The 144,179-nt window shown below is 37.1% G+C and overlaps 1 protein-coding gene and 1 pseudogene across 5 annotated transcripts; one reads left to right on the top strand and one right to left on the bottom strand.

The window, feature by feature from the left end:
- Positions 1-38,323: 38,323 nt before the first annotated feature.
- On the top strand, positions 38,324-143,875 carry UGT8 (UDP glycosyltransferase 8). 5 transcript variants are annotated; one of them, XR_005382610.1, is made up of 10 exons: positions 38,981-39,226; positions 69,345-70,168; positions 113,331-113,473; positions 114,957-115,033; positions 118,884-119,103; positions 121,134-121,279; positions 123,894-124,066; positions 133,612-133,671; positions 141,084-141,138; positions 143,377-143,875. XR_005382610.1 is itself a non-coding variant. In XM_038581780.1 (7 exons), the coding sequence occupies exons 3-7, from the start codon at positions 69,347-69,349 to the stop codon at positions 121,495-121,497; spliced, it is 1,626 nt and encodes a 541-aa protein (XP_038437708.1). In that variant the 5' UTR covers positions 38,324-38,447; positions 39,094-39,226; positions 69,345-69,346; the 3' UTR covers positions 121,498-123,756. The 5 variants fall into 5 exon arrangements, 1 of the variants encoding a protein (XP_038437708.1); XR_005382609.1 differs by lacking the exons at positions 133,612-133,671; positions 143,377-143,875 and having other exon boundaries at positions 141,084-141,121; XR_005382611.1 differs by lacking the exons at positions 133,612-133,671; positions 141,084-141,138; positions 143,377-143,875 and adding an exon at positions 125,417-125,598.
- LOC100684091 lies at positions 118,157-118,619 on the bottom strand (annotated as a pseudogene).
- Positions 143,876-144,179: the final 304 nt, after the last annotated feature.

Below are 144,179 nucleotides of genomic sequence, written 5' to 3'. Positions count from 1 at the left end.
ATATAGTAACGTGATGCAAAGACATATGTAAAGCTGATTATAGCCAAATTTAAACTGAAAAATTCTCAAGAATGGCTTCTAAAAGGTATTCCTGAAGTTGTGTGAAGTTAATTTCACTGTAAGAAATGATGTGATGGATGACAGGTGACAGAGAGAATACTATATTTTTTAAAATACCACACTGACATCTGACGATTTGAGTAGCCGAACAAAGACTATGTGATAATTCCTGTCACTATTTAACTTTTTGTGTTGTCAAAATTCCACTTAAGTGTGGCATAACAAAATGGATATGGAAGTAGGAACTGGGAGACTTCTACAGTTGTCCAAGAGTAAGAATGTTTCAGCTCTCAGAGTGCCTTTGGCTCAGCTCATGATCCTAGGGTGCTAGGATTGAGCTGCATGTGCTCCTTGCTCAGGAAGGAGTCTGCTTCTCCCCTCCTCCTGCTCACATACTCTCTCAAATAAATAAATAAAATCTTTAAAAAAATGTTTCAGTTCTTTGTGTGATTTTGTGAATATGATATACAGGAAAGCACCGAAAAATATACAGGCATAAAATTATAGAATTTTAATTGTGGCATGGTGAAAGAGTAAATTTAAAAACATGTTTTATTTGAAATTTTATTCTCAGCTGATAATAATAATGAGATATTTCTGATAATACCTAGGTATTTCTGATAATAATTTGGTATTTCTCCTGATATTTTAATCTTCTATCCTTTGTCAAAAGAAAAACAAGTATGTATTGCTACAAAACTAACAAAAGTTGCGGTGGATATTTGAGGCAATCTGAGGTAGTGTCCGGTTTTCTACAGAGCGAAACATGTTTGTCCAGTTGGGCCTAGTTTGGTTCACTCTTCCTGGAACAGGAAGAGCTTTGAGGCTGTGGATCTCAAGCAGCTCAAGAGAACCACTGTAGCCCTAATGGATGGAAATGGGTGGAGATGACAGCTGTCATCAGAGCAAACACTGATGCTTTCCCCTCAACATGTTAGGACGAGAGATGCTTATTTGCAGCAACAGGAACTGGAAGACACCTTGGGGATGAAGTGAATTGCCACATGCTTAACATCATTCCAAGGCCATCACTTTTAAAAACACTGTTGAGATTTTAAAGAGCTCTTTTGGATCTTTTTAAAGATAATGTTTATCAATGTAGTAGAACTTAATAGATAAGAGTTCCACTTGGATTTGGAGTCACAGTGCCTGGCCTCAAAGTGCACTTTCCCATTTATTTTGAGCACGTTACTTCACTTTTCTGTGTGTCAGTTTCCTCATCGGTAAAACACTGATAAAAATAATATGAATGGGGATCCCTGGGTGGCGCAGCGGTTTAGCGCTGGCCTTTGGCCCAGGGCGCAATCCTGGAGACCCGGGATTGAATCCCACATTGGGCTCCCGGTGCATGGAGCCTGCTTCTCCCTCTGCCTATGTCTCTGCCTCTCTCTCTCTCTCTCTCTCTGTGACTATCATAAATAAATAAAAATTAAAAAAAAATATGAATGGTAGGATAAAAAAGGTACTTAGCAAGTGCCTACCAACAGAATATTTATTGATCATTGTTATTATTATACTTTTTTAAAAAAGAGTTTATTTATTTATTCATGAGAGACACACAGAGAGAGAGAGAGAGAGAGAGAGAGAGAGAGAGAGGCAGAGACACAGGCAGAGGGAGAAGCAGGCTCCATGCAGGGAGCCCGACATGGGACTCGATCCCAGGTCTCCAGGATCACACCCTGGGCTGAAGGTGGCGTTAAACCACTGAGCCTCCCGGGCTGCCCTGTTATTATTATACTTAATGTAAAATCAACTCTTTGTTATAGATTCATGAAGCTAAAACCTCAGGCAGCTGAGGTAACATGTTTATAAAATCTGAACTACATTAGCATTTTTTTCCCTTCATTTCTTTCCTTTAGAGTTATTCTTTGTTCAGACGTACTATTCCAGAAATCTTTCAAGATCCTAATTGCTCTTAGGGCCTTTCACCGTTGTGCTGGTCATTCAATTTTCTGTAATTTTCCATTTTCTCTCTTGTATCAGCATTGTGCAAAGTTGTGAGCTGTATGAAGTCAGTGGACGCCAACCCTAACCCCCAATATCTCATATTCCAACATAAATGTTTCTCCTTGCTGTCTTCGTTCTCTATTGAAGTATCCCACCCAAAAATTCTCTAATGCTTTTGTGTGAACTTTTCACTTTATTCCTTCAATTATTATAAACATTTAGGTGGTAAGTATCTCTTAGAAACCTGGAGCTATAAAGTTCAAAATTTCAACCCCTTTATTTTATAGTCGGCCAAGTAAAGCTCCCAAAGAACTGAGACTGTGTCTTAAATTCTCAAATATTTTCTAGCTAGTGCTGCAATGAAACAAACTTCAGATTTTGTGGTTTTGTTGATTTTTCTTTTTAATGCACAACCTATCTTCTGTTCCTATTCTTGCAAAGAGTTCTTGGTGGCATTAACAAGTGAGAACTGCCAACATTCCAGTGTTATCTCTCCTAATAGACACAGCATTAACCTAAAAGAATGCATGTTGATTTCAACATCAAGGTAGGTGGAGGAAATGACAGGTTTGGATGCTAGAAGCATCTCAGGACCATATAAATTATATGTAGGCACTACTTTTTCTATCAATGTCGCTAAGCAAATTACCTCTACAGATAAAACATGTTCCTTATTTAGGTCAACTGTACCTGGCATGATATTTTACATACACTTTATAAAGACTTTGCTAAGACAAGCTAGTTTTAACCTGCCAAATTTTTTAGCTGTAACTCTTATGAATGATATTGCTAACACATACTGTATGTTGATACCAAATCACTTTTTAAAGCTCTGTAAAGACATAGTGCCTGGATTCTTATTTCTATTTCACCTAACATCCTGCTAACAGTAAACAATTACCTAAAAAGGGCAAAAAATAGAATGAGCAATATAATCACTCCTGTGTACTTCAGAAAGAACAAGTATTTCAATAAGCATGTATTGAGTGCCTATTTTTCTCCAAGAACTGTGGTTGGAACTAGTGATATACATTTGAATACATTATTTTAATAAATTACTCTCTGGTGTGAAGTAGTTTATAACCTATTAAGAGAAACACAGAAAAATAAAAAAAAATTACACGACTTTATGTTGAAAGTACATATAATCATGTAAGAACAGAAGTGCATCCAAGATACCATAAGAGTTCAAATAAGGGGTATTTAATTCAGACTACAGGTACCAGAGAAGTTTTCCAGAACAGGTGACTTTCACTGAATTTAAGTGTACATGTGTTAGAAGTTAGCTAGGCACAAAAAGTGGGATCTCATTCTGGGAGCAGGAAAACTGAACATGAACATTGTCCATGAGAAAAAAAAAGGGGGCCCAGTGATTCCAGTATCCCTTTAGATATTCTAAGATGGGCTGGAAGACAAAGATAGTAGAATGGGGACCAAAGATTGATCAGGCATTCGTAGATCCATGGATTGACTATATAACAGTGAAAGATGAAATGAGTTGAGCTGTGGATCCTTTACAAAACCATCAATACTATTCACTGCTCCCATTTCTGCCTCACTTACCTCCATCTCCATGAGCCTGACAATCTCTCCACAGCTTTTCACTTGCACAAATACCATCTCTGATTAAATGTCTTCCTTTGGCACTATTGATGGCGTTTTCGAATTATCTCAAGCTATGAAAAGAATCATAATCGACTTATAGGTGAGGTAAATCTCCAAGATTTTTATCATGTTTCCATTCTCTACACTGTGTGAATCCTTTATAATATAGTGTTCTTTCTTGCCATGTTGGAAGTGTGAGCCCACTGCGACTAAGGTCATGTTTAATACATTTTGTTGGCTCTCCCTAAATGTTAAATATTAGTAGAAAGAGATGAAATAAAAAAAAAGGAAAGAGATGAAATAGTACAAGAACAAGAAAGTAATTCAAATAGATTGCAACTGGTTCCAGCTGCATTAGAAGTATAAGGGAGGAAAGTGAACACTTCTTATCAAAATATAAAACTGAAAATATTTGTAGGATAGCATGGGCTATCAGATAGTTTTGAACTGAAATTCCTTTAAAAATATACAACAAAAATGTAGTTTCCGGATGTCCTTACATTCATAATGAGAATGTTAAATATGTTTGCCATATAATTTAGATTTTTAAACATTTCTCTATGATCACATTAAAATATGAAGTTTCACTCCTTATTGTTGTAGATAATCAGTTAGTCAGGTAGTGAATATCACATGGTACAGGAAAAAAAAATATATATATACATTTTAATTTTAGCTTTTCTGAAGCACCATTGTTCACTTTAGGCTGCTTTACTGAGAGTCCTTGCACTAAACGCCTCTGGTTGCATTCCATACAAGACAAAGGCATATTTTAGGGATGTACCTCTTACAAAGAGGTATTGATGGACCAGGAATCAGAGTTTGGACAAATGAACATTTCATTTTAACACAGCCTAATTGTTAAAGCTCTTCTTACTGAAAAGAATAAAAATTTCATTAGTCATCACAGTAGCTCAGCACAAACTCCTCCTCTTTTTCCCCCACAATGCACAGAAAGAATGGCAGAATGGCAGTTTTAAGCTTAAACATTTTAGAACCTCTGGTCCTTCCTTACTTTTGCTCCAAATGAACTAAGAAGTATTTTAGTAGCAATGATTTAGTAAGTTGGTAATATTTTGAGTCAAATTTTATAGTGGAATTGTTTAAATAAGAAAGAGAAAAGAAAGAAATCTCAGCAATCCCACACAAATGTAGTTCAGGTTAGGAGATGCCTGGAGGGCCTGCTCTTCCATGCTTAGGGCCCCAGATGATTTTATGGGATTATGAAGGATTCATAGGGCCATCCTGAGGCTTAATGAAGGTAAATAGTGCTTTATAAACTGTAAAAATATGTAGATATAAGGAAATAAAATTTACATGGTAATCCTTATCTCCACACAGCCTCTGAGTTTAGTATCTTTTCAGCTTTGCCAAGAGAGATATGTTTGGATTATTGCCCTCAGTGTAAAAACTGACACAGGGAAGGACCAAAATATTAGTAAATGAAGATTCACTAGTCTAGGAATCAGAAGTCCTGCCATTACTTAGACAATAATGCTGAATAGGTCATGTCTAATGTTGGAAGCTCAGTGTGTCCTATGGTGAAGATGTGAAGGCTGGACTAGATGAGAACCACAAGTGCTGGCACCATTAGCTGCACATCTGAGCAGGAATTGCCAATTGTTGATAGAATGTTTCTGGCTCAGAATCTTTGCCAACATACTACCTCAATTAAAGTTGGCTCTCTGAGTTTAAGCCTATGTGACCAGCTTAACTAGATATATATTTTTCTTTCTTCTTTCTTTCTTTCTTTCTTTCTTTCTTTCTTTCTTTCTTTCTTTCTTTCTTTCTTCTGGGTCTAAGAAGCTATAGTTGTCATCTGTGATTGTAGATAAATCACATTCTCTACTCAAAGTTTTCCAGTGACTCAAATTATCATTGAGAGTAAAAACCAAAGTGCTTAAATGACCTACTATTCGATCTTACCTATATTGCCTCTCCTCCCTCATCTCTACCTCCCTCTCTCTCACCTTAACTTACTTGCTGCTTGTTCCTCAAATATATCAGGCATTCCCTCCTTTCAGAAACTTTGCAATGACTGTTCCCTCTGCCTAGAGTACTCTGCTCCTACATATCTGTGTGCTCATTCCCTTATCTTCCCCATGTCTTTACTAATTTTAGCCTTTCACTGGTCTACACAGGAATTGGCAAACTACAAAACACAGGCTAAATCTGGCCTCTGCCCCTATTTGCACAGTCTACAAGGTAAGAATGGAATTTACATTTTTGGTTGAAAAATACATAAATCGAAAAAAAATTTATACTCCATGACACATGAGAATTATATGAAATTAAAATTTTGATGTTTATAAGTAAAGTTTTATTGAAACACAGGCTGCTTTTGTAATAAAATGGCTGAAGTTAAATAGTTACAGTAGGGACCTTATGGTCCACAAAGTCTAAAATATTTACTATTTGGCCCTCTACAGAAAAAGTTTGCTGACCCCTAAGTAAGACTTACCAGTTTGTTAAAAATTGGTAAAGCACTGGTAATCCTGATTCCCTCTCTTTTTCTCTTATTTTTTAAAAATAACATTTATCACATTATACCATATTACACAAATTCTTTGTATATTATGTATATTTATTGTCTATCCAGGAGAGCAAAATTTCCTAAAATCAGAGAATTTTGTTCATTTTGTTCCTTGATATATTCTCAGTACCCTGAAGACTATTGATAGTAGGTATTCAATAAATACAGTTTCAGAATGAATGAATTCTATGGAAGATATCCATGTAAAGTAGAAATAGATTAGATGGGGTAATTAGAGACGCCTTCAGGGCAAGATGATATTTGAGTGTTAAAGGGTACTAAGGGCTTAGAATAGAGAAAATTTTTCCTAAAGCAGTAGTAAACAAAGAAAATTTGCATAGTCTGAATGGAATGTAGAGCTCATCATGTAGAGAAAAGTAGGCTGAGCCCAAGTTGCAGAATGTCTGATGAAGACACTCAAGTTTAATCCTATAAAAGTTGCATATTTTAGAAAGATTTGTCTGATAATGATACAATATACAGTATGAGATGGATTGGGTAAAATATATATAAGAATTGCAATATTCCAGGTTCAGACTTCTAAAGATTTAGCATTGGACAGTGGCAAATGAGATGGAAAAGAAAGGACATTGGGATTAAGGAAAGAGGAACCATTGGTACCTTTGATATTTTGATCCTTGGTGAAAAATGTCATTGTCAAAAATTGGAAAGTAGTAGAAAAGAAAGAGCATTATCACAAAAACAACACAAATAAATACAAAAAACAAAAACTAAAATAACAAAACTGTGCTTCAATTCTTTGCAATGTATTGAATAAATATGTATGTGATTCCATGTGCAAGAGTTTTGTGTATTTTATGCCACAGAGAGGTATATGACACCAAATCTGACCAAATAAACCAATTAAATTTTTAAAAAGATTTAATTAATTAATTAATTTATTTATTTATTTATTTTTAAATATTTTATTTATTTATTCATGACAGATAGAGGCAGAGACACAGGAAGAGGGAGAAGCAGGCTCCACGCATGGAGCCTGGTGTGGGACTCAATCCCAGAACTCCAAGATCATGCCCGAGCTGAAGGCAGATGCTCAATTGCTGAGCCACCCAGGTGACCCTAAACCAATTAAATTTTAATGGCGTTAGATTAGTTAAACTACTTCAGAATGATGTCAGAATAGGCTTCACTCTGTTAGATTTTTAAGATTTATTTATTTATTTGAGAGAGAAAGAGAGTTCTCACAAGTGGGGTGACGGGCAGAGGGAGAGCATCATAAGCAGACTCTGCACTGAGTGTGAAGCTTGATGTGGGGCTTGATATCACCACCCATGAGTGGGACACTCAACCAACCTGAGCCACACCCCATCACTCTATTAGATTTTTAAAATAATTTGTTACTCTTTTACATGTTTTTTTTTAATTTATTTTTTCCAATGCATTAAATGGAGATAATAAATGACAGTGCCTATTTTTTTTTGTAATCATGGAAGCATAATATTAAGTGTAAGTGAAAGAAAAAAAAATACATAATTTGATTCCATTTATGTAAAATTTTATGAGTATTTTAATTACTTATTTTTTTTTAATTTTTATTTATTTATGATAGTCACAGAGAGAGAGAGAGAGAGGCAGAGACACAGGCAGAGGGAGAAGCAGGCTCCATGCACCGGGAGCCTGATGTGGGATTCGATCCCGGGTCTCCAGGATCGCGCCCTGGGCCAAAGGCAGGCGCTAAACCGCTGCGCCACCCAGGGATCCCGAGTATTTAAGATGAAAATTTAAGCTGTTTTCTTCTCCACATTTTCTGTATTTTATTTTTTATGTCTATTTTTTATAATCACAAAAGCTATAGTTATTTTACATATTAAATTACAAGAAAATTTACAGTAGGTTAGGTGTACAACAAAAACGTTTTTGATTTGTTTTGATATTAAGAATGGATTCATGTTACATTCTAGTTACTTGCTGTGAGGAGAATGAGTAAATATTTAGCAAAGTTTGAAACAATGGTATTCAAATGAGCTGACCGTTAAGTACATTTAAAGTTGTTTTAGTCTAATAAGAACAGGTAATGTGACTGATTAAATTACAATTATGGATTTGGGAATTAGATCTACATCCAATGCCAAATAATCACTTTCTGCTTGCTTCATCTTTAAATTGGGAATGACAGGGGCTCCTAGGTAGCTCAGTGAGTTGTGTCAGACTCTTGATTTTGGCTCAGGTCATGATCTCAGAGTCATGGAATCGAAGCCCCGTGTCAGGCTCCACACTAAGCAGGGAGTCTAATTGAAATTCTCTCTCGCCCATTCATGCACATCCTCTCTCTCTAAAATAAATAAATAAATCTTAAAAAAAATAAAATACAATGATAATGACATTCCCTTTCAAAGGGCTATTTAATGGAATTAATATGATAAAATTTATAAAGTACTTATCTAGTGAGTAGCTGTTCCAGAAATGATAGCTATTACTGTGAAGATTTGGGTAAGTGCTAAGATAAAGAATCAGTTTGAGATTCAAGCTACACATATTTAATCCTTCCCTTACTTTGTTCCATGTAATGTCATGAACTGTGCTAGGTGCTGGGAAATACATGTACTGTCCAAGCCATACCCTCTTTTTATGGAGTTGCCAATATGCTTCATCAGGTGTTGCAGATGTCATGACTCAAATTCCTACCAGGTAGAGAATTTAAACCAGGCCACCTCCCTGGTGGAAGTTCAGCAAATAAAACCTTGTGCTTTTGGGTGCCCTGATGCTTTTCATTAAAAGTATATATAAAACACTTTTATTTGGAATTCATTCATTCATTCATTAATTCATTCAACAGTTACTTATTGAGCATTTTCAAACATTCTTCTTGGAGCTGGCTGTATAGCAGGAAGAACAAACAAGATTTCTTCTCCCATAGGTGTTTCAGTCTATTGAGGGAGGAAAAAAAAAAACCTAAGAAACAAATAAATAGCAATATAAATTCATTTAGTAATAAGTATTATAAATAAAATCAAATACAGTGCTATGATTGACTGGGCTACTTGAACTTAGGCAGTTGAATAAGGCTTCTCTGAGCGAGGGGTATCAAGGCCTGAATGATGAAACATCAGCCTTATAGAGAGAGAAAATCTGGGAGAAAAGAATTCCAGGCTCAGGGAAAAGCTATTACAGATCATCCAAGGCAGGAAGAAACTTAGCCAGTTCAATAAATAGAACTGTTTAATAGTTTGAGTGAAGAGAAAGAAGAAGAAGAAAGCTGTAGAGTAAAAGAAGTATAGTACTCTCAATTATAAGCTTGAAGATGAGCTCCTTAGTGCAGCAGAAAGCTAGAGAGAATGCTGACATTCCCAAAGGCACAGATTTAACTCAAGTTCTAGAAAACTTGTGGTCATCTACTCTACCAAATTATGTAACTTAATATTTATTCAAACAACAAATATTTGTAAACACCTACCAAGTACAAAGCCTTTAAGAAATTTAACCCATAGTGTTGTGCCCAAGATTGCGAATCCGAGAAACCACCAAGGAGCGGATACCGATGCAAGCGCACAAGGGTTTATTAGCAAGCTCGAGCTTGGGTCTAAGTATACCCGACACAGTGGAGCAGGGACTTGGACCCCGAAGTGGGTTACAACCGTTTTTTTTATAGGCTGGTCTAGGGGATTTTCAGAAGGGGTGGAAGAATTTCTCAAGTTCCGTTTACATTCTGATGTGGGGCTTTCAAGGGCATTGAGCTCTGTTCTCATTCTAATATGGGACTTTCTACCATGGGTGTGGGCTCTGTTGTCTTTCTGATATGGGATTCTCTGCTGGAGGGCAATTCTGAGCTCTGTTGTCTTTCTGATATGGGCTTACCTGCCGAGGACATTGAGGACATTCTGCAGTTTTTTTCCGTAAAGTTCAGCTCTTATTCACAGGGGCCTAAGATGGCTGTACTTGTGCTAATGCTAAACTTTAGGTGGGATGGCCTTAATTTTTCTCGGCCTCCACAATAGGAAAGCTCAGATGAATATACTCAGTGTCAGCAGTTAAGCTCTAATCATACAGGGAGAGATCACTTCTAGCTGGGCAAATCTGAGATTTCATGGTCATGTTGGTATTTGAGGCAGGAAAGGTGGGTAGAATTTAGATATATTAAATATGATGATGTTGAGGGCATTCTAGGAAACAGCATGAAAAAAGACACAGAGATAAGTTGTTTAGGCAATTAATATAACGGTTAGAGTTTGTATTATATAACACCTTTGAATTTTAAAATTCAACAGATCATTGTCAAAGCTAAACTTGACCTTGTCACATTTTTTATTTAAAGATTTTTTTTTTTAAGTTTTATTTTAGAGAGAGAGAACATGAGTTGGGGGAGAGGCAAAGGAAGAGGTAGAGAAACTCAAGCAGACTCTGAACTGAGCTGGGAGCTAGATGCAGGGCTCAGTCCCACGACCCTGGATCATGAGGCAAGCCACAAATGAGAGTTGGATGCTTAACCAACTGAGCTACCTGGGTGCCCCTACCTTGTTACATTTTTTGTCTCACATTTTACTTAGCAAGAAATTACATGCATTATCAGAACTCTGTGAACTCCATCACAGGTCTTCTATGTATTGAGCAGTAGGGCAAGATGGGATGGGTAGGTCATTCCTCCTAACCTCATCATATAGCTGAGGTGGATCTTTCGGTCAGGAGGAAAGGCCAAAAGAGTGAGGATCATCAACAGCATTGTTCCACAATGGTCTGGGAGATTGCCAAGGCTACAGATCACCACACAGCCCAGTGCCCACCAAGCCCAGTAAACCAAGAAGTGATGTTAAGTGCATGGAAACTGGCTGATTTGTATGAATTTGCTTAGTCTGTTCTCAACAGGTAACATGATTTACATTAAATGACCTATTTAAGACACACCTGGATTCAGAAATGAAGTCAATACATTATGAATTTCATTTATTTTTCAAAGAATCAACCTCACGCATTAGTCCATTTATCATATAGACTCTAAATTTTACCACCTGTCTCAGTTATGCCTCAACAGTTTACAAATGATGTTTCACAGAGTTACCTGTGTTTCTTGTCTAATATGTCAGGTTTGTAGTGGATTTTTATTGCCACATTTCAGATTGGTTAATGTGAGATCAAACAACGGATAAGGACTTAAACTGCCCATCTCTTATGGATAGGGTGTGGCTGAAGATGGCTATCAGTAGATAAAAGAGCTGAAGACAGAACAAGATTATATCTACAATAGAGATATAAGTCCCAAGTAATAATTCCTTCAGATGTATCCATTTACACAACTTGCGGTCTTCTACTCTCTTGCACTTGTCAAACATCGTATGTCAAATAATTCATACAAATGGGATTGATATTTTGGTAAATTAGACAAGGGAAAGATGACAAGATTTAACCTTTTGGGGGCAGTAGTAAAGGGCAGAACATTTCACAAACATTAGTTCCCTAGACCTTTCTTTGATTCTGTCAGTGGCACTAATTTTCTTCTATTTGTTGATCCAAGGAATGTTTATTGAAGACCCACTCCAAGGGCCATGGTGCTAGAAGTTATGAATCTAAAGTGAAAAACAAAAAACAAAAAACAAAAAAACAAAAAAAAAACAGTCTCTGCATCACTGAACTAGGGAAGCCATACAGCAAGCCATACAGCATTTCTTATACAAATGATAAGAAAACTGCAGAGGACAGAGTAGTAGAAGACCCAGGCTCTGGTCTCAGAGATGGCTTCTTCGAAGAAGTACCATATAAGCTAAGACCTAAATCAGGAGGTAGTGGTAAGCTAATGGAGGAGGAAGAGTCTTACAGGTGTGAACACAGCTTTTTTCAGGAAAGCTACGGTTGGAGTGTCAGGATTGAGGTCTCTGGATAACCAATCTAAATGATGTCACTTGCTAATATTGTTTCAGTGGGTCCTCTACTTTTCCTACCTAGCACTTAATACAGTGTGTAATTCTATATTTATGATTAGAAAAATGTTCTTTCTTTCCATTGCCTGTTTTGTTTACCCAACTTTTTGTCAAATAAAAAAAATGTCTAGAGAGTGAAGGAAGGAACAGTAGAAAAGACTCCAGATTGGTAGTCAAGAATCAAACTAAGCAAGACTTTCTTGATCGTATTAAGGAGCTCATATCTTCATTATAAAAATAGTGAAGAGATAGGGAAAGTACTTTAATGTACAGTTCGCATTTTAGAAAGCTTATTTTGACGACAGTGTAAAGAATACATTGGAAAGGAGCAGAAATCAGTCTGTGAGTTACCTGAGCAAACTGAAACTGCCATTGGGGGTGGACTTGAGGAATAGTTAGGAAGGTAAATTGATAAGACTTGGTGTTTGGTTAGATAAGGAACAGAAGAATAATGGAGTTCTCCAAGATGACTCTGGTTCTGCATTGGGTAGCTAAGTGAATCATGAAGAAAAGTAATGTTTTGTCTTTGTTTTTGGTGATGAGGGGAATAAATGCAAAGTTCATTTTTGAGCACATTAAATTTAAAATGCCTGTGGTGTCATTTAAGAGATGTCCAGGAGGACATTAGATATGTGTCTCTAATGCTCAAGAGATAAATCTTGGTTGTGTAGAGATAAAAATATAGATAATTAAAGTTGTCTTTTGTTGACATAGCTGAAAGGACTCTTGTAATACCTGCTTCCATTGACAAGCTCTTAAAGGTCTCTCTTCAAAGATAACTCCAAGCAGTCTATAAACTGATAAATAAATCACTGAAAAAGGTTTATAACTTTGGAGAAAATCACATGGTCTATCAGCATTGTAAAGGCCAATATGAAGGGAGAGTCAATATAGTGACAGCTGGATGCCGTAGATCACCACACCCCAGTTAAACAAAATTCAAAGAATCAACTTTGAATCAGCTCCTTGCTGGGTGATAATTCTGAGTCACTAGTTTATTTTGAGCCTTTTTGGGTAAGAGCACATGTAGCAGGAAATTACCTAGGTATTGTTATCCTAAAATACTGAATTAATCATGTTATTACACTGTTTATACATATAATCGCCTTCCACTTGAAATTTAAATTGCTTTTCATATTTGCCACTTCTCAACACTGACCTCTGGTTTCAGTTATGCTGTGACCCATATAGCAGAAGAGGACGATATGTGCCTTGGATGTATTTTGTTTGATTCTTTTGTTATATCAGCAGTGTTTTTAAAGGCAGTTTAACTAGTAGGTGTTATACTTGGTTACAACACAGCACCTGAGCATGCATTGTCTTTCATCCTACCTATTTCTGGCATTTATATAAAATGTACACCCTCTATAGGTATTTGGTTCTTGACCCTTACCTTATAGTCTTAACATCAACAACAAATCATGTGCATAGTATAAACATGGAACAGTGAAGGAAAAGATGAACTAATGTGTGTTGGGCATAGGAAGGAGGAATATTTTACAAAGATCTTTGTGAAGAAGTTTTAAAAAATGGATTTACTGTTTTACCATGAAGACTTCTCAGAGGGAACTACATAATCAAAAGCAAAACATGAATGAATATTTTCATGGATGTATATAGGCAGCATGCTGTTCATGGTATGTAATATTTGCAGGCAATAATGGATCTCAAGTGCCATGGTAAGGGTTTTGGAATTACCCTAGACAGTGGGGAGTTAGGGAAGTGTTTGACACAGAGAAGTATGATTCAGCTTTCATTTAAAAAAGAACATCTTGACAGTATTACTGATCATGGATTTGAAGGAAGTAAAGAACTGCTCTGCCATTTTCCATGGCATTCATGTCTACACAAATTCAGAATCCACTATACTACTGAAAACTTGATCTCAGAAATCTTTTAATATAACCTCCTGCTCTTTTAAGTCTCCCAGTGAACACAACCCTCATTATTTTTCAGAACAATAACCCCTTAATCCTTCTTTCTTGACCCAGCCTATTCTTCCTTCTTGGCTTCGCTCCTATACCCCTATTCAGCCTGTAATGTATGGATCAACATTTCAACTGCACACTCATAAACACCTCAGATTCCCTTTGCCCTTCACCTGAGCCCAACCATTTTGCCAATCCTTAGATCAAGATACATTCAAACAAATGCACTTGTCCTTTGGCTATAAATAATCTTTATGAAAATCAATGTGATTAGATTATCTTTATACTGAGTCCTCACTATTATCTTCCAATCCTTTTGCTCCTAGTTAACTCCCTGTTTTCTAGTTTCTTACAACTGGAAGATATGTATCTTAAGAGGCTTGTTTAAAATTTTAGAATCCCAACCCATTTTGAGAGAAACAGAATCTCCAAAGAAATCTATATTTTAAAATAATATTCTAGTTGATTCTTATAATCTGATAAATTTAAGAAACAATGCCTAGATAATTTCATAATTAAATAGCAACTCTGCTAAATTTATTTCACAATCTTAAAGCTGCAGCTCAGTCCTCCTCACTAATTTGGCTAAGTTAAACACCAAAAGAATGCGACAACTTTATTATTCTTTATTCTCTTACATCCCTTTAATCGTTTTCCCTTCCTGTCTATCTTCCTTTCAAAGTCTCACCCATTTATTATAGACTGTTTGTGTTCTCTCCTCTACACTCATATGTTGAAGCCTAACCCCCCAGTTTGACTGTATGTGGAGACAGGGACTTTTCAGGAGTAATTAAGGTGAAATGAGGTCTTTATAAGTAAAAATAACAGCACTCTCTCTCTCTCTCTCTCTCTCCCTCTCCCTCTCCTTCTTGTTTTTCTGATATACCTGATATACTTTTCCCATTCTTGTCTCACATGGGAAAGAAATTCTTTCTAACGTACAAGACCAATATGACAAATCACCCTTTTCAAGGAGCCTTATCTGGCACTCCCATAGCTCATTTCCTCTTGAGTCCCCAAAACACTGGGAATAAATGTAAGGATGTGTTTATATAAGTTTATATGTTAGTAGACAAGCAATACTCTTGTTTTTAAAATCCCAGTGCAAAATAAATAAATAAATAAAATCCCAGTGCAAGGGAGCCTGGGTGGCTCAGTTGGTTAAGCATCAGCTTTCAGGTTGGGTCATGATATCTGGGTCCTGGGATGGAGTTGAGCCCTGTATTGGGCTCCTGGCTCAGTGAGGAGTCTACTTCTCCCTCTCCCTTTGTCCCTCCCCCTGCTCATTTTCCCTCTCTCTCCTTTGTTCTCTGTCAAATAAAATCTTTAAAAAAAATTCCCAACATTAAGTCCTTATTTAATATTCACTAAATATGTATTAAATGAATGAATGAAAACAAACTACCTTTTTGAATGTGTCTCATTCAAATCAAACTAGCATGAACATTTGTTTCTTAATGCTTCTCTTCAGGCTTCTTCCGTAACCTAAAGCATATTGACCATCTCTAACGTGCTTGCATAACTCCAAAGGCAGCACTTTCCTTACCCCTTAATTTAAATTAAATACAGATACTTTTGACATGACAGATAATGATATTTTACCGAACCTAAATCACTAGTGCTGGATTTATGGTAGAAATGGTAGAAAGACGGGAAATCAGTTTTAAATATTTCTATACTTTAACTTCAGTACTACTACAACCACATTTTTTTGAGTAGTTAGTATGCACCAAACACTATCCTAAGTGTTTTTCATGTGTCACTAATTTAATCTGCACAATAATCCCATGAGGTAGAAATTGTTATTATCATCATTTTACATATCAGGAAATTAAGAGACAGGTGGTTAGTAACTTGTCTAGTAAAATGATCCAGACTCTAGAGAAATAGGATTTGGATCAAGACATCCTACCTCGGGCAACCCGGGTGGCTCAGCAGTTTAGCGCTGCCTTTCGCCCAGGGTGTGATCCTGGAGTCCGGGGATCGAGTCCCACGTCGGGCTCCCTGCATGGAAGCCTGCTTCTCCCTCTGCCTTGTGTCTCTGCCTCTCTCTCTCTCTGTGTCTCTCATGAATGAATAAATAAATTCTTAAAAAAAAAAAAAAAAAAAAGACATCCTAACTAGAGCTTGAACTTCTGACCAGGAGGGTTTATTCCATCATCATTTGCTTAGTTTGTATAATTATCTCATACTCAAACTGACCTCAACCAATATACAAGTGATAATTTAATGAGATATCATTTGATAACTTTATAGGACTCTTACTCATTTAAAGATAAGTATCAAGACGATTATGAAATCTGTTGGAATAAAGTATCTTTTCCAATGATTGCTGGAAGAGGGAACATAAAAATTACTTTCTGGCCTTTTTATTACTTCACTTATAGGTGAATTAATTCTGCAAGATTGCATAATGTGATAGAGGAAAATTTTAGGTAAGATTTCCTGGTAGAGGTATGGCACTACCAAATACACTATTTTAAGTTGTTTTGCACAAAGAAGTGGATCTGAACAACAAAATATCCAATTTTAGCAAAAATATAATCTATCATGGAGTCTGTCCTACCATGTGTTCTACAACAAATCACTTACTGTTCTATTTTTCTTTGCTTGAACTACTGTAAAACTTTTCTTGCTATAGAATTCTGTAATTCTGTGTTGTTATTTGGCCTTCAATTCATGAGAACACACCTATGAACACAAACACAAATTCTGGCACTAGGATAAAAGGTTGTCCTCCAAAAGATACAGAATGCACTAAAATTAATTTAATTTCCCATAGAGAACTCTAGGATATTAAACAATACATTCCAGTTGGAAAATTCCTGGCTAGATTAAAAAAAAAGGACATTCTCACAAACACATACTCTGTCCATGAGATTTTACATCACAGAGGCTATGGCGGAAGCCAGATGAACAGGAACAAAGAAACAGGGTCAAAAAGAAAGTGAGATGTTTTATCATTTAAAATTTTTTTAATTCTAATGTAGTTAACATATAGTGTTATATGAACCTTCTTTATTAAAGGCTGGAACATAGCTAAATAAGTTGCTCATGTCTTTTTCTTTCTGACTCAGGCTCTGCTCTTACCCCTAAAAGACTCAAGGGAGCGGGAACGTAGAAAAGCTATTCGAAGGGCACAAAAGACTTCTAAATTCTTCTTTACAACAAAACTCCATCCACTTAACACAGTATTACGTTTGATTCTTTTTTTTTTTAATAGGTGAACACTACAGTTTAGTGTTCAATAATGAGTAGCCCAAAGATGAATGGGTCGGAAGAGAAGACAAGCAGTATGGGGGCTTTAAGAATCCTGGCCTGAGAGGCAGGAAATCAGGTATTTTTATTTTATTTTATTTATTTATTCACGAGAGACACACAGAGAGAGAGGGAGAGAGAGACAGACAGACACAGGCAGAGGGAGAAGCAGGCTCCATGCAGGGAGCCGGACATGGGACTCGATCCAAGGTCTCCAGGATCACTCCCTGGGCTGAAGGCAGCGCTAAACTGCTGAGCCACCCGGACTGCCCAGGAAATCAGGTATTAACTTCCCGTGAGACTTGAGGCAAATCAGTGCATTTATTTGTTCATTGGTTTCCTTTTCTTTCAAACATGAGAGTTGGACTGAGACAGGTTTCTGTTGTCCAGTTCAGATTTAAGGTCTTATGATTCTTTGAGGTAATCATAGAACATGATAAAGATTCAATCATAGTTAAGATTTCCTAGAATCAAGCAACAGTGCTGTGCTGGTGTCTATGTCGTAGGATATCACTGAAATATTTTACCAAGTAATGTTCTGCCCTCTTGGATGGCATTTAAGATGTAACTTCTCTGTTCTGCTGTACTCAGTAGAACATACATTGTGTTTCAGTTATGCATTTTCTATTTATTTATTTATTTATTTATTTATTTATTTATTTATTTATTTATTTATTTATTTATGATAGTCACACACACAGAGAGAGAGGCAGAGACATAGGCAGAGGGAGAAGCAGGCTCCATGCACCGGGAGCCCGACGTGGGATTCGATCCCGGGTCTCCAGGATCGCGCCCTGGGCCAAAGGCAGGCGCTAAACCGCTGCGCCACCCAGGGATCCGTCAGTTATGCATTTTCAAAGACAGGGTGGAACTTTTTCTTCTTGAGAACAAGTTACTCCACTTTGTCTTTTGAAGGATTTGATGAAGATGAAGAGTAAATTTAAACCATGGAAAGCAATTTTAACACCACACCCTAAAAAATCACCCATCAAGGAAGTAATATTTCATTACGCTAGTAAAGTAGCAGTAAATCTTATTAAGGTAATAACTTGTCACCTATGTTACTCCTTACAATATAAGAGTACAAATCTACAGTATATGTATGTGCATATGTGTGTGTATATTTAATGTGGTTGTTAATGATACAAGTACACAGTCTGAGCTAAAAAAATGTAGGAATTACCAATCCCAAATAAGGAGAAACCATTTCTTTCACTGTATATTATGTTAGTCAAATGTGGATAATTCTTTCATTAAATAACTCTAAGTAGTTCCTTGTATATAAAATTTAATAACTTCCAAACTTTGTGTTCATAAGAATTACCTGGAGCTGTTGTTAAAAGAACTGATTCTTGGTCACCAACAGAATCAATCTCTAGCATAGTCACTCAAACATTGATTTTACACTGAAATCACAGGGGAGCTTTAAAAAATACTTAAGGCCGTGAAATAAGTCAGACAGAAAAAGATAAATACTGTATGCTTTCACAAATATGTGGAATCTAAAAAATAAAACAATACAACAACTCCCCAAAACAAAAAACATAGAGCAGACTGGTGGTTGTCAGAGGTGTCAGGGTTTGGGGGGCAGAGATAGGTGGGAGGTGGTGGGCAATATGAGTGAAGGTGGTCAAAAGTACAAACTTCCAGTTACAAAGTAAATATGTCATGGGATGTATTGTGAGGTATAGTATAATGACTATAGTTAATAACAATGCATTGTATATTTGGAAGTTGCTAAGCAAACAAATCTTGAAAGTTTTTATCACAAGAAAAAAATTTGTAATTATGTGTGGCAATGGATGTTAACTAACTAGACTTACTGTGCTGATAGTTTTGCAATATACAAGTATTGAATCATGCTGTGTACCAGAAACTAATATAATGTTAGGTATTAATTGTATCTCAAGAAAAAATCAAAACAAAACAAACTTATGCCCCAGGTGAGCCCTGGAGATTTTGATTCAGTCTGTGGTATGGCCTGGATATCTGGATTTTTAAATATTCCCGAGGAGATTCTGTGGGGCAGATGATGTTGGGGACCACTGCTCTAGGAGACAAAGCCAGGAATGAACTGCTTTACAAATGTCTCCAGATGATTCCAATCACCAGGCAAGTTTGGAGAATAATGATCAGATGATCATCTTCAGTGACAATGATCATCTTTCCAAGATACCTTCAGAACCCATGTGGATTTAATTTACATTATGTTTTAGAGCCTGACTCCATATCACACCTGTCCTGATTCACTCTTACTTCACTGCACCTAGCTAACCTTCAAAGCAGTGATTCTGTTGTATTAGAGATTCACAACCAAATTGAAAATGCAAATTATTGAGCCACACCCTAGACCTGAAGGTGGAGTTCAGAAATGTGTGTTTCTAACAAGCTTCCTGAGTGATTTCTGGGTATAGCAAAAGTTGCAGTCTATAGTATTAAAACTTGCCTGGAATGGAGTGCCAGAGACAACAATAAATGGTAAGAGTTTAAGAGCAGATATTAATATCCTGCTCTCATTTCCTCCCAGTTACAGCACCTTTCACAGAGTGGAATTAAGCCATTCTGTAGTGATACTGAATAAAGCTTTCGAAAGTATTTAATCTGTGGATTGGGAGACCTGTACTTATGAAAGGTAGATATGACTTAAGAGTCAATGAATACCCTGTTACTGCAAAACTACAGTTGGTTATGTATAGACATTTGAGTTTGGGGGCATGGCCTAAAATCAGGGAAAGTAATCAGTGCATGAGTTAGTTTACAGCTCCTTGATCTTGCTGAGTTTCTGTGTAACTCATGAATTTGATTAATTTGAGTTGATTAATTCACTTTCCAAATAAACAAACAATAATCTTAAAATTTTCGGGGTGACTGAGTGGTTTAGCAGTTGAGTATCTGCTTTTGACTCAGGTCGTGATCCTGAGTCCTGGGATCGAGTCCTCCATCAGGCTACCCACAGAGAGCCTGCTTCTCCCTCTGCCTCTGTCTCTGCTTCCCTCTCTTTTTCATGAATAAGTTAAAATAAAATAAAATCATTTCAAAAGTTTCATTACTATCATCCATTTGTATATTAAAGATATCTTATTTTCACCAGGACCCTCCCCCCAAACAACTGGCCTAAAATTAAATACTAACTACTTTTGATAAAATACCCATTTGTTTAACATATATTTAACATGCGGTGGGCAGTGCTAGAACTGCATCACAAGGTAGCAAGTAGTTTCTTGCTACCTCAAGAAGCAAGAAAAATCTCAAATAAACAACCTAACCTTATACCTAAAGGAGCTAGAAAAAGAACAACAAACAAAACCCAAAACCAGAAGAAGGAAGGAAACAATAAAGACAGAACAGAAATAAAGGATACAGAAACTAAAACAAATAAATGAAAACAAAACAAAACAAAAGACCCACCAAAACTAAATAAATAAATAAATAAATAAATAAATAAATAAATAAAATAAAAAAAGAGCAGATCAACAAAACCAAGTTCTGGTTCTTTAAAAAGATTTTTAAAAATTTATAAACCTCAAACCAGACTCATCCAGTAAAAAAGAGAAAGGACTCAAATAAACATTCACAAATGAAAGAGGAGATCTAACAACCAACACCAGAGAAATACGAACAATTGTAAGATAATATTATGAAAAATTATATGCCAACAAATTGAGTAACCCAGAAGAAAGGGATAAATTCCTAGAAACATAGCACCTACCAAAACTGAAGCAGGAAGAAATAGAAACTTTGAACAGACTGATTACCAGCAAGAAGATTGAATCAGAAAAACTACCACATGACAGTCCAGGAGCAGATAGCTTTACAGAATTCTACCAAACATTTAAAGAAGAGTTAATACCTATTCTTTGAAAAATATTCGAAAAAACAGAAGAGGAAGGAAAACATCCAAATCCATTCTATGATGCCAGTATCTCCCTGATTCCAAAACCAGATAAAGACACCATCACCACAAAAAAAAAAAAGAAAAAAAAAAAAAAGAAGAAAAAATATATGTAGACCATCTGATATACATAGATGCAAAAATCCTCAACAAAATACTGGCAAAAAGAATCCAATGATACATGAAAAAAAATCATTCACCATGATCAAGTGGAATTTATTTCCAGGATGCAAAGATGGTTCAATATTCACAATCAATCAATGTGATTGATCATATCAGTAAGAGAAAGGATAAAAGCCATATGATCATTTCAATAGAAATAAAAAGCATGTAAGTGCAACATGCATTCATGATAAAAGCCCTCAACAAAGTGAGTTTAGAGGGAACGTACCTCTACATAACAAAGGCCATATATGAAAAACCCAGTGAACATCATATTCAATGGAGAAAAACTGAGAGCTTTCCCACTAAGTATGGAAACAAGACAAGGATGTCCATTCTCACCACTTTTATTCAACTACTGGAACAGCAATCAGACAACAAAAAGAAATGAAAGACATCCAACTTGGTAAGGAAGAAGTAAAACTTTCACTATTTGCAGATGACATGATACTCTATACAAAATCTGAAAGACTTCACCAAAGCTCTACTAGAACTAATGAATTCAGTAAAGTTGCAGGATACAAAATCAATGTACAACAATCTGCTACATTCCTATACACTAATCTGAAGCAGCATAAAGATAAACTAAAAAAAAAAAATCCCATTTAAAATTGCACCAAAATAATACAATACCTAGGAATAAATCTAATCAAAGAGGTAGAAGACCCATCCTCTGGAAAATAAAAAACATCAATGAAAGAAATTGAAGACAAACAAATAAATTGAAAGACATTCTATGCTCACAGATTGGAAAGGCAAATATTGTTAAAATGTCCATACTACCTAAAGCAACCTACAGGTCTACAGATTTAATGCATTCTCTATCAAAATACCAATAGCATTTTTCACAGAACTAGAACAAACAATATTAAAATTTGTATGGAACCACAAAAGGCCCTAAATAGCCAAAGTAATCTTGAAAAAGAAAAGCAGGGGTGCCTGGTTGGCTCAGTCAGTTAAGCATTGCCTTCAGCTCAGGTCATGATCTCAGGGTCTGGAATCAAACCCCAAGTCAGGCTCCTTGCTCAGTGGGGAGTCTGCTTATCCTTCTCCCTCTGTCCTTCTCTACCTCCTCACTCATGTTATCTCTCAAATAAATAAATTTTCTTTAAAAAAGAAAAGATAAAGAAAAGAAAAACTTGACATATCACTTGAATTATATTACAAAGCTATAGTAATCAAAACAGTATGGAACTAACACAAAAGTAGACACATAGGTCAATGGAACAGAATAGAAAACCTGGAAATAAACCCACAATTATATGCCAATTAATCTTTGACAAGGCAGGAAAGAATATCCAATAGGAAAATTTCTCTTCAACAAATGGTGTTGGGAAAACTGGACAGCTACATGCAAAAGAGTGAAACTAGATCACTTTCTTATACTATATATAAAAATAAAACCAAAATGGATTAAAGACCTACATGTAAGACCTGAAACCATAAAAATTCTAGAAGAGAACACAAGAAGTAATGACTCTGACATCAGCTGTAGAAATATTTTTCTAAATATGTGTTCTGACATAGAGTATATAATGGGATTTTATTCAGCCATAAAAATGAATGAAATCTTGCCATTTGAAACAACATATATGGAGCTGGAGAGTATAATGTTAAGTAAAATAAGTCAGTCAGAAAAGGTAAATACCATATGATTCCACTCACATGTGGAATTTAAGAAACAAAACAAGTGAGCAAAGGAAGAAGAGAGAGAGACAAACCAAGACACAGACTCTTAACAAGACAAGCTGCTGGTTACCAGAGGGGAGGTAACTGGGGGGATGGGTGAAATAGGTGACAGAGATTAAGAAGGGTACTTGTGGAGATCCCTGGGTGGCTCAGCGGTTTAGCATCTGCCTTCAGCCTGGGGCGTGATCCCTGGAGTCCCAGGATCAAGTCTCACATCAGGCTCCCTGCATGGAGCCTGCTTCTCCCTCTGCCTGTGTCTCTGCCCCCCCACCCCCACCCCTTCTGTGTCTCTCATGAATAAATAAATAAAATCTCAAAAAAAATTAAGAAGGGTACTTGTGATAAGCGCTGGGTAATTTATGGATGTGTTGAATCACTATATTGTATGTAATAGTTATCTATATGCTATAGTCATCTCTGTTAACTATAGTGGAATTAAAATTTTAAAAATGCATGTGGTATTTATAATCAAGCTACCTCCTAGGATTCTACAAATGATTAGGGGGGCATGACTCCAAAGCTGTCTGGTGTTCTCTGGGGAGTGGTATATTGTGTAAAATTAGCATTAAATTAATTAGCATTAAATAAATGCATTCATATACAAATAACAATCTTTTATACTTTGTGCATTCTTAAAGTTTATTAAGAAGACAACAGATAATTTTTACAATATTCTCTATCAAGAGGGAAAGGATTATGAAATATAAATGTCTACATATGTGTGTATATATGTTTTGAGCAGAAACTAGCATGGGGTGAATAAATGGAAAACATATTCTTGATGGCTCATCTTCAGCAGACAGTATACATATGCAAAATGGGACTAACCACAGCATATGCAGAATAACTATAAGATGTTTAGTAATCAAATGAGGTAAAAGGTTCAGAAAGAAAAGTGAGTTTTCCAAACTCATACAAATAGAGAAGGTGGCTAAGAGAAGATACTGGTCTCTCAGTCCAGATTAAATCAACTAATAATAAGTATTTGTGAAGCATCCTCTTTGGAAAATGTAAGCATAAAGCAGAATTCCTCGGGAATACACAATCCAGTACAGTTTCCAGCTCTTTATGCATTTATATAGTGTATCAAGAGAAGCAATTTGAAGAAAGGCATGAACTGAGGGTCCTTGTGACAAAAATACATCATTTTGAGGCACTTGGGTGGCTCAGTCAGTTAACTGGCCAATCTTGGTCAGGACCTCAGGGTCCTGGGATTGAGCCCTGAGTCTCTGCTCTGGGGTTCTGCACTCAGCTCAGAATCTGCTGCAGATTCTCTCCCTCCCCATCTGCCTCTTCCCCAGATAGTTCTCTCTCTCAAATAAATAAATAAAATCTTAAAAAAAAGACATCATTCTGAGATACCCAGAGGGGATGTTGTAGTGTGTGTGTGTGTGTGTGTGTGTGTGTGTTGTATGCTTATGCAAATAGAAAAGCTTAAATAATTCTTTTGGGGAAACAAAGTAAGGAAATGCATCAGGTTAAAGGAAAACAAAATTGACACCAGTACAATGTCAGTTATATTTTCAAAACACCTGATCATCTTTTCCTATTTTGTATTTGTCTGTTCTGATCACGTACTGAGTTAGAGATAGGAGTAGCTGCATCTAGAAGGCACTCTCAGGTATACTGATTTATCCCTCTCTTAGTGAACTGATTTCCCTTCTTACAGGTGCTGTTAAAATTAAACCCAACCATTCTGTCAGGGTAAAACTACAATGCTGCTACTTCAGGGTAATTTCTATAAATAGTACTGGTCAGACATAATTAGCTACCTAAAGTTCTAATTCACTTAGTGGTTTTCCAATTGCTTAACTTAGTAATTAAGTTATCTATAGGGGATTGCAAAGCACTCAAATTGGTAGGGCTGTGCCAACTACCTTAATTACTTATTTTGTAATGTTTTAGTTGTTGCGACCAATATTATAGACTAAATCCATAGTCAGATTTGTGATCCTGCATCCATGTAATCTGTATTATTTCTAAAAGCCTGGGCAATTGTTCTATATTAAGAAGCTTCTCTCTCAGGAATACATCTTTGATTATGACAGTAGTAGGCAGAGTAGAAAATAAAGGGTTCTGGACGCCTGGGTGGTTCAGCGGTTGAGCGTTTGCCTTTGGCTCAGGGCATGATCCTGGAGTCCTGGGATTGAGTCACGCATCTGGGTTCCTGCATGGAGCCTGCTTCTCCCTCTGCCTTTGTCTCTGCCTCTGTCTCTCATTCTGTGTCGCTCATGAATAAATAAATAAAATCTTAAAAGAAAAGAAAGGTTCTACTATGATATACTTAAGTAGGCTACTTGTCTATAAGCTGTTTCTAAATTCTCCATGAAATAGGAATCTACATTTACGACTAGATAATAATCATAAAATTATAATTAAAAAATTGCCATTTCCAAACAAATATTCTTCAATTTATTATTTATTTGAGATTGACTGAATCACTCAGTGATCCAATAGGAGTCATGCCAACCATGTCCTAAGCACATAAAATAATGTCTTTAGTAATTGAGAATCTTACTTCTAAGATATATTTTCAAGAATATATATTTTATATTGAACCATATGTTTGAAATTAATATTACTAAAATTGGTTTGATTTCAAGATTACTGTGTATACACAGATTTTAAAAATATTTTCAAAAGTAACTACCTAAAAAATGTCCTTTTATTATGTTTTTGGATGCACTTCAAATCTTCCCATTTCTTAAAGTTAGGAATTTCCCATTTGGAATTGTTTCTAGAGCATGTTAACAGGCCACATTAAACTCATCAGATGTTTCTTAGTCATATTACTTTTTGACCAAGACATGGCTATACCCATCTTGACTTGATTCAATTTACCAGGCTTGGCTCAGAATGGCATTTATTTCCAACAAACAAATTTATTCGCAAAAGACAAAGATTTCTCATAATTGAAAATACTCCTAAGAATTGTGTCACAGGACCTAATAGCAAGTCTGCAAGATTAGTTCTATCTTTTTTTGGCCATTGGCTACTTTAGAAATGTACACAGTTCTCCAAGCAAAGTAGTTTGTAAGAAATTCATTTTTATGTCTTAGTTCTGATATTTTTGTTAAAGTGATCTCTTTTAAATTATGTACTTGATTAGGTGTTGTAAATTACAATATAATGATTCTCTCTCCTATTTACAGTTATTTACAGATCCTGTAAATTAACATAGCTCTTACTGCCACTTCACCCAAGTTTTGAAAAGATCATTTGAAACTAAATACTAATGTAATAAAGAATTTTCAAGTATTTGCTATTAATTAATAAAGTAAATTAATAAAAACCAAAGCTAGCAGATTTCTGGTATGACACAAAGATTATAGAGACTATCTTGTGTGTTGTTACAGATACTAGTGGTTTCCTTTCCAAGCATTATTGATCTTCAGTCTTTGTAAACACAATCCTCATTTTGCTAAAGCAGTGATGCACTACTCCTACTGGGTGATTTTTAACTCATATAAGCATGTGATAGCAACATCTCTCCTTTTGTCAGTAATTGGTCTTGGCCAATTATAAGTAAGGGAAGTCTGCTGAGAAATGTCTTCTAAGAAAGATATTCCTTATAAAAGAGGAATACTCAAGAAGAAAGCCTTTGTTTGTGTCAGCTTCTTGCTTGGATGTATAGCTATGGCATCCATATTGTAATCATGAAACCAGAAAGATCGAAAGAGCCCCAATCCTAATGGCACCATTGAGTCACTGCACCAAACTGGGACCACCAACCTCTAGGCTTCTCATTATGAGATGAAGATTGTATTGTTTAGGCCATTCTGGATGGGTAATGCAGTTTCTAGATGAAAGCATTTTAACTGATACAAGGGTTAAAGAGCAGCTCTTGGATGATCATTAAAAGGCATTTTGATTACATGTAAATGCTATTGATTCTAGAGCTTTCAGAAACAGAAAATATCTTACATAAATTCCTTAATTTTAATAAAATATATGTCAATGAGTATCAGTAAGTATTCTTAATATTATGCTTTTTATGTCATAACTTTTTGATTCATTTTCTGTTTATTTTCCATAGTTGCTTTTTATATCTTGCATTGCCATCCATAAATCCTGTATTAGTATTGTTCTCTGGGCTTCTCTTTATTTTAGAAAATTTCAAGTACCATTGACCCTGGAACAACATAGGTTTGAACTGCGTAGGTCTGCTTATGAGGATCTTTTCCATAAGCATAGTATAGTACTTTAAATGTATTTTCTCTTATGATTTTCTTAATATTTTTTCTCTAGATTACCCTGTATATTATAAGAATATAGTATATAATACATGTGTGTTAAATTGACTGTTTGTGTTATAGGTAAGGCTTCCATTCCACAGTAGGCTATTCATAACTGGGGTATTGGTGCTCCTAGTTTAAGGGCCAGCTGTAATATAGCAGGTTATAGTCTTCTTTCAGCACTCATCAAAGGTTTATGTTTATTTGTATGTAAGGAGAAGTTAGAAGGTATGGGGTCAGATATAAGAACGAAAAGAGGGATGCCTGGGTGGTTCAGTGGTTGAGCATCTGCCTTTGGCTCAGGGTGTGATCCAGAGATCCAGGATTGAGACCCACATCAGGCTCCTCCTGGGGAGCCTGCTTCTCCCTCTGCCTATGTCTCTGTCTCTCTCTCTGTGTCTCTCATGAATAAATAAATAAAATCTTAAAAAAAAAAAAGAATGAAAAGATATAGTTTATGTGCACATTCTAATAGGAATTTGACATGTATATAAATAATTATAGACCATATTGTCAAGGTAATAATCTGACTAAAGAGTTATTGGTACATGAAAAGAGAGAGGGTTTCAGGAATGCTTTACAATGGAGTTTAAATTTCATGATGGTTAGGATTTTTTAAAAAATGGAAATGGGGAAGAGTATGTTCCATAACTCTCTATATTTATAATATAATTTCTCCTACACAGCACATGTCCATTGCTTGGAGACTGTTTGGTTTTGCTGGAGTGATGATTTTACAATGGATGTAGTCAGTTTAGGCTGTATCTCAAAGGGGATAACTGAACATCTGCAATCACTTTCCTCTTTTCTTCATTCTGTTTCTGTTCAACTGATCCGAGAAGTTGTTTTATGTAAGTTTTTATCATATCATATATCTTTTGTTGAATTTTGGTCCAGCCCCAGCAGACCATGTAAATGCATGTTTACGAGGGAATTTTAGTGGACGAAGGCCTATTTTCCTCTTTCTTAACTTCAGACTATTTTTTCGAAGTTATTTGTTCTTATTATCAGATCCTTTCTATTTCCTAAAGTTCTTCTTGCTCTCCCTGGAAATTTGAAATCCAAGACTGAGGTCACATATTTAATTGGCTTGACTCTAGCTGTATTTGAAATTATGTGAAAATCAATGGTGTCAGGAGTTGTCACAGATATTAGATATGGTTCAGCTGTCTAGGGAGCAAATATTTCCACTCGGGGGCTTCTGATGCTAAGCAGCCATTCATTTATTCATTTAACATAAGATATTTAGTATACCTTGAACCAGGTAGTGTTCTAGACCCTGAAGATATAACTGTGTAAAAAGCCAGTCTCTCTTCTCATGGAGATTAAATTCTAATGATAGCTGTGATTAGCTTGAAAATAAACTAGCTATGCAATTCTGCTCAAATGTCATTTTCTCAAGAGTCTTCTCAGATGTTTTTCAGACTCTGTTCCCCCATTACTCTGTTAGTTCTACTCGTTTTTTTCTTCCTCTATAGCAATGATTTGGTCCTCTGTCTATCCCTATTTCTCTTCTCAATTGCCTCAGTAAGCTATGAGCTAGAGGGCAAAGACAAACATTTTATCATTTTTGTATTAAAAGAGAATATATTCAATAGATCTTTATAAGTAATGAATGAATATAGCTAAATATTTTGTAACTACTAATGCTTGTGAAAACTTTAGGGGCCTCCTCACCAAGACTTCTCTCTCAACATGTCACAAAAATTCAGTATGTATGGATTTCTAAGCATATGAACCAACTTGATATTCTATAACACAGTGTGGAAGTTTGATGATACATGTTTAATTGACAATCAGCAGTTTGAAAAATGCCTTATCTTGAAACACGTATCTTTTGAAAATACCATTGTAGGGAAATATAGGGAATGGCTCTGAATGTTTCAGAAGGCCAGCTTATTGAGAATTTCCAGAACCTGACATTAACACAGTGAGGTAATGATGCTACATATTAGCTAACTGCAGTCCTGCAGCATCATATTATTCTTTCATTCTACTTTGATACCAGAGTCTTCATTAGTGTATACAAGGAAGCTGTTTCCCAGAAATAGTAGTCAAATTGAGTTGTAAGGAAAAGCAGTTGTTGAACTCTATTCACTCCCACCATGCTTAATGTATTGAGGAAAGGTAACCGTTAGAACTTCAGGAGCAACAACTTACAAGGCCAGTACTAGCCTCAGAGTTGGCTACATCCACGGTCACTGCGTTAAGGCTTAGCCAGTCTAGGAGAAACTGATTTGACTGCTGAAGATAAATGAGAAGTGAATACATTTTCCCCTCAAGTAGTCTATAGCTAGGGCTTCCTTAGAAAGTGTAAAGTATTCCCAAAGATGTCATCTGGGGACTTATAAAGTATCAGAAACTCTAGGAAGTTCTCTTACATATTACCTCATTTAGTCTTTACAACTCTGGAAAGTAGTTGTTTTATTGACACTTTGCAAGTTGAGAAATGAGGCATTCATAAGTTGTGTGATATATGTCAGTTTACACACACCTAGGAAGTGGCTTCCAAGGTTGCTTCAGTGAGGCCATTCATATAGACGGAGACTTTTAGCTGACCAAGCAAACAGCAAAGTCAGCTCTGACCACACACTATGCTGATTACACATGCTGAGGGAGATTGTAATCGTTTTGTGTGGAGGGGATTTTCTTCTATGAAACTACCAGGAAGTGGACGTGAAGAAAGGTAGAATGCTTTAAGGAAATCTTGAGGGGTGAGCATTAAAGAGAAAGGAGGCAAGAAAGAATTTCCTACTCTTTGAGGAATGCAAACCTCTCGTTACCTTTAAATACACTGTGTTAGTGCTGACACGGTGCAGAAAAAATATTTCAGCAATAAATTTTAATACTATATATATTTTTAAAGATTTTATTTATTTATTCATGATAGACATAGAGAAGCAGAGACACAGGCAGAGGAAGAAGCAGGCTCCCTGCAGGGAGCCCGAGGTGGGACTCAATCCTGGGACTCCAGGATTACGCCCGCCCTGAACCAAAGGCAGACACTTAACTGCTGAGTCACCCAGGTGTCCCAAATTTTAATACTATCTAATATTTATGCAGGCTGACTTTGCAATCCACTCCATTTCTCATTACCATTTCAAGGGTCTTAAAAATAAACATTTGTTGTAATTAAGCTACAATTATTTTGCTATTGTTCTAAGTACAGAATCCAAATCAGAGTTAATTCTAAAATTTTTAGAATTTATGTATTTATGTATGTATTTATTAGTTTATGAGAGAGAGAGAATGCCTACAAACCAAGCAGGGGAGAAGCAGACAGGGAGGGAGAGAGAGAGAGAATCCCAAGTGGACTTGGCCCTGAGTGTGCAGCTGACCAGGGGGGCTCCATCCCAGGACCCTGAGATCAAGACCCAATCTGAAACCAAGAGTGTGACGCTCAAGCTCAACAGAGTGAGCCCCTAATTCTAAGATACTTGAAAGAAATGTGTATTTACAATTTACAACAGTCATAATTTAATAAATTCTTTCTATTATCTCTAAAAATTACCACAACTACACAAATGCTTATAATCAAAGTGCCTCAGTTTTCTCATCTATAACATGAGGGAGTGAAACAAATAATTCTGAAATCTGGCTGATGATGAAAATAAAATCGGAAACTGTTATTTTTAATAATTAAAAATTTTTTTCAATAGTTTTAGATTTATAGAAACCTTGATAATATAGTACAGAGAGGCCCCACATCCACTTCCCCTTATTAACATATAATATTAATATGGTGCATTTGTTAATAATTAATGAACCAATACTGATACACAATTACTAACTACAGTCCATACTTTTTTCGGGTTTCTGACTTTTTATTAAATTTTTTTTTTCTGTTCCAGAATCCCATCCAGGATATATCACATTTGGTCATTCTGTCTCCTTAGGCTCCTCTCTGCTGTCATAGATTTTTAGACTTTATCTTTCATGACTTTCATAGTTTTGAGAAATAGTGGCCAGGCATTTTGTAGAATGTCCTCTACTGGAGGTTAGCTGATGTTTTCTTCATAATTCGACTGGAATTATGAGTTTAGGGGAGGAAGACTGGGGATTTTCTAAAATATATATTTTTGTATTTGTTTCTAATTTGGTAGATCTAGGGTGGGACCTGAGAATTTAAAATTTTACAAAATCTCCTCATGGTTCAGTCATTGATTACATTGTCTCTTCTGGTAGGTGCTATTTGCTCTGTCTACTAATAACCTGACATGAGTTAAGGATTAAGATTTGAGGATCTAGTCTTTCTTCAATTCTGAAAATTCTTAGTTATTGATTCTTATTTCTTTTGATATTCCTTCCTTTCTTCTCTTCTGAAACTCATTACATGTATCATTGAATTAATATATTTTCCAAGTCTCTTAACTTGCCTGTGTGTGTGCATACTTCTCTCCTCCATCCCGAGGTAATTTCTCAGATTTACTAATTTCTCTTCACAAATATGTAGAATTTATTCCATAGAATGAATTTTTAAGACTTCCATTTTCTTCATGTTTAAACTTTTCTTGAGATAGGTTTTTGCTTTACTAATTCAAAGGAATTTTTTTATTTTGACTTTTAATAGATTTATTCCTTCATTAAGTGTTATTTTAAAGCCTTTGTCAAATAATTCCATAAGATTAATTTTATTTACAAAGAATTCAGGCTTATGGTTTTTGTTTCCTTTTCCTAACATTAGGGTCCTTCATGTGTCTTTGCATTTTAGTATACACTTTATTTTACCTGGAGAGATTTTTTTCTGTTGGTCTGCCTCTCCTGCCTAATCAGGTTCAGTGTCTATAACTGCCTTCACCTGGCACTCCTGCGCTACCAATCCAGAACGAAGTCTAATAACAGCATTTTAAAGCTCCTGCAGTGGGTAGGTAGATATTGGGGATATGAAAGGGCTACTGGCAGATATTGGGGATATGAAAGGGTTAGCTGGCAACTTGATTTAATTCCTAGTTATGAGTTTTCAAATATCTGTATAGCTACTTTTTTCTAGATAGTCAGGTTTCCAATCTTTTTATTCAGATTCTGTTCACACGCGTGGGAGTTTCGGCCCAGCCCCTGGTTTCAAGAAGTGAACCTGGCTTTATCCTCTTCCTGTACAGAGTACTGAATTAGTTACCTATTGCTGTATAACACATTACCACAACTCAGTAGGTTAAAACAACACATTTATTATCTCAGTGTTTTGTGGGTAAGGAATCTGAGCATGAGTTGGTTAGGTTCTGAGGCCAGAGGTTTCTCAAGGCTACAATCAAGGTGTTGGCTAGGCTGCCTTCTGACTGGGCAAGAATATACTCTAAAACTCATTCAGTTGTTGGAAGAATTCATTTCTCTGCGGCTATATGACTGAGGACCTCAACTTTTTGAGGGCTTTTGGTTTGAAACTGCCCATGGTTGTTTGCCATGAAGACTTCCCCAACATGGCTGCTTATTTTGTCAAGCCTGCAAGGAGAGTCTTTCCCCTTGGGTGGGGGGAGGGGGCAGTTTCTGTGTTAAGGGCTTTCATCTGATACCTTTAAAGTCATACCTACCCAGGATAATCTCGCTTTTGATTAACTCATCACCAGATATGGAGCCTTAACAAAAAAAAAAAAATCTCTTTATTTTTGCCATATTCTTTGGCTAGAAGTGAGACAAAGTTTAAAGGGCAGGAATTATAGGAAGCATGATGCCAGGAGGTGAGAATCAACAAACAAACAAGAGTGATAAAATCACAAATGCACAACTAACTACAGTTCTGTACCTATACTGTTAGCCACATTTAACATGATTCGGAGGTTACCCTGGGGTCTGTCTGCTTCATTGACCTTTAGTCCCAAGACCATTATCTGTGTCCGGTACCAGAAGTCACAACCCTTGGCCCCAGCTTGGCTCCCTGCTTTGCATTTCAGTTCTATTTCTAGTTCAGGAGGATATTTGCCTTGTTTCTTAATTCCTCTATGTCTAATTGGTGTGTTTTTTCCTTCTGTATTTTATCAGTCATCTTGTTTGAAACAGAGGTCATGTAAAAGCATAAACTTAGAAAACCATTTTATTCTATCCATATCTTGTAAAAATTTCTACTCAATTAGGGTTAAAACAGATATCTGAAGCTCTAGGTATGTTTTAATGGTAGGGATGAATTTAACCAAATAGTTTTAGGAAGGTCTGGTAGAAGATTATTGATGGTATGAAGGAAGAGGGAATTGGTAAATATAACTGAGAAAGTGACTTTTGAAGCACTACAGTCCCAAGATAACCACATGAAATGAGTCACACATAATTGCTTATACCAATCTGCCAAGGCAAGTCCCTTATTTCTTTTTTAAAAACAGTACAATTAGTTCTTTATGTTAAATGGCGGAGGGTATAATTCTAAAAAAAAAAAAATAAAAATCATGGATTCTGGATATCTTCTTTAACCTTCCCAATAAATGCAAGGCGACTACGCAAGATAATTCATGTTTACTTTGGGAAGCACATGGACCATGGTACCAGGGTGATGTAATAATATAGGTCAGAAAGTTTTCATCTTTTAGAATTATGTTCAATGGACCTGAGAAGTGCAATAGAAGAGTGATAAGAAAAAGATATGAAGATTAGCACCTATAAAAGTATAAAGCAGATATGGTGAACATGACCACATTCACCTAGTGCTGTTATATTAAAATGGTTGGTATTACCTGGAGCTTGCAATGTATTTAGGTCAAAATAATTATGGTGCTGTAATTGCAATATATTATAAAAATATTACAGGCTAAATATAGAAAGGCCACAATAAGTAACACCTGCAAAATGGGTGGCAAAGGAAGTGGTCATGGACACAGCCTTATGTTTGATAGCACGTAGGACCATCTTCCTCTCCTTTAAAATCTTGGCTGCTATCACTGAGACTCAATATAGGGCAGTATAAGAATCCAGTATGGCAAACTTTCCAGTTCCGAAAGGCCAAAGGCCATAAGATTTGCTATTTCCATAAGTTTTCTACAACTACCTCTGAACATCATGAAGTTTTGGAAATTATTTTAGAAGATTTAACATAGGGATCCCTGGGTGGCGCAGCGGTTTGGTGCCTGCCTTTGGCCCAGGGCGCGATCCTGGAGACCCGGGATCGAATCCCACGTCGGGCTCCCGGTGCATGGAGCCTGCTTCTCCCTCTGCCTGTGTCTCTGCCTCATTCTCTCTCTCTCTCTGTGACTATCACAAATAAATAAAAAAAAAAAAAAAAAAAAAAAAAAGATTTAACATATAGGGTGCTAAAGTAGAGAGCAAAAAATGTTTTTTTTTTCTTTTTTTAAGATTTTATTTATTCGTTCATGAGAGGCACACAGAGAGAGGCAGAGACACAGACAGAGGGAGAAGTAGGCTCTCTATAGGGAGTGTCATGTGGGATTTCATCCCAGGACCCCAGGATCACAACCTGAGCCAGAGGCAGACAGTCAACCACTGAGCCACCCAGGTGCACTGAGAGCAAAAAGTTTGAGGACATTTTCTGAGCATGAAAATAAATATTGCTTTACCAAGATATATAGAATAAGCTAATGATATCTACTGCCACATAATCAAAATTATTAAAAGTATAAGCTTTTCTGGCTTGCCTTTTATATGAGATATTCTTTTAGACAATTACAAAAAATCCTTTGATGAGAATCTGGAACTTGTCAGGTGATCTAGCCATCTCCATCCTTTCCACAGTTTCAGAAATCCCTCTTTGTTCCTCTGATCCTTTTTCTCTGTTACAATTTGATCTAAATTAACAGTTTCTAACATTGTCTATAATATGTAATAAAATAGAATTATGAGAAAAATGAAAAAAATTACTTTGCACATATTAAAAATTATGAAAAAATGAAATAATTTGCACATATAAAATATAGAGTATGGCACAAAAATCTAGTTTATGTTTTCAATTATAATTGAAACTAAAAGCACGATGTTTGGAAGGTAATAAAAGATGAAGAAAAAGGAAAAAGGAAGGAACAAAAAGGAAAAGCTGAAGATGGTGTGCCTGTTTTTATCTTACAGACTTTGTGCATGATCATCATTCTGTTTGCTCTCAGATTTAGTGTTCTTATAAAAAAAGCAAATCAGAGTCCACAGGAAACAGGAATTAAATTCATGGCAAAGATTTAAAATCGGATACATAGACGATTATGCCCCTCTTTTCATGAAGCGTCTTTGTATTATGACTTGCTTATTGAGCAGTCGTTCTGAAGTAAAAGAGGAGACACAGCAAGGCACAGCAAGGAGGATTTGTTATGTGCTTCTTGAATTTTGAGGGTTCTCCTAATGGCTAGGTTGCATTTATGTACTTCAACTTTTTCTCTGACCAAGATTTATACTGCACTATGAGATCTGTTCTGAATAGTCCTAGTAGTTCAGGGCATCCTCTTTGACTCAAACAGACTTTTGCTACTTTCCAGTTGTGATCTTGAATAAGTTTTAGTCTCTAATTCTCTGCTACTTTACCCTCGGAAAGGAAAATAATCGTACCCACCTCCAGATTTCTTGAGGAATTTTTTAAAGAGATTTTTTAATGTATTTATTCATGAGACACACAGAGAGAGAGAGGGGCAGAGACATAGGCAGAGAGAGAAGCAGGCTCCATACAGGGAGCCCAATGTGGGACTCGACCCCCGGTTTCCAGGATCATGCCCTGGGCTGAAGGCAGAGACCAACTGCTGAGCCACCCAGGCATCCCTGGAGTTTCTGAGGATTAAATGAGATCACTGTTGTTATCTATTTAGCACTGTGCCTGGAATACACTTTGAAAACTCAAGTATCAGTCATAATAATCATTATTATTATCATGGAAGGTAGCATCAAATGAGACCTAACAAGCCTTTATATACTACCCAGCTCCAAAATACACAATCATATTTCAAGGAGTCTTAGCAAACTCAAAGGCCTTATTTGTGAAGTTAGTGATGTTGCAATATATTAGAATATTTGGGAATGTTAGTGAAGGGCTGTTGGAATATATAGCCACTCATATCTCTTCCCGTGATTAAATCTTAATTCATTCTGCTGTACTATATATGGTCTACATTACAAGATCAACTAATACAAAACTGTGCCAATTATAATTAATTGAAATTCAATTCTAGGAAAATCTGGTTCCAGAGTTCAGGGTTAATAATCACCAGGCTAAGCTAGTATCTCTCATAGGTTATTGTTTATTTAAAAAAAAAAAAAAAATCAGATAGGCCCAACTGGCAGAAAATTCATTAACAAGCATTTAAAAAAAAAAAAACCATTGAATATACTGATACACATGCTCTATAAGAAATAATGAGGAATTTACTACATATTTCACATTGGCTAGAAGTTCCTTATTACAGATATGCTGTCCAATTTGATGCTGTCCAATTCAGCATTTTATACACAAAAGATAATCTGAATGGAGGCTTGGAAGGATGACTTAAATATGGAAAATATGCAAATGCTTTCATTATTTACTTTATCGAGTCATTCCACCAATAATATTAAGTGCTAAGTGCTGGTAGATTTTTTTAAAAAAGAGAATCTTACCAATTTCTTTTATAACTACAAGCTCCAAAAATGCAATTTAACTATTTATACAATGGCTGACTTAACCTATTTTAAGTTATGCACTGTCCTTTGAGTGCAGACGGGTGAGAAATTCAATAATCATTAGATAAAGACCATGGAAGGCACCAGAGAGACCATGCAAACAATACACAGGGACATATCTACACACAATAGAGTAATGCATTTTCTTTCCAAAAGTCTGACAAAAATCTCATGTCAGTTTTCATGTTTTATTAAGCAAAGGAATGTGACACATATTTTAGAAAGGCTTTTCATAAAATAAAAGTTTCTGTTAAATTTCTAATGATTTTTTTTTTTTTTTAACCAAGAGCTTACACATGTATTATTAAAACAATGGGGCAGCCCGGGTGGCTCAGCGGTTTAGCACCGCCTTCAGCCCGGGTCGTGATCCTGGAGACCCAGAATAGAGTCCCAGGTCGGACTCCCTGCATGGAGCCTGCTTCTCCCTCTGCCTGTGTCTCTGCCTCTCTCTCTCTCTCTCTCTCTCAGTGTCTCGCATGAATAAATAAATAAAATTCAAAAAAAAAAACCCACAAAACAAAACAAAAAAACAATGGCTTGCAATTGCTTGAACAACCCCTTGAAGCTCCACTCTTGAGAGATAAGTCTTTAAAGTAATGCTTAAGTTCTCTTACGTCAGATCATTATCGGTTGTTTAATGCTTAGTTTCTTTTTTTTCTAATGCAAGGTAAATAAAAAGTAAATATATGCAATGATAATCTTATGACAGGTACAGACTGAGAACATACTTCTCATGAAATTTCTAATCTGCAAAGAAGGCAAGCGCATTCTTTTGAATCCAGCATTTGTAAGTCTTTCCATCAATGAACATTCTTTATAGCACATGGACTTTAGATCCTGGATTTACTAAATACAGGAGCATTAACACCATGAGGACAATGGTGTATATTAGTGTATTTTTCCCATTTATCACTAAGTAACAACACACACAATAAAACATAATTTCTGGCTTCTTATCTAAGCGCAGAGTGTCCCAACCTATTTCTGAAAATCGGTTCGGGGCAAGGAAAGAATGGCCTGACTTGGCTTTTTTTTCCCCCCCCCCCCCCCCCCCCCCACTATTTAAACGTATGTTTGTGAGCGGTGGAGGCATTTTAGCTTCTAGAATGTACGCCCCACATCATTTTTGCTTCTCTGAAAGTCGTGACGTAAACCATCCCGCTCCCGTCGTGTAGGTACTTATGGAGTACAAGGCCAATGGGGCTTAGAGAAAAATCGAACAACGCTATTCGGGTTTCCTGGTTCCCAGGGAGCTCACGATCTACCCCCAGACGCGTAAAGGCGCTGGGCCTCCGGGGTCTGAGGCGCCCCAAGAAGGCTGCCCCAGCAGGCCCGGCTGCGCCACGCCGCTTCCCCGCCCGAACGCCGAGCCCGCAAGGATCCGCGGCGCAAACGGACTCGCAAGGATGAGGGCGCCACGGACTCCGCCGCGCCAAGCACAGACGGCCCTTTCCGCAGAAGCCTGCGAGGAGGGACGTTCCTGAGCCCAGCAACCCAAATTACTTTTTCCGGGATCTCCAAACTCGTTTTTTTTTTTTTTTTTTTTTTTTTTGAGCTTTCGGATTCAGGAGGCAGGTGCTTCATCACCTGACCCTGACCCTCCCTCCTCATTCCTCCGCGGGTCTCCTCTGCCTCCCTTTGCCCAAGTCCAACTTTTTAGCGGCTCTAGAGGAGCGCCGCAGACTAGGAGCGGGGAAGGTGAGCGAAGGCGCGCTAACGCCACGTTGATTCGCACTGCAACAGCGTGGTGAGAAGGAAAAAAAAAAAAAAAAAAAAGGCGGGCACGGGGACCAGAGCAGGGTGGCAGAAAGGGCACAGGGCTCGCCGAGCAGGGGGAGCGGGGGAGCGGGGGAGCGGGGGCGGGGCCACCAGCCAGTCCCAGGGTTCCCAGCTCGAGCGCGCGCGGGCCCCGGGCTCCCCAGCGTCCCACCGCCCGCCCGCCGCCCGCCGCCGCGCGGGGCGAGCATCCCGGTGCCAGGACCTGCCGCCCGCCCAGCCCGCGAGCGCGTCGCACGAAGGCGCGTCCGCACCCATGTCGCGGCCGGGGCGGCGGCAGCAGGCGTCCGCAGACCCTGGCGAGTGATGCGAGGCTGAGTGCGAGGCTGAGCGCGCGGCGCCCGCTGGTGCCCCGCCGAGCCGGACGCGGGAGGAGAGGGGCGCGCTCCAGCTCTTCTAGCCGAGCGCGGGGCGGGGCGGGGCGCGGCGCGGCTGGGGGGGGGGCGCCCCCCGCGGGGAGCAGCGGAGGAGCAGGCGCGCTGCGGGCCCGAGGGAGGGCACCGTTAAAGCTTTGCCATCAATCGCGAGCCCCGTGAGTCCGTCCCAAGCTAACGCACTAACTCCACAGCGTCCATCACGCCCCCGAGCCACCGAAGGCGGCGACACCCGATCCAGCGCACAAACACGGGTCCCTTCTGTCCCCGGATACGATTACGCGGCGGAGACACATTCAAACTCACGCGCAGCAGCCGAGAGCCGAGGTGAGTCGAGGGACCGCGCGGTTCCCGCGGGAGGACGGGGGCGGGCGGGGGGGAGGAGATGGGCGTTGTTTGCTCCCGGAGGTGAGCGCTGGGCGCGTGGCTGCGATCCCGGGGCTGGGGGGCTGGGGGGCTGGCGGGCTGGGGTGGAAAGGGCCCAGGGGGCTGGGCTGAGCGAGGTAGGGAGTGGGGCGTGGGGGTGGGGAGCGGGGAGAGAGGTTGAGGGGCTGTGCCGGGGAGCTTTCCCCGCTGCCCGGGGTCGCTCCGGTGCTGCTCTCTGCTCTTCCATATGGCGCCCGTTGGAGGGTCTTCTTGGGCAGGTGCGCGCCGAACTCGAGACGGGAGGGGATACCCTGGCGCGGGTCCGGCCGAGGACCTGGCACTTGACCCTGGAGGGATGGGCGTCCGGGAGCCCCCGGGCGGGAGCCCGCTGCGGGCCGGCCTGGGGGGCCAGGAAGTTTCGGGCCTCCCGGGACAGTCTCCCCCTGCGCCCGCTCCCCGAAGGGCAGCCGAGCCGAGCGTGTGGGGGTGGGGAGTGTCGGGGCTGCGCGCCCCCGCCCCTGCACGCTCGCCGCTCCCTCGGTCGGGACCTTTGAGCCTCTGCCGCTGCCCGCCTGCCGGTGCGGCCCCTCCCCGGGATGCGCGGGGGCGGCAGGGTCGCGCGCCGCTCCCCACGCGGTGGCGGGAGCCCTGCGGCGTGCCCTGGCCTCAGAGCAGCCTGCGGGGAGCAGGGCGCCGTCCCCGGGCTGCAGGAGCGGGGCTGCGGGGGACGGGCGGAGGCGGCGGGGGGCGCGCGCCTGCGTCCCGGTAAACTGCGCGGTTGAGCTCTAGGTGGAGGGAGTTGAGCGCGGTGGAGGCGCCCCTCGGCAAGCGCTTCCTTGGGGAAAGAGCCGCCCCCGCACCTGTACCGCCGGTTCCCGTCACCTTCAAGCATCTCGGGGCCCTGGGGAGGGCGAGGTGGGGGGCGGGGCGGGAGGACTTCTCCGAGCCCCAGAGGCTAACTCCTTGGGAGGCTGGAGCGTGTTGAACAGACGCCCTTAGGGAGAGGACGGGCGGTGGGCGGGGTTCCCAGGTGACCCCAAGTCACCTGTACTCTGAGTCAGTCAGTGTTCCTAAGACAGAGCCTTTTATCTCAGGTGGGTTGCACCCAGAAAAGATCACACAAACAAACAGAAACACAGTCCCTTTAAGGCTGTCCCCTTGTGTATGGAGTTTTTCAAGATTAATAGCCCGAAGGTGTGGCTGGTTGGCTATTTGCCAAGAGTGCTGGGGTTTCTTTTTCTGTAATTTCGTGTTCGAAAAAAGGTCTCCACTCAGAATTGCCGTGCTTATATATCCTTAGAGGGTAAAAAAAAAAAAAAAAAAAAAAGATTGCCATTTGAAGGAAAGGATAGAAGGTCCTGTTTAATTGGTATTCTAATCCTATTAGGATTAATCACACTTTATTCTCTGGAGGTTTTTAAATTAATTGAAGAGTCAGTGTTATATGATAAGGGAATCCAGAATTTGTTAACTAAGTTAAATCATAAATCAGCATTTTTCCCCCCAATCCCAAAGAGGAAACAGTGGATTTAGTTTTCTAATGTAAAAACTATCTTCTGGTAGTTAGTTTGAGGTTTGGCTTTAGGAACCTAACTATTCAGCAACAATTCTAGATCATTCCAGAGGGAAATACTCTAGTATTGTTTGATTTGCCTGCCACCCACAAGATAAAGGTGACATCCAGTGAGTGTTGTGTGATTTAGTGCCATAGGATTGTTTAAAAACTACAGTGAAGTATAATGCTTGGACATTTGGTGAAAGCTTAATAGTGTTTTTGTAGCTGGGCATCACTGAGTAGAAACAATACTTCTGACTTTTTCTGAGGAATGCAAATGTAGAGATCCGAACTCTTTAAATATATAATTTTCAGAGCTTTATGCTTCTTGTAGTAATACTTGGTGCAAAAAAAAAAACAAAACAAAACCCAACAACAACAACAACAACAAAACAACTTGGTGCACTCATTAGGAAATTAAACCAGTGGATTAAATAAAGATATTTACAACAAAATTTATTTCTTATGAAATCTATATTTTCATGTATAAAGAGTTTGACATTTGATTTAAGTTACTTAAAACATTTCATAATACCTTGTCAGCTTTATTACCACTTAAATATTGATGATAAAGGAAGAAAAATAACCACATGCCCAATTTTCAGATTCCTTTTCAAAGTTATATATTTATTTGTCAAATAATATTGAGTTGATGCTGGGACGCCTGGGTGGCTTTGAGCATTGAGTGTCTGTCTGTCTGCCTTTGGCTGGGGGTGTGATCCCAAAGTCCTGGGAGTACCTGGATGGAGTCCTGCATCGGCTCCCTGCATGGAGCCTGCTTCTCCCTCTGCCTCACTTTCTCTCTCCATGTCTCTCATGAATAAATAAATCAAATCTTAAAAAAAAAATATTGAATTGATGCTACTTAATTTACACTAGATTTTCAGATATATCAAGAGAGTATGAACTTTTGATTGTTTTTATAATATATAATAATGCTCTGTTTATGGATATTGATGCCATCTGGGCCGTTGCTTATTTGCATAAGTGCATCTTCTCCATGGCTGTGTCCTCACATCATCAATTACTGAAACTTAAAAATGCAGCTATAAAAGCAAATAATTTCTAAATCTTACACTCCTACTTGCTCCCCTGGATTTAAGCTAATTTTTTTTGTTGGCTTGTCTTCATGAGCATGAATTCATAAAGAATTGAATGGTGCTAATCGTTGAGGTGTATAGAACTGTTTTTGTTTATAGTAAGTGGTCTCAGTTTGCCCTGTCGAAATACTAGATTGGAGACAGAAGTACTATTCTTCCTTTTATGGTTTTTCTGGGTTCTCTTTCTGTTATCAGCTATCACTTTCTACTGCTGTCAGGCTGTGAGCGTGTCCTGCTGCTGTATTATCTGTTGTCTTTTTTTTTTTCTGTGAAATGATGTGGGCTATTGACCGAATATAAACCCTGTGGACTTTGTGACAGGTACTTGCTGTTCTCATGCTTTATTTCTGGGCTGGATTGTAAGCTATATGGCTGAGGTTCCTAGTAGGATGGCCTCTGTACATAAATGGTTTTAATACAATATTGTTTTACAGAATATTTTGTGTATAAGATCTTTAGAAGGGTCTCTTAATTTCAGACGGTCCAGTCTACTGAAAAATCTTTGCTTTTCTGAGAAATCGAAGTAGCCCTTAAAAACAGTACTGTTACAGTAGGCCAGATTGCTTTTGTTTAGGAATATGTATACAGTGATATTTTCTGTACCACTTTCTGCCATTGAAACTAGCTAGCCATATGTAATGTTATTAAGTTTTCTTATTCTGGAAGCCAGGAATAAGAAGTATGACTTGATAATCTTGATAACCATAGTTGAAGCTAAGTCAGTCATTTCAATATTATTTTGCTTACCTACGTATGAAGGAGCTACGTAATCAAATTAGTTTGAATAAATTAGTTTAATTTAACCTTAGAAAATAGTAGTAATCAACATCTTTCTAACCCAAACCATTTTACAAGCATTCATTCTTTTATTCAACAAATATTTATTAAGAGCATATTGTATTGTTGTGCTCTGGGGATATACAGACACAGAAAACCCTGGAAGGGCTCTGGCTTTAAGAGGTTAGATAGATTGAAAACAAATTAGTTTCAATAAGTGCAATATAATGCCGTAAAGTCTATGAGTGCTGTGATAAAGATATGCAGAGTGCCCTGAACAGGCATTTGGAAGTGAGCAGAAGACTAGAGACGCTTTGTAGAGAAGGTGACATAAAAGTCAGTGTTATAGGCACAGGCAAGGTCATGGGGGGCTGTTTGCCATCATAAAGAATATGGACCATTTTCTGCCCAAGTTTGTTCCAAACAAAAGAGTGATATGATGAAAAGTTAACTCTCACAGCCATCAACAAGGATGGATCTGAGGAATATGAGACAGGATTGGTGGTTTGGAAGGTATTGGAGTGATCTTGTTGAGGACCTTATACTGTAGTGTGGTAGCAGTGAGGTGAAGAAAAGGGTTTGATCACATGGATGATAAGGTAGGAGAATCTCTGGTGAGTGATTACATGGTAGGTGACATGAGGATGGGATAGGAACTTTAAAGGAGAGGCAGGTTGGAGGAGCAAGGGTGATAGAGTTCCGTTTTGGAAAAGAATGTGAAGTACTTACAGAAAATCCAACCGAAGAGGCTGGCCCAGTGGATCATTGCACAGAAGTTCCGAGTAGAGAGGTCTTGGCTGGATAAATAAGGTAGATAAACGGATGGTTAAATAGGTAGGTGGACAAATGGACGGTTAGATGGATGGATGGATGCACTGATTTAGCAGTTTTCAGTACATGGGTGGTTGAAAAAAAAAAAAAAAAAGGAAATCGATATGCCTTCCAGGATAGGTACAAAGAGTAAGAGGGAGATAAAAGCCTGGGGAATCTTAAAATGTAAACGTTAGGTGAGAAATAGGGGAGCAGTAAGGAATGAGAAGTACAGAGTGAAAAGCAGGAGGAAAATTGGGGGAGAACAGCTTTTTTAGTAGTTGAAGGAGGAAAGAAGTTCAAGAAGTAAAATTAAGTACTAAAATGAAAGGTATTGGACAGTCCTGGTTCTGCCCCTAACTCTGTGCCTTGAACTTAGACTATAGTTCTCATTTACAAAAAGAGAGTCAAAGTGCCTACACCATGTGGCTACGGTGAAGATCAGATGAGATTAAAGTCTGGCAAGCTCCCTACCTAAGAGGTTATTGATTTGCGTTCATTAAATGCTGGCTGTTTTTTATGAAAAGCGGAACTTGGATTTGGTGATTACTTGGTCTGTAGAGACTATTGCTTTCAGCAGTACGTGCTCTCAGGGTTCAAGGAGGGTGATTAAAGATATATTTAAGAGGAAAACTTGATCAGATTTACAGCCTTTGGGGAGGAAGCCGGTAGAATTAGGGGCAATTGGAAGGTTTGAAGGGAGCAGAGAGAGCATCAGAAAGCCTTCCTTGAGGAGAGGGTGGGAATTGCAAGAGCTGGGGGGGGGGGGCGGGGAGTTGTTGGGATCCTCAGGACAAGCCAAGCTTCTACCAGCCTGGAGGGTTCTGTAGTATACAGGTTGTTTTTTTAAAAGCATCTGGTAGGGGTAGCCCCGGGCAGCCCAGGTGGCTCAGCGGTTTGGCGCCGCCTTCAGTGCAGGGCGTGATCCTGGAGACCTGAGATCGAATCCCAAGTCGGGCTCCCTGCATGGAGCCTGCTTCTCCCTCTGCCTGTGTCTTTGCCTCTCTCTCTGTGTCTCTCATGGATAAATAAATAAAATCTTAAAAAAAAAAAAAAAAGCATCTGGTAGTCAAATCGTAGACATTTTAAATGTCTTGTTAAATTATTTTTGGTATTATAAGTGAGTTCTAGTTTTTTAGATAATCTAATAAGGGATAGATTATTCATTTTAGAAGAGTCTGAACAAAAACAAGAAGACAAATGATATTAATATTTGATGATCAGAAGGTACTTTCATATCTTATATGGTCTTAAAAGTCAACACTATGGGAAGCAATTACTAACTTGTATAATAGGAGAAAGACTGATTTATTATTTGTTTTTTAAAAAATTAGGTGTACCATAGTAATATTTAAAAATGCCTACTTTTTTTTTCCCTTGGATTTTCTCTATTTGGATGAGATAATGCTTTATATTGGAGATAAACATCTAAAATTAGATTTCTGTTTTACTATGTATATACATTTTTCACCCTGTAATTAGTGAGCATTTTGAGAAAATGTTTGCATGTATGAACTGGTTTGGGAACCAATCAACAATCGAACATAATGCATATTATTTACTAATTGATTGTAAGGCATATTGGTGATTAACTTGTTATAAATACTATAGATTTTTCTTTTTTAGTTCAAATTGGTATGTTTCAGTACATGCTTATTACCATTATTCACCACTTGTCATTTGGCACTTGGCGTATACTTAGTTTTTAGAATTAAAAAAAAATATTTTATTTATTTATTCACAAGACACAGAGAGAGGCAGAGACATAGGCAGAGGAAGAAGCAGGTTCCCCATGGGGAACATGATGTGGGACTCAAACCCAGGACCCTGGGATCACAGGATCACGCTCTGAGCCAAAGGCGGATGCTCAACCACTGAGCCACCCAGGTGCTCCAAGAATAGAAATACTTCTGTAGGTATCCCAGTTCACTAAAAAATTTACATTATAACCAATTCGGTAGATATTTGCTTGATATTGGAATATTATTGATATATAATACGTGTAGAATGATTTTGTATTTTTCAATTCTGTTTTTAAAAAATTAATACTTGATATATTTTCAAGAAATCAAGTCATAATTTTTTAGCTGTTACATTGGCTATAACTGGCTTTAATAAGTAATAACTGTGGTGCTGATTTTCCTCCAAGTGAGACATTTTAGTTTAATAATATGTCCCCATGAAATAAAAAAAATATATATATTTTTAAATATATTTTTTAAAGAAAGTAGAATCTAGTGTATGAATATGCTGTATTTGAATAGTTGTATAAAAATTCAGTTTTTATAAACCGAGTCATATTTATAGAATTTAAAATAAAGGTGATGGATATACAGATATTTGTTAATCTTTATAGGACTTTTCTGTATGTTTCATACATTTTACAGTAAAAAATATGGACAAATGTGGGCACTAAGCATATCAGTGTATCAAGAGATGCACTGCTATTTACAGCAATATCAAAGTAAATCTTTCCATAAGAAGAAACCTTTTTCCATTAATCTGCTTTGCAAATTCAAATTTCTCTAATCTATTTAAGCCGATACACACCACTAGCACACCACCACCAAACTTGGACACACCTCTGTACCACATTTTGTTTTTTGTTTGTTTTTTTAAAGATTTTATTTATTTATTCATGAGAGACAGAGAGAGAGAGAGAGAAAGAGAGAGAGAGGCAGAGACACAGGCAGAGGGAGAAGCAGGCTCCATGCAGGGAGCCGGACGCGCAGGACTCGATCCCGGGTCTCCAGGATCACACCCTGGACTGAAGGCGGCGCTAAACCGCTGAGCCACCCAGGCTGCTCTCTGCACCACATTTTGAATGGAGTTCCATCCACCAGACTTTTTTAAACTTCTGGATTTAAGATAAAGGCTTAATGTGATCCCTCATCATAACATCCCTTGTTCCTAAGAGAAGACATCAACAGAAAGATTTCTGTTGTGGTTTTTGTGTGTTCCTGTTTGTTTTAATTAGCAGTGGAATGAATGAATACTTTGGTATGTTGCCTTCCTGCTTTGAGAGAGTTGCTTTAAGATTGGATAGTATTGGATAGTGCAGGGCCTGCAGGCCCTTCCCAGTAGGTTCTCAGGAAGAAAGGCCCTGTGCTTTACATAGCTTTTGCATTTGTTGGGCTGTACCTGTTGTTCCTTTGTACACACCAGCCAATCAGAAAGAGCAGGGCTTAGAGGGAAACTGGTCAAGCAGGTTTGCCCGTCTATTTAAATGGTAAGGAAAGCAGTGAAATTTGTGGATAAGGTCAAGGGTGGAACTATTTTAAGGAATATTAATGCTAATCACTGACTCTTTCTCCAGGGTTTTGAAAATCCTTTGGGGGCATTTGTGAGAACGTATCATCAAGGAGCTAGAGTGAGAGTAAAGGGAACTGAAAGAAGGAAATAAGAAATAGGGAATTAGAACTAGGTGAACAGAGGGAAAGGAGAAACAATAGTGGAGGGGAAAACAAAAAAAGAGGAAGAAGTCAAGTGTTGTCAGTGTCCGTTCTAGGCTTTGTGTAAGCTTTGGTCTGAGAATGAGTTTAATTAAAACAAGCAAACACCTGTGGTCTTCAATATCCAATCTAGGGAACACTTTACAGGGTCAGAGCTGAGGCTTACTGGGAATATTCATGGGAAAATGTTGTAGTTAACATCTCTTAACACTAACTTTGTGTTTGAAGTACATAGTTCCCTTGAACAGTAGTGAAATGTTCTATTCATACAGCTTATTTGTAATCAAATTTCTTACTCATATACCCTAATAGATTTATCCTCATTCCACCCTGAGGGTTGTCCAGGAGGTAGTCATGTTTTATAAACCATGACCTGGGAATGCAGAGCTCTTAAGTAACTTCTGGAGATCACTAGGATAGTCTGTGAGGATTTGGTGTTGGAACACAGGCTTCTTTCCTAGAGCGGTGCCCTGGAACTATAGCTCACCACCTGCTGAAACCTGGATGCCATGGAAATGACCTTTATTTTTATTTTTATTTTTATTTTTATTTTTTTTATTTTATTTAGTTATTTGAGAGAGAGAGAGAGAGAGAGAGTACGCACAGGAGCGGGGGAAAGGGAAGAGTGAGAAGGAGACTCCCCATTGAGCAGGGAGCCTAGTAAGGGGGTCCATCCCAGGACCCTGAGACCATGACCTGAGCTGAAGGCAGACGCTTAACCAACTGAGCCACCCAGGTGCACCTGAAATGACCTTTATTTAATTAATTTATTTTTTAATAAATTTATTTTTTATTGGTGTTCAATTTGCCAACTTACAGAATAACACCCAGTGCTCATCCCATCAAGTGCCCCCCTCAGTGCCCGTCACCCATTCACCCCCCCCCTTCCACCACCCCTAGTTCGTTTCCCAGAGTTAGGAGTCTTCATGTTCTGTCTCCCTTTCTGATATTTCCCACACATTTCTTCCTTCCCTTATATTCCCTTTCACTATTATTTATATTCCCCAAATGAATGAGAACATATAATGTTTGTCCTTCTCCGTTTGACTTACTTCACTCAGCATAATACCCTCCAGTTCCATCCACGTTGAAGCAAATGGTGGGTATTTGTCGTTTCTAATGGCTGAGGAATATTCCATTGTATACATAGACCACATCTTCTTTATCCATTCATCCTTTAAATAACTCTTTCCTTAGGCCTCACGAGAGACTCTTTACCCATTACCTGAGATTTTCTTCCCCTTGAGCCCCTGGAATGGTTGGCTATTCGCACTCATACACTGCATTTTTATTTTTAAATAGAGGATTCACAGTTTGCAAGTCTAGCTCTGACTTCTTAGGTACTTCCTCTGTAGAGTTTCAGCTCAGCTTCCAGACTCAGGTCTGACCCCTCATTTGCCTGTCTTTGGGCATAGACTTGGGTGTCATTTTGGGATCTAGCCTCCTTTTTTCCCCTTATATCCAGCTGGTCCCTAACTCCATCACTCACTGTCTTCTTCATGAAGACCTTTCACACATTGATACTTTACACTTAGCTTCTGCTGCCTGATTCAGTCCCTGTCACTTGCTGACCACATCAGTGCCTCCTTCTCACCACACCCTGCTCCTTTGTTCCTCTTCTCTCCATCCCTTACTGGGGCCCATTTGGCTTCCAAGAGTGCCATTCAACTGTGCCATTAATTTTCACGTGGGAAATTAAGGCTTTTGGGGCCTTACTGTCCAGTTGCATTCTGATCACCCTCCAATAGGTCCCCATTCCATTTATTCCTAGAGGTATTTGTTTCAGGATATTCCCCCACCTGATTTGTCCTGCCTTTTTTCTCTCTGGACTTGCAAATTTTCATCTTTCACCATATTGACACTTAAGTTCCATCTCAGACTACTGCTTCCCAGTCTCTTTTGATTTTCTTTGACTTTCTTTTCTACTTATATTGATGATCCTTTAATACTGAATTAGGTTAATTCTCTCTCTGAGAAGATATGAGCCCTTAGAAGGTGGGCCTTTGCCCATAGTTGCCTCATAATGTCTCAGACAAACACATTGATCACAGATAGGATTTTAAAACAAAATTGAGTGGTACCTTTAGTGACTAGGGCAGTAAGGGAGACGCATTCTCCAATTTTCTATATGTATGTTGATGTTTTATCTTTGTTTGTTCTTTCCAAATTTGTATAATTCAACCTTGAAATGTTCCCTTATTTTGCTTTTAAGTGAAATGTGCTATGTAGACTGCTGTATCACTTAGTCACACCAAAGTTAGATGTTATTATCTGTTATCTCTACATTGTAAGTCCTTTGTACTCTTTATTATAATATTTATTGTCATTTAGTAGGTTTGTCTTTTTGAATTTACCTGGGGCTACTAATGGATGGAAGTACATGCACAGCTAACTTTAGGCAAGGCTAATAAAAGGAAATAATGACAGAGATAATTACATGTATTTAGTTTTGTATTCTGTGTTTATATCTGAATATAAGCACACCTGATGTCATGAAACAGTAGTTGGAGAAAGAAATGATTACACATATTAGGAAGATCTGACTTAGGAGACATTTGAATTGCTCCCTTCCTCCCCACCCCCAGATAAGACATTTCATACCAATTAATTTAAAGCACCAGTCCAGGCAGAGTTCTTTTTTTCCCTCTTCTGTGCTTTTTTTTAATTAATTAATTAATTTATTTATTTTATTTTTCCTCTTCTGTGCTTATTTCCTCCTTTGGTAATTGGCAAAATGCTCTGGTTCTAAATGTCTCTTCTTCTGTCTCCTTCTGGGCAGGGCAGTAGGAGTGGGAATAGGAATGAGCACATTTTAAGGAATTTCTTCAACCAAACTGAAAAGAAAATAAACAGGTTTGGTTAAACTATTCATAAGAAGTGATGCCAGAGTCTGCTGTTTGCCTCTTCTTAATTTTTTTTTTTTTTTTTTTTAATTATTGAGCCCATTTGGGAGGTAACTATGGTATTTTGGTCAGTTAGAATTTATGTAGCATATGCTTTGGGATATCGTTCTTGTCCAGATTTCACAACTACGCAGAATCTACAGAAACAAGGTCCCCTGGCTGTCCTGCTCCTTCCTTTTGCTGTCCCACTCTCTTTCTTCCTACTCCTGCCTGCCCTTCTGGAGGTAATGTTCCTGCCTTTGGTGGGGAAATCAGAAGAGGGACCCTAGTGATTGGGGAGGGGAGGATGTGGGTAAAGGTGTGTGTGGGGTCATAGGGGTGTGCCCATCACTTACACAGGAGCTGGTATTTTATTCAAATCACCTTGTATAGTAGTAGTCCAGCCTGAATAAGAACCCCAACTGCTTTATGCTTTTTCATCGTTATTTTGACAGTAAAGATACTTTAGCTTGCAATTTTGATACTCCTTAAATGCATTCCTATTCCTCCTCATACTTCTCTGCCCAAAAAGACATGAGATGTTTTGAACTAGACATGTTGATTCCTGGAGGGTCTGTATAGTGAGTATCTGTAACATAGGCGAATTAATTCAGACATTCATTCAACAAGCAGCCTATTTTTTTTTTCAAGCAGCCTATTATATGATAGAACTCTTCTGCCTTAGAGCCAGAATACATGGTGATTTTTAAAAACCTAGCATAAAATTTAAAAGTTTTTTGTAAAAAGGTTTAAAGAAGGTCATTATTAAAGCTTTTCAGAAACTGCTTTTGATTTGGGTGTCTCAGAATTTAGGAAAAAGTTATCTATTGCCTGACATATGGCAGTGGCCACTTTGGAGGGTCTTTATATGGTACAGATAAGAGATAGTGAATTAGGACCCAGGAAACCTGAGTGCTAGGTCCCACTCTGTCAGTGAGTAACTACAAACTTATCCAGGTGATGCTAGGCAACTGCCTCCCTCCCCTCCCCTCGAGAACTTGTCCCTTTCTTTACAAATGAGAAGATTTGGACTCAGTTATCTTTAGTCTTTAAATTGGGACTTTGTTTTTTTTTAAAGATTTTATTTGTTTATTTGAGAGAGAGAGAGCACAAGCTAGGGGAAGAGGCAGAGAAAGAGGGAGAAGCGGACTTCCTGCCCAGCAGAGTGCCCAACATGGGACTCCATTCCAGGACCCTAGGATCATGACCTGAGCCAAAGGCAGACGCTTAACTGACAGAGCCACCCAGGCATACTTTGACATGTTTTAAATGAAAATACATATTTTAAAAATATTTGGTATCATTTCATAACAAGTGTATTAAGTACCAGTATTCAAGTAAATTTGTATTGTTTCCAAGACTAATAACAATGGTGATGCTATATGAAAGATTTCTCTGGACTTGCTTCATTATGCTGAATACCACGTGTGATTCTAGATGTTAAGAAGGCACAAAATTACATTTTCACCTGTTAGTGAGGAAACATCAGAGAAATGCATTCTGTCTTTCTACAGAACCTACCCAAATCTTTCTCTTCTGGGGAATGATATAACTTTGTTCTTTTCTCTAATAGCCCATAGTAACCTTCTCTTATGATTATGAGGTGATTATGCAGGTATTTTAGAAGACAGCATTGGTTTGTTTGTTGTTTGTTCATGTGGACTTCCAAGGAATTAAACAGAAATATCCAGAAGTTTGTTTTTGGTTATAGTTGTGCAAATGTTTTTGGTTCTAAAATGTGTTTAAGATATCACTTGGCAATTTATTTTGTGAGTGTTAATAATGTTAATGTAGAAAATGTTAAAAATCCACTTAAACCAGTGATATTAACAAAAAGGATTTTATTAATAAGGAAGAGAAACAACCTATGATATTTTGTGATCCTAATACATTTCTGCAGCCTTAAGACTATCATGTAATGATGTCTTAAAAAGGTGTTTCCTGGGGTGCCTTTTTGGCTCAGTCAATAGAACCACGTGACTCTTGATCTCAGGGTTGTGATTTCGAGCCTCACTTTGGATGTAGATACTTTAAAAAAATTATAGTAAAACAAAACAAAACAAAACAAAAACTGTTTCTCCATATGTGAATTTGTCCTGTTGTGTTGATCTGGGTCTCCTTCCCATTCACTGTGGTATTCCACAAGTTAAAATCCCAATAAAAGACAATTCTAAAAAGTCCTAATGAAACATTTTAAAACATTGCCAAACATTAGTTTTCTTTTAAGAAAGCCTGTACTTATAAGAACTTAAAGTGTCATGCAGTCTCATTTATGAAACTTTTTTCGTTTGTTTAAAGATGAGATCAGAATAAAAACAAAGAATTTCCTTATTGTTTTGCTGAATGTTGATCACATGATGCAGTTGCATGGAGATAACTGTACCAGGCTGGTTTTGAAGAGATGAAGAGAAAAGAAACCCACACTTATTCCTGTATGATTTGTATATCATATATATTTTAAAACTGGGTATGGGATAAAAATCAAAAGTGTCTTAATATTAGCCACTATTTTCTTATTAAAAAAGACAATTGCATTTTTTTAATTGCATTTTTTAAAATTGCAAACTTTTATCTCTGTGATTCTTGAAATGGTGCCTGAACTAGCAGTACCAGCATCACCTGGGAATTTGTTAGAAATGCAAATTTTGGGGACCATCCCATACCTCTAGAATCTGAAACTGTGAGGATGAAGCCAATAGTCTGTCTTAATAGGTTCTCCAGGTGGTTTTGATGCAGGCCTAAGGTGGAGAACCAGTGATCTCTGATAGTAAATATAATCAATTCAGTTTTTCCATGTGATGAAAACATTTTCGGGATAAAGAAAAACTAGGTATCGATTTCAAAATGCTTTTCTGTTAATACTTTGCTACATACACATTCTGCTCCTCAGTTTATTAAAAACAACAACCAAAATAGGTTGGATTAGTTGTTTACTTTGGCATGTTTTGCTATGACTGTGTGTAAGGGCAGCCCAGAGGTTCTCAATATTGTAATTACTTGACAAGCATTAAAAAAGCAAAAAAAAAAAAAAAAAAAAAAAAAAAAAGGTAAAACCAAAGTCTTATCTCCAGAAATTCTGATTTTATTGATAAGCTAAGAGCTGATAGGTTTTCAGGCTTCTCTAGATCCTTTTTTTTTTTTATGATAGTCACAGAGAGAGAGAGGGAGGGAGGCAGAGACACAGGCAGAGGGAGAAGCAGGCTCCATGCACCGGGAGCCCGACATGGGATTCGATCCCGGGTCTCCAGGATCGTGCCCTGGGCTAAAGGCAGGCGCCAAACCGCTGCGCCACCCAGGGATCCCGCTTCTCTAGATCCTATAGGCATCCCAGGCGATTATAAAGTATGGTTAGAGTTGAGAGCCACTGGAACATAGCCATATGTTCAAAAACTGGCTCACTTAACCACATTACTGTCCCTTAAAAAATTATATAGATAAATTAGGTCCTTTGATTATTTTAAGCAAATCGTCTTTTGTGTATGTGCATTTAAAAAATAATTTGTTTTCCAGTAGTTACTGTATTGTTGACCACTTGAGCACTGTTAATCAGGTTTTATTATTATTAATTCTACTTCTTGGCTTTACCCTGAATCCTTTTTTTTTTTTTTTTTAAATATTTTATTTATTCATGAGAGACACAGAGAAAAGCAGAGACATAGACAGAGGGAGAAGCAGGCTCCCTGTGGGGAGCCTGATGCGAGATTGGATCCTGGGACCCCGAGATCACAACCTCAGCCAAAGGCAGGTGCTCAACCACTGAGCCACCCAGGTGCCCCACCTTGAATTCTTTCTTACCCAAAGTGCAGTCCATCTGCCTGCATCATCCCATATCACCAGAAAGCTTAGAAGTAAATAATCTAAGGCTGCATGCTAGACAAACTGAATCAGAATTCTCATTTTAACAGCATTCCTATGAAATTTGCTTCACATTAAAGATTCTTGATAACATAAAGCTTAAAATTGGGGTGAGTTTCCTTTTTCTCCATTTTTTTCTTAGCATCTATCTTAACTACTTTTATGAATGAAATCAGTCTCATTAAGCCTATTTTTAAACCATTGTTTCAGTAAGTTTTTTAATTGTAAGGGATCACCAAGACCATCTAACATCATAGCCTTACCTAGCAGGTGAACGAAATTAGGCACAGAGAAGTTAAACGACTTGTCCCTAAATTACAAAGGCTACTGATAGGGGAATCCATAGATGCATGCCATATGTATTTTTTTTTTTTTTTTGCATTACAGATACTTCATTATAGGATCAATTAAAATATTATTTTCATAGTGTAAACAACTTGAAATTGGAGCTGCCTGAAAAGATAGTATTAGGTTACCGAAGTCTGGCATATATCCAAAAAACAAAATTTTAAATAGACATTGACATTTATTTAGATTATCTACCTAGAGTGACATTGATTAATACTTTACTAATACACTGATATTTCAAATTATGTTATAATTTGTGGCATTAAGTGATAATGAGAAAGTTGAATATGTAATATTTAACTGAAAATTGAAAGGTACAGTCATGGCCTTATAAATTACTAAAATTGTATTCATGTGTTCTCGAGATATCATAGGTACCTTGTAACAGGACATTAAAAACATATACTTTGGTATTGCTTTATTCTGAGTTCCTTAAGATCTTGAGCTGGGTATTATGCTTTCTAAGTACCCAGGAAAACTGAGCTTTAACTCTAGTCTTTATATTTCAGATCTACATGCCCTTCAAATAATTTGGATTTTTCAGTGCACGTAAGGATTGAGTATTAGATCCTTGTCTTTCAATCTGGTGGTTGAATTGCATCAAAATCTCCAGATACATATTAGAAATGCAGATTTTTGGATTTTTTTTCCCCCAGACTTCCTAACAGCCAATGTGATGAAGAAACCCTGGAATCTGCATTTTTAGTAACACCACAGGTGATTGTTTTGGACACGAACGTTTGATAACTATTTTATTAGATAATTAAATCTGTGTTTAATATAGTTATATTTAATCACTATTATCAAGCATTAATTTGATATATATTATATACAAGGTACTGAGTGGCAGTACCTTGGTATCCATATTATCCTATTTTCCTTTCCCCTCTTTTGCTGGTTTTTATTTTATTTTTTTTAAAAGATTTATTTATTTGTTCTCACACAGAGAGAGAGGCAGAGACAGAGGGAGAAGCAGGCTCCATCCACACAGGGAGCCCGATATGGGTGGGACTCCATCCTGGGTCTCCAGGATCACGCCCGGGGCTGAAGGCGGCACTAAACTGCTGAGCCACCGGGGCTACCCTTTTGCTTGTTTTTAATCTTACCTTCCCACCTGATGATTTCTGGAAAAGTGCCCCAGGAGGGCCCGGGCCAACTATCACTGATAAGGGTATAGCATTGGGTTTCTCATGACAGGTTCACCATCTGTACTAGATGTCTGAAAAGATACTGGTAGTGTAGAAAAGTGGTGAAGCGCAGCTAACTTGGAATGCCACGGGAACAATAAAGGACACCAGAAATGTTCTTTATAACCTCTCCTTCACAAGGAGGTTTTTCGTGTGCCCCTTGGCCCTCATTAAAATCCCAGGTGCAGAATTAAAATTTTTATTTTTATTTATTTTTTATCTTAAGATTTTATTTAATTTTTTTATTTTAAAAATATTTTATTTATTCATGAGAGACACAGACACAGGCAGAGGGAGAAGCAGGCTGCATGCCCAGAGCCTGACATGGGTCTCGATTCCGGGCCTCCAGGATCACACCCTGGGCTGAAGGCAGCGCTAAACCACTGAGCCACCCCAGGCTGCCCCAGAATTAAAATTTTTAAATGGGCTTGCTACTGATCTATTTCTTTCATTATTTTGTGTGAATAAAGAAAGATCTGCCTGTATGGTACTTTTAGAAATTTATCTTAGTCTCATTTTCTTTAAGATGACATGTCAGTGAAAGAATGTGGTATTAATAATAGAATATCTTCTATTGTGCCTTTTGATTTTGTTATTAGACACAAAAACTATTTTTAAAAACGTGAAAGTGTGTTAGAAATTTTGAATAAAAGCTTTTGACAAGTAGCCTTGGGTTAATTTGTTATTTTTAATTTGTGAAATGGAATGCAATTTCTCCCTTTGCATTTAGCATATTCCAGTTGTATTTCTGTGGTTATGTGTGCGCTTCCATACAAATACATAAGTATCTGATTTTCCCTAATGAATCAAAGCTATTAATTTGAGGAAGTAGTAGACTTTGAAAATCTGAGTTCTCTATCTTTATTAACTGCCAGCAGCCAACCTGAGTGGTTCTAATGCCTATGTAAGGTTTTTAGCCCTATTGCACTCCTAATTAATTAAAAATGCCTGACTACACAGCCAGATTAATAGCAGTATTAACCAACAATAGATGGCCTTAATTTTCTAAATTATTTCTCCCCAGCCTCCCACCCTCAGTCAGGGTGTTCCCATTTCACTGTGTGATTTTAGGGAGCTGCTTCCTTTTAGTAGTTTACTTGCAAGAAGGAAGTCCTAATGAAATTCAGCACAAGATACTGCCTGCATATGGAAGTAAATGCTTAAGCCTGGGGCTGTTGGACAGCTAGGTCTCTAGCAATAAAGCAGTTTCCCCATAGTTTGTCCACAGTTAAAATGTTTTTTCAGCTTCGTTTTCTTCTTCACATGGTGGGATATGAAAGTGGGTTATACGGTTGAGGACCTGAACTTTGGCAGTATACAAGATGCTAGATCTTGCTAAAGTTCTTATCTTCCTCAATCTTATTCTTCTTGTCTGTGAGATGAGAACAACTCTTCTCCCTTGGTGTGGTCTCAGTGTAGAATGAGATCATGCTCATAAAACCTATGAGGTAGGGAAGGTACATAGTACAAAGTACAGCTCTTTTTAAGATCTGCTGTTAATAGTGTTATGTTAGGATGGAAGACCCAAGGGGCACCTGGGTGGCTCAGTCTGTTAAGTGTCTCCCTTCAACTCAGGTCATGATCCCAGGGGCCTGGCATCGAGGGCCAGGTCGCGTTCCCAGCTCAGCAGGGAGTCCGCTTCTCCTTCTCCCCCTACTCATGCTCTTGCTCTCTCTCTCTCTCTCTCTCTCAAATAAATAAATAAAATCTTAAAAAAAAAAAAAATGGATGGAAGACCCGAGCTAGAGGGCGACCAGCTTGTTCTGGTTTGCCCAGATAATGACACTGGCAGTTCCACATCCTGAAAATCCCCTCAGTTCTGGGCAAAGCAGGATGGCTGGTCACCCCAGTGCTGGAAACAGAGGCTCAAAAAACAATGACTTTAGAAAAAAGTAGTTTAGTGGCTTCCCAGAGAATGGTCATAATGGGCATGAGCAAGGCAGGGCTGATAGTCTCCTTCCACAGCGTCACTCACGTAATCTTTGTTGTTGGACCTTTCCTGCTGTATACTTCAGCCTGCATGGTCCAGGATGTTAATCATTACCATGTTTTTCTCCCAGCTACCAGGAAAGTGAAAAGTGAAACCTCTAAAGGAATAAATTAGAGATTGCACGTATCACTTCCGCTTTTAGCCCATGTACTTTCACCAGAACTTACTTTTTATCACTAAAACTAGCTCCTAGACAGGCTATGAAATGACTTTGGTCTTTCTGGCAATGAGCCGAGCTAAAGCAAAGAGGAGGAAAATTATGCTCCAGCTGTCTCTCATATGCCTATTATGACATCCAATAAATTCCAGCTTCTCGGTCACATTCTTTTGTTATTTAATATCACAGTCATGGGGATTCCCGGGTGGCTCAGTGGTTTAGCACCTGCCTTCCGCCCAGGGCGTGATCTTGGAGTCCTGGGATCGAGTCCAACATCAGGCTCCGGGCATGGAGCCTGCTTCTCCCTCTGCCTCTCTCTCTCTCTCTCTCATGAATAAATAAATAAATATCATGGTCGTTTTCTTGGTCATTTACACATTGAATGTGTAAGAAGTTAATAAATAAGATGAAAAAAGATCCCTAGATTTAAGGAAAAGCTGAGACGGAATATGTATTTTGCTGCTTTCTTCCTCCAACTGCAATACACATTACCCTAGAAATTTTCTCTGTAATTCAGATTACAATGCCTCAGGCAAAAGCTTTTGATTATGATTTTGTTGAGAAGTAAGGCAATTGATAAAATTGCATTTCATTCATTTAAGATTAAAGGAAAAGATGGGACTGTAGGTGACAGTGCCTGTGGTCCAACTGCATATCCTGGTTCAAAATCGTAATTGCAGTCAGTTCATTCAGTAAATATTTATTGAGTACTTACTACATGGTTAGCAATGAGAATAAAATAGTTACCTGCTTTTACTAAAATCTCTATCCTTTTGGAGCTTAAATTGTGCTAGTGGGTACAGAAATTAGATTTTATTTTCTCTTTTAAATTAAAGTTAGCAATGAGAATAAAATAGTTACCTGCTTTTACTAAAATCTCTATCCTTTTGGAGCTTAAATTGTGCTAGTGGGTACAGAAATTAGATTTTATTTTCTCTTTTAAATTAAAGTAAAATACACATTCAGTGTTATATTAGTTTTAGGTGGCAAATAGTGATTGGACAATTCTGTACCTTCCTCAGTGCTCACCACAGTAACTGTAGTCACTATTTGTCACCATCTGATGTTATTACAATATTACTGACTATATTTCCTATGTTCTACATTTCAATTCCATGACTTAATTATTTTAGAACTGGAAGTTTGTACTTCTTAAACCCTTTTACCTATTTCACACACACCCCTCCCAATTTTCCTTTGGCCACCACCAGTCCTCTATATTTAAATCTGTTTTGGGTTTGTTCATTTGTTTTGTTTTTTAGATTCCTCATATAAGTGAAATTTATACCATACTTGTCTTTCTCTGACTTGTTTCACTTAGCATAATACCCTCTCAGTCCATCCGTGTTGTTGCCAATGGCAAGTTCTCATTTCTTTTTTGTGGCTGAGTAATATATTGTGCATATACACTACATCTTCTTTATTCATCTATCAGTGGGTACTTTGGTGACTTCCTTATCTTGGCTTTTGTAAATAATGCTACAGTAAACATATAAATTTTCAAATTTATGTTTTCATTTTCTTTGGATAAATACCTAGTAGTGGAATTATTGGATCATATGATATTTCTATTTTTAATGTTTTGAGGAACCTCCATAATTTTTTCCATAGTAGCTGCACTAATTTACATTTCCATCAACGATGCATAAGGTTCCCTTTTCTCTACATCCTCACCTACACTTGTTATCTCTTGTCTTTTTGATACTAGCCATTCTGACTGGTGTGAGGCGATATTCCACTGTGGTTTTAATTTTCATTTCCTTGATGATTAGTGATGTTGAGCATCTTTTTGTGAGTTTGTTGATCATTCTCATGTCTTCTGTGGAAAAATATCTCTTTCAGGTCCTCTGCCTAATTTTTTATCAGATTTTTTTGTTTGTTTTTGTGTTGAGTTGTGTAGGTTCTTTATATATTTTGGATATTAGCCCCTTATCACATATATCATTTGCAAATGTCTTCTCCCAGTCACTAGGTTGCCTCTTTGTTTTGTTGATGGTTTCCTTTGCTGTGTAAAAGCTTTTCATTTTTGTGTAGTTCCAGTATATTTTTTGTTTTTGTTTCCCTTGCCTGAGGAGAACTATGTAGAAAAATGTTGCTAAGGATGATTTCCAAAGTATTACTATTCATATTTTCTTCTCAGAGTTTTTTATAGCCTCAGGTCTCAAATTTATGTCTTTAATTCATTTTATTTTCAGTTTTATTTTTGTGTAAGAAAGTAGTCCAGTTTCATTCTTTTGCATGTATCTGCTGTTTTTCCAGCAGCATTTATCAAAAAAACTCTTTTCCCCTTTTTGTGTGCTTGTGTCCTTTGTCGCAGTTTAATTGACCATGTAGGTGTGGGTTTTTTCCAGTCTCTCTGTCCTGTTCTATTGATCTATATGTATGTTTTTGTGCCAGTACTTTACTGTTTTGATTATTATAGCTTTGTAGTATATCTTGAAATCAGGATTGTAATACCTTCAGCTTTGTTCTTCTTTCTCAAGATTGCTCTGGCTATTCAGGTGTTTTGGGGCTCTGATGTAATTTTGGAATATAGGCAGTATAGGCGGGGTTTGGTACGGTGAGGTCTGGAGCCAATGACCAGGAAAGAATTCTTAAGATGTCTTTGGTGCAAAATGGTGGTTTTACTAAAGCCTGGGGACAGGACCTGTGGGCAGGAAGAGCTGCTGCCCTGGGCTTGTGAGGGGTGGCTGATTATATATATCTGGGAGTTCGAGGTAAGGAAAGGATTTTCTTATGCTGAGGAGGATCTGCAAGATATTGGAGGCCATTGTCAAGTTAATGCTGTTTTTCCTCTGGCAAAGCATTAACATTAAGACTGTTGGGAACTTCCTGGAGGAACATGATGCTCTGCCTATTTCAAGTATCTGGTCTATGGGCTGCAGGTTATTTTTATTTATTTATTTATTTTTTTTGGGGGGGGCTGCAGGTTATAAGGACATTTAATTGTATCTACATTTCCTTCCGGAAGCTAGGTTATTGATTTAAAAAAAAAAAAAAAAGGGCAGCCATGAGAGCCTGAGGAATGTCACACGTATCCTACCTGGGCTGGGGGTGTGGGGTATCAGTTTATGCTTTGTCCTCAGATAGACTTCTGCTCTCTCATCAGTTCCATACACATTTTAGGATTATTTGTTCTAGTTCTGTGAAAAATGCTGTTGGTATTTATTTAAAAGCACTGGTAATGATTCATAATTAGTCTTTACTTTGATAGATTTGATTTGATTTTTTTTATTTTTAATTTTACTGGATGGTATTTTCCTAGGCTTACTTATAAAAGGTGCTTTGAAGAGAGATGAAATTATTCTAACAATATTTCATGTAGTACCAAGGTTGACCTCTGGTGGTAGTTATGATTGATATATTTTTTCATCTTATTGCAGTCTTCATAATACGAAATACTGGGGAAACTTAAAAGTACTGAGAAATTTAGCTATTCAGCTTGCCAGACTACATAATCTGCTTTGGGGACTAAATCATCCAGTTCATTTTTCTAAATAGCTCAATTCACATAATAGACATGATTTTAAATTTCCCTTTAGCCTTTTTTTGTAAAGATTTCATTTATTTATTTATTTAATGAGAGAGACAGAGACATAGGCAGAGGGAGGAGTAGGCTCCTGGAGCCTGATGTGGGACTCAATCCCAGGACTCTGGGACCATGCCCTGAGCTGGAGGGAGACGCTCAACCACTGAGCCACCCAGGTGTCCCAAATTTCCCTTTAGCTTTTATTTTGTTTTTCCTTTAATGCAAAAACACTTTGATTAATTCTTGTTTAAAATGATAGGTTTTCTTTCAAGTTTTTATTCAAATACCAGTTAGTTAACGTACAGTGTAATATTAGTTTCAGGTGTACAATATAGTGTGATTCCATACTTCCATACAGCACCTGGTGCTCATCACCTTTCTTCATTCCCATCACCTGTTTCACCCCTCTACCACTCCTCCCCTATGGTAATCCTCAGTTTGTTCTCTAGAGTTAAGAGCCTGTTTCTTGGTTTGCCTCTCTTTCTTTTCCCCCTCTTTTTCCTGAATTGTTGAGCTGCTGGGCTGGCAGGCTACAAAAGCTTAAATTCTTTCCTATAGTTTATGTGCTTGCCATTTTTTTTTCCTGTATAGTTCATCCTCATGTATACTTTTCAGTTCAGCATTATTCATGATTTAGCCTCAAATAACAAAAACCACAGAAATGATCTTTCATATGGTAGCCACTGATGATTCTCTTTTTTTTTTCTTTTTTTTTACTAAATAGGTGAAAATAGCATTTTAAAGTAGGGTTGATAGAGGTCTCCTAAGGTAGCTGTTAGACTGATATTATGACTCCTGCTTGAGAAAATGGGAAAAATGAGGGATTCATGAAATTTATTTTTTTTATCTTAAAAATAAAATCCCAGTAGTATAGGGGCAGTTGGGTGGCGCAGTAGGTTAAGCTTTCTACTCTTGGTTTTGGCTCAGGTGGTGATCTCCGTGTCATCTACGCGCTGAGCATGGAGTCTACTGAAGACTCCCTCTCCTTCTGCCACTTCCCCTGGCTCTCTCTTTTTTTCTCTCTAAACTAAATAAATAAATCTTTAAAAAAATCTTAGTAGTATATTGGGGTGTTCTGTTGTTGAATTTCAGTGGAAGTGAACCATTGAGGTTTAGGAGCAAGAATGATAGAGCTAATTAAATTTTTTTTTTTTCCTGGTGTTCTAAGGACTTGGCCTTAGATGGATCACTTTTACAAATGAGTGTTTTGGATACACAGCTTTCAAGTAAAGTGCTACTCTCATATCCTTGCTGAATTAATTTGCACTTAAATGTTAATGGCTTCCCTATGGTGAGAGGTGTGCACTCTTATTAAAACTGGCATTGTTTCTTGTCGTGAATGCAAACATAGAAATGATTTTTAATATAAAGAAGAAAGGATGGGCTGATATGTAAAATGAAATTTGTTTAGAGTCTTTGGATTCTGTATTTTCTTCAATACTGTGACAGTGGAATACAGTCAAGTAGCAGTAGCATCTCAGAACTAAGAAAGAATTGGAGGAGAAAAGGGATTATTAGTGTATAGTGTCAGAAAGAAGTCCAATTAGATAAATGTTCAGAGGAAAGGGCATTTGTGTGAATATTATGAGGTATTTAGTGCCCTTAAAATGAGTGTTTGGGCAGAGTGGTGGTGGAGGCAATGCCAGGCTTTAATTATCTGGGGAGTAAGTAGGGTTCACTTACTGATATTTAATATATTTATATATCTTTAATTAATTAAATATATTTTAGTATAGACACTAATACTTCAAGAGATTTGATCGAGGAGAGTGGGAGTAAAGCTCCAGGGGCATGGAAATGGAATGAATGTGTTATAAATATTACATATTTTTGATAGAAAACTTCAAAAACCTGGAAATATAAAAGTGAGAAACAAAATCCCTCAATTTGAAAATCCAAATTGACTACTAATAACAATTTATTTACTTTGTGAGTGAATATAATCATTTTGTGTATACATGTATGTGATATACATATAATTTTCTATAATACTCCATTGTAAAATGTACTATGATGTGATTAATCCTCAATTGCTGGATTCCTATTGGTTTCTGGCTATTTGCTGTTAAAAGTAAATACAGAAACATCTATGTATGCATGCGGGTATTTCTTTTCTTTAAATTTTATTTATTCATGAGAAGCACAGGAAGAGAGAGAAAGAGGCAGAGACACAGGCAGAGGGAGAAGCAGGCTCCATGCAGGGAGCCTGACATGGGACTCGATCCCAGGTCTCCAGGATCACGCCCTGGGCTGAAGGCGGCGCTAAACTGCTGAGCCACCCGGGCAGCCTGCATGCTGGTATTTCTGATGTAGAGTCATTACATAAATGTAAAATGATGTGCCAGTTGTTTTCCAAAACAGTTGCACCAGTTTACATTTTCATCACCGGCCTAAAACTGTGTTATCATTCAAAATGATGTTCCTGAAAATTTTATAAAAGAAAAATCTAGTTTGCTTTGTTCAGTTATTTGGCAGATTTTAGCTCCTTGCCTCTAACTGGGAGGTTAGGTTCAAACTGTGTATGAATGTGGTGTGGTGTGTTCGGTGGCCAGCGCTTTCTCTAAGGTGCATAGAGAAGGAGCGCAAAGCCACCTCCCGGATGCCAGCTTTAGGAGGGTGTTACCTTGAGTTATCTGTTCTAATCACTCTTTAGGCAGCTTATCTCTCTATCTAGAGAACTGATGTGCATTTTTACTTTGGGGAGTAAATGCAACTGCCTCTGCTTTACCTCCACGGAAGTGAAGGGAAGATGTAATAGATGGGGAAAACTGCTCCAACTCCTCTTTCCAGAGCTCTCCCTTGTGATTTCTTGCTCCACCCACTATAGCTCCCAGGCTTGTCCACTTAAGCTCTCCGCCATTCTGGAAGCTGTTTTCACCTCTGCTACAGGATTCTCTTGTGTGTTCTGGGCATGACTTCCTCCGTTCACTTTTATTCTTCAGTAAGCTATTCTTAGCATTTGTTTTCTAGAAATTTGTCAAAAATCTATTACACTGATGACTGTAGCCCTGCCCACACCTCATTTCCTTATACCAATTCTCAGAGATATTAGATATGCCCTTTTATGTACTTTCCTATCATTTCTAAAGAAGCTTTAGGAAGAAAGGAGTGAAAACATTTGTGCTCAGTCAGTCATCTTGGACTGGAAACCTCTGCTCCAGATGTTTCAAACATTCCAAAAATATTCTATGATTATGTAGTCAAATCTAATAAGAATCTGCAATAAGAATTTCTTTTCTTTCTGCTCACCTTGTTTCCTTCTCTTTCCAGAGATCATTTAAAGCTCAACACTTTTATTGGCTGTATTAAAAAAATTAATGCTATTCTATCTGATTTACTTTGGGGAAAGTCTGAGATAAAAAATTCAGTGATTCTGTTTCTCAAGTATAAAGCCAATTTTTTAACACTCCATTTCGATAGGAAGTTATTCCTTCCTAATCTACTTGTTTTGCTTTCTTCATCTCATGTGATGTTCGTATTTATTCAAGGAATTCTTATTTATATGAATTCTTATACGAATAAATTTGTATTTATTCAAGGCTTTCTACCTACCTTCTTGTAATTCTACCTATTTGAAGTAGAATTCTTAGGCTAAATTCATAGTGTTTTAATTATTTTTAAAAATATGTTTTAACATTTACCCTTGCTGTCCTGAGGCTTTACTGTTAATTTTTTTAAAAGCGTATTCTCTCTTGTATCTTCTAACAAGTGAACATGGGTATAATTTGGTCAAATTCCAAACAAAACAAAATGAACTATCTAGTGGGATTTTGTGAGGAATTTGTTCAGTCTACTTATGGGGAGGATTGACTTTTTTCAAATACCATCTTTCATCAAAATAATAAAGTATTTTTATACAACTAGTATTATTTCTATGTGTATGTCTTTAGGGAAAGGCTTGTTGAACTTAGTATAGCAAACAAATATCCTTTTTAGTTAATTTCAAAAGTACTTTATGTACTTTATTGTTTATGTTTTTTTTTAAAGATTTATTTATTTATGATAGACGTAGAGACACAGGCAGAGGGAGAAGCAGGCTCCATGCCGGGAGCCCGATGCGGGACTTGATCCCGATCCGGGGACTCCAGGATCGCCCCCTGGGCCAAAGGCAGGCGCCAAACCGCCTAGCCACCCAGTGATCCCCTATGTACTTTATTGTTATTGTAAATGAGTTACTTTCATCACATATTATTTAAAAACAATTCTTATGGGACCCCTGGGTGGTTCAGCGGTTTAGCACCTGCCTTCAGCCTAGGACATGATCCTGGAGTCCCAGGATCAAGTCCCACATCAGGCTCCCTGCATGGAGTCTGCTTCTCCCTCTGCCTGTGTCTCTGCCTCTTTTTCTCTCTGTGTCTGTCATGAATAAATAAATAAAATCTTTAAAAAAATAAAAATAAAAACAATACTTATTATTTTTATTAAGAGAAGAGTAACATATGTCCATTATAGAAAATGTTAAATTAAAATTTACTCTTGTAATTTACACTATTATATGCATATCGTAAGTAATATGCATATCACCTAAAATGCATTTAAGTTTCTTTCCTGTCTTTTAATGTTTTGATAGTTCATTTTCTTTTTAGCACTGAGTAATATTCCACTCCAGTTTATTTATCCATTTACCTGCTGGGAGGATATGTTGATTGCTTCCAAGTTTTGGCAATTATGAATGAAGCTGCTATGCACATCCGTGTACAGGTCTTTGTGTGCACATACATTTTCAACTCTTGGGTAAATACCAAGGAGCACAATTGCTGGATCATATGTTAGTTTTGTAAAAAACCACCACCTGCCTTCTAATGTGGCTGTACCATTTTACATTCCCCCTGAGAGTTCCTGTTGCTCTGTATTCTTTTTTTTTTTTTATTTTATTTTTTATTTATGATAGTCACAGAGAGAGAGAGAGAGGCAGAGACACAAGTAGAGGGAGAAGCAGGCTCCATGCACCAGGAGCCCGATGTGGGATTCGATCCCGGGTCTCCAGGATCGCGCCCTGGGCCAAAGGCAGGCGCCAAACCACTGCGCCACCCAGGGATCCCTGTTGCTCTGTATTCTCTCCAGCATTTGGCATTATCAGTGTTTTGGATCTTGGCCATTCTGACAGGTGTGTAGTGGTATCTCATGGTTTTAATTTTGCATTTCCCTGATGACTTATGATGTGGAGCATCTTCCTATATGCTCCTTTGCCATCCGTATGTTTTCTTTATGAGTTACCTATTAAGGTCTTCAGCCCTATTTAAAATTATGTTGGTTACTTTCTTATTGTTGAATTTTAAGAGTTCTTTGTGTATTTTGGACAACAGTCCTTTATCAGATGTGTCTTTTACAAATGTTTTCTCCCAGTCTGTGGCTTGTCTTCTCATTCTCTTGACATTATCTTTAGAGCAGAAATTTTTAATATTAATTAACTTCAGCTTATCAGTAGACACACTCTGATAAGTCTGGACTAGCAAGAATCTTACTATTTTGTTTTGTTTTGTTTTGTTTGTTTGTTTTTAAGAATCTTACTATTTGTTGGTAGTTGTATTAGTCATTCTGTTATCCACTGCAGTGATGTTTATGAGATTAAAGTACTGTTATAGTCCTTCATACTTAGTCTTGTATTTGAACAGCAGAATGACACACTTGCACAAATGATGCTTCTTTGTTGGTAATCAGTATTTTTTCATGAAGACCTAATAGACATTGTTTTTATAAGATATTTTGTCACAAATATTTGTATTTTTGCATACTTTCAGAATCTATATAGACAGAATATATGCACTTTTCTAACTTTATATTAGTACTGTAGCCACTAGTACTAAATTAATTTAGCCACATGTTAAAATTTAAAATTCAGTTTCCCAATCACAGTAACTACACTTCAGCTGCCCAGTATTGGATAGGAGGGATATAGAACATTTTCATATTCACAGAAAGCTCTATTGAACAATACTGTTCTTGAACACAGGCAGTTGTGCATTTAAAGATTTTTTTCTGTGATTTCTTTTTACTTTATAGTAATTACTGAAATAAAATATTAAAATCAAAAAGCAAGAATAGAATAAGAAGCTCAGTGAAAGGGTTGGTTTCCCTACTATTATTTTTTATTTTGTATCTTCTTTATGGTAGATAAAGCAGTGGTTTTAACTGCTACTGAATAAACTGTGTGTTTGCTGCTCAGCTAAATGCAAAAGACAATGGACAGAGCAGTTCCTATGATTGGTCCCTCAGCTGTTAATGTCTTCTTGGACAAGCAAATAGTGACAGGTAGTATTAATAACAGCAGTGGACCCTAGCTGCTGCAATAACTGTGTTTGCATAAATTTCATCCCTAGAATTAGGAACATCTCTACTGAGAATCCCTAATTTTTAATTCCTTGGATTTGGAGGCTGCACCACAGAGAGACAGTACAGTAGAATAAGGCCAGGGAAGTTTCCTCCAAGATTGGCTATTTAGGGATGCCTGGGTGGCTTGGTAGGTTAAGTGTCTGCCAACTGCTTGGGTCATGATCCCAGGGTCCGGGGGATCAAGCCCCATGTCAAGCTTCCTGCTCAGTGGGGAGCCTGCTGTCCCTCTCCCTCTGCTGTTCCCGCTATGTGTGTTCTCTGGTGCCTTCTCTCTCTCTCTCTCTCTCTCTCTCTCTCTCTCTTAAATAAATAAATAAATCTTAAAAAAATTTTTTACAAAAGATTGTCTATTCATTGACCATTTAACTATAAAATAAACTTACTTCATTGTTATAGAAATAATGTTTTCTCCAAATTTATTTTTTTAAAGCCCTTATTTAATTCAAGCAACATTTAACACAGGCTTTTATGTGCTTATAATGTGCATTACTTCTGTTTACTCTTAATGGTATAGGGTCAACATCTAGAAATAGCTTGAAAATTTCATTGGAGAGGGAAAAGGCACCTGGAGATAGATTTTTCATAGTTTAATCTTGATATTGGAAGAATCCATCATTTGCCTGCTATTGACTTTCTTTTTTGTTTTTCTTAGGTTAGTTAGGTGTTTGAATGTTGAGAAGGTATAGTTGCTAAAACTGCATTTAGTTGGTGGGAGTTTGTGAGAGTAGGCTGGTTAATATATGATAATGAGTAAAAATAGATATTGATTTGGTAATGTGCATATAAATCTATTTTAAGTTGTTCCTCCAGGTAAAAAGATCCAGCTTGCATGGTTAACTACTGTTTAGATCTTTTTTCTATTTGGAGGCTAACTTAGAGTCTAAGTAAAAATTATACTGGGTAGGGTAGGAGGAGTTTGCACACTATGTAGCCCCCAGAGGTAGGACACTTAATTCTAAAAAATAACAGAGGACAACTCTAACTATTGTACATAATCTACTACCATGAAAGGTAGGAGAAGTGATAGGTGTCATGTGTACAGCCATCCTCTAATTTGCTATTTGCACCTGAGTTACAGATACAACACAAGGAAGTGTGGTCTGGGATATATTCGTTCATCATCAGTTCTTCCATAAGCATTTACAAAGATCCCGTTAATTCTCTTGGATTTTTCTATTAAAAGTTTCTTTCAGTGCCGTGAGATGAATTGGTGAATTGATAGAGATTGCATAAATAGAGACTGCCAGGACACATCAGGGTATTTAGGTAAAGGGGAAATGCACAATAAAGTAATTTTTCCTGTAGAAAAATGTCTTTTCTATAGAACTGTTAACTTAAAAGGATTATTTTTTAAAACATAATCTTTCTTTGATATGCTTTGGTGATAACTGGGAATGTAACTGCTGTGATCAAATGATTTAAAAAGAGACATACATGCTGATGGCACCCAGAAATAAAAAATCTTGGCTCTTCTTCCTGAAATTAGCATTGATGTTTAATTAAAAGATAAACAGATGTTCCATAGATACCTTACAGCGATTATTCAAAGAAGAAAGATCTGCAGACATTCAATCTTAGAAAAGTTTTATTTCAGATTTTCATAAATCTAGTTCTCTAAAAGAAATCTAGTTCTCTATTAATGATGCAGTCATGTGCTCTGAAATGGATACGTTTTAAGTATATTTCAGTTTCTGTCAGCTTTGTGGTCAGCTCTATACCTTAAAAAAATTGTCTTTCAAAAATAGAGATGTAATTAAACCAGTATCAGGATACTTTTATTTTTTTTATTATTATTATTTTTTAATTTTTATTTATTTATGATAGTCACAGAGAGAGAGAGGCAGAGACACAGGCAGAGGGAGAAACAGGCTCCATGCACCGGGAGCCCGACGTGGGATTCGATCCCGGGTCTCCAGGATCGCGCCCTGGGCCAAAGGCAGGCGCCAAACCGCTGCGCCACCCAGGGATCCCTCAGGATACTTTTAAACAGTGATACTTAGACAGAGTAGTGGATCACGAGAGATACTACGAAAAAAATTCTGTGGTTGTTTTGCAGGGTAAGGATTGTACTTTGTTTTAAGTGGTTTTCCGGTTGTCATTTCAGCTATGAAGTCTTACACTCCGTATTTCATGCTCCTGTGGAGTGCTGTTGGGATAGCGAAGGCCGCCAAAATCATCATCGTGCCGCCAATTATGTTTGAGAGCCATATGTACATTTTCAAGACACTAGCCTCAGCCTTGCATGAGAGAGGCCACCGTACAGTGTTTCTTCTCTCCGAAGGCAGAGACATCGCGCCATCTAATCATTACAGCCTCCAGCGATACCCAGGAATTTTTAACAGTACCACCTCCGATGCTTTCCTGCAGTCCAAAATGCGGAATATTTTCTCTGGGAGATTAACAGCAATCGAACTGTTTGACATACTAGATCACTATACCAAGAACTGTGATATGATGGTTGGCAACCGTGCCCTGATTCAGGGTCTGAAGAAGGAAAAGTTTGACCTGCTGCTGGTGGACCCTAATGACATGTGTGGATTTGTGATAGCTCATCTTTTAGGAGTTAAATATGCTGTATTTTCAACTGGCCTTTGGTATCCTGCGGAAGTGGGTGCTCCTGCCCCATTAGCTTACGTCCCAGAGTTTAACTCACTCCTCACAGACCACATGAACTTGCTGCAGAGGATGAAAAATACCGGCGTTTACCTCATTTCCAGATTAGGGGTCAGCTTTCTGGTTCTTCCCAAATATGAAAGGATAATGCAGAAGTACAACCTGCTGCCAGAGAAGTCCATGTACGACTTGGTCCATGGGTCCAGTCTGTGGATGCTGTGTACAGATGTAGCGCTGGAGTTTCCAAGACCCACTCTGCCTAATGTTGTGTATGTAGGAGGAATCCTAACCAAACCAGCCGGCCCACTACCAGAAGTAAGGTTTGCTGAACTCCTTGGTAATCTTTTCTAAATATAAAGGTCAATTTGTCAGTTTTGATTTTTGGAAGAGATAGGATTGGTTATCATTGGCTAGCAAATGCTACTCGAAAAAGTAGTTAAGACAGTAGAGCCGACTAAGGTCCCTTCCCTTGAGGATGCACCATTTCCCTGGAGCATGTTCCTTTGATGGAGCCTCTCTCCAATGCTGAGAGGCCATTTTGCCACATGGCCAATAGACTGGCTGGGAAATAGACTTTTGATTAATAACTGTAGTATGTGAGGAGAATGTAGTTATGTAGCTCTAATGAGCATAAGTGGTTTTTCTTTTAATTAACCACAGAATTTGCTCTTTTCTCTCCCAGATAGCACAATGACCGGTTTCCACATCTAGATTAGGTTCACTGAAGTCAAATAAACAGAAACCATGGGAATAGAGGGTCTTCTTGCAGCAATCATAACCACTAAACAGCTTATGTCCAACAATGAAAATAAAGTAGTAATTTCTATCAAACTAAGGAGCTGACTAATTTTTAGTAAATAACTGTTTTAAAGCAATCCTGCCCCATTGCGATTTCATTTCAAAGATGGAATTGATTGTACTTTAACAAAACCCTGTCTTCTATCTAAGTCAAACGTAAGTCCTTTTTTTCTGGTTGAGCTGTCAGCGAATCCCTTTTGTCTCTTCTCCATCCCAGTTTGTTTTGTATTATTATGTCAAACTCGTAGGGATCATACCTGCGGATCTCTTGTCGTTGGGGTTTCTTACCTCAGGCTGGCTCTCTGGATTTAATCTCAACATCTGATGGCATTTACCAGGAAGCAACAAGTTTGTTCTATAATTTTGCTCGTTACTGAAACTATTTCTACTCTTGAAAATCTGAAAATAGCCACTTACAACAACTCTACTAAATCTCTGGTCACTACATATCAAAACATTTTTAGAGCCTGACGAAGAGCAAATCTGTATTTTTTCATACAGGCATTGGATAAGGACAGTCACTGGGCAGAATTTTCTGGTGGAGAAATAATGTGATGGCAATATACAGCCTGTAGACTTTTTCTAATCCTTTATTTTTTTTCTAAAGACTTTATTTATTCATGAGAGACACAGAGAGAGGCAGAGACACAGGCAGAGGGAGAAGCAGACTCCGTGCCGGGAGCCTGATGTGGGACTCAATCCTGGGACCCCAGGATCACACCCTGAGCCAAAGGCAGATGCCCAACCACTGAGCCACACAGGCATCCCTTATTCTAATCCTTTAGAAGTGCATTTAATAAGTAATACTTTGATATATTTCATGTAACATGAAAAAAATAGAGCTTGCCAGATTTCAGGCCTGTACCACCTAGTAGTTCAAACCGATGCTGCCAGTGGAGGCCTTTGAGGGCACAGCTGTTCTCTCTGACATCAACTGTAGAGGATAGGAATTAATTTCAACTTTCCTCAGCCATTCATGAATTTAACCAAGCCCATTTCAAATCTTTAAATATTCTCTGCCAGGGTCACCACGTGATGTATTAACTACCCTTGAAGGGAGCTAAAATCAGATTTAGAAGTAGCTTCTAAAAGACTTGGTGAGATAGTCTGTCTTCTCTGAGTCATTCATAATGTTACACAGATGAGGGTTACCTCCAGGTCTTCATTTTTTCCTGACCAGAGAGGACTGCACTTTCTGGTTTCTGTTTGGGGGCTGTATCCCTCTTTTGGTCACATGATTGAAGGAGGGATGGATGATGAAAAGGATTGTTCTAAAGAATCTTTAGTCCCTGTACATTTGTCTTGAATTGCAGCAACTTGAACTATATAGCACAAGTACAGAATTCTATATTTTTTAAAGATTTTATTTATTTATTCATGAAAAACACACAGAGAGAGGCAGAGACATAGACAGAGGGAGAAGTAGGCTCCCTGCAGGGAGCACGATGCAGGACTCGATCCCAGGATCCCAGGATCCCAGGATCACGATCTGAGCCAAAGGCAGATGCTTAAACCACTGAGCCACCCAGGTGCCCCAGAATAATATTTTATGGGTTTTATTTTTCTATCCTTTAGCCTTCATTAAGATACATAGCACATGAGAATATTTCTTTTTTCCCTATAACCCAGGCTTATCTTTTCTTCCATGGGTCCTTTTGCCCGTTAGTTTCACTATTTTATTTTACTTTTAAACCATCTTTGGAGTGGTTTTGGAGACTTATATAAGGTTATTACTTAAAATGTTCTCCAACTTGCATAATTTCTAGTTTGATCCAAGCTTGACTGACTCTGTGAGCCTCTCTGTTCTTTTTTTCCTCTTTGGGCTTTTTTTTTTTTTTTTTTTTTACGATTTTATTTATTTATTCACAAGAGACACAGAGAGAGAGAGGCAGAGACACAGGCAGAGGGAGAAGCAGGCTCCATGCAGGGAGCCCAACATGGGACTTGATCCCAGGATTCCAGGATCATGCCCTGGGCCAAAGGCAGGCTCTAAACCACTGAGCCACGTAGGGATCCCCACTTTGAGCTTTTTGTTTACAGTGACTACTTTGGCTTTCCCACTCAGGTCACACACACACAGACACATAAAAATATAGCATATGCATGTGTTATATATGTAGACCTAGATGCGTCTGTTATTATCATTGGAAAGTATCTTAGGTCATAAGTGTGAAGGGCTGTTTTCATTTCAGTATGCCATTTGCAAAGTTTTTCGCTAGGGAGTATTTTGAAGGATGAGGTGTCTTACCCTTTCAGATATTTCTTACTCTGTTGAGGTTTTATATGCTTAGGAACACATGTGTTCCTACTGGGATTTCTCTAGTAGATTTGTCTGATACGATAACCTGTACCTCAGGGTTCTAAGAGTTAATAAGTTTCTCAAATGCCTTTATTATTTACAGGTCATGGTTGTGACACTAAAATAATAGACCCTAGCAAGTGACCATTTAGAACACATGATTCACTAATAACAGCTTAATTGTTAACTGCCTTGGTATCTTACACTGAGAATGGATTGGAAGGTTAGAACCAAGGGAATGGTTAGAAGCTTTCATAACATTTGAGCCCAGAGAAACTCTAGAGAGCATCTAGTTCAATTCCATTAATGTAGTTTACTTTTTCCCTCTCAAAATAGAGAAAATAGTCCATTCATTTGTCACATAGGAGATTCAGGGTTTTTGGATGTCTCCTCCAAGGCCATTAAGCTAGTTTGAGGCACAGCCAAGTGAAGTGTCAATTATTTTGCTGTGATTGGATATTTTGTCAAGAAGTCTAGTCTCTTGTTACTCATATTACTCATTTTCACATTTATAGTGTATACATTATATACATTAGAGTGTATTAATCTGTGCAGAGACAAATATTTCTCAGTTCTTTATTTGATATCTTAAAGATTACAAGGACAATATGAGAGTCAAATTTTATTTATTTATTTATTTAAAGATTTTATTTATTTATTAATGAGAGACACACAGAGAGAGAGAGAGGGGGAGAGACACAGGCAGAGGGAGAAGCAGGCTCCATGCAGGGAGCCCGACGTGGGACTCGATCTGGGGTCTCCAGGATCAGGCCTTGGGCTGAAGGCGGCGCTAAACCGCTGAGCCACCTGGGCTGCCCAAAAGTTAAATTTTAAATCATACATACTCTTTCTTATGCTTTAGAAATTTAATAATAGTAATTAGAATCCAAATGCTTTGATTACAAAGTATTGTATTGGCATAAAGTGAAGCAGTTGTGTGCCTTGATAATACAGTCATTTTAAAATGCCTATTAGCAATGTGCCTACTTTATCATATGCTATTTGCTACCTGACTGCCTAGAGTATGAGTCCTTAAAATGTGTCAGTGAAGAGGAGGAGGTCTGGGTTGGATCACATCTACTCTATCATTGCAGGGGGGTAGAGAACATGAATACACATTTCTTTAGAAAAGAACATTTGCCTCAGCCAGGAAGGAGATCTATACACAGATAGATCCCTATTTGACTAGGTCCTTTAACTATTATATGTGAATGAAATAGTATCTAAGAGAGAGTGATTGTAGCTTTTAGCAGTTTTAGTAGAGGGGAATAATAATGATTCCTAAAGATTAGTACATTTACTTAGGGAGTCTATTTTTAAAATGAACGTATTTCAGGTGGTAATTTTTAAGTGATTTTTCATTAACTGAAATGGCCAGACCATGTCAGGCAGCCGATCTCTCCCACTTTTCTGTTTCTACAGCCCCGAACTGTTTTTGTACTTAATAGATTGTACTTTAACTATTGGTTTTTCACATGGCTCTCTCCCTAACTAGAATGTGGATGCCTCAAAGGGTGGATCCCCTACTTACTCATCTTTGTACCCTGAGTATCTGGAAAATGGTAGGCATTCAATGAATGTTTAAGATTAAATGAACTGCATCAAATAGAAATAGTTGCAAAAAAAAATTGGTTTCAGCAATTACAACAATGTGAATATTCTAGCCATTATCTGCTTATTTCAAATTTATGCCCACCTACCATCCCAGCCGCTAAGCAACCAAACATTCCAGGCTAAGTTATTTTAATGAATTAGAATTGCTATATAATGTTATTGGTATTGACAAAAGATCATCATGTGTTACTCAGTTGGTGAACTAAATGGTCTCTACTGTGCTCCAAATATGCATACGACCAGGATTAGTGGTATAACCTATTAGTCAGTGGTATAAATCATTCTACCTATTGGTGTCTTGCAAGATGTTTTGAGGTGATGAGGTACTCATTTGGTATACCTCAAAGGTACTTTATTGCCAGGCTTGGAGTATAAAGGGCATCTTCATTTCACCAGCGGTAGAGACGTTTTTAATTTACGAAAACAATCCCCAGGAGAGCTACAGATAAGAGATAAACAGAGGTAAGAAAGAGCATGAGACCAAGGGCGGGATCAGAAAATACTGTCATTTTGTTATTTGCCAGAACTTCCTCCTAGAGAAAGGTTTTAGGGAAAATGAGACATTGGGCAACAGATTCTTTAGATTAACCACTTGTGAGCAGATCAGGTTATGAGAAGCATAAAACTGAGAAGCAAGATAATGGCTTTCCATATTCAGTTTTCATTGATTTGCCTGAAAGCCATTACTTACTATTACATATGGAGATAGAAAGCGGACTTCCCCAATAGTGAATAAAGTATCTAGGCTGAGAAATGGGATTAGAGTCTCTGGGGTTCACAGACTTGCTCCAGGATTACAGCAGATGTGGAAAATTAAGGCCATTTTAATACTGTGTAACATATACATTATATTATGAAATATACAGGTAGAGATTGGATTATAGCCTTCGTACCATATTGATTAATTTGTCCACTTTTAGATAAATGTCTTTTAATCAAGATATATATCCTTCATAGCAGGTTCCTTATTCTGAATACCATCACTTACAAGGAATTTTGTAAACTGTCTTCATCTATATAATACTACTGTGCTATTGGTAGCTATGTGGGGATCAGAAAATTGACAACTCTAATGCTTGGAAAAGATTTCATTCCAATTACTAATCCTGAGCTTTAAATATTTACTACAACCTGGTAGCTGGGCAGAAATGATAGATTCACTATGGGAACTCATTAATGTAAAATGTTGTTGCAGATATTTCTTGCAAAAGCTTTATAGGTCGATCATATATTTTGTTTTTATTTTGTAGTGAGAAACCAGATTACCTTGCTAAATGAATCTGTCCAGGAAGTGTATCAGGCATTGTTTGAACCATCAATAACTTACTGTTTACCTCACTGATGTGATAATTTTCTGAGCAGCCCTGTAGTTTTAAATAGCTTATCAGTTGCTTCTGTAAGCATCATGGGTTTACAAAGATTCCCTGATATGATAGGAGACCCAAATATAATTGATGTTACAGAGTCTGATACGATTTTTAAACACCTTCCTTCCTCTGCTAGTAACTGTTTAAGCTTTTGGATTCCCTACAGAATTGTTCATTTAGATATTAATTCAAACAGTGGCTATGTCAAGGGAAATGTATTTAACTGATCATCTTTGCAAAATACAATCTTAATTAAATTGCTGTTGGTACCAGTTTTTTTTTTTTTTTTTTTTGTATAATATTCATTGCAAAAGCTCTCATTCTAAACCAAACAGTTCTGTTTTTGAAATTAAAATCTCTACTGTCAGTTGAGTTTGCCAGACTTACTCCTGAGTGCAGATTTTGATGAGAGGATGGAGTGAGCTGGAGCTTCTGAAGATTCAGTGTCACTGGGGACAAACTACCTAATTCATAGTTTTGTTTATGGAATTTTTTTATACCAACTTTCCAGGAGCTTGTGGCAGAAGTAGCAAAGTGGAAAAACATGGACTTTTTCAGCCAAATGGTGTTGACTTTTAATCTTGGCCTTAATAGGACTCTTGGATGAGGGAGTCGGCCTCATTAGAGTGAGGATGGCAATGCTTACCTCAGAGAGATTGATATGAGAGCCATGGCAATAGCTGCTGGTGGTAGCTATTGCTTTTTAAATTGTTTTAGTAACTCTTGGTATTTAATATGAGCTCTAATTACTGAATCACTATTTTGCTGTTTTCTACATGGCAAATAGAATGGTTTTAGGGGTGAAGAAGGTATGTGGAAGAAGTCACTATGGCTTCCCTCTACTTATTTTAGGGATTGGCATTTGGTTCTTCTACTTGGAGTTTTTTTTTTTTTTTTTTTTTAAGATGTATTTATTTATTCATGAGAGGCACAGAGGCAGAGACATAGGCTGAGGGAGAAGCAGGCTCCCTGCTGGGAGCCCGATGGGGGACTCCATCCCAGGACCCCAGGATCACAATTTGAGCCAAAGGCAGACCTTCAACCACTGAGCCACCCACGCATCCCTATCTTGGGGCTGTTTATTTCTCTTTCCTTCATCCTCTTTCTCATCCTTTTCCCCACGTAAATAGAAAGAAAATGACAAATGAGGTATGTGGGCATTAGCCCATCTGAGTTGTAAGAGATTAGCAGAAGCAGACAGTTATTATTTCTCAAGGGTAAGAAAATTAAGGGAGAAACTTCTTAGTACTTGGGAATGCTGACCTCTTTAGGCTCAGTGATACAGTCTGTGTTTTTTCAGGCCTTTATATGGAGGAGCTGAGACTCTTCACCCGTTCTGCTGGCTCTACCCCTGTCTGTTTTTCTACTTCTGTGCTTTCCATTCCTTTTTTTTTTTTTTTTTTTTTTTTTTTTTTTTTTTTTTTTTTTTTTTTTTTTTTTTTTTTTTTTTTCAATTTTTATTTATTTATGATAGTCACAGAGAGAGAGAGAGAGAGAGGCAGAGATATAGGCCGAGGGAGAAGCAGGCTCCATGCACCGGGAGCCCGACGTGGGATTCGATCCCGGGTCTCCAGGATCGCGCCCTGGGCCAAAGGCAGGCGCCAAACCGCTGCGCCACCCAGGGATCCCTGTGCTTTCCATTCCTAAAGGAGTTTAGGGCAAATAAATGACTTCCTGCCTTCTAGCTGGAGACTGTCCTCACATTCTCCTCTGCATTCAGACCCTGTAAACTACATTGTTAGGTTAGATAACCTAGAAACCTAAAAAAATAAAATAAAATAAGCTTAAGGTTTTCTTCCAAGATCTAGAATGCAGACTCAGCAACCAATCCAATCTTTATCCTGACTTCTTCCTTTATCTCTGTATCTAGTCCCAATTATAATTACTCTCCTCAGTATTGTTTAGATCACAATGCCGTGACATTCTTGCTAAAACATGGGTGGTAGGGCAAGTTCGTAGGTCTGGGATGGGCATACTAATTTGTGACAAGTTCCCAGGTGATGCTGATGCTGCTGGTCTGAGGACCAACCAAAACTTTGTAGACTAGCTGTGTGATCTATAAATTTTAATTATAGTATATAACATATTTTGCATGAGAATCAACTTTTTTCTGATCCTTATAGGTTTTCTCTTTTCTAGACAATTATTTTCATTATAAATTGTGTGTATGTGTGTATATTTCAATAACTAGAAAAGCCCTGGATTCCGTTGTATATTTGGAGAGCTTATTATCTTACATCTCTGCATTGTGAAATTAAGATGATGCTGTTCAATTATCTGCCATTACTTTAAGATACAGTCCTAAACAGAACATCTGTGTGTAGTTAGCCATGTTAATAATAGGTAAGGTTTTCAGAACTAATACCCTCAACTCTTTTCCCTATTTTCATTTGTATCCCCTATTTTTTACAACATTCTAAAAATAGTCTATCTCACGTTAGTATACAGTATTTGATCAAAACAGGCAATGATTTTATTTATTTATTTTTTTAAAGTAGACTCCACACCCATTGTAGAGCCCAATGCGAGGCTTGAACTCTCGACCCTGAGATCAAGACCTGAGCTGAGATCAAGGGTTGGAAGCTCAACAGACTGAGCCACCCAGGCACCCCGAGCAGGCTATGATTTTAAAGTCATATTATGTAAATTCATGTTTTCTAAAATTCTAAGAAGTTATATTGCCAAAATCTTACCTACAATCTTATATCCAAAATTTAGTACCAAGCAGAATGCCATATACTCTTTATAGCATTCTATAAATGTTCACTACCCATTGTTGATGTACTATAAATACAAAATATGAGAAGAGATTTATTTTTTAGTGTCCGGTCTTTGTGTCAGCTTGCGTACTCAAGAAATATTTTTATGCTCTGAAAACCACTTTATCGTTTTACTTTGAAGGCACCTCTCATAAATTTGCAAATCCTGAACATGCACTCAAGCAAAATACTGGTGCCTGTCTGATATGCCCAGAGTTGACCTGAGGCAGAGAGTTGCTTTGTAGTGGGTATTTTTGTAGCAAGGAAAATCAGGGTGAACAGCCAAAGAGCAATAGGCATTCAAGTAATGGAACAGTTTTTCAGGCACTTCTTAATCCAGAATGTGCTCTAATTCCATCTGAAATCACAGTGGTACAGAAAACTCCTCCCTGCATAGAGCCAATAGAAAATCATTTCACAAAGCACAGGGGAGAGGGCTTCAGGGTGCTAGCAATGCCTGCTCTCCCTCCAATGCCTATATTCAGCCATAGGAACTGGGCGCCAAAATAAAAATGACAGAGCTCTGCAGACCAGAACCCTGAGTATTTGTGAAAGAAGGTGTATTTTTTAAACCTTGGACACAAAGCAATGACAGCCCAAGCGACTCTCTGTATAGTCAGAAGCAATTGTGCTGCCAAGCTGGCACAGAATGGGCCAGAATGGGTTACATATACCTCCACCATTTTCTTTTGGACCTCTGTCAAGTTATATTTTTGTAAATCAGCATTTATTGCTATTACAGAGACCACTTTTAGTAGAAGATTCAAGAATTCTGATTCTATCAATATGAATATAATTAGTCTGTGAACAGAGCATGCATTACAGAAAGCGCTATAAGAGATAAAAGTGCTATGGGGTATGAGAGAGAAAGAAAATGGGGCACAGAGAAGCATGTCTTTTTTCCTAAAAAGGTTTACTTCAAAGAAGAGTCCCTATTAAAATGGCATTTACATATAATTAGATTATTTCATATGGTAGCTTTTTGACAGGGTAGCTTTTCAAGACAATTATGGTTTTCTGATGCAAGAGGGGAAACTTTATGCCATATTGAGGATATTATTTGTTTCCCCTTGATTTTCTTCTGCTTGTTTCCCCTAAATATATGATATAGTAAAAATAAACTTATCAAAGTAAGCTGACCTTATTTTATACTTCTTTGACTACAGCAACTATTTAATAAATGTCATTTGAATGCTTAGAGTACTTAATTAGAGCCAGAGAAAGTTCTTTTAATAGTTGAAAATATTTAGTTTGCATAGATCTTTAAGAAGAACACTAGGTTCTAAAAAACTGAAAACCTTTCAGAAGGAGTAATGGAGGAAGCAAAACTCTTTGAAAGCAGCAATCTCAGCTCTTTTTGTTTTTGTTTTTGTTTTGTTTTGTTTTGTTTTTTTGTTTTTTTTTAGAGAAAGAGAGTGTGTATAAGAAGGAATAGGAGAGAGAGAGAATCTCAGGCAGACACCCTGCTGAACTCAGACCCTGACACGGAGGTCATTGTGGGGTTCAAATACACTACTCTGAGATCTTGACCTACCTGAGTGGAAATCAAGAGTCGGATGCTTAACCAAATGAGCCACCCAGGCTCATCTTTTATATCCTACCCATTAACGTACCTAGTGCCACCACACTCTGCATGTATAGGCCTTAATGTATATCTTTTGAATTAATGTAATTTCTAATTGTAAAAGCCTATGTATTTGCCCAATTTATTTTCCAAAAATAAGATAAAATTGTTTTTATCGGGGATCCCTGGGTGGCACAGTGGTTTGGCGCCTGCCTTTGGCCCAGGGCGCGATCCTGGAGACCCGGGATTGAATCCCACATCGGGCTCCCGGTGCATGGAGCCTGCTTCTCCCTCTGCCTATGTCTCTGCCTCTCTCTCTCACTGTGTGCCTATCATAAATAAATAAAATAAAATAAAATTGTTTTTATCCTATAGACTTGTCTTCAAGAACTCTGGGAAGTCATGATCTAAGAAGTGAAGAATATCCAGGAAAAAGTAGTACTTTAGAAGCTAAGAAATTAGTGTTTCAAAAAGGGAGAGTCTACCAGTTATCAGTACTGCTAAATTAGGTTTTCCATTTATTAGCTGGGGACCTAGACAGGTGGTCCTATGTCACTGGACAATTTTAGTTGTTTGCTGAGTAGATAAATAGTAACAAAACACTAAATTTAGACTCTCCTTTAACATCCTCTTCTACCTGCTGTGTCAGTCCATTGGTAAAATTGAAAGAGTTCTCACTAGGAACCGAGAGAGTATATATTTTATATTCAGGGTCTCCAGTGAGGTTCTTTTTTTTTTTTTTTTTTCCAGTGAGGTTCTTGAGAAGATCACTTTGTATTTCTGGGCCCCAGGACTTTATTATTAAATTGTGATCACGTCAGTGGGTGGGGATTAGATTCGTTTTTTAGTTTCTACCACTTTAGTGATGGTGTGATATAGAACATTTTGAGCACCATACATTAAAATACATAGGGGTGCCTGGGTGGCTCAGTGGTTGAGCATTTGCTTTTGGCTCAGGTCATGATCTCAGGGTCCTGGGATCAAGTCCTATGTTGGGCTCCCTGAGGGGAGCCTGCTTCTCCCTCTGCCTGTGTCTCTGCCTCTGTCTCTGTGTCTCTCATGAATAAATAAATAAAATCTTTTTTTAAAAAAATAAATACAGCTTATATTCTTAAATCATTTTGATTTCTGGTGCAGTTATGTTGACAGAACCAAAGTCAAGCAGCCCTTTTTGTGCAGGTGTGGTTTAAGTAATAGTTCATAGACATGGAAGCTCAGGGAGGATGGATGAAGATAGCTATAAAAAAGGGTTTTTAGGGGAGCCCTGGGTGGCTCAGTGGTTTAGCACCTGCCTTTGGCCCAGGGCGTGATCCTAGAGTCCTGGGATTGAGTCCCGCTTCGGGCTCTCTGCATGGAGCCTGCTTCTCCCTCTGCCTGTCTCTGCCTCTCTCTATCTCTGGGTCTCTCATGAATAAATTAATAAAATCTTAAAAAAAAAAGGATTTTTACAATTCATATGTAGTGAAACTTTTATTTTTTTTAGTAAGTCATAAGCAATAATTTGAAATAGTATTAAGTCATTTTTGACTTACAAAATTTATAATTAAAAATTCAAACCATAAGTTTTATTTTTCACAATACAGAAAATGCATTTTTTCAGGGAATATAGTTGAATTACCACTTTTATTGAACAATTTTTTTCTTGAACTGTAATCTTGAGAATTTTAAGACACATGAAGTCATACACAATTCCGTTTCTTCTCACTTAACAAATTCTTTCAGCTTTTTATGATAGATAATCTGTGAATAGATTTTGTAAAATGTGTTTCTTCTGAAAGGCAAAAATCGAAATTGTAGGAAAAATGCTTAAAGCCTTTGCAAATTGGGTTTCATTTTGGTAAAGTTCATACTTAGCTGAATATTATATAAAAGTAAAAAAAGGAGGGAATTCGCCCCTTGTGCTGCCAAAGCTTAGAGGCATAAAAACTTGGCTTAGTTACAAATACATAATACAATACAATACAATCATCTGAGGCGTTTAATACTAACCTGTTTTGTTTTTAAGATTTTTTTTTTTAAGATTTTATTTATTTATTCATGAGAGACACAGAGAGAGAGAGGCAGAGACACAGACAGAGGAAAAGCAGGCTCCATGCAGGAAGCCTGATGTGGGATTCGATCCCAGGTCCCCAGGATCACGCCCTGAGCCGAAGGCAGGCACCGAACTGCTGAGCTACCCAGGGATCCCTGTTTGTTTTTTATTACTGTGCCTACCGAACAATGCATTTGTTGTTGTTATCAATTTTTTTTTTTTAACTTAAGCAGTAATTTCACTTAAGCTTTAGGTAATTTGCTTCATAAATAAAACTTCAAATGAGATCTATTTATATGATCTTTACCATTTAAGGGTGAAAACTTATATTGACAATGTAATTTGGGTCACTTTTCTCTTATGAAGATAGAAAAATCTCCATCATTTTTAGCTATTGAGAAGAATTAGGTGGTATCAGGAAGAAAATGAGATAGTGAAGTTATTTATGTACTCGATGCACAACTTTTTGCTAGTGAATGCAGAGGAGTTCATTTTTTTCAAAAAGTATATGGGTTTTCTGTAATAATGTTTGAATGTAGATAGTTTAGTTTATCTCTCTAGACTTGTTTAGTAATAAAGTTAAAATTCTTTTTAAATTAAGATCATGTAATGGAGCTCCATATGTAATATGCTATAATGTGAGCTTGACCAGTGAGTGACTCAGGCTAGGCCTATTTTCTTTTAGTCCAAAGAGTTTTTCAACAGAGTTGACAAATACTACATAGCTATTAGCTTTATTAACATATTATGTATAATTGCTGTTTATATTGATCACTTTCCTTCTTCCTGCTGAATAGGGCCTCAAAAGTTTTGTGTCTAGTATTTGAGTACTTTTGTTTTTCTCTTTTAAAAAGTCAGTATTAGGCACTACTGGTTACTACCAGCTGAAGCCTCACACAGCTGTGTATTTAGCATTTAATCATGCTAAGAATTGCTAATTAGAACATCAAACTGGACAAAGCGTACCCAGTGGAGTTGATACAATACCATTTTTGTTTGAAAACCATAAATAAATAATCTTTGCACATTACTGGTTTCATTAATAAGCATTTGTGTCGAGTATGTAAAGCAGCCAATCTTGAACAAAATGTTTTAACCTGCTAGGAATAATTTAGCAATATCATCCTTTCATCAAAATCCATGATCTCTCTAAAATATGACCAGCCTTAGTAAAAACTGTCAAGTTTACATGTGGCCTTTCGATTTCTCTTTCTTTTCTTCACTTTCCTCATTCTCTTCCCTTTCCACAGCGGCTCCCAGTAGTCTGACTGCCCCCCACCCTCCAACACACAGAAACTTTCTACACCTCTCTTCCCCTCTGCTTTGTTTTACCCCTACTCTGAACCCTGGTGACAGGAACCCCTCTGTAGCAAGCCAGTGAACCTTACTGTGGCTCCCACTGCCTTATGTTTCAAAATCCTCATCTCCTTTTCTTGTACTAAAACCACTTTGTTTCTAAATATCAGATGCCATGAGCTGTAGCAAAGATCAGGTCTAAGAAATTTGTTTAGTGCTGTGTTAATGGCTGATAGCAATTTAACGTATTACCTTTCTAGGAGTAGTGAATATTTTATACTGAAATCTGAGGTCTAGTGACAGTAAGACATAAGTCAGAAGAGTCAATACCAGTAGTGTAATTAGTCTGGTTAGTAAAAGGCAGAGGCAAATGGGTCCAGAGGATGAGGAGCACACTCTGGGTATCCTTCATATCAGTTCTTATTGCTCACTTTATGGGTGGTGATACTTTTAAGGGTTCAGACTTTTTCTAGGGAGGACAAAATGCAGCATTTTAACTTTTCCCACTCTTAATCTCATAGTCATTGTGAGTTCAGGGGTAACAGGAATGTCACCAGGCCTGACGTGGTACTCATATGATGCATGCTTAACGTTCTTATAGACTGGACTTTGCCTTTTCTGTTTCGGAATTAAATAGGCCAGACAAGTAATAATACTACATTGAGAAGCTAAGGTGTGCAGAAAATTTAAATACGTTTTGAATGTTTAAATGGCACGGATTTTATTGAAAATGTTTCCTCATTGAAAAATATGCATTTTGGGAAATACTGAGGTAATGATCATCTGAAATTCAACAAACGCACACACTTAGTAAGTATTGTTGTTAGTAACCTTTGTAGACTACCTCTACTCCACTTACTCACCTGATCAAACCTGTGTTGCTGCAGCAGCACAAGTGTCCTGGGTTACAAGAGACTGGATAGTGAGTCCCATGTCTGCCCCTTCCATCGCTTTGTCATAGCTAGCTTAGCCCCTCTCATCATGAGGCTGATCCACAAGAATTCATCAGATGCAGTTTTCTTATTTGCAAAAGGAGAAGAAGATTTTTGTCTACATTAAAAATGTTGACTGAAGATCAGTTTAATATTTGTCAATATCTATAAATTAGAGTATTACATAAAAGTAAAGGGTTATTGAAGCATTATGTGAGGACTCTACATTATGAATTTTAAAAGATTGTATCATTACCTAAGATGAGCTGCATTTTTAAGAGAATGTTTAATAGAGATCTGAGTTTGGGTGCCGTTTCTTCTGCTAACTCCAATTACAAACAGGCTTTTTCTGGCAGTCTCATCTATTGGATGACAACCAAGAGCTAAAAAAGCAAGTCAAAAAGACATTTGAGAAGCCAAAATAAATGCCAAAATGTCCAGGAACTAATGTTGGTATATTTGACTCACAGTAGGTAACCTTTAGGTCTTCTCCACCCTGAGTTAATTCACTCTAATTATGTACCTGTGAAAAAGCTTGGTTATTTTATCCTTAAGCCCATTGAAGATTAAAACAGCAAATAAATTTTTGAGATAGGCATGCTGAAAACAGTGAAAAGTGACAATTTAATAACTTGAAAGAAAAAGAAGACCCTTCCAGAATAACCATAGGAATAATATAGCCTTGCCCTCTGGAACCACTTAGTGTCTGTCATAGACCCTAAGATGTTTCTCTGTTACAGGGACACAAAGTAGAATTGAGTTCATGTGTTAGGTATTCTTTGTGTAATCAAGGACAGAAATGCATAGTGACTTTTATAAGTACTCTCACCAGCAATAGACCTTAAATATCATGTAAACCAAAGGACCCAGAATGATGACGTGCACAACAGGCACCAGATGTTTTATTTTGGTTCATCTAAATGTACTTAGGTTAAGGGATCCAGAAATACTTCATTCGGAATGGCCCAGTTTATTCATTTGCAAAATGAAGAGTTTGGGCTAAACTAACTTTTAGAATTACAGGCCAAAGTATGTAACCTCATAAATCCCTTCTGTCAGATTAATATTGTATGTTTCAAAACCAGCAGATTTCTTATAACAAATTTTCCAATAGCATACAAACAATTCGATTTAGAATGATATGTGGTGTTTGCTTTATTCACTTAAAAAACATCGAAAATTCTTTTATTATTATGATCTGACCATAAAATAAGACTTAGAAATTTTTAGGTCATTTATTCATTTATTTAACAAATATACATTGAGCACTTTCCTAAATCCAGAGACTGCATTAGCTCCTGGAAACACAGGATTTAACAAAACAATCTTCTGTCCTAAGGAACTTAAAACTGGTGTGAAAGACAGATCTTAAGCTTCTAATCACATTAAATGACATTTAGAAGTACTGTGGAAATGACAGGTGCCTGAAAAGTTTGGCATTAGAACCTGGGGAAAATAGAACAGGATCCACTAAGAGCCTTTTCCCCTGAGGGTCCACTGTAGTTTTTCTGGATCTGTGCTGTGGAAATGCTTCTTGGGTATGACCACGGCCTTACAGCAAAACCCTTTAGGACACCCAGAACTAAAGCTCCTTGAAAGGAAGAGTAAAAAACCCCAGACTAAATTTTGACAGTCACCTGTCTCTGCCCCCCTCCCACCCACCACTTTTTTCCTTTCTTTTGTTGTCATTTCCGTAATTTATGGATGGTCACCATGTATGAGGCAGCATGCATTCTCCGATTTTAAAACTCATCTCTTGGGGCACCTGGGTGGCTCAGTGGTTGAGCATCTGCCTCCGGCTCAGGGCATGATCCTGGGGTCCTGGGATCAAGTCCCACATCGGGCTCCCCACAGGGAGCCTGCTTCTCCCTCTACCTATATCTCTGCCTCCTTCTGTGTATCTCTCATGAATAAATAAATAAAATATTGAAAAAAAAATAAAACTCCTGTCTTTTGACAGGGAGCAAGAACCTCATTCTGCTACCACCGAAGCTAACATTTTAGATCATTCTGATTTTTGGTTCATCTAAATGTTCTCTACTTATTGGAAAGTATTCCTTCCCACAAGCTGCTTGTTTGAGTAATGAATTCTCTTTTTCATTTTGCAATTTCACCAGATTTTATAGGTTGTCTGTCACCAGCACATCCATATTCTGGTTCAGCTGTCATTCTTAGGGGTCTCTTAAATAGCAGAGGGTTTTTCTAGCTTCTCCAACACTCACTGAAGATTTCTAGGTCTCGAACTTTTCAAATCTGATTGAGATCTCATCCGAGAACATTTCTTCATCCCTGTAAAATGCCCAGTCCTCTTCATACCTATATCTTTGATTGATTGATTCAGTCACTCACTTATTGAGCAGTATCTGTTGAGTGCCTACTATGAGCAGGTGCTGGGATTGCAGAATAAAACATCTGAGTCCCTAAAACTCCGAAGGATCTTATATGCAATCTGTTAAATTTTATAGCCTGCTGGGATTCTAGTGCCAATTACAGTGGAAATGAAAGATAGCAATCTCTCTGCCACCTTCTTTATCAGACTCTCATCACTCATTTCATCCATTCATCAGTTCTGTCACCAGGTATTTACGAGGGTTAGGTGTTCTAAATGTCATGGCCAAGTAGTCTATTAACACATGCCCTCCATTCAAGGAACTGGAAGAGCTGGCCATCCTGAACACTGATGTTGTGGGCATTCTGATGTCCCTGGCTCTTTTCTTTAACAAGGACTTTTGGGGCACCTGTGTGGCTCAGGGGTTGAGTGTCTGCCTTTGGCTCAGGTGGTGATTCCAGGATTCTGGGATTGAGTTCCATGTCAGGCTTCCTGCAGGGAGCCTGCTTCTCCTGCCTATGTCTCTGCTTCTCTGTGTGTTTGTCTCTCATTAATAAATAAATAAAATCTTTAAGAAAACAAAACAAACAAAAAAACCCATGGACTTTCATATTCCCATTATGCCTAGACACACAGTTGAGGCCAAGAGTCTCAGAGTGAGATTTCGTGCTCAGAAAGAGGTGCCAGGAAAGGCAGCCTTGCTGGTCTGTAGGTAATTTGGAGTGAAGAATCTGTGCCCTATAATCTTTCCCATTTCTTTTCAATAAACCTATTCCTTGTTTATTGTTCCTTCACTTTTACTTTTGGAAGCCATCTTTGTTGGAACTGATCTGAGGAGGCCTCCTGGCACTGAAGTGAGCTCAGACTTCCACACAAGGCAAACCTGCATTTTAATTGTGATTGCCTCATGTCTAGTTATAGGTTATTGGGCAAGTTACTTAATTTCTCAGAACCTCAACTTCTTTATCCATGAAATAAGAAAAATAATTTCATTGTAAAAATATACGAGGTAAATTGTAAGTGCATGGCACACGTAGACTTAGTTTCCCTTGGTTGCCTAGTGTTGTCTCCCAGAAACGGTTGGTGAGAGGAAAAGTAGACATAGGTAAGCACTGGACTGGAATGGAGATAATGGTTGCTTTATTGGATACATAAAACACAAATTGTTGACTTTACTTTTGTGTGACCTTTTGTGCATTTTCTCTTTCACTATTATGATCTCATAGATTGATCATTTTCATGTAGTTATTAGAAAAGTTCCTAAGAATTTTTCTTAGAAGAGAAATATTCCTCAAGTTCCCACTTGTGTAATATTATTCAAGAATAAAGTTATAGGGGCATCTGGGTGGCATTTTCTCTTTCACTATTATGATCTCATAGATTGATCATTTTCATGTAGAGTTATTAGAAAAGTTCCTAAGAATTTTTCTTAGAAGAGAAATATTCCTCAAGTTCCCACTTGTGTAATATTATTCAAGAATAAAGTTATAGGGGCATCTGGGTGGTTCAGTCAGTTAAGCGTCTGCCTTTGACATAGGTTGTAATCTCAGGGTCCTGGGATTGAGCCCTGCATCTGGCTCTGTGCTCGGCGGAGAGCCTGCTTCTCCCTGGGCCCTCCTCCTGGCATGTTCTTGAGCTCTCTCTCATATAGATAGTAAAATCTTTTTAAAATAAGAATAAAGTTATAGTTGTTTCCTCCAGTTGATACTAGCTGCCATCCAAAATAAATAGAATATTTTTAAAAATCATGTTAAAGTAAAACAAATGTATGGGTCATGTATTACTAGATTTTTTAAAAAATAATCTCTAACCCCAACATGGGGCTCAAGCTCACAACCTGGAGACCAAGAGTCTAATACTCGACCAATTGAGCCAGCCAGGTGCTCCTGCGTTACTGGATTTTATTCGATTCAAAGACTTATCCTAGAAAATATCATGAAAGGATAGTCTCACCTTAAAAGTGAAACCTTGGTTTTTGTGACAAATTATTATTGTCAATCTTAGAGTAATTTATGTGGAGAAATTCTGCTATACTTTTCACGTTGCTATGTTCAAAAACATTCCAGGCAAAATCTAAATGTAATACCTAAAATTAATAGCCTCTCAAAAGGCTGAGGGTGAAGTTTGAACTAATAATTTGTAATGAATCTTTGTCCACCGATAATCAATTGCTGACAAAGAACCACACAAGGCCTACTGTTGTTAGAATCTCTATCTTCATAGATAATAATGTTATCTTAAAATACAGTGTCACTATTAATTTATTACTTCCTTTCCCTCCAACCATCTCAGAGATCTGTCCCTCTTTGCTCAATCTCACTTTGTTTTTATTTCCACAAAGTAATACTTGAATTGGGTTATGTTAGGGACTCCTGGGTGACTCAGCGGTTGAGCATCTGTCTTTGACTCAGGGTGTGATCCCGGGGTTCTAGGATCAAGGCCTGCATTGGATTCCCTGTGAGGAGCCTGCTTCTCCCTCTGCCCATGTCTCTGCTTCTCTCTCTGTCTCTCATGAATAAATAAATAAAATCTTTTTTTTTTTTTTTTTTAAAGAATTGTGTTATGTTAAATTTTGGGCTTGGTGACTGTCTCAAATGACATAATCATAGGTTCTAATTCATACAAGTGGTGAGAAAGTTATTTTTAGTCATTCCTAAAATATTAGGTCCATAGATTTTTCATAATACCGTGTTAATTAAAAAGAAAAGAGTGTTTAGTGTCCACAAATTTTGATGGTTGCTAGGCAGAGGTTAGTTCATAGACATTTTTATGAGTGGGGTTACAGTGAGCAAAGACCCAAATATATTGACAGTATTTACTGATTCACAAAATTATTTACTTCAATTAACCATTGAAGTAAGTTGATAGAAAAATGAGAGAGAGGGGTAGAGGAAAAAATTATTATGTAGGTTTATGTGTGCATAGCCTCTTCCACAGTCAACATCCTCCACCAAAGTAGTATGTTTGTTACAATTGATAAACCTACACAGATACATTATAATTACACAAAGCCCATAATTTACAGCAGAGTTCATTACTTATGTTGCCCATCTCTGGGTTTGGACAACTGTATATTGATATGTATTCATCATTATAGTATCATGTCGAGTAGTCTCACTGCCCTAAAAATTCTCTGTGCTGCGTTTACTCATCTCTCCTCACCCAACCTCTTGGAATTGTTGATCTGTTTGTATATAGTTTTGACTTCTCCAGAATGCCACATAGTTGGAATCATATTGTATGCAGCTTTTTTAGATTGATGCCTTTGAGTTAGTATTATGCATTTGAGGTTCCTCTGTGTCTTTTCATAACTCAGCAGCTTATTTCATTTTAGTGCTGAAAAATATTTCATTGTCTGTAGGTGGCACAGTTTATATATTCACTTACTTACTGAAAGACATCTTGGTTACCTCCAAGTTTAGCAATTCTGATAAAACCTCTGTAAACATCCATATAAAGGTTTTTGTGTGGACAGAAGTTTTCATTCTCTTGGATAAATACTAAGGAGTATGATTGTGGATTATATGGTAAGGATATATTTAGTTTTATAAGAAACCATGAGATTTTTTGTCTTTCAGAATGTCTGTACCATTTTGTTCTCCCACCAGCATTGAATAAGAATTCCTGTTGCTCCACATCCTTGCCAATATTTGGTGTTACTTGGATTTTGGCCATTCTGATAGGTGTATAGTAATACCTCCTTGTTGTTTTCATAAATGTTTCCCTGATGACATGATGTGGAACATTTTTTCATTAGCTTATCTGTCATGTATGTATCTTCCATGGTGAGGTGTTGGGTCAGGTCTTTGATCCATTTTTAAATCAGGATATTTGTTTTCTTATTAATTGAGTTTTAAGGGTTTGTATATTTTGGATAACAGTCCTTTATCAGATGTGTCTTTGGCAAATATTTTCTCCTTACACTATGGCTTGTCTTTTCATTCTCTTGAAATTATCCTTCACAGAATAGAAGTTTTAATTTTAATTAAGTTCGATTTATCCATTCTTTCTTTCATGGCTTGTGGCATTGTATTTAAAAAGTCATCACCATACCCAAGGTCTTCTAGGTTTTCGCCTATACTATCTTCTAGGAGTTTAATAGTTTTGTGTTTTATTAGGTCTGTGATGCATTTTGAGTTAATTTTTGTGAATGAATGGTGTACATCTGTGTCTAGATTCACTTTTTTGCATGTGGCTGTCCAGCTGGTCCATTTATTCAAAAAACCATCTTTGCTCCATTGTGTTGCCTTTGCAACACAAAGAGTTAATTGACTGTATATGGGTCAATTTTGGGGCTCTCTTTTCTGTTCCACTGACCTATTTGTCTGTTCATTTGTTAGTACCACACTATCTTGATTACTATAGTTCTATAGTAAGTTTTATTTAAAGTGAGATAGCATCCTCAACTCTGTTCTTTTTCAATATTATTTTGGCTATTCTGATTCTTTTGACTCTCCATATAAACTTTGAAATCATTTGTTGATATCCACAAGATAACTTGCTGGGATTGCATTAAATCTATAATGTTGGGAAGAACTGATATCATGACAATCTTGATTCTTCTTGCCAATGATCATGGAATATCTATTTATTTATTTAGTATTTCTTTCATTTCATTCGTCCAGAGTTGTGTAGTTGTCCTTGTATAGATCTTGCTCATATTTTGTTTGGTTTATACCTAAGCACTTCATTTTTGGGGATACCAATTTAAATGGTACTGTGTTTTTATTATCAATTCCACTTATTCATTGGTGATAAACAGGAAAGTGATGGACTTTTATGTATTACCCTTCTATCCTAAAACCTTGATATAATCACTTATTAGTTCTGGGAGTTAAAATTGTTGATTATTTTGGATTTTCAGCAGAGATTATTTTTTTTTTCCAGCAGAGATTATTATGTCGTGTATGACCAAAGACAGTATTTCTAAATTTTCTGTGTATTTTAAAATTTTCTTCTCTTCTCTTCTCTTTTCTTTTCTTTTCTTTTCTTTTCTTTTCTTTTCTTTTCTTTTCTCTTCTCTTCTCTTCTCTTCTTTTCTTTTCTTCTTTCTTTCTTTCTTTTTTTTTTTTTTTTCCTTATTACATTAGTTAGGACTTGTGGTATGGTGTTGAAAAAGAATAGTGAGAGGGGACATTCTTGTCTTGTACCTGATTTAAATTGGAAGGCTTCTAGTCTCTCACAGTTATGTATGATATTAGCTGGAGGTTTTGTGTAGATTATTAAGTTGAAGAAATACCTTTTTATTCCTAGTTTAGTAAGGAAGGTATTTGTTTATCAAGTTGAGGAAATATCTTTCTATTCCTAGTTTACTAAGAGGTTTTGTCATGAACGTGGATTAGATTTTGTCAGATGTTTTTTCTGCATCTATTATATGATCATGTGATTTCTCTATTTTAGTTACTTGATGTGACAGATTATAATAATGTATTTTTGCATATTAAACCAGTGTCACATGCCTGGGATTGTATTAGATCATTTGAACATAAAACAGATACAGTTAAACTTGAACGAATTATAGGGTCTACATTTCTCCATTGCCTGAGTCAGTCTTTTTATCTTCATTTGCAATTTTACAGAAAAACAAAAATTTGTGATCATTATATTTGACATTCATCTGTGTACTGAAAGATATTGTAACATAACTGATTATTTAAAAAGTGAATCTGAAATGTTATAGTGAGAGGACAGTTCATAGGTTTTAGGTATATGGAAATTCCTATTAAGGAAAAATAAATAAACATCAATAAGAAGAGGAAATGGGCTCATTATGCTTTGTAATGTAGTAGCTATGGGAGTTAGTGTTCTCTACGCGCTGAGTAATTGTCTCCTTTTGCTCAAGTTGTTAACATGGCCCTCACATGTTTAATAAAATTGTTTCATCAGATGCAGCAATGACTACCAGGAAGATATTGAGGGTTTTCAACTTATATTAATCTTGGTGGAGTCTGTTTGTTTGTTTCAGCCACTTATATTTTTGAAATATTAGGGCTTTAAGTCTGCAGTTTTCTTATCTAAATACGGGAAAACTTCCTACCTTCTAGTTCTGTTTTGTTGTCTAAATAGGACAGTAGAGTGAGGAAAACACGTTATTTAATGCCATGACCAGTATATTCTAGATGCTTAGTAATCAGCTATTAATTTATAGCAGGATGAACACAATTTTTTTAGTTAGAATTTTATTGATATGTTCTTCACAGCATGAGATGCTTTAGCTATTCTTTTTACCAACTTGTTAGGCTAGGACTATTTTCCTTCCCGAATTCCACTGCTGTATTTTCACTTGAATGAGCAGCTGTATAATAAATCACCCAGCAAAGGCAGCTGTATAAGCTAGCTCTCAACAATTCAGTAAATAAAACTTCATTTTATTTATTTCACCTTTCTCTTTCATAGCTATTTTAGTTTGTAAGCTATGGGATATAAGTTTGCTATTTGACTTTAGGTTGGTTTATGAGAAAAATGTGTTTATTTTAAAGTAACTTAGGTTAAAAAAAAATAAAGTAACTTAGGTTGTTATAAAGGCCCATGAAAGGATAAGTCACAGAAAAATCAATCAGGTGGAATTACCTGTTTAAAGAGATTCTCCTCTTGCATTTAGAGAATTTTTTAAAATGCAGAATATGATGTTTTTCTTTTGTGAATAATTATCTATAGGCCTCTGAGATATATGATCCCTAGTCGATATCATACTTTGATATCCCATAGTCGATATCAGAACAAAACTAGAAACAGCTGTCCCTTTAAAGGATTCTCTTTCTCCAAGATGGGAAATCACCCTTGTGGGTTTTGAAAGAAAAACAAAACAACCTTTTTGGTTCTTGTTATTTTAATAGTGTTTTAGTTTGTATAATTTTGGCTTAAGATCCAGGGTAAAAACTGTGGAAGGGCAGGGCCCAGTATTTAAGATGCATGGTCACATTCTGTCTGATTATTTTATTTATATTAAGTTATAAAAACAATGTCTGGATGTGAGAAGATGGCATTGACCTCAAATGTGGCTCTTGTGTTCAGGAGGATGGAAAGAAAGACTGTCAATGTAAATTTAAAATTTATTAGTTACATGATATTGATCAATGATAAAGCACCTAAGTAAAATACTTGAATTTTATGTGGGGCAGTTAGACAGGGAAATCCTTGGGAAAAAATGTAGTGCTGAGTCATAGGGTATCAAGGAGAAGTAGTTCATGTGTTTTGTGGCATTCCATTTGGTGCTGATGAGTTGCTTGTGGGGCTTAGAAAAACTGTTACTGTATTTTCCTGAGTGAGTTAATAATACTTTAAATAGCTTCTTCAGGGTAATATTTTAGAGTCAGTTACTGTTTCACAAACCAAAAAATAAATCACTCAAGCTTTATTATTTTTTTTCTTAATAGTGCTGAGCTCATTATTTGGCATATGCAGAGTAGGTACCCAGTGGATCTCTGTTGGATGCATGAATGCATTTATCATCTTTACATTAGTTTCTCAGATGGAAACTCCCGACTTCAGGCATCATACATAGCAGAGTTATAGAAAGGGAATCTCTTTGGCGAACTTAGGCATTCTTCTTTAATATCGTACTGAAAACTCTTGAACCCATGGTACATCAAAAATGAAATACATTTTTTTGTAAACTCCTTCATTGTTTCTCTCTCTCTGGCTTCAGCAAATACTGGTGGTTCTTCACTGGAAATGATGTCTGTCCCTTTCTGTTTTATTTCCACTCCCATTTTTTGCAAATTATAATGACTTCACATGTGAACAATGACAGAGCCTGCTAACCTGTTCCAGGCTTCACCTGTCAGTCTCAGTGGTCTTTTTTTCCCTGACTCTAATCTAGCCCAAAAAAACTATGGGTTAGTCTTCAAGTATTATAGCACTGTGAAGTTACTTCTCTCACGACATATTCTCTGGTTCTCTTACATAAATGATCAAATTCAAAACCTGAGACTTGTAGTCCGATCTACCTGCTTGCTTGTGTCTTTCTAATGTTATTTCTCACAATTTACTCACAACTGATCTGGTCCTCAATTTTTTTCTGCTCCCCATTTTTAACATTGTTCCATTTGAAAGCCTTTCTAGACCCTTTTTTTGAATTCCAAAATTGATTTTAGCACATCACACTGAATTGTGGCAGACACCTTATTTCATCTCTTATGTATGCCTGGAGTTGTAATATTGTAGGCCTTCTGTAAATATGCATGGAATGAATGAGTTCATGCAACTTATAATTGTGGTCTATACATTTTTAATTCTTTACCTGCCTAAAATGTCCTATCTTCATTTTTTAAAAGCTTTTATCTCCTTTCTTTTGTTCAAGTAAAGTTTATTTAGTGCTGAGTACCTGCAAGACACAATACTGGGTGCTTAATATGTAGTGGTGACTGTACTTCTCTGCATGGTCTTTATATAGCTGACAGTGGTGTGCTTGTCTCGTATATTATCATTATAATGTACTGCTTTGCAGGGAATCATCACATTGCTACTTATTCATTGAGATCTTTATGTATTAATATTCCTAACCCGGCTACTGACTCATTAAAGTCATGTTCAGTTTCTAACTATAATTAAACATGTATAAATCAACTCACTACATACTATGCACAGAGGTAGAGGCATCCTGACCATCTTCAAGATTGAAAATAAGGAAACTTTGTGGGAGGAATTCAAACTATATTTACAAAGAAGAAAATTTAATTAGCAAATAAATGAACAAGTCTAGAAATTGGTCAGAAATTGTTAGGAAAGTCATTGTAGAATTTCTTGAATGGGAGTAAACATTCAAGGATCCTTAAAAATTAAATCAGTGGATATCTTTGGTGTGGACTAACCATGAAGAGGCATGAGTGCTTCCCAGGCATCATTCCATTTTATATTCAGGCTTGTTAATTAAACAGAACTGTGGAAGACACGTTGTGAACATAAGCAGATGTACCGGCCTCTGCATAATACAGTGTTCTTGTTTATAGTTACTGTATGTCAATTCAGTGTCTTTTATTTGCCAATTGGGGCGATTTTCTGCCCTGAAGACTTTAAATTTAATGAATTTAGCCTTTCTTCTAAAGACGTTTGCCTCTTTAGTACCTGGAGTTTATAATGAAAGATTCCTTATTTTGATTTCCTTTATTTATCTTCATTGTGTAAGACTCAGCATATTGAACCGATTCTGAGCAGGTCAGTATGTGGTACCATTTGTGTGTGTGTGTGTGTGTGTGTGTGTGTGTGTGTGTTTTAAGATTTTATTTATTTATTCATGAGAGACAGAGAGAGAGGCAGAGACACAGGCAGAAGGAGAAGCAGACTCCACGCAGGGAGCCTGACGCGGGACTTGATTCTGGGTCCCCAGGGTCACACCCTGGACGGAAGGCAGCGCTAAACTGCTGAGCCAGCCACGCTGCCCCCATTTGTGTGTTTTACTAAAACTCCACAGTGTATGAGAAATGGAGAGTATACACTTCTTGCCTGTGATGGGGAAAGGGAGGGTTGTGTCATCAACCTGCTGAGTAGTAGTATTTGTTTGTCACCTTAGTTACACAGATAGTCTATTTTTAACTTATTATTATTATTTTTTTTAGTTCAATCCAGAATGCTAAATGACTGATACTTAGGGTTAGGGTTAGGAGACTGTCTGTAACAGGTTGGGGGAAAAGCATTACTTTTTTAAATTTTGCCCTATGACACAGGAACAGGATTTGAGTTATATGTACTTTTCATCCAATTTTCTCATGAATCATAATTAAATTAGAATATATTTATGAGGAAGAAGCAGTTTTTGTACATTTTAAAAACTCCATTAGCAGTGCTTCAGGTGGATTAATACCCATGCATTATAGCAAAAAAAAAAATTAAAGGAAATAAAATAATTAAATGATAAAGTAGAAAACACAAAATATTTAGCAGTTGCAAAATTGGTTAAAATTTCTTTGTGCATGTCCTTGTTTTCTGTCCAATAAACTGCAAAGAGGAGGGTGAAATGTGGTCTTTGAGGGTATAATACAACATAGTATCTTTTCACTGAGCAAGTAAAAAAAAACAAAAACAAAAACACTCTTTATGAACGAAATCCTTGGCTTAATACCCTCGAATTGCATAACATTATCCTTCTTAGGAACTTAAAATAATTTTTGCATTACCTCTTGTCAGTTAGTGACTTGCTTCAGTTTCTTCAGATGTAAAAATATAAATTGTTAGGACAACATGAATTTTAGCTCTTCTTCAAACTTTATTATGCTGGAATGATGCTGGATTTTCAGGTACAATGCCTGGTCCCCTGAGTACTGGATTGGTAATATAGTAGAGTATTCTAGTTTCAGAGCAACACAGATGACCCCGACATTAGTATTATATTAATAATTTGCATTACAGTACTTCTCAAACCTGCAGGCCATGCAATAATGCATGTCGTCACCTGTGTGACACTGGGAAAGCAAGGTCCAATCAACCATAAGTAATGGACATTTATTTCAAGTCTTCTATTCTGCATTCTTCATGATTTCATCACTTAGGATTACATTTTAATATGACTAACAGAAAACAACTAAGTAGCTATCCACAATGGCAGTTATTTCTGCATCACATAAAGGAAGCACTAAGGTGGGCAGTCCAGGGTAGTATGGCAATTGTGTCTCGTCAGCAGGGATCCAGCCCTCTGGTCTACCATCCTGGAAAGCCGCTCTCATCCTCATGGTCAAGATAGACTGCTGCATTGCAGCCATTGGAAGGCCCACTCTGCTTACAAGTCATTTGTCCAGAACATTGGCTAGTTACGTATTCATGCTCAGCGTATTCAAAGGCTGAGAAATGTCTTTACTTGGGCTGTAGTACGCCTAGTTAGCTGTAAGTTGACAATTGTTATTAAGTAAGTGGAGGAAATGGATATTGCTGGGCAATTAGCAGGTCTCTCCTACAGTGATAGACCTTTATTTGTTTTATTATAAAAAAGGATTTAAAAGTTACTTATGGGTTAAAAAATTTATAGGATAATATATTTATTTTATGGCTTTATGGTGTGCATTCCTGGTACACTTGGGTGTTTCCCCACTAAGAAATACAGATTTACATGTGATTGTTTAAATTTAGTAAAGATTGATTTAAATGGTAGGTGAACTGTTATACACAAGCTATGTTTTGAAAAAAAAAAACTGTGTTTTGGATCACAGTGTTTTTTGCTTGTTTTTTATTTGTCTTTTGTTTTGTTTTTTAACTACATTGGATTGGTATGCAGAGATTTTTCCTAAGTGAGCTCACAGGGAGATTCTGCATTTGCCCCGAGGACCTGATGTTTGTTAGGATCACTGAGTTAGTTCCCTCCTCCAGGCGTTAAATTCTTTGCAGGGATTCCAGCCCTGTAGTCACATTGGTTACCTTTGGAGTTTTATTATTTCAAAATAACTGGCAATTGGCCAGCCCTGGAGCCCTTCTTCTTACAATCATACCTATGTATCCTCTTCCTGGAGAATATTGCATATTACAGGTAGCACTTGTTGGATAATTTTCCCACATTCATGTTCCTCTGTATGAGCTACGTTTTAAAGGTTCATATGCTTTTTTTTTTTTTTTTAAAGATTTTATTTATTCATTCATGAAAGACACAGAGAAAGGGGCAGAGACACAGGCAGAGGGAGAAGCAGGCTCCATGAGGGGAGACCGACGCGGGACTTGATCCCGGGACTCCAGGATCAGGCCCAGGGCCGAAGACAGGCGCTAAATCACTGAGCCACCGGGGCTGCCCAGGTTCATATGCTTTGAAGCAGTATATATACTACTACTACATACAAATACATTAAAGTTGTCTATTTGTACTTGGAAATGATATACATGCATTCTTACATTTTTATGAAATACTTAGTCCAATATTGTGACTATGGTTTCTAGTTCCATTAAAGAATTTATTTCTTGGTGACGTTTTTGATGCTTGGTTGTTGGTTTCTAATTTATTTGAAGTGTTATTCAATTTGTTGGAATCAGCTGCCAAGTGAGAGGAATCCCGGGTGATCTCATAAATTCAGGAATTCTTTTATTCTCTTTTTTAAATCTTTGAGCTCTCTGGCATCTACTCTTTATCTGATCGTGCTCATTTCTTTCTTTTCCACAGAAAGCAATTTTTCTTCTGTAAATGGATAAGTTGTCTTTCTATTCTGCAACATCTTACTGCTTTTTTTCCATTGAACAAGCCCTTCCCTTTGCCCAAAAGTTCTTTTTTGCTCTACCATTTCCTGTCTCTAATATAAATTTGTCTACTTGTAACTCATCTCTTTAAAAACTCCTTACTCTATTGATCCTAAAAAATCTTATCTTTGCTTTTACTCCTTGTTCCTTCTCCATTTTTGTTCTCAGTTTGCCCAATCTTAGATTTTCGGAGCTAGAGGAGATACTTGAGATCTTTGCTGGCAAACATTTTCCTTATAACTTGTTAAGGGGAAGGAGCGCCTTTTTTTTTTTTTTTTAATAGTTTTCTTGTTTTTCATTCTAGTGAATGATTGTCATACTAATTTTCCTTTGGAGTCCTAGAGTAAAGTAAATCACATATATCAAGAAAATATGTCAACAATTTGAGTTAAAAAAGATTCTTTCTCTTTTTCCTCAGTTGAGAATATTTGAAGAATCTTCTTAAAGAATTACTTAAACCTTTTTCTTTAGCCATATTTCTTTTTTACAATAAAAAATTCTCACATTTTAATTTCTTGTGAAATTTAAGAGAGTTTTAAGACTTAAGACAAATACTAGTTGGTTTTCCATATATTTGTCAGTTTTGCTCTCATTCCTATTGTTTCATTTGGTTTTATTGCTCTCAGTCTTACATGCTCTGATAGGGGCATGCCTTCTCTGCTACAAAGATATTTCAGTTTCATAAACTTTTTAAGTGCTTACTGTTAAACCTATACAGAGGGGTGGTTTTTTTTTTTTTGTTTGTTTGTTTTTTTTTTGAACAGGTAGAGTAAGTCTGCAGTCACTGGTGCCCAGGAATGGGAATGGAGAACACGAATTTGCTGTCTCAAAGTTCCCATTGGAACAGTGTTATTAAATGCATCACAGCTAGGTTCTTAAGATATCTTCCAAATGTCTTTTAAATTAATAAATGATCCATAATATACTGAAGTCCTAAAATACAACTTCAAATATCCTGATTACCATGTATAACAATAACATTTTGTGAAAACACACATAGATTTCAGAAAAAGAAGACATACAAATATTGGAATAAATCCATTGGAATTTGGAATAAATCCACTTGTAAGTTGATGGATGTTTACATTGGTTTGATTTAGTAAAGCAATAATGAAAATTTAATGTAAGCTACCAGATAGATATGTATTCAATGAATGTGTGGGTATACATGAATTATGGTCAATGCAATATTTTGGGTGCTTTGATATTCAAGGAATTATAGTCTGCTAAATGCTAAAAATGCTAAAAAGGAAATGATATATGTATACAAATAATTTTATCACAAGTTCAAGTAGAACAATACCATAAGAGAGATATAAAGTACTATCAAAGGAGAGACAATAATTTCTTAAAGTGGACAATATCTAGAATTGGTGTAGAAGGTGGCATTTGATCTGACCTTGAAGGTTTTGTTCAATATGGATAGATGGAAGTAACATGATGCAAGGGGGACCAGAACGAACACAGTCACCAGGTCGGCAGTGATGGTACAGGTTATGAGAATGATCTAGTGTGGTTCTGTGTAGAAAGTGAGAAACAGATTGGCATTGGATTGTCCATGAAAATTTGAAGATTTTTTTCACGGATAAAGTTTAAAAAATGGAATTAAGAACTTGAGCACTAAGTAGAGAGTATCTGAATGAGACTTTTTTAACATGCTGGTTTGGATTGGGCAGTAAACTTTTATGAGAGAGCCCAGGAGTGAGGATAAAAAGAGAATGGCGGAAAAGCAAATTTTGGGCTGCTCATTCAATAATAGTCTTCTACTACACACTTCTTTTTTTTTTTTTTTAATTTTTATTTATTTATGATAGTCACACACACACAGAGAGAGAGAGAGAGGCGCGGAGACACAGGCAGAGAGAGAAGCAGGCTCCATGCACCGGGAGCCTGACATGGGATTCGATCCCGGATCTCCAGGATCGCGCCCTGGGCCAAAGGCAGGCGCCAAATCGCTGCGCCACCCAGGGATCCCTACTACACACTTCTTTAGGAGTGTACTGGTTAATCATATTAATGGAAGAAGTCATGATATTGATGAATTAGAAGAGCAAATGAATCCAAATTTTAGTTCCACAGAGTTGACTTGAGAATGTGAATAATTTGATGGGAGTGCTCCTGTAGGAGCAGTATCCAGAGACAGAATGAGAGGCAGGACAACCCCAAACATGATGTTTCTCCTTCATTTATATAGCCTTTGATGGAACCAGCTAGGATTTTTATTTTTTTCTGATCTTCCTGTTCTCCATCCAAGCAATGGGTGAGATTTGTTTTGTAAATTGTCTTTATATAGGTTAATACATGAAAGATTACACCATCCAGCAGGCACTGTTACCATGGCTCTGCATGTTCCTGCCCCAGGTAGAAGTGCTTTCCCTGAGATGACACAACTGCTCATGCCAGGATCAATGCACCATTGCCCAATACCCCTTCTGGGTCATTGGCTTTGTTTCATAGGAGGCATGTACTTCCTGAATAGTTGTGGAAATAAATTATCTGAAAGAGGAGAGAGGTTAAGGGCAAAGGGTAGATCAGTGCCTAGTTTTCCAGTCTGTACCATCACTCACCTCAAGCAACAGCAGAAGTAAACCTCTCCTGCCTTCTTCCTGTCCATGTACAGTATTCGTGCTCAGCATGGAAAGACATTAGAGTTAGTAGAAATATCTATATAGGATGTGATCTTATTGCATATTTGGTTGTTGTCTAGCTTCATAGACTTTTTTTAGACATTCGAGAGAAACTGACTCAGGTGCACTCTGATGATAGAGGTGCACTCAGAATAGAGGTGCACTCTATTGACGTGGAAGGATCTAATTAAGTGATTTACCCTGGAAATAATATGAACTTGACTGGTTCTAACCAATTTCTGCATTTATTATTCTTTATAGGTTTATAATCTGGGAACACCAAATATACCAGTATTGATATCAGAAACAGAGATTTTCTTTGACTTATAAAGGGATTCTTTAGTTTTGCCAAAGAATTTTTGGAATTTTACTTAATTGAACTATTAATGTGTTTCTAATTGGTTTTGGAACCAGTTACATACAACTTTTAATTGCTGATTGTCACACATTCCATTGGGAATTCAACTCTGAAATCAAGAGAAAACTGAGCTATAATTTATAGAAATTTAATGTAAATGTGTTTTTTAAATCATTTATTTCCAGGGTCTCCATATCCACAGCATAGAGGGAAGAAATAGGACAAAGCTAGTATCCATGTGCTGCTGATAGTGAAGCCAGAACTGGACTCTGAACTTCTGGATGGGAAACCATACCTATCTATTTTGTAGTCCTGACACCTAGCTCTTGGCACATAGAAATTGACGAATAAAAGTTTAACTGTTATTGAGTTATTGAAGAAACGAATATGCCTGCAGATTAACTACGGGCAGTGCATGCAGTCCTTGGTAATATCAGTATGCTTCAAAAGGGAATAGGGCTGTAAGAATTATTTTGGAAAAATACCAAGTAAATATTACTTTTTCCCCTTTGAAGTATTGATGTGGACCATAGGTCCATTGCTCAAAATTAGGTTCTTTGGGCCTGAGGTTTATTCGTTATCTTACTTTCTTAGAAATAGCAATTTAGATGAGTTTAAAGCCACAAAACTAGGCTTTCAGTGACCATAGTTACTTCCTATTTTCTCAGCCTTTTCTGTGAAAAAAATTCTAGGACTTCATATGAATCTCTTAGCCTTGTTTTTAACATCCATCTGTGACTCTTGAGAAAGTAACCAAATAAAGATCCTTTGGGATGTTTCAGTTACTTGAGCTGCAAAAACAATATTAGTGACTTTCTTTTTTTTAAGATTTTATTAATTTATCTGAGACAGAGAGAGAGAGAGAGAGAGAGAGTGAGAGTGCTTTCGCGCAGAGGGAGAGGGAGAAGCAAACTCCCTGCTGAGCAGAGAGCCAGATGTGGGACTCCATGCTAGGTCTCCGAGATCATGACCCAGATGAAGGCAGAAGCTTACCTGACTGAGCCACCCAGATGCCCCTCTTAGTGACTTTTAAACAACTACTTTTTAATGCCCATAGAATCTGTTGGTGAAGGATTGAGGCAGTGAATGACTTGTCTGTGCTTCACGTCTGCAGTCTCATCCGGAAGACTTGAAGTAGAAACTGGAATCATCATTAGGCTCATTCAGTCAGATGTTGGGCTGTTGATACTGACTGTCAGCTGAGACCTCAGTTGGGGCTGTTAGAACTCTTTTTTGTGGCTTCTCCATGTGGCCTGGATTTGCTCGTAGCTCATGGCATGGTGATCAGGCATCAAGGGTGCACGTTCCAAGAGAGAGAGAGAAGCAGGTGGAATCTGTATCCTTTCTGATGACCTAGCTTTTAATGTCACATAGCATTACTTCTACTATATTGAGGAGAGCAATCACGAGCCTGCCCATATTCTAGAGGTGGATATAAACAGCCTGACTTGATGGGGAGTAGCAAGGTTCTGAAAGCACATGCGGGACAGCAGCCATTGCTTTATTGCTGGGAAAATCCAATCTACCACACAATGTAACTTCCATGCCTTGTACTAAAATAAAATGATTGCTCACAAATGATTAATAATTCATAGCTCCCTAGAGCACTTTTACCAAATAGACTATTTACCAATTCCCTGTTACCTATTTTTTAAAAATCTGCAGTTAAAAAATGTGTTAAACAGATGCTGAAATTGATGGAGGGAAGTTTAAAAGTAAAAAAAATAGTGGCTTTATTTTTGGGTAGCCCGGGTGGCTCAGCGATTTAGCGCCACCTTTGGCCAAGGGCATGATCCTGGAGTCCTGGGATCTAGTCCCATGTCGGGCTCCCTGCATGGAGCCTGCTTCTCCCTCTGCCTCTCTCTCTGTATCTCTCATGAATAAATAAATAAAATCTTAAAAAAAAAATAGCTTTATTTTTATTTCTCAGTGTGGTGAGAAATACAGGTTTGTTGATATTTTGGAGGGAAAGTAGTTAGGATGTATAATAAAATGAGATTGTAAAAGGAGTAAAAGGACTTGACTTCATTCTTCTCTTATGTAAGTAAATAATGAATACTCAGCTTCTAGGTAATTTCCTCTCAGTTTCTTTTTGCTATATGCTATTTAACTTTTCTCTTGCCTTTAATCTAAGGCGTCTTAGTCCAGACTTACAACAATGGCATACTTTATAGCTCTCAGCTATATTATGTGATTGAACAGGGAGTTATAGTTTATATGGGAATTAATCAAGTTCTAAGAAATATCAAAATTGATATGATCTCCCTTCCTCAAACTTCCTTTTTTGTTTGTTTTGTTTTTTATTCTCTCCTTTTGGGTAAGGTGCTGATTTTGCTAGTCAGGAAGTTCTTTTCTTTTCTGCCTGAGCAGGGCTGAATGCCATTTCTGCTCAGTGTGAAGGTGGGCTGGAGAGTCCTAGCATGGGACTGCCATGATCAGATTAAGTTGGAGTGAACATAGTGGTCATTTTGAGGTTGTGATTTGGTTTGGGATCCTCCCCAAAGTAACTAGATTGATTCTAGGATGAGTTTGATGTTCTATGGGGTTGCTTGGACCAGAAGTGCAAGCATGTACCATCAACTCTTACATTCCAACTTACTGAACTAGAGGATCAATTTTTAAAAAGCGCTGTGAACAGAAGTGTTCCTAATTTATACTGCTAGGTATTCTAGACCCAGAGTCTCTTTTTCTCACCCTTCCTTGAGAATTGCACTAATTTATTTCTTCATCATATTCTTTTTGAGAGAAAGATAAAGTAAGGAGACCACCAGTCCTATTGTCCATAACACTCATGTGTTTCCCCTTGATGTAGTTGAGGTACAAAGCTATGTCTGTAGCACATTGTTTCCCTCCCAAATTTCATATTTCCCACTGCTTTCTAGATAGTTCCACTTGGAACAGAAGTGGACACAGAAATCTCAAATTCATTATGTTCAGCTATAAGCTCTTCTTACTCCCTCAAACCTGCTTTCCTAGATGTTTCTTCCCTTGGTAAATTCTGCAATGATTCCAAGCCAGAAACTTGAAAATCTAAACCCCAACTTCTCCCAAGCCCTCACTAAGTCTTTGGTTCTAATAAACCCTCAGTGCATTCATTTCATATTCTTCTCACCAGCCCAGCCCTGGTTTAGATCCTCATCTGGTCCTCCCTTAGATCCTCCTCATCTCCTCTAAACACCCCATGATGATCTCTCCTTGTATGAATTTTACTTTATTACAGCCATTTCACTCATCTGCCTTCATCCTAGACATGGACTTTGCCTTGTTCATTGTGTCTTTGTAGTGTAATAGTGTGATTATCACAAAGTTTTGGGGTTTTCCTGGAAGGAAGGAAGGAAGACAGCTAGACTGGCTGGCACATCTACCTTTATTTTCTCTAGGCAAGCCCACATAATCTAGTAGCTAAATCTGAATTTAAAAATGAGACATTTCTCTAAAATGCTCAATGTTCTCTTTGTTGGCTCAAATTTCAGAGAAAAGACAATCTTGTTTATCTAATTAACTGAAAAAAAATAAAGCAATGATGTGTTTATCTTTTTAAGGATGTAGATTACTATTAGGTCTCTTGATTTCTTAAAATACATAGTGAGCACCAAGAAGAAAGTCTTGTGTATAAATTCACACAGAAGTGAGGTGATAAACGTCCTGGGAAAGGAAAGCACCTCTCACAGAGGAGATCAACAGAGAATTAGTATCCTTTGTCAGGGCTTTGGTAAATCACTGTCATGTAAGGAGGAAATCTCAGGCACCACAGGGCAGACTGTATCTGGAGGAATGAAGGGCAGATAAGGTATCCAAATGTGATGGGAGGTGAGGGTAGAAAGTTAGGTTATGGCCGTGCTGTTAAGAATGTAAACTTCCTGAAGACAGGAATTTTTGTTCATTTATTCTAATGATATGTCTCACGTGCCTAAAAAAAAAAATGTCAGGTATGATAAATAGCAGGTGGTCAGTAGTATTTGCTGAATTAATAAGTGGACTTTTTGAAACCCACCAAATTTATTGGGACACTCTTTGATAATTGTGGCCTTTTTATTCCCTGGCAAAACTTAAAACATTTAGCTGACAGCAGATTGTGAAGGAAAGCATTTTCTGGGATCTCACATCTGTATGCTACACACTAAGATGTGCAAAGAAAACGTATGCCTCCTCTTTCTGCATCTTCATCCGTCCCCTCCATTCTCACTCTTTACTGAAAATAAGCATACTCAGATCTCTCTCACTCTCCCCAAATCTCTGGATTTTAGCTTCCTTTTGTAACAAAGAAAGATTTAAATATCTTTTTTTGGACTGATTTTTTTTTTTTTTCTGGTAAGATTTCCATTTCCACTGGCTATTTACCATTGCTCCTTGCCATGATTGTAACCTTGGGACATCCTGACTGTGCAATTTCTGGAAGGTCTTAAGAACTTTGAAACTTAACTGTCTCCAAAGTCAAATCGAGGTTTCATATTTGCCTACTTTTTTTTTTTAAATTTTTATTTATTTATGATAGTCACACAGAGAGAGAGAGAGGCAGAGACACAGGCAGAGGGAGAAGCAGGCTCCATGCACCGGGAGCCCAACGTGGGATTCGATCCCAGGTCTCCAGGATCGCACCCTGGGCCAAAGGCAGGCGCTAAACTGCTGCGCCACCCAGGGATCCCCTGTCTACTTTTCATTGTAACTGTAATAGCAAAAATTAAAAGCCTTATGAGAAAGAGAGAAGATACTACAGAATCCTAGTGGAAATGAATACACCCTTCTAAGGTACTTAATTTCATTTTCCTGAATGTTCGATGTGTTAATAAAAGATCATCTGGGGTTTTTAAAAAGTGAACCATCACATTGACTTTCATCACTGTATTTCTTCTTTATGTTAGTTGTGGCTTAAGCCTTTTGGATAATCTTGGAAATCCCTTGAATATTCTGAAAAACTGACAACTGGATTTGATACCACATGTAAAACAGCTTTTTGTACTACTTCTCATTTGTTTGAACAAACTTTATTCGGAAGAATCTCAAACATGGTGAACAGCATATAATTGATAGAAAATATCTTGGTGCAGAATGACTTTTTCCCTTCTCAACATGGCTATCATTTCAGTCTCTATTCAGTCTATTGCTTATCAGACATCCTGTCCAGGGAAGAATAACAGGGTAATTTTTGCTTAACATTGCACTTTTACATATTTGATCTCATTTAATCTTCACAATGTCCTTCTGAATATTATCAGCACTTTTAGAGATGAGAAATCTGGGCTTGAGAGAGAATAGGAGACTTGAGTGAGATCACACAGCAAATTGTGGAACTGAGGTTTGAACCAAATCCTTTGCCAATCAGATCAGTGCTCATAATGGTTGGTGCATTTCATCTTGAATGGGAACTTTCATATTTATATTTTCAATGGTACTTTTTGTTGCTGTTTAATAAGTCCTGGTTAACTATCTTAGCTGTAGCCAAAGGTGAAGTTTGATGTCCCACGATGTTTTATAAACATTTTATATCAAAATGTTCATCATTATCTTACCTACTGGGTTTTGCAGAATGAATATTTTGATTCTCTGCAGCCCACCTGACCAAAGTGGAACATTCTTTATGTCAGGCACTTTAAAAATTGGAAAAGAGGCCTATTGATGTTGGTGTTGGAAACAAGAAAAAAGGTCCCTCTTCTCCCATCGTCATCTCTGTGTAGGATTCTCTCACAGTCCAGGCATTCTTCGTCTCAGAATGGAAGAGGCTGACAAAGGATGCAGTGTTACTGCTTTCTCAACTGTGCTGGCCCCTGCTCAAGGCTCCTATTTTGTGGGGAGAGAAGAGAGTAGGTTTGGGACACAGGCTGCCATCAGGATAGATGTGATACTAACTAACCACAGCAGCCCGATCTGTCCCCAGGTCTCAGAGAGCAGTGAAAGATCTCCCCAGGGGTCTCTCCAGAGTCAGGTGCCCTCAGAATGAAGCCTAGAGAAGACAGAGGTGGGCCTACACTAGCCAATTCTTCTGTGTTTTTGTTTGTTTGTTTGTTTTTTCATTGGTTCTGAGTGATTATCTTTTAAAAATCTGCCTTTGCATTTCTGGAGTTAGGATATGTTTCACATGGGCCACAACTAATAGGAAGTTTCTGTTTGTTTTGGAATAGGGGGCTAAGTATATAAAAAAGGAGTCACCCAGTGATTGTCTTCTCTAAATGACTTGGTATCTTGCTTTCTACTCCTTCTTTTATTTATTTTTTTTTCTACTCCTTCTTTTAATATTTATTCACATCCTTCATTTTTGGACATCTATCATGTCAAAATCTTATGTAAAATCAATAAAAAAATGTTACACTTTGGGAGCACTTGCTCCCCCCCCCCATCTAACTCTGTGTATCTCTTGGCTCCCGTTCTGGCCCAAGTCTAGCTCACAGAGCCTGGCTGGTTCACCCTGACTTATCCTAAACATCTCCCCATGGAAGAAATAGGGGAGAGTGCCTTATTCTCCCCATGACCAAGTCGAGGCATGTGGTGAAAAGAAATCTGGCAGTCTTGGAAAACAAATCCTTGTGTATCCTGGTCATGATTATAAAAAAATAAAAGAGAGCAAATACATTAACCCCATGATAAATATGTTATCCATATTTCCTTATTTTGCTTTCTCCTGTTAAAGACTAAGACACCTTAACCCTGCAAAAAGATAAAGTGATTATTTTTATTGTGAGGTTCTCTTTTCAAAAGCTTATATATATATAAGTGCTGATTTCCTGCTTAATATTTGATTTATTATTGTGATGATTTTGCTTTCCTTTGCATTTGAAAAATGACACAGTTCTTCCCCAGACAGGGAGCAGGAAATACCATAGAGATAGGCTCTGGCTTTGGATCTGTCATGATGGTCCGAAGCATGGGGAACACTCTGCAGCAACCACACATCCATGCTCTGTGCTTGCTGTGCCATCTAGTGGAGCAGTGTGCAGCCCATGTGCTGGCCAGTTGAGTATAAAGGACTGAATGCAATTTTAATTGTTATGGTATGTGAAGCAAAGTGTTTATTCTGTCCATATATGCGCAAATACCCGAAACATACTTAAGAAATGGTACTGCTAGTAAATGGCAGGTGAAGAATCCTTAAAACAGATGCTAAATACAGGAATAACTAATAAAAATCCCCAGAATGAAAATTAATGAGGGAAATCTAACATGGCAAATATTAAAATGTGTTATATATAACAGAAAATAAAAATCTTTGGCCCTGGCACAGGAATAACTGGGTATATGGATCAATGGAACAGAATAGAATTCAGAAATCCACTGAGATGGCAGCATTTTACATAAATGAAGACAAAAGGAAATATTCAATAGTGTTGACGGAACTGGCTATCCTTTGGATTAAAAATAAAGATGGATCTCAGTCTCATTCTTTCCTCCAAAAAAGAGATTCTGGATAATGAGGCCTTAGAAATTCGAGAAATGAAACTCTAAAATTACTAGAAGAAACTATGGGCATTTACAAGATGATCTTAATGTGGGAAAAGTTTGCTAAGTCAATAGGCCCAGAGGCCATTTGGGAAAAAACAGTTTATTCTTACAGTAAAACAAGAAAATTGATGGAAAATTATAAATTATTATAGAAATAATACAGGTAAATACTGCATTTGATTCTTTTTAAAATTAAGTTAAAATGGATTAAACTATATATTGACATAATCTAACAGAGGACTGTGTGAGACCACAGAGAATAAGAGATGAAAGAATTTGAATCTGTTTCTCTGGCTAGCATGTGAAACTAACTAAGCGTCTTTCCATGTGAATGCCATTTGCTTTCCATCTGTGAAATGGGTATTTCCTGATGTGGAAATTTTTTTCTCATTATTTTGTTTTGGATATCAAGCTTTTATTCTGTATATTGAAACTATTTCTGCGTCTAGTTATTACTTTTATTATTGTTATTTTGCTTTTTTAAAGTGTCTTTTACACTCTAGAAGTTTTATTGTTCTATAGCCAGATCTCTCAGTGTTTTCTTTCTGACTTCTGGGATTTGTGACTGGACCAGGAAGGCTTTTCACACCCAGAAACAACAAAAGTATTTTTTGAGGAGTTTTTTCAAGTACTTCATCTATTTTAATTCATTTTGACTTTTTAATTCCTCATGTAATTCATATTAGTGGAGGGATCTAACCACATTTTTTCTAAGTCAGTGGTGGATGACTCTTTTCCCCGCTGATGGAAATGTTCAGTTCCTGTGTACACGACAGTCTGGCTCTGCCTGCTGCCTTCATGCTCTCGCTTCTCCTAAAACTGAACATTTCATAGAGATGGCTCGAGGTTCTAGAGTGCATTCTGGTATGTGGAAGGAAAACTTTCTTTACCTGTTCTTGTTCAATATCTTCTTGGCCTTCCTTGTACATTTTCTTTTCCAGATGAATTTCAGACTGCTCTAGTTACATAGTCCTCTTAGATGTAGGCTGGCAATGCATTGAACTTAATTTTATAAAAAAAAAATTGCATCATCAGAACACTGATGTTTCCTTCCTAGCAGATGTTACATCTTTTCACTTACTCAGTTTTTCTATTTTGTTCTTCAGTAAAGTTTTCTTCATATACATCTTATATATTTTGTTAGGCTTACTCTATTCTTAGATATGTCTGATTTTTGTTGATATTATAAATGAGGTGGGTTTTCTTTTTTAACTCTAAATTTTTACCTGGTTTCTGTCAGGGGGGCAAGGACAGTCCAAACACCTTCATCTTTAAAGTGTTAAATTTCCAGAAATTTTTTTTTTAACGTCAAACACATTTGTTTGAAGGTTATTATTATTATTTAAGAATTGTTAAATCAATTTGCACTTTATAAATTCCAGAAAACACTGCATATGTATCTAGAAACAAGATGCCATCTGGGGCCTCTCAGTCCTTTAGAGAGCCAGGAGTACTTTTCATAAAGTTCCAGTTCCAAAGTCTTCACCATGAGTTCAGTGAATTTGGGCTCCCTTTAACCTCCAGTGCCTGCAGCTTTTCCTGCTGCCTGAGTATCACCCTTTTCAGCCAAATCCAAAACCCATCCCCTTCTGTGTTCCCATAAAACATCAGTCACCCCAAATGTTTTGCGAATTTAGGCTGAAAATGAAAGATCGTAGGGGAGGGGGTTATGTCCAGGAGCCCAGTGTCAGGCTCACTGTTTCTTCCCTGACTTTTCATGTCCCTGCTTCCTCCAGCTCAGGAAAATAGCAGTTTGGAAATGACCTTGAGGCCAATTGGAATATTATCTTCTAAAAATATTGAGTGCTTTTCTTGAAGGGAACTATAATGAGCAAAATTTTCTCTACCCCCTCTTATATCAATAAAGGCTATATACTTAAATATAAATGGTTGAGGAGTATGGTTGGAAAAAAATCTAGAAAAATAGGTTAATGGACTTTATTTTATTTTCTATTATGCAGGACAAAGAACAAACAACTGAAGTATTTATTGCATAGAATCATTTGAAACTCAAAGACCTTTTAAGTCCTTGGGAAACAAAATTTAAATAACATTCTTACTGTAAGGCTTAGTATATCTGAATGTAAGCTTTTTTAAAATGGCATTGACCCTGAAATTTTAATCTTTAGAGAACTGGATAGTAGGTGATAAGTTACTTGAAGATGAACCATAGAGATAAAATGTAGTATTTGAATCATTCTACTGTGTAACATTCCTATTTGTATTAAGTACATCCGGCTTAGGACTGTATCTAAAATGGAGATTTTAAATCAGTTTGCTCTTGTTTCTTACTTTGAATCCACAGATAACACTGTTATATTTTCAGTACATGTGATATTCTTGGTAAATGTAGCAGAATATAAATTGAAAGCTTTATTAATAATTATAGCCTGTTTTACCTGCTCAGGAGCTAGGATGGTATACCTCCTTCTCCTTCCATCACCATCTCAGTCATCGAGTTACCCTAGTCGCTAACTCATCTTAGGCATAAGAAGTGGTACCCCCTTCCCTGCTTAGAATGAGTATAATAGAGTGTTAATACAGATCTCATTAAGCAATAAAAGAAAAGGGAAGAAAGCAAAGAAAAGAAAGACATAGGGCGCCTAATGTTCCATATAAATACTTGGTATTAAGCTAGGCAGTGATGCCATTGTGATGATACTTCTTACTGTGCAGTTACCCTAGCTCCTGCCCCAGCAGTAAATCAGGGTATGCCAGAAATGCAAAGAGCATGGAAGACGCTGTAGTAACTCATTCATCCTGAATCAGAGATATGCAGGGTCTGTGAGACGTAACTGTGACAGCCCACTCTGCACATCATGAATATAGAGTGGGTCTGTCCCCTGTTTTCATGCCTATATTATGGCAAAGGTGTTGTCAATGGACAGCACATTTGTTTTCCTTCCAGTGGAATTATGTGTTCCTCAAAGTGCTGTGGCTCTATTAGCTTTCATATGGGAAACTGAAGCTCAGCGTCTTTGACAAAGACTTACTAAAGGGATAACTTACCATACAAACAAATTTGTGCCTATAGAATAAAACAAAGCAAGGAGAGTATCCCTTAAAACTTACTGCTTTCATTTTCAGTATAAAGCAACCATACCAGTAAAAATTTCTGAATGTGTCTTCCTCCAAGATGAGTCCTGCAATGCTAAAATTGTCCCTACTTAACATCACATCTGCTATGGCCCGGCATCTGTTGACTGTCTAAGGACAGGTTTGAGAATTTAACATTTTCCTACACCTTGAGAGAGAGCAACCACTCAGAGATCTCTAGAACCCCTGGATGCCTCACTATAGAGCATGTATGATTTGTGTTCTCTGTGAGTTGGAAAAATATTTAGAGAAATAGTAAAGCTCATTAGACCTATGGACCTTTGGAATATTAGCTAACTCCTTCTCATATAACAGAGTATGTCTTATACTCTTACCATATAACAGAGTATGACTTCAGGATGAAAATCGCCAAGCTTAGACCAAGATGAAGTCAGCCCACTCCTGAAAAAAACCCAAACAAACAAACAAAAAAAACACAGACAAATAAAACCTCCTGGGTGGGAGTGGGAGTGGGGGTGGGTAGTTCATGTCCAATCCACATATTTCACTTGCATCCTCATATAAATTTATACCCATGTTTTAAATATCATTAACTGAGATCTTAGGCCATTAGCTACTGATTTTTTTGTTGTTGTTGTTATTTGTTGGTCTTACCAAAATAGGTATCTGCCCTCCTCATTTTAGTTCATGTCATCAGATGAAATATTTTAAACAAAAACAGTTATTTAAAGAAAAATTTTATATCCTCTACTACCTAATTGTTTAAGAAAATTGTCTAAAATTTTTAAAAAACTGGGTTGTTGATGAAACTGATTATGAACTGATCTTTTATAGAATTAACTGCTGCATTTTGATTTATAGGATCTCCAAAGGTGGGTAAATGGTGCTAATGAACACGGCTTTGTCTTGGTATCTTTTGGAGCTGGTGTCAAGTATTTGTCCGAAGACATTGCTAACAAACTGGCTGGAGCTTTGGGGAGATTGCCCCAAAAAGTGATTTGGAGGTAAGGTAATGATGTCCATTACTTCTTTAATTTTCAGTATCCCCTTGCTTGGCCTGCCAGTCCCAGTAAAGCACAACACACTGGTTCCCTGGAAAGATTTGCAGGATCCCCCTGACTTTTCATTTTGATTTTTAGTGTTTTGTAATATAGGGACTAATTTATAAGACTCTGAGATGGACAAATAAAGAAATTATCAAGCCTATAGCATACAAAGAAACTGTGTTGCAAAATGATTTATCCTTGTCTTGGATGCATTTTTATGTTATCCTCAGTTTTATAATCTTTTACATTTCTGTTGGTTATTGTCATTTTAAAAATTGTTGTAGTTACATGCATTTCTATATACCTCCTATATCCCTTCAAATCAGTGTTGGAATGAGGTAAGAGTGATAGATGAATGAATAAACAGGTAAAATATTTCATGGAACCTTTTGTCCTTTATAATGCTTTTTATTTTTTGTATCCAAGAGACCAGGCCTTAAAATAACATAATAACTTGCTAGTTAATGCTAGTTAAATAGATCAATAGATTACCCCAGCTTCCTGTGGGAAGCACTGCCCACAAGTGTCTGTCTCTGGACTTCCCAACTCACTATGTAAAAATCAGACCTAAACACCATCTACCATGTATTTATTTAGTACTGACACTGCCATTGGACACCAGGGATACAGCAGTGAACAACATCGGCCCCAAAATCTCAAGCCGTTCGTTACAAATAGGGTCTGAGTCGCATGGGTCTTTCCTTTATAACAACTGTGTAAGGATTAGCTCTCACTTTTCCTGGCTGAGTTATGAAATGGATACATATTTTATCCCAACTGTTTAGCACTTTTTCCTTTGGATGCCAGTTCTATTGCATTTCCTCTATTAGGCTTAACCCAGAAAGCACCCTTCTCTACTTCGGACCGTTTATGTCTGCTCAGCTCAGACTCTTGCCATTCCCTCAGTCATTAAGCATGTTCATGGTTTATCTTTCAAAGATCAAGGCAAGAAACAACTTAATGATACCCTTCACCCCACAGAACCGTCTCTGGCGCCAAGCGAGAGAAGAATGCTCTCTGCTTTCTTTGAATTCTCACTCCTTCCCTTGGGCTCCAGGTGTCAAAGACTAGAGCTATCCATTGCCCAGTGATTGCCCTCTCTGCTTCTCTCGTGTTTCTCTTTCTGGGTTCTTCTGGAGAGTGACTTCTAGCACAGGTTTATTTGGATGCTTTCCACCCCACCCCGCATATCTGTAAGTGGGTGAGAAGAGCTGAAGAAAAATAAATTTCAATAGAAGCCAAGTGTTTTTTCCCTCTCAATCAGTGAAAATGTGAAAAGAGAAATTTAAAATTTTGTTGTTATTAGAGCATGATTTCCTTCTTAAAGATATCAACAAAAGATCATTTAACATTTATTTTAAATCGAATCATTTAACCACAGAATCCATATCAGGAGTAAAGTTTGGTTTTTGAAAGATTCATTGTCTGACGTATATTTTAGGTTTTCCGGAACCAAACCAAAGAATCTAGGAAACAACACTAAGCTCATAGAATGGTTACCACAAAATGACCTGCTTGGTAAGTCAGTGACATGTGGGTACTTACCTGGGCTTTTAGATCTTCATTGTGTAAATGTGACTTTTGTACTTGAGCATCTTGTATAATATGCAGGTAGTTTATCATAGAGTCACTATGTCATCCAGTGTCTCATCTTACTTAGATTTCAAACCAAAAAGTCAAATCTTTATTTATTAGAAAATAATTCGTCAGGTATAATCATTTGGGTCTATAAATTAAAGTTCTTAAACAAGTCACTAATTTTAATTTTCTGGAAAATATACTTAATAAGCTATATAAACTAGCAGTGAATAAAGTTATATCTGATTAGATTAATCAGCTAAAGGTAATAAAACAGTGAAAATGTAGATTTGAGTTTTATTACAATTATATCTCAGAACTCAGAGAAATTAAAGGTTACTCATTTGTTTGAAACCAAAGAGAAGCAGAAGGCCAAGGAAACAATTTATCTTATCTTTATTTGGTTCATCTGTTTAGATTTCCCCTAAAATCACCAGACATTTATGGACCTATTTTTTTAAGATTTTATTTATTTATTCATGAGAAACAGAGAGAGAGAGAGAGAGAGGGAGAGAGAGAGAGACTCGCAGAGGGAGAAGCAGGCTCCATGCAGGGAACCTGATGTGAGACTCGATCCCTGGACTCCAGAATCATGCCCTGGGCTGAAGGCAGGCTCCCAACCGCTGAGCTAACCAGGGATCCCCTTTATGAAACACTATTAAATAAACACTTGATTTATTTATTGGGATTCTGATCCTTTTAAAAACTAAAGTAGCAATTATGTGCATTCCTGGCTAGTTCGAAGATATTTGAAATAAATAATTTAACTGTTCAATAAGCAGAGATAGTAAAACTGTAATTTCATTAAATTTCTAGAAAAACGTGATGCCATAGTATCCTTTAAGATATTAAGGAAATTATAAAAATGTTACTGATTTTTGGCAATATTGACCATCATTTGTTCAATAATACTAAAATCTAACAAATTATGTAGGCGTCTTTAAGCAGTATTCTTTTAAAATAGGTTTTTGAAAAGTATCTTTTGGAAGCTACAATGACCAATCCTAAAAACCAGCAAATTGAATTTTGTAACTGAAAAACAGTGAGGTATGTAGCTGACTTTAAATAATATTCTTAAAAATAGGATTTTGAAAAGTATTTTTTAGAAGCTACAAAATGACCCATCCTAAAAACCAGCAAGTTGAATTTTGCAACTAAAAAACAGTGAGGAATTTTCTTTAGATACATAATTCCTTTTGCTCTACTTCATTTTATATATAGTGTTCTATAAGTGACAAAATCGAAGAAGAAACAGGGCAATTTACCTTTCTTAATACTTGTATTTTTTTCTTATGTCTTTACTATTATGACTTCAGATTCCATAGAAGGTAGAAAGAAGCAGAAAATTTAAATAAGATAATCTTGGTCATCAGCCCTTTCAGCCCCACAATGATACCACAATTTGGGAAAATTTGAACTGTACTCATGGGTTGTACAGCGAGATGTAGCTTCTCAGTGGTCCACACCCAATGGCCTTTTTCAAATTCCTACCTTTTCTGGGCTCCTCAGAATCTCAGTTCTCTGCCTTTGCCAAGATTACTGTCATTTTTATCACCAGGCATGACTTTGTGGGTCCTCTGTTGGCTTTTAACAATGATCAGAAGATTCCTCCAGGATGAGAAGTAGGAACCAGACCACTGTCTTTCCCCTCCCTTCCTTGCATTCTCCCCCCTGTGCTCCACCCACCAACACTGCCTTATTTTTCACTGCAAGGTTTTGTTTAGGGAAAAGGTTTTGTTGCTAAAAAGAAAATTTGAAATGCACTAGGAGGGCAGATCCATTAAGTGGGCTGAGTTGAGAAGTTATTTGTAGGCAAAGGTGACACTGAGCTACTGACCCTATGAGACATGGAGTGGAAGGGTCCCAGTGCCCAATTGAGACCAAGGTTCAATACCTGGAGTCCGTTTTAGTTGTTGAATATTTAATCTATTTATTCATGAGAGACACAAAGAGAGAGGCAAAGACCTAGGCAGAGGGAGAAGGTGCGGGGCTCAGATCCCAGGATGCCAGGATCACGCCCTGAGCCAAAAGCAAGCGCTCAACCACTGAGCCACCCAGGTACCCCCCAAAGTCCATTTTGTACCTGGTGTGTGTATATTTAAAAGATTTGTTGCTGCAAGCTGTAGTTCCTTTCTGGCCATAGCACACAATTCCTAAATGCACTGTTTTCTTTGTCCTACATTTCTTGTACAAGGCTTTTAGTGCCTTTTATGAAATATAGGCTGCTCACAAGGAGATCTGGGTTTTGAAATACCTCATTAATTTTGATAAATTATCTTCTTTTATCCCCATGACAACTAGATGTTAATGATGTTCCATCGCTTACAACTAATTTTTATAAGTGTCAGTCCCTACTTGTTTATATACCTAAACAGTAAAATTGGACCCTAAAATTATGAAGCACAGAAGCTAACATGACTTGAATGTTGTAAATACTTTGTGCTGTACAGTATTCCTCCTTGGATAAGCAAATAAACTCTTCATGGACTTAAGGAATCCAGCCTCACATCATAACATATTTTTTTTTACAAAGTGTGTTTTATTTATTAATATAGATAAATGCTTGGGTATCATGAAGTGGATGTCTATTTTTAGTAGAATGTGGTTGCACCCTGGTATTTTGGCCTTTCTTACTTTTGGTTCCTATTTATTAATGACCACTTAAATAGATGTGACTAGTCAGTTGGTATTCACGTATTTTTTTTTATTATTATCTTTATTATAAGGAAAATACACAGCAAAACAGAGCTGGAAGGTGATGTGGGTGGAAGATCTGGAAAAACTTAATCACCAACAACTGCTCAATAACCAAATAAGCTGCTCAAACATGACTTCATGCTGTGAGGGAGAGTGATTTGGTCCTTATCTTTCCCACCTTTCCAGATTCAAGGAAATCTGCTCTTAGCAGGGCTGGGCCCAGGGAGCCCAGTTTTCTAATCTATTCCCTTCTTGGGAATTTGGGAAAGGTTATATAGTTCTCAGCCTTTCAAGATACAGAAGACAATACGGAGAAGGAAAGGACGCTACAGTCCTTTGGTCCAGTGTTCTCCCCAGCCCCACCCCTCAGTATTTGTTGATGCCAAAGAGATGAACCCCATGGAATTGGGGTAACTTAGCCAGCAGTATGCTGAGCAATGAGGCTGTGTTGATGAGAAAGTGAGCAGCATCATACTTGGTGTGGAACCTGGCCAGGAGGTAGAGTACGATAGAAGAGATGCTGAGGAAATTTGCAGGAAGAGGTATTTTGGAGCCCATAGTCCATCTGTTCCCAGTGTGTCAGCAGCCGAGTCTTTTCTTGGTCAGGTGTCTCAAAGGGTGTCCCTTTCACTGCATGTAAGAAGACATACATAGCCAAGGTATGGATGATGTTGGTCAGGGTCCAGAAAATAGGAATGCTGAAGAAGGGGATGCTGAGTAAAACCACATGCAGCAGTCCTACCAAGGCGATGTAGGCCAGCCAGATGCCCAGGCTATTCATCACTCCAGTATTGAGATCTACTTCTCTGTGTGCAACCCCCACATTCATCCTGCTGGCTTCAGAAGCCCATCCGACTCGAGGCGTGGCATTCACTCCCACACATTGGTATTTGTGTTTGAGGCAAAGTTGTAATACCCTCCTTGAAGCCAGAAATTTTAGCCATTTAAAAATGGCTTTTAATTAATATATACAAATCAGTTCATTATTTATATGACAAGCATTTTAATTGATGTAGAGCAGGAACCACTGAAATTAAGCCTTTAAAAATCCTATATCTAAAATGTATGTTTTCTTTTTTTAATCCTTTTTTAGGGCATTCAAATATTAAAGCCTTCCTGAGCCATGGTGGTTTGAATAGTATTTTTGAAACTATGTATCATGGTGTACCTGTAGTGGGAATCCCACTCTTTGGAGACCACTATGATACTATGACTCGGGTCCAGGCAAAAGGCATGGGGATATTGCTAGAATGGAAGACAGTTACTGAAGGAGAGCTATATGAAGCATTGGTGAAAGTTATCAATAATCCCAGGTAGGTTTTCAATTAATATGAAAGCAGATGAAGTATATATACCACAGCATATTGTCAATAACCGATTATTACCAAAAAGTTGTCAATAAACCAGTTATAGAAATATCCTTTAGATTCCTATGTCTAATGCCTTCTGCATGTCTTCCATAATTTGAAAAATAAGAATAGCAGTCATATGGCCAGCCTTGTATGACCTTGAATGATATGCTACCAGGACTTGCCAAAGTGAGGGAGAAATTACTGTGGGAACAATCATTGGGTCCCTAAAATGTGTCAATTGAGGGTATTGTCTCCTTTAATACTCATAATATATGTATATCACTGTTTTCATTATTAACATTATAAAGATGAGGCACTTGAAACTCAGCTTATAATTTGCCCATAGGTGCCCAGCTACTAGAGTAGAAATTTGAACCAAGACTGTCTGATTCCAAAGCTGATGCTCTTTGTATTGACCGGTGCTGGGTTAACCTAGGACAAGTACCACCGAAACAGAGGTTTATTTACTCAGAATTACTAATCAGAATCTTTGATTTTTTTTTTTAATTTTTTATTTCTCTAGTTAATCCAGTTAACTACTGAGTCTCAAAGGGTTTAGAGAGCTGGCTTGTATAGTTTTAAAACAATGCAGCAGTTTTCTCCATTTTTACATGACATTTAATTAATCTTGCATTTCAAATGACAGTAGTATTTTTAGGACTATAAGCTTTTTCTTTTTATACCTGGGAGATACGGCTTAACAGTGGATTGAGAAACATTGCCATAGTCTTAATAAACAACCGACAATAAGAAAATCCTTTCATAGAAAATGATGCAGATTTCATATAAAAGGGTATATCCAAGTGCACTGAGGTTCATTTACTGCCTCATATGGGCTCAAAGGCAGCCTTCATGTTCTGGCCTCTTAAAAGGCTCCAGTGTCTTGGTCACAACTCCTGCACTGGAAGTAATATGTTCTATGACCCGAAGTGTCTTAGTATGGAGATCCCTCTGTCTGTGTTCTATAGCTCTTCTTTTAAAGTCAAATATTTTTCCAAACATGATGTCTTTATGAAAAATGATATATATCTTACAGTTGTTTTTAGAAAGGTTTGTAAAATGCAGCCCTAAAGTACATGCAGAGCTACTGCGATTGGATTTGTTCTACAGAAAAAAGCGAGAGGCTGGATTATCCACATATAATCCTTCTGTCAGTGTTCTTTGAGATGTAAACAGGGTCTAATCAGAAGCTACCCTATAGTCATAGGTCACATTGCAATTAAATCCCAGTTGTGTAATTTTCAAGTATACATAAGTAATCTGATTTCAGGTTAATCATTAAGAGGTCATTTTCTGTGTGTGTGTGTGTGTGTGTGTGTGTGTATACACACATGTGTGTGTGCATGTGTGTGTGTTATACACTGTATATGTGTACATATACACACATACATGCATATATATGTACTATATAATGTCATCAATGAATGGCTTCACAGTGGTGTTTCTCAGCTCCTTTTCCTCTGTTTTATAATAGCCCCACACCTTCACTTAATGTTATTTTAAATCAGAGCATAGTTAAAGCTCATTGCTTAAAAAGGTGTTGGAACAAAATTCTGCATTTTTCTTCATCTCTTTCTTTTAGAATCCAATGAATGTACGTACTACTTTTCCTGGTTGAGATTCATTGATTAATAGTATTTAAAAGCATATGGACAGAAGGAGTATGTGTGAGTAAGAGGTATATTATAGCAAAAAGAAATCAAAACTGGGGTTTAGAGTCAGAAAAAACTTGAATCTGAATTTCAACTTTGTAATCATAATCAGGTTACTTAAGTGTTTCTGATTTCCAATTTCCTCACTTGTTTAAGATTTATTTTATTGTCTTAATGTAAGATACTGTGTTTAAAGCACTTAGCACAGTGCTTGGCACATACTAGGTACTTAATAAAGAATAGTTGCTTTTATTATTTTCCTCACTTTTAGCTTGAGAAAGTTACAATACTGAACCTTGTATCTACATGATCTTTCTGTGTTCTGCCTCCATTCCATAGCTACCGTCAGAGGGCCCAGAAGCTTTCAGAAATCCACAAGGATCAACCTGGTCACCCTGTCAATCGGACTGTCTATTGGATCGATTACATTCTTCGTCACAATGGAGCCCATCACCTACGTGCCGCTGTCCATCAAATCTCTTTCTGTCAGTATTTTTTACTGGATATTGCCTTTGTGCTTTTGCTTGGTGCTGCCTTGTTCTACTTCTTCCTGTCCTGGGTGACAAAATTTATCTACAGAAAAATCAAAAGCCTGTGGTCTAGAAATAAGCATAGCACAGTTAATGGATATTACCATAATGGAATTCTCAATGGCAAGTACAAAAGAAATGGCCATATTAAACATGAAAAGAAGGTGAAATGAGCCAATAGTCCACAAGATAGTAACAAATCTGTTCAGTCATTGAATTTTTATCGCTATAATTTAGCCTAACAACTACTAAAAGTAAAATGTTGGTAAACAATTCTAACACTCCGTTATCTGATCTTACTAACAAAATTTTATGGAATTAAGACGGCTGTAAAAAGCACAAACCTAAAATGCAAAAATGTATTTTATTCGAATACTGATAGAGAGTTTTGGCACTGAACCTTTTAGAAGCCTTAATTATTTAAATCAATTAAGTGACCACATCAGACCTTAGTTTTGAATCCTGATATGTGTGTATCCCAGATGAGGAATGCTTTCTTTTCTCTTAAAAAGATTTGTTTGTTGGTGTGTATGTGTGTATGTGTGTGTTGTTCCCTGATTAAGAGAATATTTAGCTGGCTGCTTGGTGTATTTGTTGAAGGTCCAGCATCCAAGAATGAAGTAGAAAGACAGGCTCCAAGTGTTTCTTTTCTAAAATTTAACATACATGAACTCAGAACACTTTACCATGAAAGAACACTTTTCCCTTAAACTGAATGCAATGGAAAAGATAAATGGCACCTTTTTTGTACCTTTTTTGTTTTTTTTTTTGTTTGTGTTAGTTTTGTTTTGCTTTTTGTTTTTGTTTTCCTTTTCTTATAGACTGTGGAAACTTGTGGGGGGAAAAATACTTGCAGTTAAGTAAATGTATAAATCAGTTGTCATATTTTACTTTTGTTTTCCCCCATCAATAATTTGCCTCTAGAAGAATTTTATACTTTTTTTCTCTTTTGTTTTAATGAATAACATTATGTTAAATGCATATAAAGCTCTGACTTTTGTTCAAAGTACTGAAGATTATTGCTTATGTGGCATCTTTAAACAGAGCCGTTATTTGAATGTTCTTGTAACTGATGGCTTTTTTATAATGTAATTTTTGAATGTTCAGGTGTTATATTTCCAAAGTTTTAACTTAAAAAAAAGTCTTCTTCATCCTTTTTGTTGTCTGGGCCACACAATCCATATTATGTAGGTGCCAACATTTAATTAAATGGAACATTACAGTTCTCCATATTGGTACCTTCTCTGAGAGGTTTGAGATCTTGTTAACAGATCAGACTTCACGTTGTTTTACAGAAGTGACAGAGAAATTGTATCAGTTGCTTGTGAAAATGAGTTTCTAGTTCTCTCTTCACTTCTTCATACCCTCCCCCCCCACCTCAGTAGCATTTTCCAGTCATTGTGGCTGACACAGAACAATGACCATATTTGCTTGAGAATAGGGATGCACATCCCAGACATCATAAAATCAGGACGTCCTGGCTAGTTGGCAACTATGAGTTTATTCTGTGTCATTCTGTTTACTTAGCATTTGCACTACACATGTTGAGTGTATGCTTTATTTATTCGTAGTTGGAGATCCCATGTCTGACAACTGAGAGTAGAAATATACATTCACCTAATGACATTCACTAACATGGGAAGAGTCGTGAAAATTCTAGAATGCTGTAAATCCTTGTCGTACACTATGACATACAACTTCATTACACTCCCACCAGGAGCCACTCTCCTCTACTTAGAAATAATGTCACAAATAGTTTTCTAATGTACGATGCAGACAAATGTACTGCTCTCTGAATACTTGAAGAAATGGTATTATACATATAAGCCTATTAGTTATACCTTTTTACAATCTTATCATTATGTTGCCGTTAAAAGGGAAAAAAGACTGAGGCAATGAATGGTGGGATGGTAACAGGCTTAGAGTGTATGAATGAGTTGATTTTACTTTTTTGGAATTGGATGAATTGACAGTAGGCACTCACTGGATGATTAAGCATAAATTAATCTCCACTGTGATAAAAACTTAAACAATAAACATGATTTAAAACTAGAGAAATGTTGTTGGAATAAAATTTTTATTCAGATTTTATTTCACAATATTATGTATATCCATTATAAGCATTGTTTCTAAGACATGTCTCCCAACTTTTATATGTGTATATGAGTGTAAAAACAAATGTTACATGGGAACTTTTTTTATTATTATTAAACAGAGAGATTTACCTTAAAAGTACATCAACATGGATCTTAAAATTACCCAGAATTAAGAATGTTAAGTGTAGGTATTTACTGATCATTGTTGTTGTTGTTGTTTGTTTTTTTTTTTTTTCCTAGTAAGCTTATTGTTAGCCAGTTTTGGTAAATAGAGTGATTTTAAATTTTCCACATTTGGGCTAGATTCTCTAATAAAGTAAAGTTTTCAAGAAGGTATTTACTCTTTTGTTTTTTAAAAAGAGCCTCTGCATGTATTTTCATAGCTGGTCATCATCATATCAAATGCAAAGGAGAATTAAGATATTGATCCATTTTTCCTTTAGAGCCATGACTTCTAATATTCCTCCACATAGACATAAGGACAGAATTTGGATGTCCAGGATTGGAGAGAGCTAATGTTTGGGTGAAAGCAATGGTTTACGATCGAAGTTGAAAGCTAGAGATTCTGTCTTGAGAATGCAGAAACTTCATATTACAATTTGAGGACAATCTCCTAGACTCGCAATACTACATTGATCATTTTCTGGTAAGATATTCTCTGATGTTTATCAACTTAGGCTTGGGGGTGCTATCCTCCAGGAATCACCTCTGAACGTCACCCAACCACATATTTACCACCCCACCCCTAGGTTGTGATATACAGCACCCCTCTCCAACTGGGCTAGGATCTACCACACTGGATCCTCAGAGGATGGTCCTTCAAAAAACGTATCTGTGATCTGATATCTGCCCCTACCTGCCTCCTTCCCTGCTAGGAACCATCTCTAGTGTGATGAAACACTAGAGAGTCAAGATATAGCATCCTGGTCCCCCCACCACACACACACACACACACACACACACACACACACACACATTTCCTACTTCAGTCAAGACGATAAGAATATCTGTGCTTGAATGGTATGATAGATTCTGATAACCTGCCTTGGTGTCCTGCTTCCAGCTTTTCACTATAATTAGGCATATTAGACACTGTAACTAGATGTTATGGAGCATAAAACATGCTCAGAAATTAAAACAAAAGAAGCTCATTTTATTGTGAGAATATTTTTTGAATGATTACTATTTATAAATGATAAGCACCTTGCCTGAAGCACACAAACTCCTCTGGCATTAAGTGCTTAATCAGGAACATCCTCATCTTTTTTTTTTTTTTTTTTTTTTCTTCAGAGAACTGTATATTGATTGAATCCAAGTTTGGGTGTCTGAGGGTCCTGAGATTGAAGACTAACTCCCAACAGTTACTAGTCTTTAAACATTTGTATTTCTGATTTGTATAATGATAATTACTTCATGGGCTTATCATGAATACATACACACACTCACTCTGTATACCGGCCACTGTACTGAATGTTTTAAACACATTGTGTGTGTGTGTGTGTGTGTGTGTGTGTGTGTGCACCTGTGTCTATGTTTAAAACATTTAGCATCATGGCCAGCATGAAATGAACACTCAAATCTGTAGTTGTTAATCCTGGATATACTGAATAGACTAACCTCTGTCACAGTATTATGCTTTCAGTTTTTGAAAGTTGTGTTTTGTTTTGTTTTGGTGTTTTATTTGACAGAGAGAGAGAATGAGCACAAGCGGGGAGGGGGGGGAGGCAAGCAGAAGGAGAGGGAGAAGCAGGCTCCCTGCTGAGCAAAGAGCCCAACATGGGGTTCAGTCCCAGGACCCTGGGGTCATGACCTGAGCCAAAGGCAGACACTTAGCTGACTGAGCCACCCAGGCACCCCAACGTTGTTGTTTGAAAAAAAAAATATGTTTTATTAATGCATTCAGCAAACTTTTACTGAGTCTTCTACTCACCCTGATGTTGTCCTAAGCACTAGTGGTACACTATCCTGTCAGTTGTCCTGTCTTCTCTCTTCACAGCCCAAATCTTCACCAAAGCCCAAAATGCTACTAAAATTGAGTGACTCCACTGTGAAAAGAGAAGGTTTAAAAATGAGAGAACCAAAGATGACAAAACCATTTCAATGAATAATTCAGTGATGTTTTATTATTGAATGTGTAATTAATTCATTTTCATTTTTGCTTTTAAGTAATTCAGCTGGTTTCTAAATACTAAATCATATTAGAGAATGCTTATTTGTAACTAGTATAGTAAAAAAAATTGAAATAGCAAAATTTTAAATTTTACATGACAAAGTTTAATGATTATATGAATTCTATTAGTGAAAATTCTTCAAAATATGCATACAGTAAGGAGCTTCCTATTCTGCATATTACTGAAAGAGTAAGATTTTTCAGCCAGTGTTGAAAAACCTATGTTTCATGCAAAACTGTTAGTGAAATTTTTGGAAGATGGCAAAAACATTTTCTAACAAACTTAAGTTATAAGTGCCTTAGGAATCCATGCATTTAAAATCTTCATATTGTCACTTTTCTACAAATTCTGCACAATGTTTCAGGCTCACTATTACTTGGGTGTTTAGGTTGTTTAGTTGGGGTTAGGGGAAGAACAGCATGGATGTTCTTGTTTTTCAAAATATGGAAACTAAAAGGCACACAATATTATAGAATTGACATTCTTTACTTTTCAGTAAATAGGAAGAATTCATATAGTCTGCAAGAGTATTGACAATATGCTTAGTTCATCTAATAAAACCAGATATTTTTCAACAGAGCAATATGTAATCCAAGTTGACTGAAAAATAAGAATGTAAAATGATGTTATTAAAATAAAACAATTATAATAGTGTAAATCTACTCAAAGAAGGCTAACACCAACATTAACTATCTTAGGTATTACAAAGCATTTCATTTATTAACTAATAAAATCTGAAGTTCTCACTGAATTTTATCTGATTAAAAATATTTTATTGTTATGTGATTTCTATCTTCAGTTAGTTTTTATTCTTTCAGTAACCTATTTTGTGCAGTAAGTGTTCATTCCTTATTACACAGAATTAGCTTGATTTCAATATAATATCCACACTTTTAAAAGATTATTTCTACTGAGCCATGGATACTTAGTCCTACTATTAAGATCAATTTTCCATTTAGGTCAGAAATAAGGTAAAGAGTGTAACCAAAAAGAATTTGCCATCGAGATCTTAGATGCAAATAGATAATTTTGCTATTCATTACTCTTTTACTTACTATACCACTGCACTGAAATGTCAAACAACTAATATTTTTGAAAGGAAAAAAATTTTAAATCCATGCTAATTTTACTTTAGTTACCCTTATGAAATTTTGGCTGAAGTACATGGGTATTACTTACTTTTAGCAGAAAATCGGAAATTTTGAGTATAAATATCTTAGGTAAATTGCATGTAATGTTAAATTTCATGTTAGTGTTGATATGTGGTATGATATTTCTGAGTGAGTGCATTTTGTTCACAAATCAAAAGAACTGGCAGTTAGAGACCAGGTGTCTAGAACAGCCCAAGGCTATGATATCATGAAAATGGTCAATTCTGTTTCTGATCCTGATTCATCATGGCCTCTGGATATAAGTTGAACTTATGAGTAAGTAGGCAGTTCTAGAGTTATTAAAAATGCCAGTTTGAACAAAATTAGTTGAGCCTTGGCCAATAGGAAAAAAAGCAAATACTAATGATGTGTATGTCAAAGTAAAAATATACTAATATATAATGTTAATACTAACTCTCTTTGTACGGGTGTGTACATGTGTATAGTTAGCATTTAAATTATACTAAACAAATCTTTACGGCGATCCCTGGGTGGCTCGGCAGTTTAGCGCCTGCCTTTAGCCCAGAGCATGATCCTGGAGTCCTGGGATCGAGTTCCACATCGGGCTCCCTGCGTGGAGCCTGCTTCTCCCTCTGCCTGTGTCTCTGCCTCTCTTCTCCCTCTCTGTGTCTCTCATGAATAAAATAAATAAATAAAATAAAAAAAAATAAATTATACTAAACAATTCTTTAGAAATTAGTTTCTAAAAAATTAAACCAAAAATTCCTTCTTTATTTTTTAAGAAGGACAGTATATGACTTAAAGTCTATTTCAAGAAACAAAAACGTCTTTGAAACTGAACAGAGTTCAAAAGAACTAGCAAGTCTTAACAACTAGGTTAGATGTACCCCCATAACATTTCTTGATAAAACATTGTGAAAATAGGGTGAAATCGTTATAAAATCAAGCTACTGCTCTGAACGTCTTCTTTCTGGAACTTCCATCTTCGAATTTATTCTAGAAGAAAAACATTTTGAGACTTAGATTCTAGTTATGAATAACATTTTGTCTTACAATGAATTCAGCTAACACATGACAGTTTCTCATGGGGGGGGGGCGTCTCAGGAAGATGAAAGCAAGGAAGTTTATTCAGGCATTCCACAGATCCAAGGGAATGGATGTGTTGATTTTACCGTTTGTGAAAACAATTAACTTTGAGTATGTCAGCCTCTGGTTCCAGATTTCAAAGTATGTACTGTCCCTATTTTGTTCTCACCCCCCCCCCCCCCACCCCTTCTCTCTGCCAAGCTTTTAGTTTCCTCTCCTGGGTTTTCCACCGTTCAGTGTTTTCTGAGTTGCCTTACCATTTCCAGGTGTGAGATGCATGGTTTGTGCCTATGTATGTAATGATGCTTTTGTTCTTTTTAACCAACTATGGAAACACAATTGGAAGCTTAAGAATTACAAATTAAAGAAGGCTAAGTTGAGAAAATGTCCAGCTGCATTAAAAAAATCTTCATTTATTAATTAATATTTCATTAGAATGTAAGGTCCATCAAAAGCAATGAATATATAGATAGTGCTTCCTTCCAGGTGTGGGGAGGAAGGCTTGGCTGAGTGCCCGGCCCTTTGGCTGTGGGACCCCATGAACTGATTCTGGGGCATAGTTCAGTGATCTGTAAACTGTCAAGCCGTGCATACCCTTTAATTTCCTCTTAATAAGTCAAAATTCTTGTACAACTGGTTGGTATGGAAAGAAACCCTACTTTCTCCAGGGGAAGCCTGCCTCTTATGTTATTGCTGCTTCTAAAAGGATCTGCGCCAGGATGAATTTTATCTCTGATTCTCTTGACTCTCACTTGTTTAGTAGTATTGCTCATAATCTCTGATATTAACAGAAGATGCTGCAGGTGCAGCCGGCTGCCTGGGAGAATCAAAGAAAGGCCCAGAACTGATAGGTGGCAGGCATTCAAGAACCTATCTCAGCTTAGGGTTGTAGCAGGTTCACCTCCCAGGAAGCAGTAAAGAAAGGTGTGGGTAGCAAGACAAGGACCACCTGGGGAGGAGGTAGACGTTTCAGATAGAAAGCTGCCTCAGAATACCTCCTCTGCTCTTCGCTATGTATTTTTATTCACGTGCTGTATCTCCGTGATATTCCAGAGAGGCTTATCTGAATTGGATGGATGGCTTTCCAACCATGCAATTTGTATTTTGGAATGGCAATCCATCTTCTTTAAAATTTTATTTATTTATCCCCCCAGAGAGAAGGCAGGAGGGAGCAAAAGCAACCAAAGAGCTTTAAAGGTCTTGAATATAGAACGCAGAGAAGTCGATGGGGTTTGGGAAATGTGAGACTTTGGCAATACTCAGGTATCTATAAACATATGGGCCCTATTATGTTGTAGATAATCTAGCAGTGTGGCTGTCAACATAGGTATGATCCCTGGGTGGGGGGGAGTAGAAAGAGTTAGCTCATGTTTGTGCACGTAGAGATGGGAAGGTGCAAAACATCTCTCTGATGGCTATCATACATCTTTTCAAATAAGAGGGAAATGACTGCAATTCAATAATTGCAAAAGTAAATAGATTCAATTAGTAGTTGATTACATGGAATTTCAGTTTCATGGCCAAGCGTGTTCTGTTAATCTGTCAGTTTCAGATGTCAGCTCTAGTGTGTCTTCAAAAGATTTAAGAGCTAAAAAATGTTCCCTTATTTTCTATGTCAGAATGTTCTTAGTTTACCAAGCATCTCTTCTTCATAACCATCTCTATCTCAGTCTACTGTTCCTCACATCACTGGTTATGAAAGTACTAGATATTTATGGTAAATGTCTTCAAATTTCTTCCATGATAGATTCATTGAAAACTAACTATAAAAGAAACAGATGAGGGAAATAGTACAATTTTACAAATGCTATTTTAGAGTCTCTATGGTTTAATGCCATCTATATTGCTTTTTTATTCTATTAAATTAATGGTAGCCTTGTAGTTTCTTCTACAGCATCACTTCCTACTCCTTAGGCTCTAAAGTTTTGGTCATACAAGCACCATCCTAAAATCCTTTAAGCAAGTACAGAGAAAGATTTTTATGCTTTTCCTTAACCTTCAGAAAACATGCATTCTTCATTCATTCAGTAACTGAATGATCTGTTACTCTATCATTGTGTGTAGCTTGGGATGCCATGTTTTTTTATATCTTTGAGATTTTTCTAATAGTCTTTGCTTTTAGATTCCAAGTTGTAAACTAAAAATTGTAAACTGTGTGTGTCTTGCTAGTTTTTGGCTATGATACAGAACATTATTCAAAGCTGTCTGTTCCCTGACCTTCACTGGTATTTCCGTCTCTGAAGGGCCTTACCAATCAGTCCAAACGCTCTCATTAGTTCAAGATAGGAGAACATTGTGTTATTGTCAGCATCAAATAGCTCCAGTTGCTCTTGTTCCGGTGTCTCTTCTCCTAGGAGACTCTCCATTTCATTATAAGTTAAATATCCATTTGCATCGTTGTCAACACCATAGAAAAACACTTGAAGATCTATGAAAATGAAAGGCTTTGCCTATTTCAACTCAGATTTTGAATGTCAAGCCAAATACCTATCACCCTTCAGAACATCACTGTGTCCTCATTGTGTTTTTGTGTATGTGTATTTGTTTTTGGGTTTTTTTCAGTTTCTCACACACACCTAGGTCCTCATTACCCTCCCCTTTGGCTTTTACTGTAAAGCTCTTCAACAAAACAATCGTTCCCTTCCTTTCTTTTAACAACCAGTTTAATCCTCTTGCTTCATTCTACTCTGAATTATCTGATTATTCACTTTAATAATTATCCTTCTGTTATCTGTGTTCTCTTGTTGTTTTTATAGTTAACTTTAAACTCAGTGTTTTGTTTTATATTTGCTTCATTTATTAATTTAAACATTTTAATGGAATGTTTTCCATTTATCCAGTTTTTGACCATCTATTGGATCTTATTTCTCTTCTAAAATGTTACTAAAAACATCCATCTAATTGTAATTTTCTTTTTATTCTAAGTACTTGACTTACCTTGCTTATATTCATTTCCTACATCCCATTTGTCTAACGTTTCTTAATTTTACATCAAAAGATGCCTACTCTTTTTTGCTATCTGCTCTGAACGTACTGACATCTCTCATGTTAAGTTGGATGTCATCTATAAAATTTATTTTAGTTTACATATAATCAAATGTTATTTCTTCATTTATAACACCACTAAATAACATGCCTTTGTCAGAATTCTTATTATCTTCTCGAGCTCACTGCTATAAATACTGCCTTTGTTAAAACACAATCAAACATTGTTTTCTGTGTTTCTAAAGTGCCAGGCACTGTATGTGATATTGGGTATACAAGGATGAAGAAGGCATAGTCCCTGATTTCAAGGAGACAAGGCCAGCTAGTAAGCAGATTCAGTGAGCAATGGAATATACATCGTAATGTAGGTATAGACAGTGTGCCATTGAAGCATATAAAATAGTGACAGAATGTTCCACCTAGGTTGTAGTAGTTGAATTATAAAGAATGAAGGCAGAGAAGTAGATAGAGGTAATTTTTGAAAGGTGTAACATGTGATCAAAGACATTGAGTTATGGGAAATGGTGGCACAGCAGGAAACGGCAGGTAGTTTGGTCTGACAGGCATGTGTGGTGAAGGACGCATGACCACCATACTGAGGAAAAGTATTTCTAACTGACCTTGGTCTTCCCTTTGGATCTTCATTTTATCATTGTGAGACACGACGTGCATTGCTTTAGCTGTTCAATAACTTTCCCCAGGATATGGGCTTTTGTGCCTGAGTGCTGACCACCTGATCACAGGGCACAGCTTTCAAAACTATTAGTATCAAGCTTCTTACATTGCACATCATTTGACATAGGCCATTCTGTCAAGCTAAATTGTAGAGAAAGACCAAAGCATATCACTTTTAAGTTTACTTATGCTTGGAAATCTGTGAAATACTTGTAATATGGCTACCTTCTTCTTAACTGGTTTGAAGTAAAAGAAAGGAGATTTTTTTCATTTTAAAATATGAAAGAGTATGTTCTGATAATGAAAGAATTAAGCAAAAGCAACAATTTATACACCTTTTTTTTTTTTTTAACTTAACATGGTAAATGAAATGCCTAGGAATACTGACCAACAGAATGCCCCAAAATAATAGTGAGAAAGTAGGGATTATGATTATTTTGGTGGTCATGGGTTAAATGGGAATATAAAGATTACAGTGTAATGTAGTCTGTGGCAAGAAAAGAGAAATTACTATAGTAACAAGAGTAACAGGAAATATAACTGAATGTTATATAACCTTTAGAGATTTTAAATCTAGCCGTACGTACTATCCAATTAAAGCTTGCTCTTCCTACAGTTTTTGGGTTGAGTTTAGCTTTAGCAGCTATACCCTGTTTTTGTTCATCTCCATGTCACAAAAAACATTATTTTAAACACCAACCCAGGGTCCCCAAATCAGATCACCTGGCTTCTAAGCTTGCCAAAAGTGTGGAGGGAATAGAATAGGCAAACCAAACTTCAGTATGCCTGAAGAAGCCAAGTGTGATAACGAAGCAATCATGACATCCAACTATTAAGTCAGTAGTTAGCTCTCTTCCCAGATTCAGTGACTTCTCTCTGCCAGTCAGTGAGGAAGTGAGTCTTAACAGCTTTAAGAGAAGTCCAGGTTTGTTTGTGGAGCCCCTGCAGCTGTCTTCTCACTCCTTTCACTCAGGTTTAATTAGATTCTTCTAGCTCTATGGGCCCATTATATCCTTGGAGCTGGCAGTAAGCCTCCTTGCAGATGAAGGCTCCTCCTTGCAGATGAAGGGAAGTAAAACTTTTTTCCTTTGATTCATTTTTGGAGACACAGTGAGGAAAAGGGGGGGTGGTCAGCAGCCTCGAGTTTCTACCCACTAGAGGCTGATAATGGTGTAATCTTCTAACAGTTTTAAAACTCCGAAGTCTAGATATTGACATTTGGAATTATGTTTGCTTTCATATTAGGTCCAGGGCTACATTCAGATGAGAGTTAGAAAAAATAAGATTTAGCTGTCTGATATCCTGCCAAACCTGGGAGTTTAAGATAACAGAGCTGGCATCAGTAGCTGGGGTGGGAAAATTGAGATTGGTTTTGTGCCTCTTCAATGAAAAGTAATTTAAATGTCAACTCTAAGAGAACTTTAGTTACAGCCCTCATTGCTCCTCCTAGGAGTTTCGCTCAAGTGATTTGACTGAGAAGGAATCTAAAGTTCCATCTCTCCAAATCCTGTCAACTATTTTCTGAAAAGAAAAAAAAAAGTAAAAAATACAAACTACACAAAAAAGTCATTAAATAAAAAACTGAGGGTATATCACTGACTTATTTTACACTCACTGTAGAGAACAGGAATTAAATAATTCCTAGAAGAGGTTCTATTATGGGTCATGATTTTATGTTTAGGATGACAGCTACTTGGACAGGATTAATTGAAGATTACACCTTCAGTTTCTGTTTAAGGAAGTTGTATTAGTGGCCTTTAAAGTACTTCCAAATATTGGGTGGACCATCTGACAAATTAGTGTCATATTTCCTTCGTGTTGTCAAAGCCATTGACCTTTTCTTCTCTTCCTCTTCAGTCACCATCTCCAAGCAAATAGTTTTTTTTGTTTTTTGTTTTTTGTTTTTTATCATCCAGGCTCCACCTCTGAAATACTCTACTAACATCCCACCCTCTGGCTAGTCTCCTGTCATTCCAGTTACCTTTTCCACTACATTTTATTTGTATTTCATTCCATGACTTTTATTTTTTCATCTCAATCTAAAATGTTCCCTCTGAAACATTTTCTTTGATAATAAGTTTGGGCCTTTAAACCCTAACTTAAAAATCTATAATCAACACTCACAAAATTCTTGTTTCTACTTTCCTGTGGGATCCATCTAGCAAAAGTCCAGCCCTGGATCAACCCAACCACCTATATTCTTCATTCCTGTGCCTGGATTGGTAAGTTATCCTACAAAAATCAAACAGCCCTATGGATCGATGCTACTAAAAAGATCACTATCTTCATATTAGTGAGACTGTCCATGATACTCATCTTTTCATTTGCTCCACTTTGGCTTTCGCACTCTTTTTATTACTTTTATTTTTAAATTTATTTTTGTATATTTTTTGTTGGAGTTCGATTTGCCAACGTATAACACCCAGTGCTCATCTTGTCAAGTGCCCCCCTCAGTGCCCGTCACCAGTCACCCCCACCCCCTGCCCACCTCCCTTTCCACCACCCCTTGTTCATTTCCCAGAGTTAGGAGTCTCTCATGTTCTGTCTCCCTCACTGATATTTCCCACTCATTTTCTCTCCTTTCTCCTTTATTCTCTTTCACTATTTTTTTTTTTTTTTTTTTAGATTTTTAAAAATTTATTTATCCATGAGAGACATGGAGAGAGAGAGAGAGGCAGAGACACAGGCAGAGGGAGAAGCAGGCTCCATGCAGGGAGCCTGATGTTGGACTCGATCCCAGGACTCCAGGATTAGGCCCTGTACTGAAGGCGGCACCAAACCTCTGAGCCACCTAGGCTGCTCCCTTTCACTATTTTTTATATTCCCTGTATGAATGAAACCATATAATGTTTGTCCTTCTCCGATTGACTCATTTCACTCAGCATAATACCCTCTAGTTCCATCCACGTTGAAGCAAATGGTGGGTATTTGTCGTTTCTAATGGCTGAGTAATATTCCATTGTATACATAGACCACATCTTCTTTATCCATTCATCTTTCAGTGGACACCGAGGCTCCTTCCACAGTTTGGCTATTGTGGACATTGCTGCTAGAAACATCGGGGTGCAGGTGTCCCGGCGTTTCATTGCATCTGCATCTTTGGGGTAAATCCCCAGCAGTGCAATTGCTGGGTCGTAGGGCAGGTCTATTTTTAACTCTTTGAGGAACCTCCACACAGTTTTCCAGAGTGGCTGCACCAGTTCACATTCCCACCAACAGTGCAAGAGGGTTCCCCTTTCTCCACATCCTCTCCAACATTTGTGGTTTCCTGCCTTGTTAATTTTCACCATTCTCACTGGTGTGAGGTGGGATCTCAAACCTTCACTGTTTTCCCCTCTGGTCTTCTAATTTGTCAACTTACCTCCATTGATTTCTATGGATGATCTTGCTTTTATTGGAAAAAAAAAATAATGTCCATAAGTAAATGTTCCTTCATCATTTTGCCACATCTAATTTATTTGTTTCCACACCACACCTACCTTGTTCTTCCTTTCTATAGTTCAGTGAAAAAAATCATGATCTAACAAAATAATGAGAACATTCATGTACTTTTGTTCTTAGATCTAATTTCATTATCTAGGTTTCACTTTGCAATTCTTAATTTTTGTGACACTATCAAAACATCCAAATAAAAATATCTAGGAGATACTCAAATACACAGATTTAGAACTCGGGAAAGAACATCTGGCTGGAGATACCCATTTGGGTTTTAGCCACAAATACAGATTAAGTTGTGGCAGAAGAAAAGTTTCTGGCACATAGAACACACTCAGTAATATTGGTTGTTTCTCGTCTCCATTTCTCTAAGCTCTTCTTCATTGTCATGTCCTCTCCTAATTAATGACACTAACTTTAATACAATCACACAAGCCATAAACCCTGTTATCATTTTAGGCCTCTTCCTTACTTACCACCTCCATCCAGTAACAAACATCTTTGATAGTTCTACCTCCCTAGCATCCTTCAGGTCTCTACTTCTTTGCCATTGCCTTAGTTTATCTGGCTACTTTACCTGACTTACTGACATACTTCTGTAATTTTCTTCCTGCTTCCAGATTTCCTTCTCTACAAACTATTTTCCTTCAACATAATGAATGATCTGTCAAAACACGCAAATTTGATCATATTACTTCTTATCACTGGTCCCCTCCTGAAGCTGAGTGTTTTCATATTTTCTTTAAATTTTGTGTCAGAGTTGAATAGTGAGATTTGCTTCAGGGCCTGTAGCTGGAAGCCTACAGCTTCCTTTGGAGGGGTTGTGAGTGGCGGCCCCTGACATGAAGTTCCAGACAGCCGGCCGGACTTGCTTCCACCCTCCTGCCCTTGGGGTAGCTGTCTCACGAGGGGTTCTTGCAAGACCCTCTGGGGTTGCTCTGCTGTCCTCAAGGAATAAAAGCCTCTATAAGCCAGAGCTGCTATGCACCAGATTTTGATGCCTTTTAAATACCTTAATGCCAGTAGCACTAGAAATGCTTTCCTATTTAAAATAAAAGTTAGGGGATCCCTGGGTGGCGCAGCGGTTTAGCGCCTGCCTTTGGCCCAGGGCGCGATCCTGGAGACCCGGGATCGAATCCCACGTCAGGCTCCCGGTGCATGGAGCCTGCTTCTCCCTCTGCCTGTGTCTCTGCCTCTCTCTCTCTCTCTCTGTATGACTATCATAAATAAATTTAAAAAAAATTAAAAAAAATAAATAAATAAAAGTTAAAAAAAAAAAAGTTCCTCACATGGCTTCCTATTCACAATAAGATAAAACTTAGACTGGCATATAAGGCCTTTCAATATTTAGTGCATGGCAACATCCCCAAACTTATTTATTGCCACTCACTACACTGTCTCACCAGCCACATCAAACAACTTGCAGTTTCTCATATGTGCTATGTTCTTTAATAAATATATGCTTACTTCCTTGCTTTTTTCTTTCTTTCATTTTTTCTTTTTGTCTTTTCTATCGCCCTTCCCCATTCCCAGTAACTTCTTTTTCCTCATCTTCCCTTAGTTCTGTCCTCACCCGTTTCTTGAAGAACGTTTTGCTTTTTAAATCTCACCTCGTATGGTACCTCTTAGCTGAAGACTCCTCAGTCACAGTTATGCCTCTTGCCCCCAATATCTCTTCTTCTTTTTTTTTTTTTTTTTTGTACTTGTGGCCACTGGTCATAACTGTTCACATATTATTTTCTCCACTAAATACACTGTATTGGTTACTTTTTAAGTCTGTTTTCCTAGCACTTAGCACAGACCTGAGACACCTAGGAAGCCCTGATAAAATGTTTGCTTAACGAATGAAAAGACATTTTAGTTCTCTTTTGCCTTACTGCTTCCATACCTGGGATGAGAATTTGGAAGTGGGAATAGAGCTAAACTTATGAATGATGAGACAAACATATTTAACTTTATCTGTTGACCACTCTGTCTCAAATAGGTCTTCTTTCTAGCTTTCTCCTAGCACTGAGTACATATCTGTTGTTCTCTATTCTCTGCTAGGCTTTCCCATTGCTCCAGTGTGGCAACCATGTCTGTCCTGTTCATTGATGTATAGTCAGTGTCTGGCACAGGCTAGGTTCTCAACAGAGGCAGTGGACGTAAGGAATTAATTCCTTTCAGGGGCAAGCCTAGGGGAACAATGGGAGAGGCTCTGTTTCTTTAAGGTCACTTGTTCTTGATCCTCTAAAGTTCACTTTAGTTGTAACTCTTTGTGTCTGTGTAGCAGTTCCCTTTCTTCCTTGTCTTCATTAAGGTATAGGTGTTACAAACTAAAGCATAAACATACTGCTTTTCCATGTTTATTGGCAAACATGAATTTAATATACCATGTGTTACCATGATTTTATACACTGTATACATAGTTGTGTGTTATAATGTATGGTATCAAATTATATCTCAATGAAGATGGTATTTTAAAAAATACAAGCAAGTGCAAATATGTTATTTTAACCAAGTGGAAAGCCCAAAAGAATAACAACTAAGAGCCGTGTCAAAAAGGCAGGGAGCATATGGTCATTTTCTTAAATTCTTTAAACACCATTTCCCCCATTTTGGAAGGCTTTGCCTTTTCACAAAGTACAATTAACATGCTATTCACAGATATCCAGGTAATAGAGGAGTCATCAAAACTTTTTATAACTGGATGAGTTTCACTCACAGCATTAGTGTGGCTTAGTTTTATGCCTCTAAAACTTTAATATGAGTCATTTAAGTTTATATGATTCTTCTTTTCATTTTATAGAATAAACTGTATATAGTGGATCTGCAGGATAAAATGAAGAAATTGTACTTTTAAGTGATCCCTTGCCCCAGTTATTTTAGAGTTAAATATATAAAAATATATTGAATGGTTTAGCAAAATAAAAAGCATATGAACATATAATTAAAATCTAACACCTTATATTTATAGGACAGATATTCTAAAAATAAGATTGGTGGTAGGGAGATAAATTACTTCTTACTTGTTGCATCTTTTCCAGATGATAAGAATGGGTACCTAGCTGTACATCATATTTTGAAACTTACCTGTAAGATTCTTTATGAATGAAATAACTATCCAGTATTTCAGAATCTACTACACCTTTAGGGTCTTGTGTTGGTTCTGGAACACCTTTTTTCAAAAAGAACAAAACAGTCAGTGACCCTAGTCAAAGAAATGTGAGAAAATGAATAGTTACACACTTCATGTAGCATATCTAGGCAAACAAACTTTAGGTCTAAATCACCACTCTAACTCTGTAATCATCTGGATTATAGTGATCTGGAGCAGAACGTTCAATCTGCTCTTTGAATTTTCAGTTGTAAACACAATAAAAAGCCTACCTGTTCCCACAGGTTAGTGTTTCATTTCTTTCTCCCTTCTTGACTCAGTGTTCTGTGCATGTGTCTCAGACTCCTCAGCAGAATCATTCACTTCTTTGTTCATTCAAAAACACATCTATTGAGCACCCACTCTGTGCTAGGCACAGAACTATGTGATGTAGATACCAGGTTGAATAAGACATTGTCTTTGGCACAAAGATTCCACTGTCTAATGATAAACTTGACAGCAAGGGGTTTTTTGGAGGTGTGATGTAGAAAGTGCCCAGGTTGAGATTTCTAGTACAATTAATATCCTGAAATGTAGTTTCAACTACCTCTATTAAAGCAGATGTGGTGACAATGACAAACATAAAAAGAATGATTCCAAATAGCTCAATAACCCAAGCAACAGCTAACCTCTCAAGAACTCTACAAGAAATTTTGACTAAGGATAAAATATCAGATGGCCTGAATCAAAAGAGCCCTTTAGGCTGAAAGAAATGGAAGATCCAGGAGTTTTCTGGAGAGTAGGAAAGGGCAACTTGCTGTGATTCACATCATTGAACCCATATAAATCTTATGTGTTAAAATTGGGATCCCAAACTTTTTAAATGTAAGACCACTCTGGCTCTGGACTTTGTGAGAGTCATGGCTCTCTCTGTAAGCATCACACATACAAAGTGGAAATCTCTACCTAAGAGGCAGGTAGTGAAGACAGACAAATTCTCAGAACACACACTTCTGAGTATTATGCATTGGACTAACCATTGCACCAATTTCCAGGCATGGATCTTCATCAGATTCTCCTGCGAAAACCCAACCTTATCTGCTTATTCACCTGGAATGATCCAACTATCTATCTACTCTACACTTGCTGCAGAACAGGGGGATATTGCTGGAGAACACAATGGTCCTGACAAGCCCAGCATTATATGCATAGCCCCAATCTTAAATGGATTCACAACACTGCTCACTCTTCCCTCTACTCTTTCTTTATATATTTTTCTATTTTTACATTTTCTTTTATTATTCCTCCACAGTTCTTTTTTTCCCTCAGGTTCAGGTGAATTTACATCATACTTTTTTTTATAAGATAGAAATAGGTATGAATTTCCTTGTGTACATACCATGAAATCTACCAGCCTTCCCAAAACTGGAGTCTTGGGCCCTCTATGATCCCACGGAGTACTATGCCTTTGGTTATTACACAGATGTTGACATCTCAAGTTTATACCATTAGCCCTTACCTGTTTGTAGAGTTCTCAACTGTTTAGGTGGGATCTTTGCTTTTCAGACTTAACAGCACTTATAATTTAAAATGTCAAACACAGAAGTTTTAGATTCTCCTAGGACTTTCTGGTGCTGTCTATGGTACTAATGGGGCACACCCAGTTACTCAAACACCTTGATTGCTATAGTTTTCTTTTCTTTTCTTTTTTAAGATTTTATTTATTTATTCGAGAGAGAGACAGAGACGGAGATACAGAAAGAGAAGCAGGCTCCATGCAGGGAGCCCGATGTGGGACTCGATCCCAGGACTCCAGGATCATGACCTCTCCAGTTGCTTATTATCTAATCAGTCTTTCCTAATTTCTTCATTATCTAAAATCCTGTCTTATTTATTTAAATCCTTATTTATTTTTTCTTCCTTGTTTATGTTTATTTCTCTCAATAAGAGTGCAACCTGAGAACAGAGATCTTTGGTGTTGGGTCCCCTGTTACATGATACTCATTAAATAAATATTGTTTAATAAATGAAGGCTTAAGAGGTGATATTTCCAATAAAGGATGAGAACAACAAAAGGCAATCCAAATGTATTTCTGTTGGTAATGTTCTATCTCATAAATATCTTTTCCTTAGATATAAATAAACCTTTAAAGCATAACAATTTCCTCCAAATCCTGCCCTGGTCAACATGGACTTGAATACCAAGAACTACTTGGTTGCAAGCCATGTGGACTATCCATACTAAAGTTCAAAGAAAGGTTTGTGACATACAGTGACTCCATATATCAATTAACTTATCTCAAGCTGCTCATTTTCTCCATTCATGAATTGTTGGTAATAATCACTGCCTACTTGCAAATGTAACTGACAGAAATAAAATATTGCCCATGTTAAAATGTTTTGCCAATATGTTACTTTGATTAATATTACATTGGGCATTTAGATTATTTACAGAAGCAGTGATTAGTATGGAAAAATACACCATCTCTCTTCTCACAATTACTGTCATGTATCATTTTTGTATTTATTCATTCTTGCAACAAATACATAGAGTACATAAAATGTGCCAGGAAATGTGCTGCAAGATAGGTAATGAATTAAACATCTACCAAGCCCACACTTTCCTGACTATCACACTAAAGCAAAATTATCAGTATAACCAATGATCAACATACCAGGAACATCATAACTTTGACTAGACATTACATATGGCAGTATTGGAGTATAAAATTTCTTTTCTTTTTCTTGGGAGGGCTGAGTTGGTGATGAATATGAACTTAAATGTTACATACTGGTTATATTCAATGTATTCTCCAAAATATCAAGAATCTCTTTAAGCTGTGAAATCTGCAAAAAAAAAAACATCATCCAGGTCCTAGAAAGCAAATTATAATTAGTGAATGGTTAAAGAAAGGTAAAAAAAAAATTACTCAGTTAAAATAGGATCAATTTTATCACATTATGTCTTGGAAAAAGATATGCTACAAAGCACATCCAGGAAAAATATTTAAAACTCAAAGTGATTTCTGATAACACAGTATAAAGAAAAAAGTCTATATTTATGATAACTTGTTAATTATTTAAATTATTTTATTATTAATTTTTCTTTCTTGATGTCTTTAGGTTTAAAAGTCTACCAATCCAGTAAACTTCATTGTACTCAAAACAAAGAAAAGAGGTGATTATATTGGATTATCAAATAAAATTATATATATGGCTTTGAAGTTTGCTCTTTAAAGGAATTTTATCATAAAATCTTAAGCAAATAATTTCATTATTATTTCTTGTAGAGATTAATTCAATGAATGAAGAGTATATATATATTCAAATTATTTAAGGCAATTAAACTTTGCAAAATTGCCAAATTCTTGATCTTGGTCATAATAATGCTCATAGTGATATGAACAGTTCGAATTGTGAATTAGAGTTATAATTTCCCACATCAGTTATGTATATCATGGGTGAAAGGGCCAACCTATGCTCATTTTCTAATGAAAACTGGAGGGAAATTATATTCACATATATTATTATATTATAGATATTCTACATACACATTATTATTAAATAAATACATATAATACAATATAATATACATCGTATACATATCAGTAGTGGGTGAGAAATAGAGCAAATCATTTTTCTGACAGAAGCCAGACAGATCTGATGACTACATGCAGAGTCAACGATACTATGAACAAATCTTTGGTGACATCTAGTGGTGAAATAGATTTATTTATTCATTTTTTTCAAGGCTTTAAAGATACTTGTATATAATCTTGAGAGATGCTGATATAAACTGGAGATTGGAACAAAATGGAAAAACAGTAAACTTTTCTAAAACTGTTAAAAGCAAAGTGGAAGGCAGAAAAGATAATCAACTTTTACTAAAAATTTTATTGTGAGATATTTGTGTAGAGATTAAAATTAAAAACAATTAGTTTAAAAAAACCAATTAGTTCATCAGCTTATATTATAAATATGTTTCTTTCTGCAATTATACTTAGCTTATGTGAACATGCTCTGATTATGGGCAGAAGGACCACATTTGCTTGTTCTAATGAGGTGAATCCCAGTAATAGAAACTTGTAACAGAATTTAGATGGAAACCAGTAGAGAACCAGTGTATATATTTTCTATGTTCTGTAATCTACCATTATTCTTTGTAGTTTATTACCATTATGTTTTGGGGATTATGGAGTATATATGTACTTATGATTAGTGGCTGCAAATTTTGTTGATCCAGATTCCATTTTATATGTTATTCAAGCAAGGTAACTTGCCAAACTATGAAGTCTTTTATTTTTACTAGACTATGAGGTACAAAATTATCTATATTTTTACAAATGAACTCAGATCTTGAGTCTGCATGTTTCAATAGCAGAAACACTGTGCTGGAAATAGAGCCTATATTCAGATGTATATCTACTAACAAAAATCAGGTTAAATTATTTAATATTTTTAAACTTCAACCTTATTTTTAGAATGAAAATATTGACAAACTAATGAAATACATTTGACAAATTCCAAGCTTCTTCAATCTCAACTGTCTTTGATTTTTGTGACTATCTATATGCATTACTTACTTTTTGGAACAAAATTCTATCAGAGTAGAGAAAAAAATCCCAATTATATTTTCAAAGGCCGTGTCCACATATTGCAAGTGGAATTGGAATTTTGTTAATTATCCAGTTAATTTAATTACTTCAGGCATTTAAATCCAAACTCAATTTTTCATAGCCTCATTTACCTACATTAATGTGTCTGCATTGATTAAATTAAATGTTTAGTCTGCACTAAGCCATGTTGATTTAACCCTGTAAACTAACAAGAAAGTAATAAAGGAGTACATAATAATGTAAATTACTTTCTCAAGGGAAATATACATTTTCTGTATGCTAGAAAGCTGCATTGCATTAATCATAAATAAGAAATATTTGAAATACATGATCAAAATGTTCAGGACAGTTATTATTTTTATTAATTCATTTAAAAATATATCCTGAGTGCCCACCAAGTACCAAGTGTATTGCATTTACAATGGAGAACAGTGGACTCAAATCTTCATGGTACACAGTCAGTCTAGCTGAGAAAATTGATATTGACAGAATTTGAACATAAGATTCTATGGGAATTTATAAGTACAAAAAACTAACATAAAAAAATTTAGAATTCATATTAAGAAGGAATATTTATTCTCTACTTCTAGATGCCTCTCAAAGATTTTCAAGCTATTTTAGTTTGTGTTCTTGCAGGAACTAAAAGTGAGGGCTTTTATTTAAAGAGAATTAAAAGACATCAAGGAGTATGATTAATTGTAAAGTGTGTCACAAGTAATGACTTTTCAAAAAAAACAAAGTAAACTCAGAACCACTCTATAATAATGCTGTTTTCATTGATGTTTGTCTTGATGTTACAGTGAATGGAAAGAAGTGTCTATAGCTGGGCCATCAGGAATTTCATAGGATTGTATGAAGCTATTGTTAATGCCAACTGTCATGAATATCAAGGTTGAGGAAAGCAAGCCCTTTACCTTTGCCTTTGAGTATCTTCTGTAGTATATAATTTTCCTCGGATTTGGTGTCATATGTGATTCCTGCACCCTTCTGTTTTGTCTTGCCCCAAAATACAGACATTAAGGCTGCAACTGGCATCTTCAGCTATGGGATTCAGATTTGATAACTCTAATCAAGGCCTTCATGTACACCCAGCCTTGCTGGGGTTATGCTATTGCCACAACACAATTTTACAAGAAATGGAAGTTGAGAAAGGCTGAGAGACATAGAACTAACAAAGTTAGTTAACAAAGTTCAAACTAATAAAGATAGAATAAAACAAAATAGTATGTAATTCTACAAATGTAAATGTCCTTGTTTTAAGGAATTCTTTCTTATCTTCATTAAAGTATTAATGCTTTTTTTTTATCAGTGTAATCATGGTGGTGTGTGTATATTATTTTTGTTTCTTTTTTTCACTTGCCTTATAGAGCATACATTTTTCCCACACTACTAAGGATTATATTTATCAGTTGTAGTTTTGTGAGATAGTCTACCAGTCTTGCTAAGAAAAATAATTTTGGAACCATCTTTGTGTTTGCTATTTTTGGCATATTTACACTATTTTATTAGGATAGGATCCTTGAGCTGAAATTAAACTAATCAATGGGGTGGAATATTTTACAGCTTTTGATAGGCATTGTTAAAATGCTTTCCAAAAACTTTC

This window comes from Canis lupus, chromosome 32, assembly GCF_011100685.1.
Source record: "Canis lupus familiaris isolate Mischka breed German Shepherd chromosome 32, alternate assembly UU_Cfam_GSD_1.0, whole genome shotgun sequence".
NCBI lineage: Eukaryota > Metazoa > Chordata > Mammalia > Carnivora > Canidae > Canis > Canis lupus.
This window is presented reverse-complemented; position numbering and strand designations above follow the sequence as displayed.

Coding starts and splice junctions, on each gene's coding strand:
- UGT8 (XM_038581780.1), top strand. CDS start 69,347: ATGAAGTCTTACACTCCGTATTTCATGCTCCTGTGGAGTGCTGTTGGG. Junction 70,169..113,330: donor CAGCCGGCCCACTACCAGAA/GTAAGGTTTGCT, acceptor TTTGATTTATAG/GATCTCCAAAGGTGGGTAAA. Junction 115,034..118,883: donor ACCACAAAATGACCTGCTTG/GTAAGTCAGTGA, acceptor ATCCTTTTTTAG/GGCATTCAAATATTAAAGCC.